The following is a 144,179-nucleotide window of genomic DNA, read 5'->3' on the forward strand; positions in this document are numbered from 1 at the left end:
CCTTTCAACAGCAGCTTCTTTAGTGGACCCAATAGTTTTAATGCACAGTGTGGAGCCAAATATGGGAGCAATGAACAGGTTAACAGCAGAATACCCATTACACCAGTTAAGCTTTTAAATCTATAAGAGTTGAAAACCATCTCCCAAAAGCATGTTTGGGACCCAAACTTTAATGCCCTTCTACGTATGAATGAGCACATGTGCTAGTTCTCTTGTGTTGTTGGCTATATCCTTAACTGTTTGTCTATTGTCATCCATTTGGATGCAATAATCTGAGCTGTTGAACTCTCCACATATTTCTTTTTCCTCAACCACTAGGTAATCTCATGCCAAGCAGTTTTGATAGTTAGCCACTTGCATCTGATCTGTTGTGTGGCTAGGATGTCAAAGGCTGTGGCAGTCTTTTTTTTTTTTTTAAGAGAGAGAGAGAGAGAATTTTAATATTTTATTTTTTAGTTCTCGGCGGACACAACATCTTTGTTTGTATGTGGTGCTGAGAATCGAACCCGGGCCGCACGCATGCCAGGCGAGCGCGCTACCGCAGTCTTATTAATAATAATTTCTAGTACAGCTTGTAAGTGAATAATTCTGTTTAACATATAAATAGGAGTTCTATAATTTCAACTGCCATTTTGTGCCCAGATAGTGAGACCATAAGTGGCAATAATCCTCTGGGGTGGCCAGTTACCTTCACCCCAAGATTAGTGACCTCCTAAATCAAGTTTCCAATGGACTTCTTTTTCCTTTCCAAAAAGTCATACATCTATAACATTCCTCTGGTGGGACAGGTCCTAAATATATGTTTTACCACCTCTTGGTTATAGTGGATTGTCTTGACACATGGTTCACTTGATCTCCGTGGTTGGAATAGGAGTAGGACAGAATCCCTTAAGGTTATCAAAAGGAAACCAAACTAAATAATAGACTAACATTTTGGTTAGCATAGGTTAAACAGCATGAATTAACAAAGCCAAACTAATAACACCAAACAAATCCTAGAAAGCTTATATAAGCAAGATAAAAAAAATAAGTGAAATTTTTTTACCCAGAGTCCAGTCAGTTAGGAGTTACTGTTAACAAACCAGTAGCTAAAACCAAACAGAGAACTGTGCATATATCCAGAAGCAAGGGGTGGCAATGCATTACTGTATAAGAACTATCTCAGAGGTTGAAAGAGTTCATAATCCTGGTGGGAAGTTTATCTTTCACCATGTATTGATCAGTTAGTCCCTCCTGTGTGGCTGAAACAGGGCCGTAGACTCCTCAAGCTTCGGCTGTTCGTAGACCAGTCAGCTTCTGGAGTGACTGGAGCAGGGCTGTTGTCCTTCTGATCCTCAAGCTTCTCCCATGCTCCTTTTTCTTCAGGGTGGTCAGCTTCAAGGGCGTAGCAGCATCTGGAGAGCACTCCGAGTCCGCAGCTGCAGGTATGAGTCTGGTGTAGTGAATCCAGGGACCTATCTCTGCAAATTTTACTGCAGTTGGGGTGGATAAAATAGCATTGAAAGGGCCCCTCCAAAGAAGTTTAGGGGCTGAATATTTCATTCTTTGACCCAGACTCAATCTCCAGGCTTGAAGGAGTGTGCACCTGTGTCAAATTCACTGACAATCTTTCTCTAACCCATTGGTTGAGAACCTGTAATGTTTTCCCTAAGACCTGAAGCTGTCGACTCAGGGTTAATTTTCCTATCTCTTTTAAGTCTCCCGGTAGTCCCCTAATAAGAGGGGGGCCTCCTATATATTATCTCAAAAGAAAAGAATCCAGTCCTCCTAGTGGGGGTGGATCTAATCCACAACAGTGTGATAGGGAGAAGTTCATCACAATGTAAATCTCCTGACATAACTTACCCAATTGAGCCTTAAAGTCCTGTTCATCCTTTGAACTTTACCAGAACTCTGCAACATATAGGCAGTATGTAACTTTCATCTGATATTTAAACTCTTGGTTAGTAATTGTATCACTTCTGCCCCAAAGCTGGCCCATTGTCTGAGCCAACAATTATTGGGACACCTTAGCCTTTTCAGTGCGGGTGGGAAAGGCTTCCACCCAGTCAGAGTATGAACTCACAAAAAAACAAAAGTTATTTATAGCCACGTGAGCATGGTAGTTCAGTGAAGTTTACTTCCAAGTCCTCAAAAGGTGTTCCTCCTTTAGTTTGGATTCCTGGTGAAAGCTTTGGCCCCTGACAAGAATTGTTGTGAGCACAAACCTCACATTGTTTGCAGATCATCCAGGTGATGCTTGTGAGCTGGGGGTCATAGAAATGTTGACTCAGAACTGTCTCAAGTGCTGTATGTCCAACATATTTTCCTTCAAAACTGTCTGATAAAGGCTGTGCCTAGAATCTCTGGGATGGCTATTCCAGCCATCAGAAAATCTCCACCATCCACCTGGGAGAAAATTTTCTTGTTCAGTCTTAAATCACTTTCATGTTGGGAGTGTGTTGGCTCCCATTCTGTTAGATAGTCGGCCAGGCAGAAGGGCAGCATTTAAACCTGGGACTGGATTTTTTTCCCCCGTTTCTTGCAGACAGCTAACCTGGCCTCTCTGTCAGCTCTCCAGTTGCCCTGAAAAACCACAGTGTTTCCCTTTTGATGACCTTGGCAATATATAATCACAACTTTCTTGGGAGCCCACAGTGCATCCAAAAATTCAAGAATTCCTTGCCCATACATCATGCCTTTTTTTTTCCTCCTGAGTTAATGAGCCCCTTTTCCTTACATAAGGCCCTATGAACATGAAGGTAGCGAACACATATTTTGAGTCTGTAAATATCCACATAGACTCCTGCTGTCAACTGAGGTGCTTGAATCAAAGCAATAAGTTTTACTTTTGTGCTCAAGTTCCCTGAGGCAGACGTTCTGCCTTGACAGTAGAGTCCAGAGTGACCATTGCATATCCAGCAAAGCATACCTCATCTTTTATAAAACTGCTTCCATCTGTGAAGTACCCTGCATCAGCGTCCTCGAGAGGCTGGTCTGTTAGGTCTGGTCTGCTGGAGAACACTTCATCTATGATCTCAACACATTTGTGATCAGGTTTTCCAGGTCCAATGGGCATGGGTTTAGAGTTCTGAGGACCTCAACATAGATATGTGGGTTTTCACATAACATGCCCTGATATTTGACCCATTTTTCATTAGTCAACCAATAGTGTCCTTTATATTTTAACAATGTCAAAATTGAATGAGGAACTCTGACAAACTGGCCATGGGACAAGAACTGGTTGTCAGCTTCTGATACCAGAAGAGCTGTGGCTGCAAGGGCCCAAAAAAGGTGGCCAGCCCTGGGCTATAGAGTCCAGCTGTTTGGACAAATAGGCCACTGGATGGTTCCATGTCCCCAGCATCTGAGTTAAAACTCCCACAGTTATTCCAGACAGATCATGGACATACAGAAAGGAAGGCTTTGTGAGGTCAGGGAGTCCTAATCCAGGTGCACTGGTGAGTGCTTGTTTAATGTCCTCAAAGGCCTTTTGCTTAGTTGACCCCCATATAAGAGGATCCCATTTTCCCCCCTTTGTGGCTTCATAGAGGGCTTTTGTCATAACTGAAAGTTGGGGATCCATATATGTCTGAACCCAGTAGCCCCCAAGAATTCTCTAGTCTGATGGCAGGTTGGAGGGACTGGAATTGAGCAGATCTTCTGTTTCTTTTGAGGCCCAGTTGCTATTGTCTGTTCTGTTGCCTAGTCAGATGGTAACCAAAGTATTTAACCTTTTTCTTGATAGATATGGGCTTTTAAGTCAGAGTCCAGTGCTGTCCCAAGGATGGTGTACTCAAGCCCCTGGGAGGAACTGTCATTTAGGGAAGGGAGGCATACATAGAGCATCTGGCGCTTTAAGATGCAGGAATTTTTTGTTATCTTCCAGTGCAGGATGCTGGCTGCTAGGATTCTCCAACTCTTAAATCTAATGTAAATCTTAGCAGAAACTGATGACCCGGGGCATCATTTGTGTAAAAGGCACCTATGTCAATTTCGCCGTGGGCTGTCTGCCAAGGTTGGAGGGCAGCGGTACAGTTCCGTGAAGGTCCCAGTGTGGCAGCCACATTGTGCCCACCTAGGTGTTGCTCTTTGTGTGGCTTTTTCCTCTTGCCAGGTGGGAGCCTGCTCTAATTGTATATAGCGGTTGCCCCACTTGTGTTTTGTTCAGTAAGCCTGGGTGCATGGGGCTCTGTGGCCCTTCCTGCTGATGGCTCACAGCGTGTGGCTTGGAGCCAGGGTGGCATATCTTTTTGGAGTGAGCACCCTATGGCTCACTATCAGCTGTTAACATGAACATATTCCTCGTTCATTTGGGGGCTTGCAGCAGCTGAGCCCTCCTGAGGCGCTGGGTCCCGTGCATCAGATGCAGGTTGTGTGGGTCTATCGGACCCATGCCATATTCGTCAATCACAGACTTCCGAGCAAGTGGGAAGAAACTGAAAGGAGGAGCTGAGGCCAAAACATTCATTCCTTCTCTGTTCAAGTCTTAGCTTTTGAGCATGGCAGTGGGTACTTGTCTGCCAGGGCCATTGGTGGCTTCCCCTTTTGTCTGGCCATGCTTTTTTTCCCTTATAAACATTTGGACCATTGTCTTTGTTCTAGTGAGACCCCCCCCCCCTTTAAGTGACCTCTGGGTTTGTGGTGAGGGCAGCTATAAGGAGCTCTATCCTCCTTTTTATCTTTTTGGTCTGCCTATATTTTAGTCTTTGGATCTCCATTGATAAAAACTGTGGTGGCCACCTTAATCAGTTCATTGGCACACTTCTCAGTAAAGCCCTCTAGGATTGTAAATTTTGGCAAATGGCTCTTTGAGCCTGTCCCACAAAGGCTGCATTGATCACCTGTTGCTTGTGCCTGTGCATTTCCTCACTGACAAACTTGCACTGTGGCTGCTACACTTGTATGTGCCCTTCCTCCCCTGGGCACCTCTGGGCAGAGAGAGGGGTGGCAGCAGCGGTGGCCTGGACATTTAGCTCTGAGTCAGTTTGGCACATCTCTTTTGATCATTGCTGCCAGTTTCATAGGGCAGAGGGGCCTTAGGCAGATGTGGGGCCGAGAGAAATGTTCAGGGCTATCCAGGGTGCGAGAGGGAGATGCTGGAGCATTGGGAGGCTTATCTCGGCTCTGTTTGTCTGCAGATGCTCAGCTTAGGCTAGGGCTCTGGGATGGCTCCGATTCATTTTAACTCTTGGGACCAGACAGTGTGTTTTATTTTCTCTCTCTCTTTTTTTCTTTTCTTTTAGACTTTCTATGAGGCCTCTTGACATCTCTTTATCTTTAGACCTTCTTCTTGGTTGGGCCCCATCCTAGGTCTGGATAATGGGATGCACCAGATCAGTCCTGGCCCAGGATTTCTCCGTGTAGGAGGGAGTATGGTTTTTCCAGCTATGAGCTCAATGGTGGAGAAAGGCTGGCTCACAAAACTGCCTTGTCTCCCTCAGATGTTTCCCTTCTGGTCAACATGGGTATGTCCTTTAGTCCCTTGCAGGGGCATCTGGAGAGTTTTCATCTGAGTTGTGGCTCTGGTCTTGGGACAAATCTCCCACCTTCATCCTGGGAGGTGAAAGAGTCTTTGGTTCTAGGAAGCCTTTGCTCTGATGCCGTCACAGAGGAAAGAATAGCCAGTATTGGGGGCCATCCTTTGTTGCCTCTGAGGACAATGGGGCTGAGGGGACACGCTGCTGTCCCAGTGGTCTTGGCAAAGTTGGTCTTGGGTCCTCTTCTGGCTCACGGGGAAAATTGTTTCCTTTCCTGTCTTTCCCAGTCAGGTTCTGCTTTCTGCTGGGTCTTAGAGACCACTGTGCTCCTGGCTAACATCCATCTAGACAGGCTCTCAACCAAGGGGACTGCTCCTGTACTCTCTTGACAGCAATCAATATAAGAGAATTGGTTCAGGGGTTCCAACAACCATCAAAAGGACCTCAGCAATGACTCTCTCATCTCAAGATCCTTCTGGTGGTCAGCCCACATCTTGGGTGAGCCACTCTAATTCACAGAGTATGCAACCTTTGTGGAGTGAGTCTCATTCCACAGTTACCAGGAAAACCTTCCTAAAGGTTTCTAACACACATTTCAGAAGGCTCAGTTTCCTTAGTGTGCCACCCGTGTTCCACCCTGCATCGGTGTCATACACTTAGAACAAAACACATTTAGGACAAGACTCGCTTACTCCATCTCTGGCGGCTCCCCTCGCAGGGACTTAGGGCCCTCTTAGCCTTGCGGGTCGGTATCAACCCCCGACCTGGAGCTTTCACCTAGACGTTGGTTGGTGAAATTCCGCCATAGACTGTATGAGGTGCCACGGAACCGCGGATCAGGACTCTGCACTCGCTTCGGCCCTCAGGTTGGGTCGGAACCCTTCCCTTTGTCTGTCTCATTCACACACTTTCCCACAGACATGGCCAGGACAGGATTTCTATACTGCCCAAATTCCAACAATTCCAAACCAAACAAAAAGGGAGGAAAAAAGGAATTTAAGTTCCAGTAAGTTCTTCATTTATGAACAAATAAACTTATTTGACATGCCTAGTAAATTAGTGTTGATAACATGAAAATATTAATAAAATTCAAACTTCTGTGGTTTTTTGTAGCTCAAACATCAGCAGACATGAAATATTTAAACAGTTCTGCAGCCAAAAGAAGCTGCTGCAGACACTGGAATATTTATAGTGGAAGACAGGAAGACTCATGGTATTTGTGTTTCCATAAGACTGAGGAACCCTTTCCATCTTGGAACCAATCTAGAAATTATTTTTTCCTGCCAAAGTCTAACTTGGATAAGATCCTCTCCTTCACAAATGTGGAGCAGAAGCCATAGGAGGAGAAAACTGAGTTTCCACTGAGCAGAGAAGAGAGTCACAGCACAGAGAATGGGATTTTATTTTCAGAGTTGTATGATAAAAGCAATGGCCTTTTTGTAGAGTGTTGGAGAGAACAATCCAGCCCAATCTCATAGTTGCTACCTCTCAGGATTTTAATTTTCTAGACTTTTTTTTTCAGAAAGACCCTAAGACACAGACATTTACTGACCACCAAATATTGATGTGCTCCTTTACATTTCCTTGCCTTGTGGTTAGGTGGAATCATGTGGCTGGTTCCATGAAAAATGCAATGTTTCATTCCTAGGTTTAAGCATGTAAGAGTCGACCTGTGCTGTTGAAAGCCTTTCCACAAAGAAAACTCTGGGCCCAGTTGACTTCGTTCATAAATTCTGCCTAACATTTAAGGAAGAATTCACTCCAATTCTCATGAACTCTTAGAGAAAATTGGAGAAGAAGGAATATGTTCCTACTCATTCTAAGAGGCCAGTGTGATTCTGACAGCAAAACCAGACAAAGACTTACAAAAAAGAAAACTGTGGGCTGGGGTTGTGGCTCAGTGGTAGAGCACTTGCCTAGCTTGTGTGAGGCACTGGGTTTGAACCTCAGCATCATATAAAAATAAACAAATAAATAAAATCAAGATATTAAAAAAAAACTATGGCCAATTTCCCTCATGAAAACAGATATAAAAGTTCTTTAAATATTAGCAAATTGAATCAAATGGTATATAACATAAAAATTGTAATACATCATGATCAAGTGGAGTTTATCTTACGGACACAAACTAATTGTAGCATTGAAAATCCAACCAGTATAATTTACCACATTAGCAGATCAAAAAAAGAAAATCTTTAATTTGACATCTATTTCTGGAAAAAAATTCCAGCAAACTAAGACTAGAAGGAAACTTCCTGAGCCCAGAAAAGAATATTTCAAAAGAACTGCAGTTAATATTATATTTAATGGACTGGGGTTGTAGCTCAGTGGCAGAGCGCTTGTCTTGCAAGTGTGAGGGCCTGGGTTCGATCCTCAGCACCACATAAAAAAAATAAAGATATTGTGCCCATCTACAAGTAAAATAATTTTAAAAATATTATACTTAGTGGTGAAGATGGAATAATTTTTTTTAAGATCAGGATATCTACTCTTGCCACTCCTCTTTAAATGCCTTTTTTTTCTGGAGGTACTGAGGATTGAATCAGGGTTTTGTACATGCTAGGCAAGTGATCTACCATGGCACTACATTCCCAGCCCCACTCTTGCCACTTCTATGCAATACTGTACTGGATGTTCTAAAAAGTGAAATCAAGCAAGAAAAGGAAACAAAATGTATTTGGATTGAGAAGAAAAAAAGTAAAACTGACTATTCAAAGATGATGTAATTGTGTAGGAAATTGACTGGAATCTACTTGTAAAGTGGTTAGAATGAATAAGCAAGTTCTCTATACTATACATGCAATTGGAAATTGAAATTTTAAAATAATACCTTTTGCAACAGCATCAAATGTATGGAAGATTTATAGATAAATCTGGCTAAAGATGTGCATGATGTATATACTAAAAATCAATAAAACATTGTTGAGAGAAATTCAAGTTCACTGATGAGAATGCTCAATATTTTTAAAATGCCAATTCTCCCCAAACTGATCTATATGTTCAATTCAATACAAATAAAACTTTCAGTTGACTTTTTTTGGTGGAAATGAACAAATTAATTATAAAATGAATATGGGACTGTAAAGGACCTAAGGGAGAAAAATGACTTTGAAAATTTGGAAGACTAACACTCTGTGACTTCAAGATTCATTAAAAGCTACATAAATTAATATAGTGTGGTGTTGGCATAACTGTAGACCAATAAAACAATGAAACAGAAAGAAACTCCAGAAGTTGATTCATGTATTTAAACAATTTCTTTTCTTTTTCTTCTTCTTCCCTTATTTCTTCCCCGCCCCTTTCGGTCTTACTGGGGACTGAATAAGATCAATTGATCTCTGACAAAGATGCAAAGGCAATGCAGTGGAAAAAGGCTACCCTTTTTAACTAACCATACTATAACAATCAAGCATCCATATGCCAATAGAAAAACAACTTTGATCCAAATTTAGAAGGAAACAGAACAGAAAATCTCTGTGACCTTGGCAAAGATTCCTAGATATGACACCAAAAGCTCAATCCATAAAAGAAAAAATAATAATGTTAAGTAGACTTTATCAAAATGAAAACTTTTGCTCTTTGTAAGTCAGTGCTAGGAGAATTAAAAGATGAGGCGCAGATGGGAGAAATATTTTCAATTACATATCCACTATATATAAAGAACTACTAAAACCAATCATAATAAATAACTGCCCAAGTTTTTTTTTTCCTTTTGTACTTGGAATTGAACCTAGGGATGATGTAACATTGAACTATATCCTCAGTCCTTTTTATTTTTTTTTATTTTGAGACAGGGTCTTGCTAAGTTGCTTAGGGCCTTGTTAAATTGCCTAGGCTGGCCCTGAACTTGTGATCCTCCTGTCTCAGCCTCCTGAATTGTTGGGATTACGGACGTGCCACCATGCCCGGCTTTAACCCCTCAAAATATTGAATAGACACTTTAACAAAGTAAATATGCAAATGGCAAATAAGAGCAGAAACAATGTTTAACATCATTAGAGAAATTAAAATTAAAACCATAATGAAATATCACTAGATACCTACATTCTACATATATAGAATGGTTAAAATTTAAAAGAATGAGCACATATACCAATTGTTGGGGAAATATGGAGAATCTGAAATACTCCTACTTTTCTGGCAAGAATATTAAATGGCACATCCAAAAGATTTAGGTAGTTTCTTTAAAAAAAATTGACTACCCACTCACCATATGATACAGCCATCCCACTTGAAATAAAGCTAAGTGAATGAAATCAGACAGAAAGAGTATATACAGTATGATTCCATTAATATAAATTTTAGAACATGCAAACTAATCTACATTAAGAAAATCTTTTAGTGATTGCCTGGGGTAGGGGAAGAGATGGGTGGAAAAGAAAGAATACAAGGGGGTATAAGTAAACTTTTGGGAGTGACATATTTGTTCATCATATTAAGTATGGTGATAGTGTTACTATATGTCAAAACTTGTTCAACTGTGAACTTTAAATACTTGCAGTATATTATACTTCAGTTACATCTCAATAAAGCTCTTCTTCAAAAGTGGGGTAAAGATCAGATTAAATTTGTGGCTTTCACTAACTTCTTTCTTGCACAAAATTACTCAGGGAAAATTATGATTAGGATTATGGCTTTCTCTGTCTCTTGTAGACTCCCTCACCATGAAATCAAGAAAGAGAAAGAACATGGATTAACAAAGCAGCAATATATGTGCCAGGTCTGTTAACTATATCCCCCAAAGAACTATGGATGTGGCCACTACATGGAATTGACTGCAATTATATACTAAGAAGCCCTGGACTTAGGGCTTGCCTAGCATGCTCAAGATCGTGGGTTCAATCCCCTGGTATTATGGGGGTGGGGAAAAAGGAAATCATACCTTTTAGTAGGGACACTTTTAAAGTACACAATTCAGTGGTTTTCATTGTATTCACAAAACTATACAACCAATGCCACTAGTTGCAGAACAGTTTTATCATCTCAAAAAGAATCAACATACCAATTAGTAGTCACTTCCTTTTTCCCTCTTGTCCCAATCCTAGAAACCACGAATCTACTTTCTGTGTCTATGTCATTCAGGGACTTGGCTTCTATCATCTGGTGGTTTTCTCATTCTCTTTGGACCTTGGCATTCTATGGGCCTGAAATGGCTCATATAACTTCTGTCCACATTCCACTGACATTCAGTGACATGAGTCCAACATACTGTGAGGGAAGTTGGAAAATGCAGGCTAATTGTGAGCCCAGGAAGAGAATAAAATTGCCTTAACTCAACATTCTTACTCTCTATGCCATCCAAGTTAATTGTGCTTTCACAATTAACTGAATGAAGGAGTATGGAATATTATTTTATACTTGTTATAATTTAAAACCATTTTTAAAAAGACAAACAGCATAAAACAGTCACGTTTCCAAAGAATCCTCTACTTTGCTCTTGAGGTCTCTCTCTGGAGCATGGCTGTGAACTTTAGTCCTGCCCTGATGGACTCCAGGGTAGGCGGTCATGATTGTTTACACTGTGCCTTTCACGGGATACTTCTTTTTCATGGTGGACAGCCCCTGGGAACCCTCTCCCTCTCCTGCCTGCAGCTTCCCAATCCTAGTCTCTCTGATTTGCTTCAGGTTTTTTGACCCCTCCCCTCTCTTGCTCATCAGGTCCCAACTGCGGACCTCTAGCCCTCAGGCTCGCACCAGGTGGGCGGTGCCCTGGTCGCACTGCTCTCCCATTCAGCTGAGAGCGGTTTTTGCGCAGGGTAGTCCCTGTGCGCCTCTTGGCAGCTGGGGAGGGGGGCGGGGAAGGAAGGTGGGAACCAGGTGTCTGTTCAAGCTGAGGTCCAGGCTGAGAGCCACGCCCACCAAAAATGGCAAGAGAGGTTTTCCAACATGGAGTCGGTCTGCTTCCAGCGCTGGGGTGTCTGGTGAGGTCGGGGGAGCTGGGATGGCCTTGTGCTGTGGCTAGATTGCAGCCGTGTGGCCCGCCTGCGAGCGGCGCAGCTGATTAGGTGACTCTGTTACGCTGCTTGAGCGCGTGTGCACACTAGAACTGCGAACTTTGGTTCCAGAGTCCGGAGTCTTCCTGGAACACAGAGGCTCTGATTTCTGTGCAGCTGGTCGCAGCTCTGATGGTTTCTGCGAAAACCTGCTGTTTAGGGGTCCTGTCGCTCGCTCTGAGATGTTGCATTCTGTCTAGGTGAGACCTTGTGGAGACGTCCCCTGACTGCTTTCTTGGTTTAATTGCACAGAGCAACCAGAATCAGTACCTCCTCTATTCCACCATCTTGAATACTTCTCTCTCTTTTTTTAAATTTAGAGACAGGGTCTCCTGAGCTGCTTAGGACCTCGCTAAGTTGCTGAGGCTGGCCTTGAATTTGCCATCCTCCTGCCTTTGCCTCCAGAGCCACTGGGATTACAGGTGTGCACCACTGTAAATCACCTTAGTAGAATATCACTTTTCTAGTTAATTCTTTAACTGTCCTTTGCCCTGGCAATTTGTCTTTTTTAAGGCTCAGAAATATTCCATTACATAGACCTACTGTGCTTTGCTTTCCATTCACTACTGAAGGATATGTGGGTTCTTTGTAGGTGTTGTGGATTGTGAATAGAGCTGCTAGAAAATATTTGCATACTTTTTTTGTGTACTTAAGTTTTCCTTTCTCCAGGACAGTTTTTTTTTTGTTTTGTTTTGTTTTAACTTCAATATTATTAACACTTTGGGGTGGAGAATTCTTTTGTTTTGGGGGACTCTCCTGTGCATTATAGGGTGTTTAGTAGCATCCCCGGTCTCACCTCCCCAGATATCATTCTTTCCCTCCAAGTGTGACAACAAAAAATGTTTCTGGGTATTGTCAAATTTCCCCTGGGGTGTGGAAGGGGGAAAATTTCCCTGGCTGATACTACTTTAGTGTGAACCTGCTAGTGACAAATGCCATCTATTATCTTAAAAAAACTTAGATCTAACATTTCTGAAATTATGTTTCTCTGGATATAGAATTCTAATTTGGAAATCGGGTATGGTGGTACACCTCTGTAATTCCAGCTACTCAGGAAGTGGAGGCAGGAGGATTGCAAGTTTGAGCCCAGCCTGGAAAATTTAACAAGACCTCATCTCAAAATTTTAAAAAAGGGGCTGGGGATGTAGGTCAGTGGTAAAATGGCTTGTGTTCAATATCCAGTACCTGTCCCTCCCCCAATCTTATTTTGGTTTATGGTTCTGGAGACTGGAAAGTTCATGATCAGGTGACCACTCTGGTGAGGGCTTTGTTTATCTCTCTATTCATTCTTTCTATGAATCTATTACTAAATCCATACATGGATGTCTTAATTTCATTGCTTATAATTAGTTATAGAAAGTTTTATAGCTTCAATATTTTACTAAAATCCACTTTCTTATATTCATTCTTTAAAAATATTAAACCTCAGAAGCAATTAACAGTTCTTGTTGGACAGTAGCCCCAGGTACCAGGCACATCCATTTGTGCTTCCTTCCTCTCCCAAATGGTAGTCCCACAATTCTTCACTGTCTTGGTAGCACTCTGATACTTCAAATGCTTTTTAAATCTATATACTTTTGTCCAACTTTTCTGTTCCCAGTGGTAAGGTGGTCTCAGCAACTTATTAGGAATTACCGGAAGACTAGAGACTTGCTTTTTAAATGCATACAATATAAGACAACTGTTCCTGTTTGTAAAAAGTCATTGCCATGGACAAAATATGGGGAGGAAACTCTTCTATATTAAAAGAGGCTTAAAAGTCATAACAACCTAATGCAATACATAGATTTTTATTGAGTCCCAGTTTAAATGAACTAGCTTATAAAAGACTTGAGAAGAAAGGAAACTTGAATATGAGTTTGGGTAATAGCTGACATCAGAAAATTTTTCACTGTGTTAGACAAGGTACTAACATTGTGGTTATATACAAAAATATACAAAATGTCATTTTTAGAACTGCATCCTGATGTATTAAGGTGGCATGTCAGGATGTCTAGCTAAAATAGGAAGAAAACATAGCAAAGTGTAAATGACAAATCTATATGGGCATTATTTTTTTTTACGTTTCTGTATATTTTAAATATTTCAGAATAAAGAAGTTTTAAATAACCACAGTGGATCAATTAAATTTTTTTTTACTTGTAGATGTACAAAATACCTTTATTTATTTATTTATTTTATGTGGTGCTGAGGATTGAACCCAGTGCCTCACATGTTCACTAAGGTGATTTAAATTTTAATAAATATTAAAATTTTAATATTTATTAAAATTTAAACCTATTAAAAATAAAATTTAAAATAAAAATTTAAAAATAAAATTTAAAATCTATTAAAATAAATTTTAATATTTATTAAAATTTAAATCACCTTAGTAGAATATCACTTTTCTAGTTAATTCTTTAACTGTCCTTTTCTTAAAATCTGATATCTCTACTACTGAGCTACAACCCCAGCCCCACAATGGATCAATTTTAATAAATATTTTTTAAAGAGTAATTTTTCTAGCTTTAATGTCTTATCTTTTTCTTTTTTGGAACTGGGAACTGAACCATAGGGGCACTTTACCACTGAGCCACGTCCCCAGCCCTTCTTATTTTTTTATTTAGAGGCAAGGTCTCACTAAGTTGCTTAGAGCCTCACAACTTAAGTTGCTGAGCCTGGGCCCAAACTTGTAATCCTCCTGTCTCAGCCTCCCAAGTTGCTGGGATTATAGTGTGTGCCACCATACTTGGCTCTAGCTTTAATTTATAAATCTTATATTATCTAATAATTACTGAGGAAATCAACTTAAACATCTATGTGAAGCTTAAAGTTTTCCCAAACTGGTTTAAACTTTTTTATAATTGTCATGATTTTAAATTGCTATATGTAGTGAATTAAATATTATAATAACAAATCAATATAAATGTAATGGCAAGTTGGAAATTCCTATGCATGGAATTTCAATGATTTTTAAATAACTGTAGACTAAAAATATACCAGAATTTTTTTCTGTTGTAATAACTTTCAGGCCACAGGAAAAATCCTATAAAATCCTTAAAAGTAGTTTACTACTATTTTTACAAGTTCTCAACAAATTAGGTGGAAAGATTGCTTCTGAGAAATCTCAAAAGGTTTTCTAGAGTATCAAAAAATGATGTACTTTGGGGTAGATTTTTACCACTGAAAAATATAAAATTTTTCTTAAGTAAAAATAAGGTATCTTATTATCACTTACACATTCCTTAAAGTTAGAGACAGTTTTCTAGTCCATTGCTACTTAAAATATCTCATCTAAGCTGGGCATATTGGCACTTACATGTAATCCCAGCAATTAGGGAGGCTGAGGCAGGATTGCAAGTTTGAGGCCAGCCTCTGCAACTTAGCAACACTCTCAAAATAAAACATTAAAAGGACTGGAGATGTAGCTCAGTGGTAGAGCACCCGTGGGTTGAATCCCCGGTAAACCCCCCAAACCTGCACCCCTCAAGACATCTCATCTATTATAATAAACAAATTATCCATACCAGATGAAAATGGAAGCCGTTGAAACTAATGGGAATGCAGCTTGCCCTGGTCAGGTAAGTTTTCCTGCTGTAGTTTTTGTAAATTATTTCAAGGTTAGGATAATGTTTCCTGATGTTTTCCATAATTAGTAATGAGTTACATCCCCGGTCCTTTTTATTTTGAGACAGGGTCTTGGTAAGTTGCTGAGGCTGGCCATGAACTTGTCACTTACTGACTTCTTATTTATTTTCAGTACTAGGGATTCAACTCAGGGCCTTGCACATACTAGGCAAGCAATCTACCACTTAGCTACATCCCCAGCCTGCCGATTTCTTATTCTTTATTTTTAAAAAAGTAAAGCACATTTTAAAGTCTATCTAAGTACATACTCAAAGCTTTTAAAGAATTGAGCCTGTTCTCTCTTTATTGTAGCTTCTTCCAGCAGAAATATCTTCGCTACATTCCTTCAACTCTTCACATGAAAAATCTTTAAACTATGTGCCCTGGAAAAAGGGATTTTTAAATATGGAAGCATTTTCAACTTTTGATAGCCTCACAAAATCAAAGTGGGATGAAAAACTCTTAAGTTGATGAGTATAATAAAGGAAATCAGTCTGGCTCTGTCCCAAAGTAATTATCGCGAGTCTTGTCTCTAGTTCTATTGTCATTCCATTCTCCTGTGGGCAGAGGTCTGACAAGAACTTGGGTTCTCATTCTTATTGCCAGCCCCAATGATTATAAAACTAGCTGGACAAACTTTTCCCTTTTGATGGTGTTCACTGCTTCAGTTGGAAGAGACAGAGCCTCTCCTGCTCATGGAAAGACTTTGTTTTCCCTCTATGGATTTATAATAGCCTAAGGGTAAAACTATACTGTAATGAACCATATGGTAAATGCTTTAGAGGAATACTTTTTAAACCTTAAAAGTGTGGTGCAGAAATTTCTAAGAAATAAATCCCCATCCAACTCTAAAACCCTAACTGGGTCAATTTATTTGGTAATCATTTAACTTTCAATACTTGCTCACTATGTCTGGAATCCCAATAAAAGTGACCTCACTATAATTCCTGCTTTGATTGGTGTAACTGGTGACACATTAAATGCAAGTTTCAACAACACAGTGTATCTCTATTAGAGATGTATCATTAAAGATCCAGGATTTAGCAAGAGGCTCTGTATTTTAGGAAAGCAATAGTAAGAATTTAAAGCATTTAAACTATAAACAACTGAGGTTTATTTTGTATGACCAGGAATTCTCAACTTGAAGCTCTATTATGGGTTGAACTGCATCCCCCAAAAAAGATTTGCTGAAGTCTTCACCCCCAATAATTAATTCAGAAAGTGATCTTATTTAGAAACAGAGTCTTTACAGAGGTAATTAAGTTAAAATGAGGTAACTATAGTGGGTTCAATTCTAATATGACAGGTGTTATATAAAAGCGAAATATATAGGCTGAGGTTGTGGCTCAGCGGTAGAGCACTTGCCTTGCACGTGCGAGACCCTGGGTTCAATCCACAGCACCACATAAAAATAAATAAGTGAAATAAAGATATTGTGTCCAACTACAACTAAAAATTAAATATTTTTTAAAAGGGAAATATGTATAGAGATACACATAGAAGACAATATGGAGAGACATAGGGAGACCCCCCCCCATGTGAAGACAAAAGATTGAAATGATGTATCTACAAGACTGTCAGCAGTTAGGAGACCTGGAGGAGATCCTTCCCTAGTACCTTCAGAGGGAGCATGGCTCCACCAACACCCTGATCTTGGACTTCTGGTCTCTTGAACTGTGAGACAATAGGTACCTGTTGTTTCCAGTTACCCGGTTTGCAGTCCTTGTTAAGGCAGTACCAGAAAACTAATATAACACCCTCCCAAAACTATACATTTTCTTCTTCATACATAGGAGGGTCTTTCATGACTGTTAATTTTTTATTTTATCTTTCATGTTTGAACATGGATTTGTAGGATCTTTTATAAGATCTTAAAAATCCTACGACTATTGATATTTTAAAAATTAATATCCATTTAACATTGATCCTGAATATATAAGAACAATGTCAATGATCCCCCAAGTTTCGTAGCAATGGACTCTATTTTCAGGTCAAATTAACATTAATAAGAAAGTCTGGGGCTGGAGTTGTGGCTCAGTGGTAGAGCACTTGCCTGGCATGTGAGGCCCTGGGTTTAATCCTTAGCACTGCATATAAATAAATAGGTAAGTAAAATTTAAAAAAAAAATGGAAGTCTGAAGCAACATCTTTATAGAGAGGAAATAAGAATACATAAAGATAAGAAATATGAATAGATTGGGTATTAAAATTCATTTAACTTTTTGTAAAGTTATAAGGTAATCAGTAAATGCAATTTGTTTTATTTGATTGATTGATTGATTGGTACTGGGGATTGAACCCAGGGGTGCTTTACACTGAGCTACATCCCCATTCCTTATTTTTTATTTTGAGACAGGGTCTTGCTAAGTTGCTGAAGCTGGCTTTGAATTTGCAATCCTCCTGCCTCAGTCCCCCAGTCACTAAGATTATAGGTGTGTGCCACCATGTCTGGCAAATACTTTTATTTTTGAAATTAGTATATTTAGTTCAATCAATGTTTCTTTTAAAGCATTCTCAAATATGTTAGCTTACTTTTTTGTTTTAAGTTTAATATTCACTAATCTCCTTTCTATCTAATTAAGAAACTTAGGTTTTAAAATTTCCCTATTATCTCCAACTGATCATTAAAATCATATCCCATATTCTTCATTTTTCTTCCACATAACTGTGACTTTCCATTTTCTTAGTTTCTGGCATAACATCTAGTACATAGGAAGTAGTATTTCTTCGATGTAAAAGCCAGATAGGAAACAAAATTTAGAAAAGAAATATAAGCATTCACAGTCCAAGGGCACATGGTTGGTATGTTTTTATGAGTTTTTGTAAAAGCACTTACTCTCACCATTAAAACTGACACTTGAGTGTTGATTCTCAAAAAACCACCTTATAAATATAAATTACTTTAGGAACCTCCAATAGAGCAGGGTTATTTTATCAGTTCAGTGAGGTTTCTCTCATGTACCTCTTCCAAGTGTTTCTTTCCTTGGAAATCAGCTACTTGATTTCTTTCCTTCTTTTATTTGTGGACCCAGAGGACTCCTTACCACTGGCCTACATCTTTTTTTTTCTTTTAATTTTGAGAAAGGGTCTCACTAATCTGCTGAGGCTGGCTTTGAACTTGTGATCCTCCTGCCTCACTCTACTGAGCCACTAGGGACACAAGTGTGCACCACTGCACCCAGCTCACTTCTCTTTTTTAAAATAAACTTTTCCTCTTAATTTTTACTTACATTTTACCTATTTATTTGTAGTACTGGGTATCAAACACAGGGCCTTGTGCATTAGGCAAGTACTCTGCTACTGAGCTATGTCTTCAGGACTGACTACTTTTATGTTGGAACTCTAGAGTCTCTTTTGTGAAGGGGCTCACCTGACTTAGGTCAGGGCCACCTTGGATCAACACTTTTTTCTTTTTTTAAAAGAGGGAGAAGGAGAGGGAGAGGGGGAGAGGTAGGGGGAGGTAGAGGGAATTTTTAATATTTATTTTTTAGTTTTTGGTAGATACAACATCTTTATTTTATTTTTATGTGGTGCTGAGGATGGAACCCAGCGCCCTGTGCATGCTAGGCAAGCACGCTACCACTTGAGCCACATCCCCAGCCCAGCATTTTTTTCTTTAACTTAAAATTAATCAACTAGGAATTTTACTTTTGTGTTCAAAATCTTTCACTCTTTCCATATGATGTGACCTGACCAAGGGAGTGTCATCCAATTGTATTCAATGGTCCCATCCATATTCCAAGGAAAAGGATAATTCAAGGGCATGTGGCACCAGCAAGTAGGAACCTTAGGGTTATGTTAGAATTGTGCACTACAAATGGTATGTCTTAGTACCATTTGTGAGCTGTACTTCTACTTGGCTCTTATAGTTTGTCTGGGTATTTTTTGCAATATTGTACTAGTAAATAGCCAGAGTTTTAAAATTGCATTTACTTTCAATAAAACTAGAATTCTACTAAATGTAATATTCACACAGAAGACTTTGAGATTTAAAAATCATAACTACTCTGGATTAACATTCTTACAATCCTTGTGCATGAAACACAAGAGTTTTGTTCTTTGTTTAAATGGGGCAACGATTAATGTGATTGAAGAGTAAAGTGTTTTATTCACAAGCTACATGGGGAAAATGAAGGTGGCTTGAGCCATTAAGTAAGTAGCACCTGTGAGAAAGGAAAGCAATATTTCTATCAGAATAAACATAAAAATCTTTATCCTTCCCATCCTTGTGGCAGTGCACTGTGTCACTGAACCAAATTTGATTACCACTGTCAATGCTAGAGACATTGGAAATGAGCAAGCCTGCCTATGTTTGGGTCTTTTAAGCTAACAGTCTGTGGCAGGGTCAAATGCTCCAGATCACACCACATAATCTATAATGTTTTAAAGGTGTTCAATCACCTCCCTAAAGAAAGGAATGAGAAGCAAAGAAATTTCAACACTTAGTAGTTTCTCCAGAAATATGTTAACACAGTAGCATTAATATTTTCTTTACTCAGGGGTAAAGATATTTTGTGTCTTTCAATATTTAAAAAAATTAGATGTTTTGCTTCCAATTTGATCAATAGAGAACTCCATGTACCTCCAAATTTTATTCATACTCATCCATTTTCACAGCAGAACCGACCAAAGTTTATTAAAATAAATCATTACAATTTTGTTTCAGTTTTTAAAAAGTGCAAATACATTAAAACTGTTAGTGTCATAAGATTGCAAACATTTGTCTTATGAAATTATAAAGATGTAAACCTGTTTAGTAAAAATTATGAAATCTCAATTCAGTTTTCACATATAAAAATATATTGTTTTATGAAACACTGAACAGTTAAGGCCACAACACTTTTTTTAAGAGTTTGAGATGTACATATTTTGAAACTGCTGTTAAAAATTAGCATAAATAAATATCAAAACTGGTCGTACTATTTAAACAGGTCCAAACATATTAACTTATATTTTTAAAAGTCTTTTATCAGAAAATTTCCTTCAGAAGTCATACCATTTTTTCAAGTATAAATTATGAATGTGCTCAGTGATCATGAAAACATAAATGTATATTTATAGTATTGTACAGGATTTTGACTTTGCCTCCATAGTTGGTGAAGTATCCTGAAGGTTTTGTCCCATGTGGTTCTGGCTTGCATCTTTCTTATTGCTTTGTAAAGTTATTTGATCTCCTATTGGTTTTATCTCTGGGAGTGGCTCGCTATTATTCTGTGTAATTTTCTGACCTGTCAATGACATCCGCTGAAAGAGGAAAATCTGGAAAAGACACACAACAAGATATTTCATTTCAGTAAGTCAACTGTTCACTTAGTATTGAGGGGTATCATTTTTTTTTGTGTGTGTGTGTGGTACTGACTGGGATTGAACCACTGAGCTACATCCCCCAAGCCTTGGTTTTTTGTTTTTGTTTTATTTTCAGACATGGTCTCACTAAATTTCCCAGGCTGGTCTTGAACTTGTGATCAGCTTCTCAAGTAGCTGAAATTACAGGCAGAGCCATGGCACCTGGCTAGGGGTATAATTTTTAACAAGTACAAACATGATTTTCTCACACCTTTATGGAGCTGTACATGTATAATGGTATGTTCTTAGCATCCATCTGTCTTTTCTCTTTTACCAAATTGCGGTCCAGATTCCACTCTAAAGCAAGACGTTTCAGGATTTAACATCTAACAACATTAGCATCTTGGTAATATATTATCATTTTTATTCAAAGGACACATTTAATATTTCATTTTGTTGCATTATAAGAGGAAAAAAGGAAAACAAGGATATCATTTATTATAATATTTAAACTTAACCAGGATGGGTTGTTTGGGGGCATTTCTTCCACTGCCAGTATATCACAGTTACATTGAATTTCTATTGTAATGTGGTGGTGAAGGAAGATATATTTCCCTATTCCTGTGGATCAGATCTTTTGGCAAAATGTTAGTGCTGCCAAATAATAGCAGTCTGCACCCTGTGGGACTGAATAGGCAGTAGGAATATAGAGATGCTGCTTAGGTGAGGCCAGGGCTGTACATATGCAGAATACTGATAAAATTCAGTAACCTAGGGATTCGTGGTATGCAGAAAAGAAAATATTAATAAAAGAGACTGAAGAGGAGCAAAATATGAGAGGCAAGCTGAGGGAGAGGAGCCAACATTGAGGATGGAGGTTTGTAGGAGCAAAACTGGGAAAATGAGGCAGCTTGGAAATCAGGGGAAGAAAATACAAGAAGGGAGTGGCCAACAGGCCTACATACAGGAGTGATCAAGCAAGATGATGACATAATTCACCTAATTTAGGCCCTTTGAAGATTTAGCCAGAGAGAAAGATAATAGCATTATTAAAGAGTTACAATACAAATAATGGTTCTGACAATATGCCAAAACCCGAAAAAGAGGAAATAAACACTAGATGAAAACTTGTCTCTTTCAGAAGCCAAAATGGTGACAATAATAGTAGCTAAACCTTTATCTTTAAAAATAGGAGAACTAACGTGAAAACTTGTAACCCCCAAAGTTTAGGGTCTATGAATGAAAATGGAGGCATTTGGAGGCATTTCTATTTTTGCTACATTGGAAGAATACACATCTTGAAAAATTCTGCCACCACTAAATACCAAGAAATGCTAAGTATAAAAAGTAGAGTTTTATAATGTGTGAGTAATCTCTGAAAAAAATTAAAGGAAATCCCCTGTGGATGAAAAAATAAGGAAGGAGCTTCAAAAAGCCTCAGAGGTGAGTATTGACATAGTTTGATCTCATAATAGACTCTTGCTCGGGTTTTAATCTCACAAAATGTGGGAAATTGGAGCTGAGACCCCTAAATAATGTGGGTGTCCTCTAAGGACTATGTCTTTAACATAAGGCCACAAACATTGGGGGATAACAAAATGTCTCTTTTGGCCTGGCATTTGAGTGAAGAAGAAAAATGTTTGGTTGAGGTAAGTTTGAGGTTCATATTACCACTGTGAGTGAGTGACCCTTAACACTTAGGTGCTTCAGAACAGACTAATAAACATTCTCTATGGATAGACTCACTTTAATCTGACTTTTATAGGATTTCCACAAAACCTGATTAAACATGAACTTATAATCCAAATTCCAAAACACATATGGAAATAAGTCATCACTAGCAAGTCAGCCAAAGCAACAAACAAATTTCAATCTTAAGGATGAATGACATTGGAATTAAGAAACAGTACGCTTAAATTATTTAAAGCACAAAACAAGATGCTAATTTTTAAGATAAGATTGGTAAGAGAAACTATGGAATCAATAAGAACCCTGAAATTACCCAGAATATCACTTAGATATAGAAAATATGAAACTGACATTGAAAGATATGGACAAGGGCTAAGAATGTAGCTCAGTGGTTGAATGCATGTCTAGTATGAGGGAAGCCCTGGGTTCAATTCCCCAGTACCCCCCAAAACAAAACAAAAAAACCCTAAACAAACCATAAAAGACATGAATAACAGAATGAAAAGTTTTATATCAGAGTTTGAAGAGGAAGAGAGGAAAGAATCAAATATATAATGGATGAGAATTTTAAAAACCATGAAAAATGTTATAAATTCTCAGAGTTAAGAGTAATAAAAATTTCAAGAAAGTTAAAATGAAAAAAAATTACACCTAGGTAACTCATTGTGAACTGAAATATATCAAAGAATCTAAAAAACCAGCCAGGGAGGGGCTGGGGTTGTGGCTCAGAGGTAGAGCACCTGCCTTACAGGTGCAAGGGCCTGGGTTCGATCTTCAGCACCACATAAAAATAAATAAATTAAAAATAAAGGCAGGAAGAAAAGATTAACATTAAACAGATACATGAGGTGGGATGGAAAGGGAGAGAAAAGGGAAATTGCATGGTAATGGAGGGAGACCCTCATTGTTATACAAAATTACATATAAGAGGTTGTGAGGGGAATGGGAAAATAAACAAGGAGAGATATGAATTACAGTGGATGGGGTAGAGAGAGAAGATGGGAGGGGAGGGAGGGGGGATAGTAGAGGATAGGAAAGGTAGCAGAATACAACAGTTACTAATAGGGCATTATGTAAAAATGTGGATGTGTAACCGATGTGATTCTGCAATCTGTATTTGGGGTAAAATTGGGAGTTCATAACCAACTTGAATCTAATGTATGCAATATGATATGTCAAGAGCTTTATAATGTTTTGAACAACCAATAAAAAAAAATTAAAAAAATAAAAAAATAAATAAAAAAAAATAAAGGTATTGTGTCCAACTACAACTAAAAAGTGATTTTTTTTTAAAAAGCAGCCAATGAAATGACAGACTACATACAAAGTTATCAGCAATTACATTAAAGCAATATTCTTAACAATGGAAGCAAACACTAAGGAAAAATAACTGCCAACTAGTCATTCTATCATTCAAGAACTATGGTAAAATAAAGATGTTTTCAAATGAACAGAAACTCAAAGTATGAACTACCAAGAGACACCTATGACAACAGCTTCCAAAGGATTTCTTCAGGAAGAATAATAAGGGTGCCAGAAAGGACATTGGAGATGAAAAAAGAAATGGTGAGTAAAGCCAAGTAGTAGAGAAGACAAATAATAACTTGATTTGTGAAATGAAAAAAATTAAAACAGGGTATGATATGACAACTTGTAAAATGGGAAGGAAGAGGTGATAGGAAAGAAAACTATTCTAAGATCCTATCTTTCAGAAAAAAGATAGGAACTCCGATTAGTTTTAGATTTTAGGTAGGCATGTCAAAAATTTCAAAGACAAAATCCAGCTGTATAGGTCATTTACAAGGTATCTAAAACACAAGTAAAAGGTGGAAAGAAGATCTATCAAGCAGATGCTAACTAAAGGAAAGATATTTTATTAATATGTAAAACATCAACCTGAAATTCTTCACATATTTTTGGGACATAAAAACTTATATTAAGATAGTTAAGGGGGGGCTGGGATTGTGGCTCAGTGGTAGAGCACTTGCCTAGCATGTGTGAGGCCCTGGGTTCGATCCTCAGCACCACATAAAAATAAATAAATAAATAAAGATATATTGTGTCCAACTACAGTTAAAAAAAAATAAATGTTGTGGATCACCATATGAAAAGCAAAAGGGGCAATTTGATACTTGGGTCTTAACACTACAATGGAAAATTCATTTCACTCACCTTTTTGGTTTTTTTAGTATCCTTATTTGGTGTTGATTCACTAACTTCCGAAGCTTCTGAAAAACTGCTCTTTGCACGATCATACACGCATCCTACAATTGAATACAGTTAAAAATATTGTTCCAACTGATGAGGAAAAGAAAAAAGCTGTTTACTTCAGCAAACTCTATTGACCTTGACTTATAGGGTAATATAAAAAAAAAGCTCACCACTGGACAATGTCTATATAGTTGTAGTTCCTAAAAAGGTGAGTTAAGGTTAAATGCCCAGAATGACCTGACCAGTATTGAAATGTTTCAGTGATCTGTATCTAAATATAGTCACAAAGGTAATAGAAAAAGTTAGAGAAGACTTCTGTAAAAACATAAATCACTTTTTAAAACTTAGCCTAGTTATATTTAGATTCTTTGTACTCAAATGGACGTGTTATTTTAGGGTGTTTCAAATTTTCAAATTAATCCACATATTATGTGGTTGAATAACAATCTTTAAAGTACACTTATAAAGCATGCTAATATTTTAACATTATAGACTTCTTACAGCTTATATTTAATTTCTTTTCTTTTTTGGGAGGATAACAGGGATTGAACTCAGGGGCACTCGACCACTGAAACACATCCCCAGCCCTATTTTTTTTTTTTTTTTTTTTAATTTAAAGACTTTAGCATCTCACTTTTGCTGAGACTTACATTGAACTAGTGATCCTCCTGCCTCAGCTTCCTGAGCCGCCAGGATTACAGGCATGCACCACTGCGCCTGGCTTAATTTCTTTTTGACACTATTGGCTATATGCTAAAAATATTTAAGAGGTGATAAATACTTTAACATTTTGCTTAAAATATTCTAAAACTTACTACTCTTTTTGTAGAAGTTAGAAGGACAAAAGGATTTAAAAAACCCTATTCCTTCCCTTGCTTAAGTTTAGATCAGATAGGCAGTATTACGGACAGGTTTTTTTTTTTTTTTTAAACTGATTGACTAATTGTGATACTGGGGATGGCATCCAGGGCCTTGAGCATACTATGCAAGCACTCTACCACTGACCCATATCCCCAGCCCATGCACAGTTATATTTAATGAGAACATGATTAAAATCACACCCTGGTGTAGGGGTATTAAAACATAATGTAGGGACCATGAAGCAAAATCACAGATGATTTGGGTCTAGAAAATGTAGGTCTTTTTTTTTTTTTAGTCTAATTTTTAAACTTTATTTAAAAAGCTAGAAAAGTTATTTTCAACACATTTCTCCACATATAATAACAGGGCAAGGAAGTAGTATGCTAAAAGAACAAGCTTAGATAATTTTATTATTTTAATGTTGGATCTGTTGAATTTTTTTAAAAAAAAGTACCAGTAATACAAATAGCATTAATGAAGATTTCTTTCATCACATTGTTTTGATAATATTATTAATATAAGTGTATGTTGCATCCTTCACAATTATAAACTACTTATATATATTTTGCTTTTTATTCCTACCATAAATCTGTGCATGTTTCTCACTTAAAAGGAGGAAACTACAATGATTCACAATGATTTCCAGTGTTCTTCATTATTATTGGTACCTTAATACTGAGGGATAATTTGAGGTTTTGTAGAAAATAGGGCAAGATGTAATGTTTGTTTTTTCTACTGGAGGAAAAAAAAAGCATGATACCTTTATCAGAAGTGAGAATAATCCTGGATTTTTTTTTTTCAGGTGCTGGGGATCAAACCCAGGGCCTTGCCCAGCCTAAGCATATCCTCTGCCACTGAACCATATCTCCAGCCCTGCTCTGATATTTTTTAAAGTACCATACTGATACAATATTTCACTACTATCAGTAAAATATTAATTACAACATGCTTCACAGTTAAAGGCTAAAGCTAAAATCTTCTGCTCTATACCATCTCCAATTTCTTTTTTCTTTTTTTTTAAATTTTTTATTGTTGGTTGTTCAAAACATTACAAATTTCTTGATATATCATATTTCACACTTTGATTCAAGTGGGTTATGAACTCCCATTTTTACCCCATATACAGATTGCAGAATCACATCAGTTACACATCCATTGATTTACATATTGCCATACTAGTGTCTGTTGTGTTCTGCTGCCTTTCCTATCCTCTACTATCCCCCCTTCCCTCCCCTCCCCTCCCCTCTTCTCTTCTCTCTCTACCCCCTCTACTGTCATTCATTTCTCCCCCTTGTATTATTTTTCCCTTTCCCCTCACTTCCTCTTGTATGTACTTTTGTATAACCCTGAGGGTCTCCTTCCATTTCCATGCAATTTCCCTTCTCTCTCCCTTTCCCTCCCACCTCTCATCCCTGTTTAATGTTAATCTTCTTCTCCTGCTCTTCGTCCCTACTCTATTCTTAGTTACTCTCCTTATATCAAAGAAGACATTTGGCATTTGTTTTTTAGGGATTGGTTAGCTTCACTTAGCATAATCTGCTCTAATGCCATCCATTTCCCTGCAAATTCTATGATTTTGTCATTTTTTAATGCAGAGTAATACTCCATTGTGTATAAATGCCACATTTTTTTTATCCATTCGTCTATTGAAGGGCATCTAGGTTGGTTCCACAGTCTTGCTATTGTGAATTGTGGGTCAAGAAAATGTAGGTCTTGAGGGCGGTGACAATCTGCTCTATTCTGTGGCACCTGTTCTCTAATGCCAATAGCCTGGCTTGGGAAAGGACTTCTTTTCAATGCTCATGAAAGGTCAGAGACTCAGGTCTGGACCCCGGGCGGAATAACTGAATGGCCACAGGGACTCTTGGCCAACAGAACATGGGTAAAGAGATCCACAGTGCTCACCATAGATATAAACTGGGATTTGGGGCAAAATCTCAACTTAATAATACTGATTGAGTTGGAAAAAAATAGGGAGTAAAAAAAGCTGTCCTAAATCCCTGAACACTGACACATGAATACACACGAGTACAGTGAATATCTGCATATGAAAGAGCTGTGGTAGTTATAAATGAGAACAGATAAGGGTGTGTTACATATTTCATAACTTGCTATGAGGGTCCTCTGACATAGAAATATAAAAAGCGGGGGCTGGGGTTTTGGCTCAGTGGTAGAGCGCTTGTCTAGCACGTGCGAGGTACTGAGTTTGGTCCTCATAAAAATTAGTAAAATAAAGGCATGTGTCCAACTACAACTGAAAAAAAATTTAAAAAAAGGAATGTATGTATTATAGTACTCAATCATGGTGCATGCGCAAGCACACACACACATACATGTTCATATGTATGTATGTTATGTATCTAGATTTTTTAAAATTATGCTTTTGAAGTGAAGTATGCTCATACCTTTTGGATTTTCATTGTATTCACGAATGGCCCGTTCCTCTAGGTTGACTTTTTTCTCCTATAAATAACAAAGAAACATATGACAAAAAACATTTATGTGGTGGTAGAAAACTTAGTCTTAGTTTTAAAGCAGGGTTCCAGAGCAAGCCTTTATAATGACTTAAATGTGTGACAATCACTTAACTTTACTGGGCTCTTGTAAAATGGGGCGTTTTAGATGTTAACTGCTAATATCCTCCTAGCTCATAACTGTATGATATACATATATATATGGATATATATTTATATATATCATACCTACATATATCATACTATATATTATATATAATTATATAGCATATATATTATATACATTACATACATATAATATATATGCTATACAATTAAAGAATTCTCAAAGAAGATTCAGGAATACCAATTGGTATATGACTTGTCTTAATACTTTAAAATGTCAAATTGGTGTTTAATGATTCTACATTAAAAACTTTTAGGGACCATCCTAACTTGAACTCATAAATGTTCTCTATGAACAGAATCATTTTCCCCTTCTGAAAGAAAACAAATAACTGCTAGAACATTTTTTTTTTCCTCAGTGTGAGGAAGGAGTCTTAGAAAAAGAAGGAACCAATGAAGAGAATGACCTCTGTAGAACAGTGATATTTTGTTAAGTTAAAAGTACATGCATATAAAACAAGGCATGTTTCACAACTACACATTCAAATAAAGGACAGATATGATTCAGTAGTTGTCTACATTAGGGAAAAGGGAGACAGGCAGAGGCCTAAAAGGGAATGAATTTAAATAAGAGAGAAGACCTTGGGTACAGAGCAAGGATGAGAGTGTTTCAGCTATAGGCAAGACTAACTCATGTTCTTCATGAGAGTCCCAAAAGAGCAAATGAATTAATACAATTTCATTTAGTTTTGGGTTTCAGAATTCTGTGCCTCTGAAATGAATCCACAGTACTGTTAGCAAAACAAATGATTTCAAACTTACCAACTGTCTCCTAGCAAGGTCATTCTCAGACAAAACCACCAAATGCAGATTATATTTTTGGAATTTCTAGTTCCACTTTCAGGATAGTCTTTGTTTCCTCAGTGATTCTCCCTCTTATTTCTCCTACATATACTTTTGTCTAGAGTGCATCTAAGGAAGAACTGATCGCAACCTCAGATACTGCTGTGACCAACTTTCTTTGCCTATATACATATACGTGTGTGTGTGTGTGTGTGTGTGTATATGTATATATATGTATATATATATGTATGTATGTGTGTGTATATATATATATATATATATATATATATATATATATATATATATATTTATCTCCCATTTCTGCCACCAGCACGAGGCTCCTAACTTTGCATTTCAGACTGGGTGCCCAACTTTTTGGTTCACTTCCCAACAATGTACTATTGTGGCCCATACAAATTTATTTCCACTCATGTAGGGAACAGAATGCAAATATGCTCTAGATGTTTGCTTGACTCATAAACTAGCCAAAGCCTTTTCCTGGCACATAAATGAAGTTATTCACAGAACTATTTCTGTTCCCAAAGGAAACTGTAATCTTCCCTCTGCAGGGACCAGAGGACCCCCATGCTTCTCTTTGGCATGATCTCAGGACTTAAGCATCCATCATCATACCTCTGTATCAACTGCAGCTGGGCTGTCATGGATACTGTTCAACTTCTCTGTTTCACCATGGTCATCTGCAGAAACACTCTCATCACTTCCTACAGATTTCTTTTCTTCCGTCAGATATTTGTCATTAATATCCTTATTAATGTCTTCTGATTCTGTTTCAGTTTCTGAAGATTCCTCATTCTGTGACAAAATTGATCATCAGAGAAGAGTAAGAATTTCTTTTTTAAAAATTAGAGATTTGATACAGCTGTCATAAATAATTCATACCACCTAAAAGAACATGTAGCAAATAAAATCACATACAGAAGCTGAAAAAATAAAATACTGTATAATCCATGATGAATATCAAGTTACTGTATTTTATGCATGCTTCTCTATTTCAATTACTAAGATTCCCAAAATTCTATTAGTACCTATGGCAAGGTTAAAATGGGAAAAAATGAAATTCATTTTCTTAACTGTCTCCAGAGTGCTTTTAAACTTGGGAAGTTAAAAAGCTTTTTATTTACTATAGCAGCATAACATTATTATGTTCATTTTCTAAGACATAGGGATTTAGAATTCCTCCAGTGGTCCAATTCACTGATATTCCATAAGAGAGGCAAGTATAACTATTTACATTTCAGGCAAAAAGATAAAAGGACATAGTTTAAATGCTTTGCTCTTGGTTATTAAAAACAAAGGGAAACCCAACTGGAGACAGAATTTGGTTTATCTGGCTACTATTCACCCAATCCAAATTATAAAACACCCAGTGCAAGGATCAAACAGATGGTTAATAAATCATATAATGATATTAAGAAAAGACATAAAATATTAATTGTAGTCTTTGTTCTATACTGAACAGGTTAGGTAGGGTTAACCATGAGGTAGATACCACTTACCAAAGACTTCTAAAACTTTTTTTCTGCATGCTTTCCCTCTAAGTGTATTATATGGTATATTATGCCTAGCCATATACACATTGTGGGTAGTTAACATTATCAGGGACAACTTCACTTTGAAAGGGAATAAGAAGCAAGGCTACTAGATCAAAGGGTAATGGGTGATAAATAGATATATTCATAAATATATATAAATGAAAGGCTAACTAGAAATAACAGTGCTCCTGAGAAATAGAATTCCAGGCTATGCCCCCCATGCCTCCACCCCCATCTCACAGAGGGAGGGTCAGTGAGCAGTGTTCCCAGAATAATCCTCACCTGGAGAGTCCGGCTAATCTAGCACCTGGGTCAACTCCAATCAGGCTTGTTAATTAAGGTATTAATGTCATCATAGGATAAGAGCATGCTATTATAAAAAGGGATTTGGAGTTTTACCTTATTTAAAAATAAGCAAAACACAGCATCTGTTATAATGAATTACAATCTTACTCATTAACTAAGAAAATCTATAATAATAAAACTTTTGGAACTGCATCATTTTCTAAAATTTGAGAAAGCTATTAGAAAATGACATTGTTCACTAAAAATTACATCAATTGTAAGACTTTGAGCTTACTAAGCACATTTAAATTATTCTATACACATCTGGACAACTAGTTTAAATCACAGAAAGCACTTTACCTTCAAACTGAAACAATTTAGGAGAGATTGGCAGAATACTGTCATTTTATAAAAAGAAAGGGTGAAGTTTAAGCACATTCTTGGCACTAGAACCATATAAGGCATGTAAGGTAGTCTGAAATGGTCAAGTATGTGTCTTATGTTAGGACATCAGTAAAGAAGCAAGTGGGCCTTGACATCTTGGTTCAGACACAGCACAATGAGCTGAAGTCTTTGGTGTGGTTCCAGGTAACATTTAAAAAAATATTTCTGATGGAGATTATCAAGAAAGCCAACATTCCTTATAAGTTTCAGTTTGTATAAGAATATAATTACAGGGCTCGGGGTGTAGCTCAGTGGTAGAGTGCTTGCCTAGCATATGTGAGGACCTGGGTTCAATTACCTGTATTTTTAAATACCAGGACATTAAAAAATCTACATTGCATATTTTAAGAACTAGAGATTGGTGTCAGAAATCAGCATAGTGGTTACCCTTGTGGGGGGGGAATGGTAAAAGACTGGAAGGGAGCTTCTGGGGAGTTGATAGTATGCTTTTTCTTGATTTGGATGCTGATTAGTTTGTAACGTGTGTTCAGTTTGTGAAAAATACATTGAACTATGTATGTATGGGATATGCATTTTGTGTATAGTATAGTTTTATACAGTTAAAAGAACCCTAAATTCCACAAAATTATAAAGCATAAAATTCTGTGCTATAATTCTGTATTTGTGATATGCTTCCATGTCACTCAGTGAACTTTTTCCAAATAGGTTATTATAGCCCTAAACATTTGCATCTTAAGTTATATCTGTCAGGAAAATGTCTTTATTTTTAAACTTTAAGTTCAGGGTTTTTTTAAGGATAAGTTTTGTTTTTTTCTTTGTGTGTTTGGGTGTGTGTCTGTATGGCACTGGGGACTGAACCAGGGCCTTGTGCATGCTAGGCACATGCTCTACCACTGAGTTACACCCCAAGCCTTCATGTTTTAACTACACTAGAAATTACTAAGGTAGTAGTGAGGAAGTAGGAAGGACATTAAATACAAAGGTTTAAGCACTGTTTTCTAAGCCTTATTCTATCACTCACGGCCTCAGCATGACACCTAATCAATGTACTTTACAGGCTATCTGTAAAATGGGAAAATAACATTAGCAACACCTTATTCGGAGTGTTTGCGTAAAGATTAAAAAGACTACTTACACAAAAATAACATGAGTAAATAGTGTATATATTGTACATAAATATTAGTTATTTTATACAGGTCCCTCCATAAAGAATATTTCTAGTGTGCACTGAGGACTGGCAAAAAATAAGAAAGTTGGACATTTTTTTCCCTTATGTCCTAGATCTTGTCATTAGAAAATAGTTTATTTAAAGTACCCTTATATTTATTCTACCCTCATCCATACATCCTTTTCTTCTGAGCCAGGAGTCCTGCAGCTAAGCATATGAGAAGGCAGCTGCATACCTGTTAGAAGTATCCATGGGACCTTAGCAAATTGGGGGTGTGTCAGTCTTGACTCTACTTCAGGCTAGGGTTGCCCCAGAGAATGATGCTCCTAGGCACTCAGTCTTTCCAAGTGAAGTCCAACCAATATTTCAACATTGGCAACCAATCCAAATTTTTTAAAAAATCACTGTGTACATAGGGCAGATCACACTCATGGGCTACCAGTTGTGACTTCCAAATTCTTGTCTTGATACCATTTTAAAATCTCTTAAGTCTTCCTTCTTTCTAGGCACCAATCTCTTATTCCATTCTTAATTCTGTATTTTAATTGCTGAATGTATTGTAATTTAACTCTGAAAGATACAGATCTTCCTGCTGATTGGCATTTTCAGATTTATTCTTTATTTCCCTCTCTTTTTCTTTAGACAATTTATTTCCTTTTTGTATCTTAGACAAATATATGATGCATGATCATACTTTCTGTGCTAATTACTTTATATAATTTGACAATAATGTTGGTACACAGGAAAATCTGTTGTGTGACAGCACTAACACCTACATTTTAGGTTAACCACTCGAGTGTGATCAGCCTTTCACTGCACTTCAAACATGGAGGGGGACCCATGTAATGGTGTATAAAAGTAGTTTCACTCCACTTCTTGCTAAAGGGTTATCAATATTATAATCTAATTTATTCCCAAAGATCTATTCCCATAAGTCATTTTTGGTTGGTATATTGTATTTAAACAAAAGCCAAGTTCATAGGACTAAACTCATGCACATCAGTCAGTGACTTGAAAATTCCTGACTGTACCTTTGTGTGTGACTTGGTGTGATCAGAAACGATAATTACAGTGATACAGAATACTATTGCTGAGCGCCCATAACATACTTCATGTACTAAGTACTTTGATCAAAGGACCCCTCCTTTATTAAAAGGGAAATAAGACTCAGAAAGGTAAACAAAACAATAACTAGAAACCTTTTCCAGGGACGCAGGGCTAATCAGTGGAAGGCTGAGATTTGAATTCAGGTCTGGACCCTAGAACCCATATTATTTCCCAACTCTTCCCAAATAATTTGAAGATCATATGGGCTGCCCTCACAACTATTTTTCCCCTCCAACACTGATATTTAAAGTATCACAGACTCTTCTTGTGGTTCATAAGATCCTGCCAATAACATTCTTATGTACCACTGTACATATTATTAAACAAAAATTTAGAATATTTTCCTCAAAGTATCCAAGACTTCAGAATATATATTTCCCTTTCTAAACTGAGAAATATGCCAGGAGCACTCTATGCCTGATATTTATATTTTTAAGTTTAGAACTGATTCCATTCCTTGCAAATGTCCCTGTCTTCATCCTCCCTATCTTATTCCAGGCCCTCTTCATTCTTTGTCTGGTTACAACAACTGCCTCTTAACTGGGACTCCCAACTCATCCTGTCCTCTTCAAATCCATCTTCCATATTGCTACTAGAATGATCACACAAAAAACCTTTAACATCTTGGTTAACAAACATATCAGGCCCTTTGCCTCTCTATTTCTAAGACCAAAGTATACCCTAGGCTGTCATTACTTCAAACATTCTCATGACTCTCATCAGCCTGGAAAGTCCTCATATCTCCTTGACTTGTTTACCTGATTGTTTTATTTGACATGACTCAGTTCAAGTTTTCCCACTTGTTCCTAGGAAGCTCTTTCTTAACCATTGTCTAGCAGCTGAACTTCCATGCCAAACACTAAGTTCCCATTCAGACTACAGAGTTCCTTGAGATCAGGAACCACATCTTACTCCCTGCATACCCAAAACATGAAAACCTTTTCTTCTTACTCATTAAGTAATTTAATGGAAGAAAAAAGTCATAGAGTTGTTTTGGGGGTCATATTTTTGTCTGGGCAGTCCTGGCAAAGAACACAGGGGTACCGGGAAACAAATAGCACAGTTAAGAAACAGTTAAGGCAGAGCTGCCTTGGTGTTCCCTGATGTCTTTTGGAGAAATATATACCTAAAGTCCCCGAGAGCTAAGAGGGCCACAAGAGGTGGATTGTAAACTGTTCTCACTTTTTGAGATTGACCTGACTTGGGGAAACTTCCGTTGCTTTTTGGTGTTTGGTACATAAGTATTTGTTGAATGAATAATAGGTACCAAATATTAAGCCATGATTCAGGTACTGGAACTGAATTTGCACAATGAAAAGAATAAAGGAAGGAACTACAGCACCTTCTTCTGGGTGCACATTTTATTTTTTATATACACATGAAGAGCAGTTTATCTCTATCATGAATTAACAAAAGACATTTCAATTGCACTCACCTCAAGTGCTGCTGTTCAGCAGCAGCAGGTGCTTCTGCCAGTACTCCTCAGCAGCTTACCTTAAAAAGTCTTTTTCTGCCAAAGTCCTTATTAGGAAATAGTAACTCAATGGATTCTACATATATAACTTATACTTCCCTCAGTAATGACCAGTGATAAGCTATAGTAAAAGCTCAAGAAACCAGCAGATAGGAATGATAAAGAAGCAACCAGTGATTTTAATCTAGGTAACCAAGTGTTAATTCATGAGGGGCAATGTGGTCTCATTCTTAACTTCCTTTCCTTTCTCTCCTTATCTTTATATAATATTTACAAATATGCAATTTATATATATAATATTTATAAATAATCAAATCCCTTCTATTCATAAAGGTCTTGGTTCTTTTACCCACACCATCCCACCACTAACTAGCAACAAACTCCCTTCCATAAACTTCAGAGGGCAGGAGGCCTGCCACATACATGATTAAATAAATGTTCATTGAGCAGTGGGCACTGAAAGTTTGCATGCTTAGTTTAGTCTAACTGTTAGTATGCTTGAAGGTGGGATGATTTTGGTGATTGAGACTTTTTTTCTGAGAAAAAGAGATACCAGCAATTCTGGTTCTGACAAAGCTGAAGTTGGTAAGGAACACTTAGCGTTCCTATAGAATCACTTAACTTGCCCATTCTAATTCCATACTTTTCCAGGTAAAGAAACCAAAGCCTGCAAAGGTTAAAAAAAACTGGCTCAAATTCATATAGCTTTAAAGTACAAATCTAGAAGCAGGGCCTTGGCCTCAAAATGACTAGTATACTGATTTTGACCAGAACATTATCCCTATAGAAACTACTGCTTCTAAGTTTTTGGCCATGGAAATGGAAAGAAATGGTAAGAAATGTTGTCTAAAAGTGGATATCCAGACCAGCTGAAATACTAATACGTGCACACATTAGAACATGATTTCAGTATTGCTGGCCGGTTATCTCTTAATTGGAAGATTGCTGGGAGCAATTAGCCAAGTAGGTATGACAGTTTCCTTGCCAGCGTACCCCATTTTGCAGTGACATTACATGTAGGTGACCTTGCTCAAGGACCAGGGCGGATTAGGGTGTTCCCAGTTTAGGATAATTGGGTTTAGGGCTTTCCAGTTTTAAGATTGTTCCTGCTGGGAATAGGGCGTATCCTGCTGCCTGAGTTCCCCTTGAGTTCTCACGGGATTCAGACAGTATATTTTGGGAGATAGAAGCCCAGTGGAGGTGGATTTTGGGCAGAGAACGTGGATTTCCCCAGAACGTGATTGTAGACGGCTGGTGTGAGTTCGGGAATAAAGAGTTGCTTTTGAATCTACAAGCTGTGTGGTGGCTCGTGATTTTGTGCCCAGCCAGACTGCGGCATTTGTGCCCAGCCAGACTGCGGCATTTGGCGGCCCGTGCGGGGAACTTCTGAAGCTTGGAGGTAAGTGAAATTGCTCGTCCCTGAGGAAGAGCAAAAGAATGGGTGACCATTTCAAAAAAACACAGTGCGTTCTTGTTTTGATTTATCTTGTTTTTGTTTCAAGCTGCCTATCCCTAGAAATTTCTCAGGCAAACTGGAAAAAATGGTTGACTAAAGGTTTGAAGTTTGTCGGCCCTGCGGAAGAGAAAATTGATACAACGATTTTTTATTCCGTTTTTGTTTCATTCAGTTTCGGTTTTGTTTTGTGTTATCTTATTGGGTTGCGTTATCTTTATAGTAGATTAGAAATTAGTAAAAAACAAACCGAAAAGATGTTAAGTAAATTGTTAGAGGTTCAGACCATGGAGAAAGACATTTTAGATCAAGCAAAAGAGAAGGTCTCTCGAGCTAGTCAGACAGAGGAAGAAAATTTAAAGGAAAAGGGGTTGTTAGGAAAAAGGCCACAACAGGAGGCTGTTACTAACTCCGTTTTATCACAAGAGGGCGTAATTCAACCAACAGCCCCACCGATGGAGACAGCTGAGTGGCCCTCAAACCCCGTAGTTGATAAATGGGATCCTGAGACAGGACCTCAAAGATTAGCACGCCCTGTACTTGAACAGGCAGGAGGGCAGCGAATTCACTGTGCTTTAGATTTTAAAACAGTGAAGCAGTTAAAGGAGGCTGTAACAACCTATGGTCCCCAAGCTCCCTTCACGGTAAGCATGGTCGAGTCCATTACTAACTTGGACATGACGCCAGCAGATTGGGCTAGCATGTGTAAATCTGTACTAAATGGAGGACAATATTTGTTATGGAAGGTTGCCAATGAGGAATTTTGCGCGGAGACAGCTAGGCGAAATGCAGCAGCCGGTTACCCTCAAAGAAATCTAGATATGTTGTTAGGAAAAGGACCTTATGAGGGTCAACGGCAACAAATTGAATATGATCCTGCTATATATGCACAAATTGCTGCAGACGCAGTTAGGGCATGGAAGACTTTACAAGGACATGGAGATTTACAAGGTCAGCTATCTAAGGTAATACAGAGAGCTAATGAACCTTACGCTGACTTTGTAGATAGGCTAATTCAAACAGCTGCCAAAATTTTTGGGGATACAGAACAAGCAATGCCATTAATAAAACAACTGGCTTATGACCAAGCAAATCGTTGCTGCAGAGAGGTTATTAGACCATGGAGACATGAAGATTTAAACACATATATTAAATTATGTAGAGATATTAATGAACAAGGGCAAGTCTTGGCAGCTGCAGTACAACAGGCTTTAGATGCCAGGCCAAAAACATGCTATGATTGTGAACAAACAGGACATTTTAAAAGGAATTGCCCCATAGGAGGAGGGTTTAACAAAAGTAGGTATCAAAGGAATAGAATACCGGGTATTTGCCCACGATGCCGTAGAGGGAGACATTGGGCTAATGAATGCCATTCTCAAACCACCATAGAGGGTACTCCCTTACCAAAAAACGGACAAAGACCAGGTATTTATCCACGATATCGTGGAGAAAGGCATCAGGCTCCATTGCCAAAAAACGGACAGGGGGGCCCAATGCTCCGGGGCCCACAACCACAAATCTACGGGGCAGTGGAGGAACCCAGCAACACCATCAGGGTAGTGCCCAGGACACCTTGTCCATTAAATCCCTCATCAGACAAACCCGAGGGAGCGCAGGGTTGGACATCTGTGCCTCTGCCAGAGCAGTATTAACTCCAGAGATGGGAGTTCAAATCATTCCCACAGGAGTAAAAGGACCTCTTCCCCAAGGAACAGTAGGCTTATTATTGGGACGTTGTTCATCTACATTAAAAGGACTTATGATAAGTCCTGGGGTAATTGATCCCGATTATGTAGGTGAAATAAAAATTATAGCTAGTTCTCCAAGAGGTATATCAGTAATTTCACCTGGAGATAGAATAGCACAGTTGTTAATAATACCCAGCCTACATAATAAATTTCCTAGTCATAGTGTACAAAGAGGTTCCAGGGGATTAGGCTCCACAGGTGTAGATTGGGCTATGTTGTCTTTAAATTTAGATTCTCGCCCAATGCTAAAACTAAATATTCAAGGTCATGAGTTTAATGGACTACTGGACACAGGAGCTGACCTTAGCATCATATCTCGTCAAGAATGGCCAAAACATTGGCCATTACAACAAGCCACTCAAACGCTTCGTGGCCTAGGAGTGGCGACTAATCCCCATAGAAGTTCTATGATATTAGATTGGAAGGATTCTGAAGGATGTGAAGGAACTATACAGCCATATGTATTGGATCATCTTCCTATAAATTTATGGGGACGAGATGTCCTAGATCAATTAGGTTTGACGTTAACAAATAACATCAATCCTAATGCGCCCACTACTAGGGCTAGACAAGGCTTTAGGAAAGAAAAAAGATTAGGAAAACAAGGGCAAGGTATAGCAGCACCAATACAAATAGATCAAGGAACAGACAGACATGGGTTGGATTTTCAGAAAGGGCCACTGAGACAATCAAAATTACTTGGAAATCAGAAAGACCAGTGTGGGTTCCTCAGTGGCCCCTGACTAAAGAAAAGATACAAGTAGCCCATGATCTGGTCAAACAACAATTAGCGGAAGGACATATACAACCTTCCATATCTCCCCATAATACTCCCATTTTTGTCATCAAAAAGAAATCTGGTAAATGGAGATTATTGCAAGATTTAAGCGACATTAATAATGAGATGGTCATTATGGGACCTGCTCAATCAGGGATTCCTCAATTGTCTGCTTTGCCAAACAACTGGCATGTTTTAGCTATAGATATTAAAGATTGTTTTCTTTTTCAATTCCAATTCATCCCGAGGATAGTCCACGTTTTGCATTTACTATCCCTGCATTAAATCATGAAGGTCCTGATCAGAGATATGAATGGAAAGTACTCCCTCAAGGGATGGCTAACAGTCCAACTATGTGTCAAATATATGTTAACAAAGCAATCCAGCCACTTAGAAATCAAAATCCTGAACTACAAATATTTCACTATATGGATGATGTATTATCGGCACATAAAGATAAAAACATATTGCTGGAATGTTATGCCACACTTACAAACTTATTAAAAAATTATAATCTAGAGATAGCAATAGATAAAGTACAATTAAATTTTCCAATTAATTATTTAGGAGTTCTATTATCCTCAACCATGGTCCGTCCACCAAAAATTCAAATACGAGTAGATCAACTCAAATCACTTAACGACTTTCAAAAGTTATTGGGAGACATAAATTGGATAAGGCCTTATCTAGGTATACCAACAGGAGAGTTGGGACCTTTATTTGCTATTCTAAAAGGTCCATCAGATCCAAATTCACCCCGCATGTTAACTCCTAAAGCAAGAAAGGCATTAAAAATTATTGAAACATATATGGAAAATATACATTTGGATAGAATTGATATAAGTTTGCCTTTATTATTTATTGTACTACCAACAAAAAATATTCCTACAGGAGTATTTTGGCAAGAAAGTCCATTATTGTGGATACGTTTATCTTATTCTCCTAACACTATTCTTACTAGGTATCCTGAGGCTGTAGGACAATTAATACTCAAAGGAATAAAAGCAGCGAAGGGAGTGTTTGGAATTTCTCCCAATAAAATTATTACTCCATATACTATGGATCAAATTGATGAGTTAGCTAATGAGTTAAATACTTGGGCAATAATCATGTGTAAATCTAATGTTTCATTTGATAATCATTTACCATCTAATCCTTTGTTGTCTTTTTGGTCTAAGCATCCTGTAGTTTTTCCTAAAATGACAAGAAAAACACCTATCATGAATGCTCCAAATATATTCACTGATGGGTCTAATAATGGTACAGCAGCAGTAGTTACCCCAGATCGAACTTTTACATTTTTAGTACCCAAACAATAAGCTCAAAAGGTAGAGCTTAATGCAGTTTTACAAGCTTTTTTGATGTTTAAAGATTCTGTATTTAATTTATTTTCTGATAGTCAGTATGTAGTTAATGCTATAGTATCTCTTGAAGATGCTGGTAGGATTTCCCCTTCTTCTACTGTTTTCTCTTTGTTTTCCACTATACAAAGTCTAATCTGGGACAGAAAAGATCCATTCTTCATAGGACATATTAGGGCACATACAGGATTGCCTGGAGCCCTTAATTTAGGCAATGATTTAGCAGATAAAACTACACATGACATACATATTTTCTCTACATTTGAAGAAGCTACAAATTTTCATAAAAGGTTTCATGTTAATGCTAATACTTTACAAAAGCATTTTAAAATAACTAAGGAACAAGCCAGACATATAATAAAACAATGTCAAAATTGTGTGACATTTTTACCACAAGTTAATCTTGGAGTCAATCCTAGAGGACTGATACCTAACCATATTTGGCAGATGGACGTCACACACTTGCCAGAATTTGGAAAATTAAAATATTTACATGTTACAGTAGATACTTCTTCCGGATTTTTGATGGGCTCCCTTCATGCCGGAGAAAAAACTAAAGATGTTATAGCTCATTGCTTACAAAATTTTGCCACTGTGGGCGTTCCTAAACAGTTAAAAACCAATAATGGTCCTGGCTATACCTCTACCTCTTTTAAACAATTTTGCTCATCATTTGGTATTACTCATATAACAGGAATCCCATACAATCCACAGGGACAAGGCATAGTTGAAAGAGCTCATCAAACTATTAAAACGTATTTATTAAAGCAAAAAGAGGGAATTGGAAGGGGGTATATATCCCCCAAAGATAAACTTAAAATAACGCTTTTTACTCTAAACTTTTTAAATTTGGATTCATCAGGAGTTAGTGCTGCGGAAAGACACATGTATCCAAAAAATGTACATAAGCCTAAAGTACTTTGGAAAGATATTCTAACAGGACAATGGAAAGGTCCTGACCCAGTGATTGTCTGGAGTCAGGGGTCTGTTTGTGTTTTTCCACAGGGAGAACAGCAGCCAATTTGGATTCCAGAGAGATTAACTAAAACAATTTCTACAGATCGAAAAGAAGATGATTTGACTCAAATCCATAACAGCTGATATCCAGAACTCCAGCTTGGCCATTCTTACATCTGCGACAGTGATTAACCAGGATGCTTTTTTCAATAGCTATTTTATTATTGCATTTTTCCACATCATAAGGTTCTATTTTTATTTTTTGAGCTCATACAAACCTAGGTTAATGTTTTTCTGATCAGTTTTATTTTTTTGACTGTGGAGTTTTTAAACATTGCAATGGAGATTTCACCTAGGTAAAGCTACAAGGCCTTTACTATTTTCTTATGTGTTGTACGTTTGTGTGCACATTTGTGTTTTGTGTTGTATGTCTGTATGTGCGTATGTCCATATTTCTTATATGAGGAGCGCTCATGAAAAAATGGATCTGAATTATTATTATTATTTTTTTTATTCACGTGATTTAAATGGTTTAATTTAAATTAGGTAAACAGCTGTTAAGGATTGTTTTTAAAGGTGGTTAACAGATCTGTTTGTTTACTAATTTAAATTAGGTAAAAAGCTGTTAAGGATTGTTTTTAAAGTAGGTTAACAGATCTGTTTGTTTACTTTCACCTTTCCTTTTCATTATATTTAATAATTCTTTTCAGGATAATGTCTTTTTAGCATCATTGCCAGAATTCCTATCTTCATCCCAGTGCCGGTGAAGACAAAGATAAAACCAAACTACAGCTTCTATGATAGCTATCACAGTAAACTGTATAAACTGATGTATCAATGAATATAACTCAACAAGTAATGCTCAATCAAGGAGTCAACTTACTTTGGGAGGAAACGGATTTTGGGAGGAAATGGACATATTGATAGATTCCTCTGCTTTGAACTGCTTGCAGAACTTGCCTGGACTATGTAACTATCGTTTGGTGCAGTGAATTGTGGTAATGCTGGCATATCTTTGCTGATGGTGTCACTAGTGATGCAATTTTTATTTCCTTGCCAGCGCACCCCATGTTAATTGTGGTAGTGCTGACATATATCTTTGCTGATGGTGTCACCAGTGATGCAATTTTTCCCAAGGAGCCGTCAATTGGCTTGGTGTCATGGCATTTCTGTATCCTCCTCCCTTCTGCTAGTGATGGTCTAAAATTTGGGGGCCAATGGCTATATTCTGGACCGGTAGTCAGTGACGGGTATGATCCAATTGCAGTGGTATCAACCTAAGACAGGAGGCTGACGCCTAAAGGTCAGTTTTTCCTATGACGGGTAAGAACCATATGTTGAATTGGACAACCTACCAGGCACGGTCCTTAAGCCACATTAACCTCACTCCCCCACTGGCACCAAGGCCAAATTTGGGGGCCAACAGAGGTGAGGCAAAGAACCTCACCCCCCCACTGGTGCATAGACCTATCCACAAGTATGGCTGTATGTTGGAACGATAGTCAGTGACGGGTATGAATCAATTGCAGTGGTATCAACCTAAGACAGGAGGCTGACGCCTAAAGGTCAGTTTTCCGATGACGGGTAAGAACCATATGTTGAATTGGACAACCTACCAGGCACGGTCCTTAAGCCACATTGCTTGTTGTTTAATTAATCAGAAGGGGGGAGATGCTGGGAGCCATTAGCCAAGTAGGTATGACAATTTCCTTGCCAGCGTACCCCATTTTGCAGTGACATTACATGTAGGTGACCTTGCTCAAGGACCAGGGCGGATTAGGGTGTTCCCAGTTTAGGATAATCAGGTTTAGGGCGTTCCAGGTTTAAGATTATTCCTGCTGGGAATAGGGCGTATCCTGCTGCCTGAGTTCCCCTTGAGTTCTCACGGGATTCAGACAGTATATTTTGGGAGATAGAAGCCCAGTGGAGGTGGATTTTGGGCAGAGAACGTGGATTTCCCCAGAATGTGATTGTAGACGGCTGGTGTGAGTTCGGGAATAAAGAGTTGCTGTTTGAATCTACAAGCTGTGTGGTGGCTCGTGATTTTGTGCCCAGCCAGACTGCGGCAGAAGATGAATGCCGCTACCTTTAAGTTTAGTAACTTGAGTTTAGAGTTTCTCATCTCCCTTGAGTTCCTTTATGGGCTTCCTTTTGAACTCTGTCTCTATCATCCATCTTACTTAATCATTTTAAGTCTACTTTTTCAATAACCATGTTTGGCACATAAATTTTATTACAGTATTATTAATCCCACTTCTCAAACACTTAATGAATGTGGTAGAATTTGGTTGAGGGCTGCAATGCCAAATCAATGTATTTGGTTAGATATGGGAAGTTACCAGATATTCCAGCAGTTAAGAGACAATTTATAGCTGTTTCTAGAAAATTCTTCACTTTGATTCTAGTCTTTCTTCTCTTTTTCATTTTTACCTAAGAGAACTGAATGTGCAAAGTATTCATCTACACAAATTTCATAGGAAGTTTACCATCAAAATCTTCTTTGATTAAAATATAAGAAATCCCTCATGTCCAAAATATGGAAGTGACTGGGAAAGGAAATCAGTTGAAAAGGGAGCAATAAATACACAACAATCAAACTAACTGCATTTTATACACTGAAAATTTATGGGAAGACTAAAATTACTCTAGTGGAAATTAGTCTAAATCTACTTTAGCCTCTTTAAAATTCAATATCTAGTACTAGACAGTTTCTTTTCACACACAATTACTGACTGTATACATTAAATCTTTATTTTACTGGAAACATCCTGATATGCAATAGACAAACTGAGAATTACAGGATAGTCAATGAAGAGTACATACAGGGCAGGTAACAGACACTGAGTTCGAAGGTTCTGACAGTATAGTTAGAGCTCAGAAATGATAGTTTAGAAATACAGAAGACAAGAGACATTAAAGCCAACAAAACTTGTTAAGAGAAGAAAACAAAAATTTATGAAAACTTAAGTTAACTTTAAAGTATATATTTTTCTTCCTTAAAAACTTATTATACAAATAACAAAAACAATAGAGCAGATCTGCTTGTCAGAATGGAAAGAATGTTAAGAATTAGAAAAGACCATAGTTATATCATCTCATCCACTCTATTTCATGAATGAGGAAACGAGCTTACTGAATCACTTTGCCCATCTGATAAACACTTAAAAGTTATACATACTTTCAGATTACACGTTTAAGTAAATCTCCATTTTATTAGGTATACTAATGAAATGGAGAGCTCAATTAGGATGTAAGCCCTGAACATAGCTGTCACTTTGTAGACACAGACTGAAAAATATGTGCTAACATACGTATAAGAACTCAGAAATTCTGATAGCCCTTAAGAATCTATACTATTTTTTAATGGACTGATTATTAATACAAACAAAATACTCTTGTAGTATATTTCTATTTCCAAAATGTGACTTAATGATGAAAATATAATGTCAATTATCTGTTATGGTCTTTTAATATTTTCTGGTTATAAATTTATAATTTTGGGCAAAACTACAATGAGATGCCAGTTTAGAAGAAACTAATTTTGCAGTGCCCTCCTTCTGCCTTTGACCCCTTAACACAACCTGCATCAGTTGCTTCTTTACCACATGTAAAATAACCACAATACAAAATCAGTTTTTAGTAAAATGAGTGCCAATCGCATGCAAGGTGTTCAAATGATTTAGCTGGCCATAATCAGGTCAAATTTAAAGTCTATTACTTTAATTCCAAATAATGTGGTAATACATTATTCCAGAATTTTTTGGAACCTGGTGGCCCATTCTCTAAAAGTTGTTTTGACTGCACTGGCCTTTTGAACCTCTGCTCTTTCCCCTTTCCCTGTGAGTTAGTAACAGACTTTTTTTGATATGTTCTATGTCTGTCACATTTCATAGATCCTTTTGTTTTGCTCTCTTTTTTGGACTCTTTTCTGTTACCCTGACTTTCCTTCTCTTTTTCACCCATTTCCTGGTATTTCCCCTCTTTTTCCTCATTGTCTACCTCTTCTTCCTCCTCCCCTTCCCTCTCCTTCCTTTCCCTATTCTCCCCTTCCTCTTCTCCCTCTCCTTCCCTTTCTTCTTCCCCCTTTCCTTCATTTTCCTCTTCTCCTTCCTCTTCTTCCTCCTCTCCTTCATTTTCCCCTTCTCCTTCTTCCTCTTCCCCATCTCCTTCCTCACTTTCCCCCTCTCCTTCATTTTCTTCCTCTCCTTCCTCTTCTTCCCTCTCTCCTTCATCTTCTTCCTCTTCCCCCTCTCCTTCCTCTTCCTCCTCCTCTTCCCCCTCTCCTTCCTCTTCCCCCTCTCCTTCCTCTTCCTCCTCTCCTTCCTCTTCTCCCTCTCCTTCCTCTTCCTCCTCTTCCCCCTCTCCTTCCTCGTCTTCCTCCTCTCCTTCCTCATCTTCCTCCTCTCCTTCCTCTTCCTCCTCTTCCCCCTCTCCTTCCTCTTCTTCCTCCTCTTCCCTCTCTCCTTCTTCACTTTCCTCTTCTCCCTCTCCTTCCTCATCTTCCCCTTCTCTTTCCTCTTTACCTTGCTCCCCTTCTTCCCCAGTTTCCTCTTCTTCCCCATTTTCCTCTTCTCCTTCCTCTTCCCCCTCTCCTTCTTCCTCTTCCCTATTTCCCTCACTTTCCCCTTCTCCTTCCTCTTCACCTTGTTCCTCTTCTCCCTCTCCTTCATTTTCCCCTTCCTCTTCTCCTTCTTTGCCCTCTCCTTCCTCTTCATCTTCTTCCTCTTTTCCCTTTCTTTCTTTCTCTACCCTCTCTCCTTCCTCTGTTTCCCCATCTCCTTCCTCTTCCTTCCCCTCCTCTTTCTCTTTTTCTCTATCTCTTTCCTCCCCTCCATTCTTTTCTCCATCTTCTTTCTCCTTTCCCCCTTCTCCTTCCTCTTCACTTTCTCCTTCCTCTTCTGCTCTTTCTTTTCCCTCTCCCTTTTTCTTCTTCCCATCCTCCTCTTCTTCCTCTCCTTGCCCCTCCTCCTGCTCTCCTTGCTCCTCCTCCCTTTCCTCCTGCTCTCCTTGCTCCTCCTCTCTTTCCTCCTCTTCTTCTTGCTCCTCCCCTTCTCCTTCCTCCATCTCTTGGTTTCTTTCTTCCTGGTGGCCTTTGTCCCCCTCCTTTTTCTTCTGTTTTACCTCATCTCTTTTCTCCCACTCCTCCTCCTCTTTTAGGTACTTGCCTTCCTTATCCAGACTCTCCATTTTTCCTCTTCCTCCATCTTTCTCCCCTTCCTCCTTCCCATGCCATTGTTCCACTTCTGAACTACCCTCCTCATAGATTTGGTTCCTTTCACCTTCAGTCCCATCCTCTGCCTCTCCCTTGCCTTCACTCACCTCTGCTCTGTCTGAAAGGTCATCTGACAGGGTTCCTGCTTCCTCCTCCTTTGTTTCTCCTTCCACCTCCACATTTTCCTTATGTGCCTCTACCACTTGCTCCTCTATTCCACTTCCTTCTGAATCCTCTGTTCCTTCCTGCTCCTCTGGTATGTCTGACAAGTGGTCACACTTAAAATCATATTTTGTCATGAATCTGGATACTCTGGGTTCAGTCTCAAGTCCTTGTTCGACATATTTTCTGCTGAACCACATGTGATAATCAGTTTCCAGTTCATCCTCTTTCTCTTCACTATCAAATTCTATTGACTCGGGCTGATCCAATATGTCGGCTGTACCCATCTGTCTCTGGCTTTCACATTCCATGTAACTGTCTGGCTCTTCTATCAATTCTCTTTCAGGATCAAAGATCGTATCTTGCTGCCTACTTTTCCTTTCCTGAGTAAAGCCTTTGTCGTCTTCATCCTCAAAATTCACATCTTTTTCTGGTAACTCATCAAAGAACATATCATATGGTAAACATTCTATATTCTCTTTTCTTTCTTGTATATCTTTCAGACCTGCCATTTCCATCAGCTCAGTTTTCTTCTCAGACACTATTTCTTCTCCATCACATTCCTTTTCTGTGTCCTTAGTATCAAGTTCATCAACCTCACTTTTACTCTCATGTCTAAATATCTCTTTTTGCAAGCCCTCTTCATTGATGTTGGCCTCAGGGTCCTCCTGGTCTGAGTCATTATCTACTTCCTCATCTGTAAACGTTTCCATAGTCTTAGATGCTTGCATCATGAAGATCCCTTCATCTACCTGTTCCTTATATGCTTTCCCTTCTTTCATTTTTGATACCTCTTCATATTCATATTCATTACTATCATCATCATTTTCAGTACAAGCTGCATGCTGAATCAATTGGTCAACTGCTTCTTGTTTCTGTAAATTTTTTGAAGTAATCATCATACTACTATTAGTTGACAATGGCAACTTTTCTTCTATAAATTACTGCTACAATTTTACATTTTTAAAAGTAGAATAAAAATGTCCAGATAGAATAAAAATATCAGATATTTTTCTGAGGTTTTATTTTCTTTAGGAATAACTTATACCACTGTCTAGGTCTCCAGTATATCTAATTTTGACTTAGTAACATGTATCTGTGTTTGTTTAGCTTTCAGTTTTAATCATGTGCCTTAATTCTGCCAATCACAATTCCAATATTTATTATCTACCCTTTTTCTCAATTGGAGTAAATACTTACATTATGACATTTCTAGATTGATTTTGCAAGATGCTATTTCAAAATTTACACCGCACTTGCATGAATCATTTCAGTATAATTTTTCCACCTTCTCTATCATTTTTAATTTCCAAATTTTGATTAGTCTTTGAGTTCATGAAATCCACAAAATTAATCAATATATGAAACTTTTTAAAACTGAAAAAAATGAGTAGCTTATTTTTAGAAGAAAAAAGGAAAACTGCACATGAATTTTTTTTTAAAATCTATAAGCTAATAACAATATTTTTCTTTCCTAAACAAAATATTTGTATGAATTTTCAAAAGTTTTACCCTATTATATTCTTTAAAATAATTTGTAAACATGAAAAATCACTAAAAAGAAAAAATACTTAGGGCAGAATGTAAGATTTAGGTAAAAACTATGAAATCACACATTGAGATTTGAATGATATATCAACAATATAAAAATAATTTCCTGCTGAACAAAATAAGGCAAAACCAAATTGTTGACCTAAATTCTACAAGTTAATTAATTCAAATATTTGATGAATTTGGATCTCTGGATGGTAAAAGCTCACAAAATCAAATTTTATAAATTGTGATGAGTGTTAAGGCATAGGAAGAGGTTCAACTTTTACCAAAGAAATAATTAAAACAGGACAAGTTACGAATTAACAAACTGATATAGAGAAATGGTATAACAAATATGTTTTACTCACTAAAGTAGGCCTGATAGAGCCTAAACTTAAAAGGACTATCTAAAGTATGAAATACATATCAGCTTAAAAGGAAGTACTTTTCTATTATGTTCTAGGTCTGTCATTTCAAAAGTGCTAAAACTTGAAAGTTCTTTCCAGAGCCCTAAGAGAAACAGGCCCAACAGTCAGAACTGATTTCTAAATGTATGTGCCTTTCTTTTCCCAGAACAGTAAGGCAGCCCAGAAGAGGCAGAGCCCAGAGTCTAAGAGCAGAGAAAGGAAAGAGGAAAGATGGAAGTATAGTCAGTAACTAAAGCAGTTAACATTCATTGAGCTTCCACAACTGCGGTGGAAGCCATATTCAAAGGCATGCTGTTATTCACCATGACTCTCACTGATATACACAGGACTAATGAAGACTGGCTCTAAATTTTTATGATTTATCAAGATGCTCTTTCATTTCAGTGGCTTTGGTTTGAAGAATTTTTATCTTAATATGGCAAAGACACTAGAAATAGAAAATGTTTTTTACAGCCTCCTTCCTTTAATTTACATTTCTCTGCTTTATTTTTCCTAATCTCCAAACTCCTCATCCTTTTATCCCACTAGTTCTTAAAGCCAGGGAAAGCAAAAAATCTAACGGAAGGCCTTTATTTCTCCAGGGTTGTGGAAGACATAGACTACTCCTTCCTCTTGCTATTTGTTATTCAGTAAAGGTCTCCTTTTCACCCATAAACAGTCTCGAGTTTCCAAATATTTATTTTAATCATGTTTTATGCTATCCATTCCTTGATAAATTAAAAAGACAAATCTAAAAATTAGAAGTGATTATCAAATATTTTTTTACTGAAATCACAAAATAGCAGACCTAGAAAAAAATGTTAATATCACCCAGTAAAGTCAGCATAGTAATTCACCCAAAGTCATATTCAACCAGTCAGACTCTGATAAACAGTGGCCTCTTTCTATAAGTAAGAAATACAATTATGAACTATTGCTAGACAGAAGAAAATATAATTATCACAACTTAAGTTAGTAACTCCAAAGAACAAATTTCAGTAATGAAATTCTAGCATTCTTGCTGCATCACAGAAAATACATACCAACAGAACAAGCCAAATGGAGGTCATCTACATTGTGCTCCTCTGTCCTTTAAATTCTTAAATAAATGAATACTTACCTTTCTTGTGGTCTTCCCAGAAACTTTTCAAAGCAAAATAATTTAAACTGTTCTTACCTACCATAATAAAAATAACTCTCTATATTATACCTTTTGTTTTTGAATTGGCGAAAATGTTAATGACTTGTCATCAGAATTCAGGTTCATCATATGTGTCTGAAATAAAAAAGAAGTATATGTTCTCAAAAATATAGACTATATATAGGCTAATGCAGGCTATATATATGATCGTGCATTCTAAATACACACACACACACACACACACACACACAGAGTAAAATGAATGCCAAACAGTTCAGACAGTAATATAATCTACTCTCAATTGCCATGCTAATGGTGTTAAGATAGAAATAAATTTTATCATACATTAATTAAACTTTGTTTGCTAATTTTTAACCAATAAAGTTGGTTAAAATTAGCAAAACCAAAGAAATAGTTTTTTTGTGCATGAGAATATAGAAGACATATACATACATGTTCACACATAAACACATGAACCAAAATTTATACCAAACTCATCTACATAGATACAGAATCATTACCATATTTAAGATATCATTAGTTTCTTCAAGGCTTTCTGAATCTGCTGCTGAAGAATTTTCTGTCTCTTTCTCTTTGGTCATGTTATCTTGAAAAATGTCTGAATGATGAGAAGGAAAAAGGAAATCCACATTTCAATAGAAATATAAAAAGCAACTAGACAGAAATTCTATAATACAAAGTGTGAGTACAATTTTACCAAAGGTCCTTTGATTTAATGTCAGGGGAGCTGAATAGAAGTCAACCACAGTGATAATGTGTTTTAAAATCTCTTTTTCAAGGTTTAAGAACTTTGACACCCATTAGATAATAACTGTATCATTCATATGGACAGGTTAATACTGTTCCTTTGGGATACCTACAACCCACATATTGAGCACTGGATGCTAGCCCCAAGAAAGGTCCCAATCACCCATATATTCCTGGCTTTTTACCCCAGTGTAGTTCCCCTATACATCATATCAGGCTGTATGGCCAATTAAATAAAGCAGACATAACTATGATGTCATTCTAGCTCTGCTTTGCTACATGCATGCATGTTCTCTCTTTTGGATCACTTGCTCTGGAGGAAGCCACTTTGTGAGCATCTTTACATAGAAGCCTATGTGAAGAGTACAGGAAGCCCTCTGCCAATAGCAACATGAATGAGCTGGAAATTCAACTAGAGCCCTGTATGACAGTGTGACTTTAACTCGATGAGTGAGCCTGAGCCAGAATTACCCAGTTAATGTGATCCTGGATTCTTGACTCTCAGAAACTATGTGAAATAGTATCTGTCATTTTAACTTGCTAAGTTTTATGGTCATTTTTAAATGTAGCAACAAATAACTATCTCAAGTACCTTTCACAGAAAATGGCAAGTTATTATATCATAAAGCAGAAAATTAAAAGTCATAAGCTCTATTTGACCTTACATTTTTCTAAAGTTTCTCACTATATCCTCTTTGATCACCTGTCCATTTATTTGAGGGGAGTTTCTTAAATGAAGTCTTAACTACAAATGCCAGTCCACACTGATCTCTCCATTTTAAATCTATTCAACTCCATGAGCAAGTACTCATTTTGTATCTATTCCATGTGTTGTAATATGCAGAGACAGTAACTTAAATTTTAACTGCTAATTCTTTTGTTGTTCATTATCTATATTTAAGTTTTACAATAGATGTTGATATACATAGACTATAAGTTCATTAAGAAGTAGTAATTATCAAGGGAATATAAAAACATAGAGGAAAGAGAAATCACACATGAATGTTGGGAATCAGAAATGGTTTCACTAAAGAGGTGCATGGAAGGATGAGTAGTGTTCTGAGAGGCAGGCAGAGATAGAGCTGGAAAGGGAATAAATGAATTCCCATTCCTAATAAATCCAAGGAGTAGGAAGAGAAGCACATGGAAGGAAGCAACTTGTGTTGAAGGCTGCCAATGTCCTAAGAACATATACTCTTTTGTGTGTTGGATTAATCCTATGATAACAAGAAAGGTTAAACATTATATTCTCATTTTACGAATGAGAAAAGTATACTTAATTTACCATTATGGTACCTAATGTCAATCTCAGGTCTATGTAACTCCATAGCCCATGTTCTTTCCAGTAAGTCAGACTCTGAATTGCTCAGTTTGATCAAAATCAGGGGTTACATTTTTTTTTCTCTAAAAGACCACACAGTAAATATCTTATGATTTGTGAGCCATACAGTCTCTGTCCTAACTTAACCTCTGACATTGCAGAATGAAAACAGCCATAGACAACACATGAAGGAATGGGTATGAATGGGTTCAAATAAAAGTTTATTTACAAAAACAGGTGGCTGGCTAGATTTGGTCCATGGGTCATAGTTTCCAGACTCCTGATTTAAATAGAGGTTATAAGAAAAAAAGGTTACTGAGAGAGAGAGAGAGAGAGAGAGAGAGAGAGAGAGAGAGAGAGAGCGCCAGAAAAGCAGTTGGGAGTTATAAGGAAACATTTATTTTCATAAATATCAGGGATCCTCTGAAGACAGTGGAGCAGATAGGATCTGAACTGGACTTAAGGGAGATTAATGTGAAAAGTGTTACACTGGATATACTGGAGGTAAGAAAATGTAGGTTTAGAAAATAGAGTAGCTTTTTTAAGCTGATGGCTTTGTCTCAGATGAGAAAACAGAAATCACTAGACATGATGTGCTTGATCTTCTCACCAACATATATTATTACCTAAATTTGTGCCCAAGTTCTCATTTTCCTGTTAATGTAAAATGTCTTTCCTATTACCAAAGACTGCTCTGTATGCCAGCCTCTTCTGTCTTCCAAGAGCTTTTGTCTCCTAGGGCTACCAAGATCTCCTGATTATAGGTATACACATGTGTTCCAGTTTTTCCCATGGATCCCACAGTTCCCTCTAGCTGCCTGCCAAGTGTTCTGGACTATCTCATGACCAAATAAGCAAAATAATGATCTACACAGCCTATCTCCTCTTCACTTCCTCATTCCCTATTCATGCTTTAATACTTATCATTCTGGCTTCTGTGATCTTTCCCTGGAACTGCTCTTTGTTGAGGTCACCAGTAATCTCCAGGATACCAAATGCACTGGATGTTTCTTTGAGTTCTTTTCCCTTAATCTTTGAGCAGAGATTTGCATTCATGCCTCTACTTTTTCCTAATTTTCCTCCTCCTCCTCTCTTACTGACTGATGAGATCAAGAAAGATAAATATTCTTATGTCTATATCCTGGTCCCTCTTCTCTTCTGACTCTACTCTCTGTTGATTTCACCAACTTTGTACATTTTAAATACCATTTCTCTACTGATGGTTTCCAAATTTTATCACTAGTCCAGAGCTCTTTTCTGAACTTTAGGCTATTTTTCAACCGCCTGCTTAATATTTCCATTTGCGTGTCTCATAGACACCCCAGGCTCAATTCTTAAATTTCTTCCTCAAACTTGTCCATCATCCTATTGCTTAGGAACTACCCTTGATTCTTCCCTTTATGTCATCCCTATGTGTAATCTATTAATACGATAAGCAAGTCTAGTTGGTTATATGTCTGAAACATATCATCTCAACTGCAAAGACCTTGGTCCACACATTGCTATCTCTTGCAAAAAAAAAAAAAAATCTGACAAGTATTTTTCTTCTTCTTCTAATATGGCTTCCCTAGAATCCACATGGAGGTAGAAATGATCATTTTAAAATATCAATTGGATTGGAACATATCAGTCCACTCTTTAAAACCCACTAATTGCTTTTTATTGTATTTAAAACCATTCAAGCTTGACACAGTAGTGCACACCAGTAATTCCTGCTACTAAGTAGGTTCAGGCAGGGGGATCAAAGTTTGAGGACAGCCTCTGCAACTGAGAGACGCTGTCTCAAAATAAAAAAGACTGGGGATGTAACTGAGCAGTAAAGTATCCCTGGGTTCCATCCCTAGTGACATACACACTAACACACACACACACACACACACACACACATAGAGAGAGAGAGAGAGAGAGAACCATTCAAATTGAATAGGCTCTTTCTGGCCTATAAACTGAGGAATAATTTTTCACTGTCTTTTCTCCAACATCATCCTGTTCTGTCTTTTCCCTCACTTTAGAGCCCTACTGGTCTTTCCTTTTCTTTGCCTCTTATTTTCTCTGCCAGGAATGCAACTACTGTCAATTTATGTGGCTATTTCTTATCCTTTATGTTTTAGCATGAATGGCATCTTCTCAGCAAGACCTACCCTGATCCATTTTCTTCCCTTATAAAGACAAAAGTCTGCAAATAATTTAGAACAAATCATATTATATACTGAGTATAACTTATAAGCTACTTATTATAAAGAAAGTTTTATTAGTCACAAAAAGATAGGGGAAATTTTTCCTTTTGATCTAGGTACAAAATTATGTACATATTTACATTTAAATCTCTTGAAGTGGGAAATGACTTTCTTTCCCCAAACCACATACTTTTCTTCCCTGTATACAATGCTTGTCAGAATCTACTACTATACTTTCCATGTCTAGGACTGAAAAGCATCATTTGACATTGATTTTTTTTGGGGGTGGAGGGTCCTGGGGTTGAACCCAGGGGCATTTAACCACTGAGCCACATCCTCACCCCTTTTTTTTGCATTTTATTTAGAGATAGGGTCTCACTGAGTTGCTTAGTGCCTTGCAAAGTTTCTGAAGCTGGTTTTGAACTTGTGATCCTCCTGCCTCAGCCTCCCAAGCTGCTGGGATTACAGGTGTGTGCCACCGCACTCAGCCTTGACACTGATTCTTATTTCAAAAAGACCATACAGGAGAATTAGGGTTGTAGCTCAGTGGCAGGGCACTTGCCTAGCACATATGAGGTACTGGGTTCAATCCTCAGCACCACATAAAAATAAATAAATAAAATGAAGGTATCGTGTCCATCTATGACTTAAAAAAACAACATACAAAAGTTGTGGTGAAGAAACTCAGCTCATTATCAAGGTCCTGTCTAGATGATAGATCACAAACAATAAAAAGTATGTGCCATGGTTCTTAATTCCCAATGTACAGGTTTATCTTTCTCTTTTCTTTTTTGGTACTGAGGAGTGAACCCAGGGGGCACTTTATCACAGAGCTACATACCCCATCCCTTTTTAGTTTTTGAGATAGGGTCTCTCTAAGTTGCTTAGGGCCTTGCTAAGATGCTGAGTCTGGCTTCAAATTTGTGATCCTTCAGCTTCCCAAGTCACAGAATATGGGCCTGTGCCACCAAGCCTAGCCAGGTTTATCTACTTAAATTTCAAATCTACTTCTTCTTCTGATCTCCTGGTCTTGCGCCCATCATCCAAGCATACACCCTCTAATACCATACAGACACTCCTTCAAGATATAAAGTCTATGAACACAATCATGTGGAAGAGGTGTATAGTAGTAAAAGAGTTGGGATTACAATTTAAAGCATGAATATCTAATAGGGACTGAGATAGAGGTGTTACTGATAATCATAAGTATATTTATTTAGGGGTTTCTAGAGGTGATGAGCTCAATGCTAAATACTTTACATGCCTGATATCACTTAATCATTGAAATCATTCTCTGAAGTAGGCATCATTAAATGATAAGGAAACTGAGGCTTAGATTTAGTCACATAGTTGATAAATGTCAGAGCTGGCATGCAACCCTAGATCAATTTTAATTCCATATCCCATGCTGTAACCACTATGAATCACTGCTTAAATACAGAACTTGACATAGATCCAGAAGACCTGCATTCAAATCCTGTCCACTTCAGATATAAACTGACTGACCTTGGGTAAGTCACTTGATTTCTTCAGGTCTAGCTTTTCTCATTTGTAAAATAAAGAATATAATTCCCACTTATTTCATGAAGTTGCTTCAGGTTTTATAGAAAGTAATATAATAATGGCATGCATATTATCCATTACTCTATAAAGACATGCTGCTATGGTTACAAGATTCATTGATGGTGCTTTGTATTTGTAAGGGTATTTCTGGGTTTGAGTTCAAGTGGGTGATATCAGGCTCTAATTGGGGATGAAACAATTTAATGAACTGGAGAAAACATCTTAAGATAAAACATGAAAGCAATAGGAATAAAAGGCACATTTCTCCTAAGAGCAGGCAGGGTGACAAGTATTACCTGGATCCAGTGGCTCCGTGAAGTCAGAGGTGCATTTCTCTGAGAGGTAATTAATAGGCACAGGGAAAGAGATTGAAGAAGGGGAAAAATAAGGTACGGAGGCAGTCTCCTCTAATGGAGGTAGTGTTCGAACCATGTGAATAGATTCTGGGGATTTCTCCTTTAAAATAAAATAATAAATATCTGTCAAATGATGTTATATATAACATTGGCATAAATTTCCTTGCGGTTGCTAAAAATATTTAAGAGAAAGAGTCCAAAGTCTACCAACATTCCATAACATTCACTTCTTAATAATCCCCAGGGGATCAAAAACGTTTTGTTCTGTTGTTTCTGTATCTTAGTTGCTCTAAATTGTCAATCGGAAAGCCTGTTTTTCACATTTTGGGGAAAAAAAATGTGTGTGTGTGTGTGTGTTTTCTCTGCTTTCTCTTATAGAAACAAAACTTTGCTCATGAGATATAAAAAATTACAAAACATGGGTGGAATATTTCTCAACCTTTCCATATATACTTTTTGTAAATAAAAAGTCACACTTAACTTTTACTCCAAAAGGAAAGAATTTAAGAACTTAACGTAATTTTCAAAGAGGAATTTCTCCTTTAAATATTTGGCATTTTCATTTTTTAAAAAAGTATAAGTGTCACTGAAACAGTAATTTTAAAGCACATGAGAGCACTAGAGCAGATTATGCTTAGTGAAGCTAGCCAATCCCTAAAAAACAAATACCAAATGTCTTCTTTGATATAATGAGAGCAACTAAGAACAGAGCAGGGAGGAAGAGCAGGAAGAAAAGATTAACATTAAACAGATACATGAGGTGGGATGGAAAGGGAGAGAAAAGGGAAATTGCATGGTAATGGAGGGAGACCCTCATTGTTATACAAAATTACATATAAGAGGTTGTGAGGGGAATGGGAAAATAAACAAGGAGAGATATGAATTACAGTGGATGGGGTAGAGAGAGAAGATGGGAGGGGAGGGAGGGGGGATGGTAGAGGATAGGAAAGGTAGCAGAATACAACAGTTACTAATAGGGCATTATGTAAAAATGTGGATGTGTAACCGATGTGATTCTGCAATCTGTATTTGGGGTAAAATTGGGAGTTCATAACCAACTTGAATCTAATGTATGAAATATGATATGTCAAGAGCTTTATAATGTTTTGAACAACCAATAAAAAAAATAAAAATAAAAAAATAAAAAATTAACTCTAAAAAAAAAAATAAAGCACATGAGAATCTCTAAATTTAATTGAAAGAAAATATTCCTTTTCTCCAACTAAATTCCTTCTTGGTTTTTCATGTTTCATAGTTTATAGTATATAACCTTCCACCACATGAGGTCTAACTAAAAGATAAAAGAATATAGCATTAGGCAAGATGGTGAAGTCCTAGAGATGTGCTGTACAACATAGCGCTGTGCCTATGTTAATAATACTGTATTATATGCTTAAAAATCTGTTACATGGGTAGATCTCATGTTCTTACTACAATAATAGAAAAAAGGGTGTGACAAGTTAAAGTAGAAGATGAATCACATGAAGTTAAAAAAACAATGTAGCATCTACTCTGAGGTGTAAGAAAGGTCTGTAAAAGGATGCTTTGTATACTATCACTGTCTACAAGCAGAGGTTATCCATGATAATTTGAATTGTCTAATTTGTGTCTTTAATGGCTTAATTCTGCACTCACTCTAAAAGTCCAAAATCTTCAGCTCTAATCACTTTATTAGCAATTTTATCTGAGAAGAGCCTTTGATTATATAAAGAAAATAGATTTTTTTTTCTTCATGTTTTCTTAGCAGTGCTATACAATACTATTATATAGAATAGGCCACAACTGTACCCGCTCTCTTCGCCGCAGACGTGCTGATAAAGTTCTATGCAGTAAATTTCCTGAGGTCAGATCAGTGGTGGACAGAGAATTAGCTGCAGGTGAGGAAGAATCACTTATTTCATCAAATTCAACTTCTCCTGATATATTGAGCCGTGGAGTGGCAAAAACTAGCATGTGACATCCACCACAGGCAACCTGCAAGCATAAAGCCACAGAAAAATTAATCAACATTGGATTCGAACACAAATGGATTTTGTAACAATTATCAGGTCAGCTACAAGAAATTTACTTAGTGTTACACAGCAGACTTCCTAAACTGACCGACTCACTGATTCTCTTTTAATCTCTCTTCTCCCTCTTTTCATTTAGATATACATGTGTGAGTGTGCATGTATACATCACATGTCTGAATTATATCTATGTGAATTAATGTATATATTCTTTAAACACTACAATTGAAAATTAGAACAAGTTTAATTCACCATTTGCTTTCATTTAACATAACATAGAGGGAAAAAGTACTTGTCACTACATGTTTCATTACAAGTTAGAAGGTGTTGTATTTTCAACTGGGAGCAATATTAAAAACTTTTAAAAACTATTCAGAGAAGATCTACTGGGAAATAAAATGAGCCAAGAATAAAACAGTCTCCTGAGATAATTATATATCCAAAGCTTTTTCTTTACATGAATATTTTCTACATTTAAAGCTTAAAAGACCTTAGAGAAAAACAAGAATTCACAATGATGGAACAATGAAAAAGAATTTTGAGGTATCAATGGCTTCTAAGAAAATGCCAAAAAAGATCCCACAGTGTATTTTGGGGGAGGTACTGAGGATTGAACCCAGAGGCAATTTACTACTGAGTTATACCCTCATCCCTTTTGATTTTTTATTTTGTGATAGGGTCTCACTAAATTGCTCAGGCTGACCTTGAACTTGTGATCCTCCCACCTCAACCTCCAGAGTCACTGGGACTACAGAGGTGCATTACTATACCTGGCCCCAGTATTTTTAATACATAGATTCTAGCCATTTTATAGTGTTTTGACTATACCTTTCTTTTATAATATTTTCAAATTTAAAATTCATGAACAATTTTATTTATCACCATTTGAAGTGATAATCCCTGTAAGATTATAAACCCAACGAATGAGGATTAGTTTCTTCATCACTGAATACTCTGTATTCCTAATAATTAATCCAGTATCTTGCACATAGTCAAATCAACAAATGGTGCTCCATAGTATGAGACAATGCATCTTTGGAGAAGTAAAATTATTGTCAAATAAACAGAATTTTCACTAGTCTATATAGCTCTTAACTAGCAAAAGTATTAGAAACAATAGACATACAATGTGTGATGGTAATGTTAAACTAAAGCCACACATTCTTATCTAAATAATATTTAGTCAATAAAACATTTTCACACCTCTTCATTTGTTATCAGATTCCTCTGGTACAGGATTTGAGAGTCTCAGTAACATTTAATTGCACAAATATTTACTGAATACTACTGTGTTTCAAGAGACAAATGAAAATACAGCAGAAGAGTTAAGATTGCAACAAAAAGGAAAATGTTAAAGGAGGAAAATTAGGAAAGGGGCAGATTTTCAGAGTGGCATAATGTATGAAATTTGACTTTTAGAAACTAGTTGTATTGAGTAGATAAATATATGACAGTCTCTAATATAAACACAAAGGTAAGTATTATCTATGAAATACTGAAAGACTCAATTATAGAAATATAAAAAACATAAGGAGGGGAATGTGATAACCTTACCAAATGAACTGTAAATTTCAAAAAATTAGAGCACAAAGTTGGAAAGAATTGATTGGTAAAATTCTCCAGTCCAAGTCCTAATTTTCCATGTCGGCCATCTCCAAAAGTATACATAAGGCCTACATCTAAAATGCAAAAATAAATAATTAAATAAGGAGAATTATACAAGTGTTACTCGCATTCATCTGTTTATAATCAGATGAATATATTAATTCACACTGCAGTTATAATTTTCCCATCAAATTCTACATTGAATACTCTGGTCCATTGATCTTTCCACATACACTGATTTCTATGGTCCTATACATAACAATATGCAGTAGATATTCTGAGAACAAATCACTAAACCCTGGTGGTTGGTGAAGTTGATGCCTTGTGGTGCAAGAAATTATATGGAACACCAACAATACAGCATGAGATCTTGTGATGTACATCATATTCTCAAGGAGAAAGAGATGCTTGTATTCTGATCTCTTATGTTGTGATATAACCTATTTTATTTTTTCCTCAGATCACTGATTGATCAGTTTCTCAACCTCAGCACTACTGACAGTTGGGCTGAATTATTTTTAGTTGTGAGAGTCGGTCCTGTTCATTGTAGGATGTTTAGCAGCATTTTTGGCCTCTGCCCCACTACATGCCAGTAAAACTCTCCTCTGCAGCTGTGACAGTCAAAAATTTCTCCAGACATCACATCTGTCTCCTGGGGGGAACAAAATTGTCAGTGGTAGAGAACTACTGACTTAGATCAATCCAACTCCTCTCTTTTCTTAATTAGGTTCCTGGACTGAATAATGCTGCCTAAAGAACTACCTACCATAAGCCAATCAATAATGCTGACCAGTCCCTATACCAATAACTGGGTCTCATCTATAGCTGAGCTGCTGATAAGTGATCTGGTTACTTCTCTCCAGTTATCTTTTTTTGCCTGCTACCATAGCAGATATTCTGAACCTCAGCTCCTCTTCTCAGGCCTCTCCTCCATATACTGCATCTCAAGTGAGGTAAGTGCCATGGAAGCAGAATTAATGAGTGACAATGTGTGTGCAGAGAGGGATTTCCCTATAGTTTGAGGATTAGGGAAAGCATTCAAACTGAAACCTAAAGGATGACTAGGGTTTAGCTGGAAGAAGAAAGGAATGAAGAATTCTCCAGGCAGAGTCAGCAGTAAGTAGGAAACACCTGAATCAAGAGAAATCAGAGCTAAGACAAGAAGGTGAAGGCAACCAACAAGCCCAAAGCACAAAGGGGAAAGTGTATGAGATGAGTCTGAGGAGGAAGATGGAACCATATCTCAGAGGATTCCATTAGTTCAGATTATAAATTTTTGAATTCTAAAGGCAAGAAGAAGCCAAATGAATGGTTTTAGGCTGGGAAATGATTAGATGATATTTAGGTACTTCTGGTTTAAGAAGGCAAAGTAACTGCCTACCAAGAAAATATATAAAAATTGACTGAAAAATGACTGTAAATAACATAATTCAATAAAGTGATAAGTTCAAAAATTAACTTATAGAAATAGATTTGTATAAATAAGCAATAACCAGTGTTTAGATGTGTTAGCTCTTATAACTCTATTTCCTTTCTTTATATACTCTATTACTGTTATCCCTTCCTCTCCCTTCTTTTGATCCCAATTTCTTTGTTCAAAAGTGATTTTTAAGGCTTGCCTTTCTAGTTTGATTATCTTATGCCTCAAAAACTAAACTCTGATCCAAGCTGCCTGAGTACACTTCAAACCTCAGAGTGATTTAAAAAATATGAGCCACTGGCTATAATGAGGAACTGATAAGAACTTATAGATAACTCAGTATACACATCTCATCAGTCTAGAGGGGAAAAAAACTACACTTGTCCTCTGGGGAAGACAGAAGAGCAAAAAGGCAAGTGAAGTTTATGTTCAATTATTTGTGATATAACTCTTTTCATTAAGAAGAAAGACACTATGAAATTTTAACTAAATAACCTAATTGTATATTAGATGATACATGAAAGTTTGTTTACCCATCAATTGCAATTTGGAGTTGATGAAAAATGGCAGTAAGGACAGAGAAACTGAGATTAGGACCCCACAGTAAGGGACACATATCAATTCTAATGAGACAACAAATGAATAACATTTCTTTACATTCTATACAGTACTATTTCATGCCATGTTAACAAGAACATAAATAATTGATGATAGGCAGGTTATCCTCTCTGAAGAGTTCTGTGGGGAAAAAAGAACTGTTTACCTTGTGTGTGCTGATTCCTACACTTCCCCTAACCTGTTATCATTAGATGAGCTCCACTGTAGCAGTAGCATTTTTAGAAAGAGGAAAAAAGTAGAAATACAAGTATCTGGATTATTTCAATATACTAGATGATTTCTGAATATTTGGTGCTTTATTTCATCTTCAGATAGAAATAGTGAAATTACAGATGGTTTTCTTATAAAGCACTTAAGTTTGTGGAGTCTATCAATTACCTATAAGTAAGTGACTGAATTATTTTGGGGAAGCATTTTCTTGAGTTCTACACTATTAGCAGAACCTAATTTCTGAAGTTAAGAAGCAGGCCCAAAGGAACATCTCCCTGGATAAAGAGAAGCCACAAAATTGAGAGATGTATTCACTTGGGGGTTTTTGAGGTACCTTTCTCTCTACCACTGTGGAAAGAGGAGTTATTCCTGAAAACGCCTCCTGGTGGCAAAAGCAGCATAAAGAATTTACTCAGCCTGAATATAGCTCTGTCACAATGAACATGAGAATGTTCTTCTGAAAAACTTCTTTCTTTCTTCCCTGTGGCTTGCACAGCGTTAAAAGCCTTCAATTTCAGTAGGATTCTAACTTTCCGCCAAAGTACAGTATATTGTGGTCTTCTGACATCAGCTGGTCTATTTTGAGGTTCTAAATCTTCAGATCTTTTACTTTTTTTTCATGTTGGGGATTGAGTCCAGAGTCTCATACATGCTAAGCATGCATTCTATCACCTAACTAAAACCCCAGACCCTACATTTATTATAAAATGAATTAAAATAATCAAAAGGACTTTACAACTTTATACTTTGGGATATTAATAAAAGAATTCCAATTTTCTCAATTATTAATTCTTTTACTTAAGTTAGATACATTCATTCCCTATATTATTTAGTTTATAATAAAACACACCCAGTTCTAGAAATATAAAACATAAAAATCTAATCCATACCTGTTATCAAAGCTGTGTGATTTTCTCCACAGGCAATATAACTTACTCTCTGGTCCTTCATATTTGCAATGACTTTGGGTTCTGAAGTTTCAAAAAGAAATGTGCCAAGGCCCAGCTGACCAAACTGCCCTAGCCCAAAGGTATACACAGTTTTCTCTGAAAGGAAAGGCACAATACAAGAAAAGGATTACATGGAAGCAGACACTGTCACCATCATATCTAAAAAGATTGTGACATTCTTCCTTTTATATAACAAAGGTAACTTTTCTCTGAAAGAAATACTAATTTAAGAATACTAATACTTTAGTATCATTTTTTCAGTGATAAAGACAAAAATCAAAGGCACACAATTAGTTGCGTGTGGCAGTGCATACCTGCAATCCTGCCTACTTGGGAGGCTGAGGTAAGAGAATCACAAGTTGGAGGCCAGCCTTGGCAATTTAGCAAGACCGTGTCTCAAAATAAAAAGGGCTGGGGATGTAGCTCAGTGGTAGAGCATTCCTGGATCCAAACAAAAACCAAAAACGAAGAAATAATAAAGAAAAGGTACACACTGTAAAAAAATTATGGCAGGTGTTCAGTTTTATCTTTCATATCCATAACCACAAAAGTAACTTCTATAAGTAAGAAACTGATACAATAGAAGATACATAACTCAAGGAACTAACCAACATGTCCCTATAATTACCATGTCAATTCAAAAATCATAAATTTTCATAAAGGCAATTTCTTTCACTGCCACAAATAAAAATGTGAATAGTGTCTCCTACAAAAATAAGCTTCTAACTTTTAAAAGAAGTTTAATAAATCTATTTTATGAAACATAATTTCTGAAAATAATTTGCAGAGAAATTAAGATTTATGATGGATATGCTATATTCTGTCACAAGTAAAGCTCCTTTATTAGGAAATGCAATGCTGAAGAAAGGACAGGAGAAGCTTTCCTCTATACTGATACTTTTGGGGTGAATACAAAGGAGCTCCAATAACTCCATTAGCTCATTATTTTCTAGAAATGCACAAGTACAAAAGCAGGATACATGCATGGTGACAAATGGGTTCTTTTAGACACAATTTCCCTGGTCAATGTGTTAGGAAGTACAGTGTCCTTGGTTCAATCATGTGTAGAAAGAACAAGAAATCTGCATTAGGGCCCAAACTCAAATCGTGGTTATTACCAGCTGTGGCAAGTAGATAAGTTTCTTAGATTCTCTGATGTTATAATCTTTATTTATTTCAGGTAGATTTGAAGACATTTAGTTTTAAAGAACAATTTATCTTTGAAAAAGTCATCATTTAATCAACCCATCTAATTCTGGCAATTGCAGGGGTTACTGATGAATTCAAAACTGTCTAATACCACATCATTTTACATCATTTTCTGCCTAATAAGAATGTTTGCTTTATCAGTAAAACATAGATATTACTCCTTATAGAAAATATGCTGTGTCAAGGATATGAAGCCATACTGAGGCAATGGCAAAACACATTCTTGTTTTAATATAAAAAAATCTTTTAGTTAATTAATAACCATGTGGTATATTTCCAGTTCTAAATGTTCAGCTTAATAGTAGAATGTTGGGTAAATTAAAACAATTATTTACTGTTAGCTTATCAACAATTACTCAACTTTCCTTGGGCTGTCTGATATTAGCCTGTGAAATGAGGCCATTTAGGTAGGCAGCTTAATCATATTTTAAAAGTTTCATTTTATCCTGTTAGGTTCACTTTCAGGTGCTTGGATGATTAGTGATGACAGCAGTTTCTGGTTTTTAAATATCTAAAACTGTTTCAACTAAAAATAGTACATATAAAAAACTAATATAATTTTTGGCCATATCACCTTTGTGATATTTAACAGTGCAATTTATTACCCTGTACAGAACTCAGGTTTGTCCAAACATAATCTAGAGAAGCTAAATTATCATTTGCCTCAGGACCCACAGACTTCATTGTGGACCCCTCTTATAATTGGCCTTTCTCATCTTTTGGTAACTGCTATGGGTAATGTAAAAGATTACATCTATCACTCTGTCTCAGTGTGTCCCAAGTTCCAGTCTGGCCCTTTCTCCACAGCAGTCCACTGTTCCTGCTTCTGAGGAGAAACTATAATCATGCCATCACTACAAGCCGTAGTTGTATTTTCTAACCTACTGTGGTCACATGCCTATAGTACCTTTTAGATAAATTGATCAGCAATGATCTGCTTATCTTTAAAATGGTTTAATGAGTGATATCCAAACTGATTGTAAGATCAGAGTTATAGACACAAAAAAACAAAGTTGGGGAGGGCCTCCGTAGAATCATCTAATCACTACTTAAGTGAAAGGAATGATATAAGAATAGATGATTACTTATTTTACCGTAAGTTCTCAGAAAGTATTCCATAATTTTCTTAATTATCCAATTTAGTACTTAGTGAAAATGATGATCAACATACTCTTCAGGTCCATTTCTTCATTATCTAGGACTAAATATTAAATATTTCTATCTAATTCCAGTACACAGGTTCCTCACCAGTGGTGGCTAATAACAACAAAGCTCTTCATTTCATAGATTCATGGAGCAATGTGGAAAATAGGCAAAATAGTGAATTTTCCATATAGATAAATTTGTACAATCTAACTAGATATATTTTATTACAAAATTAGGAGCTTTTGTTTTGAAAATGTTCCTTATTTTATGACATGATAGTGAAAACAGTCACTTTTTTCAATGCTCATATTTAAGCAAATGCAAGTCAGAATTTGACAACCATCTGTTATTTCTCATTATTTTTCTAACTTAAAGTTTAAATTCTACTTAAAAAGAAAACAAGTTTTTCACTGTTTCCAAGGTTACTTATAATTTATACAAATTTTATCTTCATATTTTCCCCTGTATTACAAGTTTTTCTCTTCTATTCCCCTGTTCAGTCTACCACAATCAGAAAGACAGGATTTTTTTCCTGCATCTGTAGTAGAAACCTTTGCAGTAGACAGTAATTGCTCCAGATCTGTCAATAAATATATCTCATATTTAAAAAAAAAAAAAAAAAAAAAACCTTCACTGATCTGTGAGATCCCAAAGTGCAAAAATCTGGAGAGAAAAATCAATTTCTGGAAACATGATTTGTAAACTCAAAATCAAATTCACAAAAAGCTAAATGTATAACAGCACAAGAAAAAAAAATCACACTTTAAGTGTATTCATAATTTTAAAGAAAAATTTAAAGTATCATTGATTACTTTCTTGTTCACATTATATATTTTACAATATATAGTTGAATGGTTTATTATAATTATATAATCAATATCTGTGTCATTCCAAATAATCTTGAATCACCCAGTAAATTTTCTATGTTTGTAAAAACTAGAGAAAACACATAATGCATAAAAACTAAGTTGTCTTTTTAACTATAGATTAGATTTTCAAACAATTTATAAAGATTTAATTTAGAATACATCTTTTTAAATTACATGAAAGCTCATTTTGTAAGCAGGAATTCAAAATAATCTTAAACCTTAGAATTATTTCCAAATTTAGAGTAGAGGTTTTGAAAAAATTATTTCTAACTTAGAAAAGATTCCATCTAGAAGTTGTAATTCTGGGTAACTAAAGTTTAATAAACATGACTGGGACTAGAATAGGAAGTCAAAGAAAAGAAATACAACAAAGGAAAATCTAAAGATAAAATACTGCTCCTCCATTTTGCAGCATTAAAAATATCATCTAAGAATTGGTTATTCAGAATTTGTCTAGAATACTTCTAGCTTTAGGTTACTAAAGATTAAGTAGTGACTACAAACTGTTAATTTCTTAAAACTCATGATAATAATTCACTATTTAACTACATTACTCCTATATTACTCATCTAAAATAAATCTAATACTGAATAAATTTGAGAACATCAATTTAGCAGGCATATTTTCAAATGTGAATATATTTCAATATATTCACTAGAATCCTAAGAAATGACATGTCACACACCAAATATGAAATTCAGAAGCCAAAAGTGACATTACTATTAAGGTTCTAATTTTTATTAACTATAATTTAAAAACTTACCACTTTTTAATGAATTACTATAACAATGTAAAATCACAAAGAAATCCCTAAGTTATATATTGTGACTATCACAAAGAATTATCAATGACGTGTTGAAAATAGCATGAACAGGGAGCTTCTCCAAAAGAAAGCATTTTAGGAAAAATAATATCAACTTTAGATAGATAAGTAAATAAACATATATATGAAGAAAACAGTATGTCCTTGAAAATGAGCTAAAACAACATTATTTTCTGACATTAAAGGTATTTAAGGCCATGAAGATATCAATTATGTTAGCAGAAACAATTCGACAAGATTCATTTCTTTCTACTTAAAAATTCTTCCATAGGCCAGCAATGTATATTAACTATAGAGTTAAAAGGTGGGGATCTTAGATGGAAGGCTACTTCCATAAAGAATCTAAAAGAACCAAGCTCATAAAAGCTAATAATCAAATAGTGGTTGATAGGAGCTGGGGGTGGAAGAAAGGGGAGATGCTGTACAAAGGTCACAAAATTTCAGTTATACAAGGAATATTTTATTTTATTTTATTTTATTTTTTTTTAATTTTTAATTTTTTATTGTGGGTTGTTCAAAACATTACAAATTTCTTGACATATGATATTCCACACTTTGATTCAAGTGGGTTATGAACTCCCACCTTCACCCCATACACAGCTTGCAGAATCACATCGGTTACACATCCATTGATTTACAAATTGCCATACTAGTGTCTGTTGTGCTCCGCTGCCTTTCCCATCCTCCACTCTCCCCCCTCCCCATCTCTCCCCTCCCCTCCCCTCCTCTCTCTCTACCTCCTCCACTGTATAACCCTGAGGGTCTCCTTCCATTACCATGCAATTTCCCTTCACTCTCCCTTTCCCTCCCACCTCTCATCCCTGTTAAATGTTAATCTTCTTCTCCTGCTCTTCATCCCTACTCTGTTCTTAGTTACTCTCCTTATATCAAAGAAGACATTTGGCATTTATTTTTTAGGGATTGGCTAGCTTCACTTAGCATAATCTGCTCTAATGCCATCCATTTCCCTGTAAATTCTATGATTTTGTCATTTTTTAATGCAGAGTAATACTCCATGTGTATAGATGCCACATTTTTTTTTATCCATTCGTCTATTGAAGGGCATCTAGGTTGGTTCCACAGTCTTGCTATTGTGAATTGTGCTGCTATGAACATCGATGTAGCAGTGTCCCTGTAGCATGCTCTTTTTAGGTCTTTAGGGAATAGACCAACAAGGGGAATAGCTGGGTCAAATGGTGGCTCCATTCCCAGCTTTCCAAGAAATCTCCATACTGCTTTCCAAATTGGCTGCACCAATTTGCAGTCCCACCAGCAATGTACAAGTGTACCCTTTTCCCCACATCCTCGCCAGCACTTGTTGTTGTTTGACTTCTTAATGGCTGCCAATCTTACTGGAGTGAGATGGTATCTTAGGGTGGTTTTGATTTGCATTTCTCTGACAGCTAGAGATGTTGAGCATTTTTTCATGTACTTGTTGATTGACTGTATGTCCTCCTCTGAGAAGTGTCTGTTCAGGTCCTTGGCCCATTTGTTGATTGGGTTGTTTGTTCTCTTATTGTCTAATTTTTTGAGTTCTTTGTATACTCTGGATATTAGGGCTCTATCTGAAGTGTGAGGAGTAAAGATTTGTTCCCAGGGTGTAGGCTCCCTATTTACCTCTCTTATTGTTTCTTTTGCTGAGAAAAAACTTTTTAGTTTGATTAAGTCCCATTTGTTGATTCTAGTTATTAACTTTTGTGCTATGGGTGTCCTATTGAGGAATTTGGAGCCCGACCCCACCGACTGTAGATCGTAGCCAACTTTTTCTTCTATCAGACGGCGCGTCTCTGATTTGATATCAAGCTCCTTGATCCATTTTGAATTCACTTTTGTGCATGGCGAGAGAAAGGGATTCAGTTTCATTTTGTTGCATATGGATTTCCAGTTTTCCCAGCACCATTTGTTGAAGATGCTATCCTTCCTCCATTGCATGTTTTTAGCCCCTTTATCAAATATAAGAAAGTTGTAGTTTTGTGGATTGGTTTCTGTGTCCTCTATTCTGTACCATTGGTCCACCCGCCTGTTTTGGTACCAGTACCATGCTGTTTTTGTTACTATTGCTCTGTAGTATAGTTTGAAGTCTGGTATCGCTATACCGCCTGATTCACACTTCCTGCTTAGCATTGTTTTTGCTATTCTGGGTCTTTTATTTTTCCATATGAATTTCATGATTGCTTTCTCTATTTCTACAAGAAATGCCGTTGGGATTTTGATTGGCATTGCATTAAACCTATAGAGAACTTTGGGTAATATCGCCATTTTGATGATGTTAGTTCTGCCTATCCATGAACAGGGTATATTTTTCCATCTTCTAAGATCTTCTTCTATTTCTCTCTTTAGGGTTCTGTAGTTTTCATTGTATAAGTCTTTCACCTCTTTTGTTAGGTTGATTCCCAAGTATTTTATTTTTTTTGAAGATATTTTGAATGGAGTGGTTGTCCTCATTTCCATTTCAGAGGATTTGTCACTGATATACAGGAATGCCTTTGATTTATGCGTGTTGATTTTATAACCTGCCACTTTGCTGAATTCATTTATTAGCTCTAATAGTTTCTTTGTAGAGCCTTTTGGGTCTGCTAGGTATAGAATCATATCATCTGCAAATAGTGATAATTTAAGTTCTTCTTTTCCTATTTTTATGCCTTTAATTTCTTTCGTCTGTCTAATTGCTCTGGCCAATGTTTCGAGAACTATGTTGAACAGAAGTGGAGAGAGAGGGCATCCCTGTCTTGTTCCAGATTTTAGAGGGAATGCCTTCAGTTTTTCTCCATTCAGAATAATGCTAGCCTGAGGCTTAGCATAGATTGCTTTTACAATATTGAGGTATGTTCCTGTTATCCCTAGTTTTTCTAGAGTTTTGAACATAAAGGGATGCTGTACTTTGTCGAATGCTTTTTCCGCATCTATCGAGATGATCATATGGTTCTTATTTTTAAGTCTATTGATGTGGTGAATAACATTTATTGATTTCCGTATATTGAACCAGCCTTGCATCCCAGGGATGAATCCTACTTGATCATGGTGTACAATTTTTTTGATATGTTTTTGTATCCGATTCGCCAGAATTTTATTGAGGATTTTTGCATCTAGGTTCATTAGAGATATTGGTCTGTAGTTTTCTTTCTTTGAAGTGTCTTTGTCTGGTTTAGGTATCAGGGTGATGTTGGCCTCATAGAATGAATTTGGAAGTTCTCCCTCCTTTTCTATTTCCTGAAGTAGCTTGAAAAGTATTGGTATTAGTTCTTCTTTAAAGGTTTTGTAAAATTCTGCTGTATACCCATCCGGACCTGGGCTTTTCTTAGTTGGTAGTCTTTTTATGGTTTCTTCTATTTCCTCAATTGATATTGGTCTGTTTAGGTTTTCTATATCCTCCTGACTCAATCTGGGCAGATCATATGACTTAAGAAATTTATCTATGCCTTCACTATCTTCTAATTTGTTGGAGTATAAGGATTCAAAATAGTTTTTGATTATCTTCTGTATTTCTGAAGTGTCTGTTGTGATATTGCCTTTTTCATCCCGTATGCTAGTAATTTGAGTTCTCTCTCTTCTTCTCTTCGCTAGCATGGCTAAGGGTCTGTCGATTTTGTTTATTTTTTCAAAGAACCAACTTTTAGTTTTGTCAATATTTTCAATTGTTTCTTTTGTTTCAATTTCATTAATTTCAGCTCTGATTTTAATTATTTCTTGCCTTCTACTTCTTTTGCTGTTGTTTTGCTCTTCTTTTTCAAGGATTTTGAGGTGAAGTATGAGATCATTTATTTGTTGGTTTTTTCTTTTTTTAAGGAATGAACTCCAAGCAATGAATTTTCCTCTTAGAACTGCTTTCAATGTGTCCCATAGATTCCGATATGTTGTGTCTGTGTTTTCATTAATCTCTAAGAATTTTTTAATTTCCTCCTTGATGTCTTCTATAACCCATTGATCATTCAGTAACCTATTGTTCATTCTCCAAGTGATGTATGCTTTTTCCTTCCTTCTTTTATCGTTGATTTTCAGTTTCATTCCATTATGATCAGATAAGATGCATGGTATTATCTCTACTCCTTTATATTGTCTAAGAGTTGCCCTGTGACATAATATATGATCTATTTTAGAGAAGGATCCATGTGCTGCTGAGAAAAAAGTGTAACTGCTTGATGTTGGGTGGTATACTCTATATATGTCAATTAGGTCTAGGTTATTAATAGTGTTATTGAGTTCTATAGTTTCCTTATTCAACTTTTGTTTGGAAGATCTGTCCAGTGGCGAGAGAGGTGTGTTGAAGTCTCCCATGATTATGGTATGGTGGTCTATTAGACTCTTGAACTTGAGAAGAGTTTGTTTGACGAACATAGCTGCACCATTGTTTGGGGCATAAATATTTATGATTGTTATGTCTTGTTGGTGTATGGTTCCCTTAAGCAGTATGTAGTGTCCCTCTTTATCTCTTTTGATTAACTTTGGCTTGAAATCTATTTTATTTGATATGAGTATGGACACTCCTGCTTGTTTCCGAAGTCCATATGAGTGATATGATTTTTCCCAACCTTTCACCTTCAGCCTATGTATGTCTTTTCCTATCAAATGTGTCTCCTGTAGGCAGCATATTGTTGGGTCTTGTTTTGTGATCCATTCTACTAGCCTGTGTCTCTTAATTGGTGAGTGTAAGCCATTAACATTTAGGGTTATTATTGAGATATGGGTTGTTCTTCCAGCCATATTTGTTTATTTCTGTTACTAAACATGGTTTGTTTTCCTCTTTGATTATTTCCCCCCCCCCTTTACTGTCCTACCTCCCCCTGTTGGTTTTCATTGTTATTTTCCATTTCCTCTTCCTGTAATGCTTTGGCGAGGATGTTTTGAAGAGATGGTTTTCTAGCTGCGAATTCTTTAAACTTTTGTTTATCGTGGAAGGTTTTAAATTCATCCTCCATCCTGAAGCTTAATTTCGCTGGATACACAATTCTTGGTTGGAACCCATTTTCTTTCAGTGTTTGAAATATGTTATTCCAGGATCTTCTAGCTTTCAGAGTCTGTGTTGAAAGATCAGCTGTTATCCTGATTGGCTTACCCCTAAATGTAATCTGCTTCCTTTCTCTTGTAGCTTTTAAAATTCTCTCCTTATTCTGTATGTTGGGCATCTTCATTATAATGTGTCTAGGTGTGGATCTCTTATGATTTTGCACATTCGGCGTCCTGTAGGCTTCTAGGATTTGGGATTCTGTCTCATTCTTCAAGTCTGGGAAGTTTTCTTGTATTATTTCATTGAATAGACTGCTCATTCCTTTGGTTTGGAGCTCTGTACCTTCCTGTATCCCAATGACTCTTAAGTTTGGTCTCTTAATGTTATCCCATATTTCTTGGGTGTTCTGCTCATGGTTTCTTAACAGTCTTGCTGAGCTGTCTATGTTCTTTTCCAGTTGAAATACTTTGTCTTCATTGTCTGATGTTCTATCTTCTAAGTGTTCTACTCTGCTGGTAGTATTCTCCATTGAGTTTTTAAGTTGGTTTATTGCTTCCTGCATTTCTAGGATTTCTGTTTGTTTGTTTTTTATAACCTCTATCTCCCTGTATAGTTGATCCTTTGCTTCCTGGATTTGTTTGCGTAATTCGTTGTCGAAGTGATCTTTCATTGTCTGATTTTGCTGTTTAATGTTTTCCTTGATACTTCAGATCATCTGAAGCATGTATATCCTGAATTCTTTATCTGACATTCCATCTGCTGCAGCTGTTACCTCTTCTAAAGTTGCGTTGACCTGCATTGCTTGTGGTCCTTTCTTTCCTTGTCTTTTCATACTGCTTGCGTATCTTTCCTGCAGGTGCGGGCGGCGGCTCTGCTCTCTCCTTATTCCAATTGGGGTGTCGTGGCTACCACGCCGGCAGGTCACTGGGCCTGTTCTGGGAGCTGGCGGCGGCTCTGTTCTGCCCCTACTCCGATTGGGGTGACGAGTGTACCACGCCGGCAGGCCACCGGGCCTGATCCGCCAGTCGGTTGCAGGTTTGCCTACCCTGCAGGCGCGGGAGGCGGCTCTACTCTGCCCCTACTCCAAATGGTGTGACGTGTCTGTCGTACCGGCAGGCCACTGGGCCTGTCCCGCTGGTCAGTCGCAGATCTGCCCGCCTTTCGGGCACGGGTGGAGTCTCTGCTCTGCCCCTACTCCAATTGGGGTGTCGTGACTACCCCGCCTGCAGGACGCTGGGCCTGTTCCTGGCACGGGCGGCGACTCTGCTCTGCCACTACTCCAATTAGGGTGGTGTTTGTACCACGCCGGCAGGCTCCTGGGCCTGATCCGCCGGTCTGTTGTAGGTCTGCCTACCTTGGAGGCGCGGGCGGCGGATCTGCCCTGCCCCTCCTACCACACCTGCGGACCCCTGGGCCTGATCTGCAGGTTGATCACTGGTCTGCTCACCCTGCGGGCACGGGTGGCGGTTCCCCTCCGCCCCCACTCCAATTGGGGTCACGTGACCACCACACCGGCAGGGCCTGATCCGGGCGTGGCAGAAGGATCTGCTCTGCCCCTACTCCAGTTGGGGTGACGTGTGTACCACACTGGCAGGCCACTGGGCCTGACCCACCAGGCTGTCACAGGTCTGTTTACCTTGCCAGCGCGAACGGCGGCTCTGCCCTGCCCCTCCTACCACGCCCATGTACCACTGGGTCGCGGGTCTGCCCACCTCCCGGGTGCGGGTGGCGGCTCCGCTCCGCCCCCTCTCCAATTGGGGTCACGCGGTCACCACGCTGGTGAGCCGCTGGGCCTGCTCCGGGCGCTGGCGTTGGCCCGGCTCCTCCCCTCTGGCTCGACGACAAATTGAGGAGACTCGGGTGACTGTGCCTCACCCCCCCTACCAGGAGACCAACTGCTTATGTCACCACTGGTATTGATGAAGTTCTCTCCTCCGCCGCTTTCTGCTGACATCAGATCTCTGCCATGTTGGTATCCTATGCGAATGGCAGCATTTCGTTCCCCTTGCCAGGCAACCAAAGCAACGGGTGAGTCCTGACCGGCCCTCAGCAGGACCCGGACCGAGAAGCAGTTTCCGCGGCTCCTAGCCCCGGGCCAGGGAAGTTCCGGGAGCCGGAACTCGGCCGCTCCGTGCTCTGTGTAAGCTCCTATAAGTGTAAGCTCCAAGAAGCAGTCCCCGCGGGCTCAGTTCCGGGAGCCGGAATTCGGCTGCTTAGTGCTTGGTGTATGCTCTGATAGGCGCAGGGTCCAAGAAGCAGCTTCCGCAGGCTCCGCAGCCCTGGGCCAGGGCGGTTCCGGGACGGTTCCAGGAGCCGGAACTCGGCCGCCCCGCGCTCGGTGTTCGCTCCGATAAGATCAGGTTCTAAGAAGCACCCAGGCGCTGAACCCTAGCAATCTGTCTGCAAGCCGCAGGCGAATTGCAGCCTGAAATTACCTGATCTATGGCTGAATGAGCTGCGGTCAGTCAAAAACAGGGAAGGTGACGTCAGTTTACCAACATGGTGGCTTCTGGCCTCCTCTGTGGTCTGACCGGTGTGGAGAACCGAGATGGACCGCTTCCTTCCCCTGTCTCAAACCCAGAATTCAGCCCTGAGTACGGTGCTTGCGCAGCTGGCAGAAACTGCAGCGCTGTAACCCTGCGTCTCTATCCCAGCGCGCTCTGCAGACTCTAGCCGCGGGGCGATTTGCTGAATAAGCAGTGTTACCCTCCGTGCGACAAACCTCTCGCGTTTGAGTCCCCCTAGCCGATCCTCGTGCGATGGAAATCCTTCCTCCAGGTTCCGGAGCACCCCACTATTGCTGGAAATTCCTAACAAGATATCCTTTAGCCGTCCTGACTTGTCATACTCCCACACAGTGAAGCAGCACACGGGGGCAATGCACTCCCCTCGCCGCCATCTTCCTTCTCCAAGGAATATTTTAGAGATCTGCTGTATGATATGCCTATTATACACTTAAAATTTTGCATAGAAGTTACTCTTATATTAAGTATTCTTACCACAGTAAAAAAAAAAAATCATCAAAAAAATGTCATGAGCCACCCCAAGAAACAGGGATTCCACACATACCTGTGAGAACTACAGTATGCCCTCCACCACAAGCTACTTGGATCACCTTCTCAGGAATTTTAGCCACCAGCTGGGGTATTCTGTGATTGATTAGCATCTGACTGGGAAGACCTAACTTTCCATTCTCAGGTTCTCCAAATGTGTACAGCTCGCCATCCACTATTGAAGAAGGAAAAGTAGAGTGATCAATGATGGCATAAATATGAATAAAACACTGGTCTTGTTAGCATATGTTCTCAAGCTCCATAAAAAATTTAGACAATGAAAACTTACTAAATTTGACCTTTATTGAGATATTCTTACTATATGGTAAAGAAAGAAACTAGATTTTCTTTTTCCCTTGATTATTTTACTTCAATAATCTTCATGAATTCATGACTATCACTACTAATAAACCACCAGAAAACAGTTTTAGCTCTTTTGCAAAAGATATCATCTTCTGCTCAATTTTTTTCCCAGTGCTTAGGATAGAACCTTGGGCCTCCCAAATGCCAGGTAAGTGCTCTACCACTGAGCCATACCCCCAGCCCTCTGTTTGCTTTTAATAAAGCAGATGATTAGATATTAAGCTCCCATAACTACACAGATTTTTGTTTTTATCATCATGGTATCCCAGAAACCCAGCTGTGTCAAGCACAAGAATTTAATGAATACTTGTTGAATATATGCTTTCTATGAAACTCATTTTAGAAAACTCACTTTATTTGTTAAGTACAAATGTCGAGTGATTCTTAAGATAGCAGACTTTACAGTTAGATGGCACTTTCTCCAGACTCTCTTACCCTAGGAGCTCCTAACACTTATGACTGCCTTGTATGTACTAACACTAATGATATGCTTTTGTATTATTCCACTTATAACACTATATTATGACTGTGAGTTTCTTGAAAGGAATTTTATAAATTTCTGTAATACTGCCACTTACTCATTGAGTCATACTGAGCAATCACTGTGCCTGTAAAATGGGAATAAAAGTACCTATGATATAGGGTTGTTATTTAATAGGAATAAATTAATTAATGCATTCAGGAATACTCTTTAGAACACACAGTCAGTGCCCAGTTGTTATGAGTTGCTACTACATTCTCCTCCTCCTCATGTGGGTTTAGAAAAACTGGGTGCCAACAAAAGTCCTTTAGGCCCATAGAGTCCAAAGATCAAGGTCCAAATTATGGTTCTGCAACTCAGCTGCAGCACCACCTTGAATAAAGCATGTTCTAAACCTGCTTCTGCATATGTAATCAAGAGACATCACTGCCTCTCTCACAGAGTTATCATGAGATTAAGAGAAATGTAATTTGTACTTGAAACACGTTGTAGATGGCAAAACCTTATACATTTTGGAGTGAGTAGACTGTAAACTCCTGAAAGATAAGCACTTGCTTTAATCAACCTGGCATTGTAAGAAACATACTTTAAGATGACTTGTACATGGTAAACTGCTGAATCATTTCTTACAGTGTCAACTTTTTAAACCATTTACACCTACAAAGGGTTAGAAAATACATTTCCTGTAGCTACCACTAAGACCCTCTTTAAAGGTGAAGGTAAGTGCTTTTATCTGTATAAAACATTCAATTTAACTTCAAATTCTTTTTCTTGTTTATATATAAAAATAAAATAACATCATGATAAAGAAATAGTAATTTCATCTTACTCATTTTTACTTTATTTCAGTCTACTAATTTTTATAAAATCTGGATTCCTCAAACTACCTACCTGGCTCTGATATCTGCCTTCTCCAAGATTCTGACCTTAACCACCCTGCCATGTGTCTCTTCTCCAGTCTCTGAAGCCTGTTCCACACATCCCTGCCCTGAGTCCCCACAGCCCCAGCTCTTTACTTATATTCTCTATTGTGTTGCACATAATTCCCTCTTTACTATATGGTCCATTGGTTGCAATGCTCAGACCCCAACTATTAACACATCAGATGAAAGACATAGAAATCAGTGATAACACCTGAAAAATCCACATATTTTATTTCAAATATTTTAAATTAAATATTTTATATAATTTAAAACCATGAACTTGAATTTAGAATGTGAACATAAGCATTCAAATACACAAGTAAATTAAAAATTTGTAGGAAGCCTTAAATGTGACTATCTCGGTGATATGTTCTGCATTTTTATTAAAAATTAAACTCTTCTTTTTGGTCTCCCAGCTTGACATACCAAGACAAAAAGATAACTACAGTCCTTTTCTATACAACATTTTTATCTATCATGAAATATATATTAAGTAAAATCTCTTATACTTGGATTATTTCTAAGATGTGTAAAAAATTGCTTTAAACTATTAAAGTCATAAAATAATGGCTAGTGTGAAAATTACTCACAATTCATATCAGTTGTTATAAATGAATCTCCAGCAAAACGTTTAGTATAACAGTTCATGGTATATACATTTCTGTGAATATACTAAAAAAAATCTTCAACTGTATACTTTAAATGGGTGAATAGTACAGTATTTAAATTATATCTCAATAAAGCTATTTTTAAAAAAAGATATAAAAACAAAAACAAAATAACTCAATATAATGCTTGCTGGCTTAAGATAACAATTCTATGTATTCCTCTAATGGCTAAAGCAGAGTTTATTAATAAACTTGGCTTCCTCCCTTAGTATTTATTAAGTCTGTGCAATAAACCAGAGATACAGTGATGAACAATACCAACAGTCAGGTTTGCCCAATCTTGGTATCACACTGCTACCAATCTGTTGGTAACTCTGGGGGTACTGGGATTGGTCAGTCAGCACTTCTAAATTTCAATCTGTAGTATACAGAACAAAGAGTAAACATTTATTTTTTAAATAATTTAATCTTTATTTTTTATTTATTTTTAATGTGGTGCCAAGGATTGAACCCAGTGCCTCACCCATGTGAGGCAAGCACTCTACTACTGAGCTACAACCCCAGCACCAAGAGTAAGTATTTAAATAAATATTTAGAGAGGTATCTAAGAGGGTTCACAAGACTATTTTTTCTAGTAAATTAGATGGAAATCCACAACCATACTTTTCCTATTATTAATAGTGTAGATGCAGACTATAATAGAACCTAACATTTCAAATATTTTAAGGCAGAAGAGATTGTCAGTAGGCCCAGAGAAATTGGAGATGCTGAGAAAAGTCCCACCCAAGGAAACTATCTCATACTGAGCTTTCTTCCTTTTTGATCTAGTCTTCACCTCACTTCCCATTCATTTACTTGAAATAATAAAATAAATGATCAGTACAAAAGAGTAGAGTAGGTTAAGGTACAGAGGCAAGTGGGTCCAGAGGAAAGTGGCTCATAGGTCTTTTTTTCAATGCCAAAGGGATTTAAAAAGCTTGAGAATCAATATTTAGAAAGGTTTCAATTATATCAATTGGCATAACATTCAATTATATCAATAGACATAACATTCACCTAAAAAGCCAACATGTCAGAGAGAATCTAAAATTAAAAAAATTATTATAGAAATAGAGAAATATTGTGATGTAAAACAGATGGAAATCATTTCATTACATGGATAACCATGGCATTATTTCTATAGAACTGTAGAATGTTAATATAATTTTATTATTAATTGAATATCTCAGAAATGAGAGATAATGTGATGAATCCAAAATGTTCTGCTTACTTGTTACAAAAGCTGAATGGTAATATCCACAAGAGATCCAGGAGATCGGTTTCCCAATAGTAACTTGATGAGGCACACACACATTACTCATATTTTTTAAACCAATTTGCCCTTCAGAATTGTCACCCCACATAAAAAGTATTCCATCCTCTGTAAAGAAAACACAAGGAGAGAAAAATTTTAAAAGGTAGTAGGGCTCTGCAGCTATTGTAATTCCAACAGGCCATTTATTTTTTTAATTTAGAAAAATTATATGTCTTAAAAGAAAAGTACCAAGACAATTATATCAGCTGGCTACTAAAGAGTTCAATTTCTATTATGAAATACATCAATAACAATAAAAAACAGAGAATGACATGATTGTAAATCTCTGATTATGTTCATACTTTTATCTTGATAGCAAACACAGGATGTCATTTCCTATAATCACCTTGTCTCATTATAATGTCTCTAAACAGAAATATTTTCCTTCTTCCAAGCAGTCTACCTGCCACTGAACTAAGAGCCAGCATGAGTCACACAAAACATCTCCAGATCAAAAGAGCAAGTTCCAGGTCAAAAGTGAATGGAAGACCTTGCTCTTGAGAACACTATATAAATGTTTTAAATGAAGAAGAAGAAGAAGAGAAAAGAAATATGTTTCACTAATCTCTTTTCTTTATACCTGAAAATACAAATTCTAGTTTCAGAGAATGAGGAGATATATTACCATATCTAGCATCTCAAAAACATGTTCATTTATGACCTTTCTGATGAGGGTTTTCAAAGTTGGAAAAAGTTAAATTAGAATAAAAAATTTAGAAAAGAATTACTAATGCTTATTTGCATTAATTTTTTATTAAAAAACTTTAAAAATCTTTGAAGTGGTTTAATAATAAAACGATAACTGAAAACTAGAACTGAAAGAAGAATATGAAAAAGCTAACTATCTGGTTGACAAAACTGAAGAGAAAAGCTTCAGATACAACTCTGACTTTCCTAATAGAGCAACACTGGACATTTATAGTCTCCTATTTGGAACAAAACAGATAGCAAACAGCTTCAGTGACACCAAGGTGATCTTGACACCAACTTTTAAAGTTCTTATATGTGCTTTTGACAGGGAAGGCTGAGATATGCAATAAACATTACAAACCATAATATTTTTATAACGTATGCCCAACAGGTTTCTATAGCTTGCTTCTGATTAGTAACTTCAGTTAAAACTGGAAGTATATCAGCACACAATTAAGATAATATTTCAGATTATCTAAATTAGTAGATGGATAGTAGAGCTTAAAATTTATTTACCAATTATCTTTAAATATATATTTATATCCCACTAAAATATATTGAAAAATGAGGCACACAACATTACTCATATTTTTAAAACCAATGTGCCCTTCAGAATTTACACCCTACATTAAAAAGTATTCCATCCTCTATAACAAAAACAAATGTCTTCTGAAAGCACACAGTCAATGCAAGAAAATTAAATGACAATGCTGTCTTGAGTTTACCAACTTGGTATATCTTGGTCTAAACGAAAGTATGTGTCCCAGATTGAAATTAAAATACATCTTACCAGTTAGGGCAGCTGACGTGTTAGATCCAGCAGAAAGCTGTTTAATATTATGCTGGGATGTAAAAAAGCTAATTCGATGAAAGGTGTTTCTCTCTTCAGTGTCACCAAGTCCTAATTGCCCTTCATTATTTCCTCCAGCTGCATATACACTGCCTCCTTCTGTACACGGAAATGAAACATTGTAATACTATAGTCATCTTGCTTACAAGACAGGTTAGTGTATACCAGATATTCCCTCTATTAACAGTGAAGAAAAGTATAAACAAAGGCAGACTGGTGAGGAGGAGCTGAGGCAGAGAGAACAGCCTAAAGATAGAAGCAGCTTAGGGATGGAGGAAAGGAAGGAGACAAGAGGAACTGTTAAGTAGTCAGGAACTGCTAATTGTTAAATTTGTTGAAAATACTTTCCCTGGGTGCAGTGGTGCATGCCTGTAATCCCAGAAGCTCGGGAAGCTGAGGCAGGAGGATCATGAGTTCAAAGCCAGCCTCAGCAAGGGCGAGGCACTAAGCAACTCAGTGAGACCCTGTCTCTAAATAAAATACAAAATAGGGCTGGGAATGTGGCTCAGTGGTTGAGTGCCCTTGAGTTCAATCCCTGGTCCCCCCACACACACCCAAGAAAAAGAAAATACTCTCCACTGATTGTCGTAGCACCTTTGTCAAAAATCAGTGGGGCATATATGTGAGAATCTATTTCTGTATTCTATTCTATGTCATTAATCTTTCTCTATCTTTTTGCTAATGCCATGATGTCTTGAATATTGTAGCTTTATAGGTCTTGAAATCAGGTAGTATCAGTCCTACAATTTGGTCTTTCTCAAAATTGTTTTGGCTGTTTTATGTCCTTTGATTTTCCACATATATTTTAGAATCACTTTGTCAATTTCTACCCCCCCCCACACACACAGCCTGTTTAGATTTTGATCAGAACCATGCTGACTTTGGTTGGCTTCCACTTACCCTCAGTAAGGAAGAGGTAAGAACAAGAACAGAAGCAACTAGATCTTGAGGTGTGCCTATAGGTAAGGAGATGCTGTCCCTTGATATAATTTAACAAAGGCTTTTTCTTTAGTCATTTAACATTTATCTGCATATTTACAAAGGCAAACATGTACTAAACACATTTTTAAAAGCCCTAATCTATCTATTGCCAAGGTACCATTTTCTATTAATTTCATAAACCCCAAAACATTACCAGAGTGAGATCTCAGTTCTCAAAGCCGGGCAAGAAGTCATACCAGTTAAATACTATACCTGTTGAAACTAGGGTGTGGTTCCTTCCACAGGCAGCAAGTTTTACTTTTTCAGGTTTAAGAGCTAAAAATATATGAATATGACAATTAAAATATTTTATGGTTATGAAAATAATAAATAGTCCAGGTCAAATGGTAACTAAATGGTAAAAGAAATTGTTTATTTATTTTGGTGGTGGGGATCAAACCCAGGGCTTTGTGCATGCTAAGCATGTGCACTACCACTGAGCTATATCCCCAGCCCCAGAACTGAGATGAAAAGCAGGTTTACCTGATTCCAAAGTTGATGTTCTTAACTAGTTTTGTAATATAACACAGTGAGTCACTGAAAATAGTGAGTCAGTGGGTCTGAGGTAGGGCTTAAGTATTGGTATATTTTTAAAATCCCACAGGTAATTAAAAGATGCCGCAATCCACTGGATTCTGTTGTGCTGCCTCCTCACCAACCTGATCCATTACCTAACCTGCCATCACCATTATCAAGCTCACTTTTACCATATCCAATGGAAAACCATAAGTCCAATATTCATAGGCATACACCTATGTTAAAGTTGTTCATTAATTTATCTACATATTAAAAAAAACATTTCTAGAATATCTTCTAAGTGCTGGGCATAGCATCTACACAGATGATTAAAAGCCCCTGGTCTCAAAGATCTCCTTTTAGACTATTAGATAAGATATTAAAGAGTAAGCACTATGGGCACTGTGAATACCCACAAGCATTTAGCAGTTTGACCATGTGGAATATTTCAAAAGTCCCACAACAATACCTATAAAGAGCATGGATAAGATAAGCTCGCACCTGAGATTCTGAGCTGCAATTTAAATTTTAGGTAGAAAGATAAAGAATACTGTTCTTGTCATATCCTAAGGAATGTCTATCACCCTTCAAATTTAGTTGATGTTCATGGTTATACCCAGAGGCTTTGCTTGTAACAGTGAGAAAGGTTTTCTGGGACAGTCATGATTTCAGATGTTTAGTCCTGAAATTCTTGCACACTAGTACTAATCAATCCCAGTCTTAATGTTTTGTTCAGTTCATCTACTCATTATGTACTACAGCATAAAGTATGTTTTACAAAACTAACAACTACATATGACCATGATATATGACAGCTCAAAACTCTAGCACATTCTAATGTCTGTTATCTATATATGCAATAGCAGAAATATTTAAGTAGTTTTACAAAGAAGCAAAAAGAGGATGTCCAAATGTAATACTGTAAAATCATGACTTCCTTTGTGATCTCTGGGTTTAAAAATCAGTGTGATTTTTAGACTTTACCACATAAAAGTAGGTTTGAATTTCATATAAAGTTCTGATAATATTCAAGTGAATGTTACAAAATGAAGAGCTAAAGGCTTTATCATTTATGACATTAAAGAACTACACAATCAGTATGGAAGTACTTTATGTAGTTTGTTAAGTATTTAAAGTGATAAAGAAGACAAGACCCCAAACCTTTGACACACGTTGGCTTGCTGATGGTTGACTTTGATCCTAATCCTAACTGACCCCAGTTGTTACTGCCAAACATGTACAATTTATTATTTCCTAGTGGGAAGAAAAGAGAAATAACAAATTAAAGCACTCTTCAAATAAATAATGTGAGATAACATTATCACATGACAATAAAAAAGTTACACCTAAAAAAAGTCACTGATTTTCTATGTTAAAACATATTACCTTCAATGTATAACCAGATTTTATTAGTAGCTTCTAAGATTATACAGCAACAATTTTTATTATATTGAAATAGACTTATTCGAAGAAAGTTGTGTGTATAGGAAATCATATTTTAATTAAATATATTAAAGTAACTTAAAATCAAAAGACTCTTGATGAGATCAGTTTGTGAAGAATTCTCTGGCAAAGTAAAAAACAACACCTTCTATATATCTTCAACATGTTGAAAACACAGCACATCTATACTATTTAGAATTCTCAAAGTATTATTGTTCTGATTAAGGATTGTAATACTAACCTGTAACAATAGCAGTATGTTCATCTCCACATGAGAGATATGTAGGTATGTCATGTTTAAACCAGAATTTACTGGGCATGTTTTCAGCAAATTTAGTTTTTCCAAATGTAAACACAGCACCCGAATCTGCAAATATAAGACAATTTCTATTTAACAACTTTTAATATGCTGCCAGTTATGAAAATACACTTTCAGTAATATATCTACATAAATCCCTGTCTCATGACAGTTCTGCCTTTACTGGAGCACTGTTTGGGGGGATGGTGAGGTTACTATGGATTGAACACAGGGATGCTCTACCACTGAGCCATATCCCAGGCCCTTTTTAATTTGAATCTTGACACAGGGTTGCACTAAATTGGTGAGGCTGCCTACAAACTTGCAATCCTCTTGCCTGAGCATCTAGAGTAGATGGGATTACAGCCATGCACCATCATACCCAGCTTCAAGCACTTCGAGTTTCCCTTCTTCCCCCTTAATTCAGTCTTACTCCTTAAACGTCATTCTAGTTTGACCTACAAAATCTATTAGTGAGAAATATATTATGACAAAGAAGTCAGTCATCTATTTCTAATAGTTCTGCTGTCATCAGGTAGACATCTGATCCTGGGAATGAGCTGGTACAATGTGTGCCCTATTCACTCTGGTTAACACTTCAAAGTCTGGTCCCTGGACCAAGAGCTCTTTTCTACATTCAGAAATAGGGCAGTATTGAGTTTCTTCATTAGGCTCACCAGGACATTCTAGGGGAGGATCTATATAAGTCAGTTTGAATTTTTTTTGGTCCAGTTTTTACAAAAAACCTCCAGTGTTCTCATGCTAAGGGAAAGGAATGTAATCACAAATGGTCAACTCTTTATGTGTCTATTGGTAATCATCATGACTACCCATAAAACCAGGGTCAAGACAGAAACAAACTATTTACACAATACCTCTTTCATTTGTACTATGGGAAGGCAGCTAAACAAAAAGGCTTTAAGTGTAATTAGGTATTCAGATTCTTACTCTGAATAATTAGTTATGTGATCCTGAACAGATTACTTTACCAAGACTTTGATTTCTCTTTGATTATTAGTCTTTATTTGATAGTGTCTAAGCACCAATATTCCATCTTATTTACCCTGAATCTCACACAGGTATAAGCAGGTTAGTGAATGAATGTAAAATGCATTTATAATAGTGTAAATACAGGGCTACACCAATTTCATAGGGTTGTTTTGAGGGTTAAATGAGATAGTATATGTAAAGAATCTAGTATGTTGCCTAGAATGGCCAATATGTTAGCTCACAGCCACCTTCATAAACACTTCCTTTATTCTAAGAGCTGGAAGTGATCATTGGTTTCTCTGAATTATGAGATGTACAGAATTTATATGGCAATTAACTATGCACTATTAAGCAACCTCTCCAATCAAATCGTTACACACATCTTTTGTTGCTCAATATTTTGTTTTCTCACTTATATTCTAAAGTTTCAGAGAGTGTAGATTGTCCTCAGTACCCATACTTCCTTACACAAAGTGGTCCTTTAATAAACTTCAATTATTTTTAAGTCTGTTACCTTCTTACACACATACATTCATAACTGTTTTCAGGTCATCTTAATGGTGAGCAGGTAGTCAAACATAACTTTCAACACTCTTAATGTTAAAGATAAGATTATCTAAGTATTTAACAGAGAAATGTTTCCGTTTCCTGCTGATTTTATTGAGAATTGAGGATTCAGTTTAAGGATCATGTATATAATGAAAAGATTCTCTCAACAGAACTACTCAGGAAGCTTCTCATTAGTTATAGAGATGTTTTTTTTTTCTTTCTTTTACCATAAGCTCTGTAAGGGAAAGAATGGTTTATTTTGTTCCTTCAAACACTATAACAAAATGCCATGATTCTAGGAGATTGGGGGCAGCAATGTAGAAATTTAATATTCTTAAATTAAGTCATTACTTGATTTGAGTAGTATTCACAAATTGTTTTGGCCCAGTACCATTTTGAAGAGAGACTGAAAACCCCTGTAAGTTCCCAATAACCATTTAAATACAAACACATGCCTGTACTAAATAGGCCAGATCCAGCTTCTAAGGAAATCTCAAGGAGGATTATCACATAAACTAATTGGTACCAGAAAGGAAAATGTAGCAAATGTAAGTATTAATAATAAATATCAATGCTCATGAGACTAGCCACTATGGAAAATCTTTTGAGAATCCTTGTGAAGCATCACATTTCAAATTAATAATTGAGAGTTGGGAAGCCAGGATCAAGAACAGTTTCCCCAGAATGAATCACTGAACTGTTTTGTCCTGATTCTCCAGGAAGCCTCCCTCTGCCACCCCACCCCAGGCTAGGGTTTAGTGGCTCTGTTCTGGTCCCCTGGAATCTATTGTCAAACTGCACTGTTACTTTTTTTTTTTTTTTTTAATTTCTTGTCAACTTTCACAACTCCAGGAGGCCAGGAATCTAAGAATGTTTGAGCCTGGAGCATGGCACAAAACGCAACACATATTTCAATGACTATAATTCTGTTCTAGTCAGTGCTTTTTTTAAATTCAAACTATTGGTCGTGATCCACTAGTGGGTCAGGAAAATCAATTTAGTAGACTACGACCAGCATTTTTAACAAATGTATTATAGAAAACTCCGAGAGCATCTCAAATGGTTATAACAAGCAGTGCTTCGTGAAACGTCTATTATGTCGTAGAAGGTACAGGTCACAATGTCAAATGTATTTCAAATCGTAGAGCTGATGGTGGGGGTCTTAAAAAACAAATAAACCCCAAATCACTATCTCAAGCTTTCCTCTTCTCCAATTCGTTTTTTCCACTCCCTTTAATCCGAACCCCCTCATCAGCCCCTTTTTACTGAGCTGAATATGTAACCGGGTCCTGCCGATCTCCAAGGCGCCCAAGTCTGAAGCCCGTCGTACTTCGGCAAGTTTGTAGTGAAGAAAAAGGTGTGCCTGCCTTGGAGAAACTCATCAAAAGTTTATTTAAAACTCAGACAGACAGGAACCCTTTTCCCCACTGTCCCCTGTCCCGTCCGTCCCGTCTGATCTTGTCCCCTCAGTTACTCGCGGAGGCCGGGCAAGAGATCTGGTCTCAGTCTGGTCGCTAAGCCTCAGGCCTGTACCCCGACCGGGCCCGCCCGGAGGCGGAGCCTGGCCGCTCGCCCGCCCGCGGACCCTCCCTCCCGGCCCGCCGCCACCGTCGAGGGCGCGACTCACCGGGCACCAGAATCTCGGGCTCCCCCATGCCGAGGACCGTAAGGGAAGTCTCCGTCAGTTCTGGGAAGAGTGCGGGGGCAGCTCGGGGGAGCTTAAGGCAGTGCCTCAGCCACAGTGCGGGCTTCTGTACCCCCGGGGGCCCCCCATAGCGACCCTCTTGGCATTGGCCGCTGCCGCGCTCCCGGAAGTCAACAAATAGCCGCTATGGGCAACGGAGGCGGAGCGTTAAGGCAGGAGGCGGGACGGGCGCCCAGTGTGGGACGGGGGAGGGGAACGGAGGCAGGGCGGCCAGTGCGGCGCAAGCGCAGATGGCAGCGGGCGGGGCGGTAGAGACCGCGCGCCCTCTGGCGGCTCAAAGGGGAGGAGCGGCCCCACCGAGCTGCGATTCCTGCAGTGAGCGTTTCTGCTGGGAGGAATACCGGCTCCACAGGGACCCTGCCTGGATTAGTGGCAAACGTCACAAATCTCACATATTTGATCACTGGGGCTTTGTGACACATGCGAATGTCGATGCGCAGCTATGACAACCTACTAATAGTAACCATATATAGCATTAAATGAGCTAGGCTTTCTGCTAAACGTTTTATATCCTAAATTACATTTGTACCCCCAGTATGTCAACCAAGGCATAGCATACACTAGATGTTCATTAAATATTTATTAAACAAATGAGGGCTATTACAGACCTGTAAGGCAGTTAATGTCACCCTATTTACAAATGTGGCAGATTATATATGGAGAGAGTAGGAGTCCCACTTAGCTTGTCCAGTTTGTAGTCTGAACAACCTTGCTTCCCAAAGGAGGGGAAAACTGAGGTGTATAGAATTCACTCAGTAATATTGTATTTTTGTAGGACACATCTTGTTTTCCTATGCATTAATATGTAACCATCATAAAATAAAGAGGCAAAAAGTCATCTTCCAGAATGAGTACATTTATATATCTGTGGTAGTTGTAAGCAAGGGCTCTAGAATCAGACCCAAGGATCCTTGAATTATTTGTGTGAACTAGAGCATGTTCCCAACTCTTTCTCAGGGAATTCACATTAAAATGGCAGTTTAAATTATCCATTAATCATTCATTAATCATTTACTTACAAAGCACACTGAGGTGTACTAAGAAACTGTTTAACAAGAAACACTGATTGGTGTGGGATGTTAAAAAAGACTTATCTACAGAAAGGACTTTAAGTCTAAAAACTGAAGAAGGGGAAGCTGAAAGGGAAATGAGACCTCTGGGCAGAGTAAGTTGGCTGTGTGGCTCATAAGGCTGTTGGTTCTTTCCAGGAACTCAAAGAGGCTGGCTCCAGGTGAGGGGCAGGGTTTGGGGCCTGTTAAAGAATCTGAGATTTTATCCTCAGGAAACCACTGAGGGGTTTTAAGCAATGGAGGGACAGGACAGGATCAATTACACGTGTTCCTGAAATCATTCTGCCTGGCTTGGCTACTCCGTGGGGAGTAAATTAGAGCAGCGAGAACAGTTCAAAGACTATCGCAGGTGCTGATAAATGGTCAGGCTGACTTGGATTTCAGTGCATTGGCACTGGAAAGGAACAGGCAGATTTAAAAATATTTTAGGTGGCAAAATCTATAGGAAATGGTGTCTGTGTATCAACTCTTAAAAAGTGCTGGATTACCAAATAACAGATCAACAGCAAAAAAAGGGCCCAAAGGATTTGTTGTTCACTTTTAAAGGATCATAATAGTTACTGTGGGAAAATCAGAATTAAAAAAAAAAAAAGACTTACATTAGTTATGATATGCTTTCATTTGCTTTTTTAAAATTTTCAGAATGCAGTAAAGCACATTTCGATGCTGAGCACTTCTGTAAGTATTGATGTACCCAACACTCAGGTTCCCAACATAAGCAAATTGGAGTGGGGTGGCACAATTTATGGATATGGGGAACTCTGAGGAAGGAGGCTTGGGTTAGATAGATGGGGTACAGTGAGTTCAGCTTTGAGCACACTAAGATATCCAAGTGGAGGTGTTGAGCTGAGCAGGCAATTGGTAGGCAGAAGCCCCATATGGAGGCACATATTTGGTGAATTCCTGGGTTTATGTGGTGATAACAACCTTGGGGACAGGTAAACTAGAATGGGAAGGAAAAAGAGGCTATTATAAGTAGCATAGAATTTAAAATTTAATGGCTCAGCAAAAGATGGTTAAACTGAAAAGGAGATTAAACTGACCATAAAGGAAGAACCTATAGAAAAGTGTATCAACAAGAAGGGCATGGCCAATTGGGTTACATAATATGGACAAATAGGGTAAAAGCCAAATGGCTACTTAATTGAGCAATGTGGTGATCATTAGTGTTGTTGAAAAGAGCTGTTTGGTAGGATGATGTGAATAGTTGCAGAATGGGAGAAACTGAGGGAGACATCAGGGTGATAGCTTTGGATAGGATATAGAGATGGATTCAGTGGGAAGAGGAGATAGTAGTCAGGGAAGTTAGGTGGATGGAGGGCTTTTGTGAAACTTGGAGAAACTTGAGAATACTTAGGACTCAAATGGAATAGATGGAGAGAGTGTGCAGAGTCAGGAGAGTGTGAGAATGATCAATAACATAAAGCAGGAGGAGATAACATCCAGACCCCATGTGGAGGAGCTGCCTTAGTTAGGAGACAACATTTCTAGCATACAGGAAGTGAGGGAGAAAGACCCCATTTCACAATATAATTTTGATGTATATGATACATTTATATATGTAGATAGATGACATCTATATATTGTTAATATATATGATCTAGAGTTATGTCATATACATCATACTTATAGCTATGATATAGTTCTAGATCATATATGATACAATATATGGTGATACTATTGTCCAGCTCAGAAGGCTTTTGGGAGATATTAGATAATGCATGTGAAACAGCTTGGAGCCTGGAATATAATAGCACTCAATCATGTTAGCTATTATTAATGAGGCAGAGTTGACTGTGCCAACTGTGCTCATCAGCAAAATTTAGGCTGTGCCTCAGTACAAACACCCAAATCTCAGTGGCCTAACACAAACAAAGAAGTTTCTTTCTTATACATGCTACACGTTCAATGTGGGTCAATGGGGAGATCTGCTCCTTCTGGTTACACAGGGACCCAGGCTACTGATGGAGGGTGAGTTACCTTGTAGCTACATCATATGCAACTTGTGATCTCTTTGGATGCTGTAGCAGGGCCAGAGAGATGGAGCAGGAAATTAAATGCTTGAGGCCAGAAGTGACATGTTTCTCCTTCTTATAACCCATTGACCAGATCCAGTGTTATGTGCCTGTATGTTCTATCAGGGGGCTGAGGAATGTGGGAGAGCCCTTGAACATTTAGTGAGCAGTAAATACCTCTGCTGCAATCACTGCAGTCAGATGGCTTCAGCTCATGGAGTTTCCTCCCTCATGTTGGAGAAGGCAGGGTGTTCCACAGTTTATGACTCTCAGCAGCAGTCATGTGCTCTTTTGATGTCCTCTGCATACGGGGCCAAACACTCAGATACTCCTTAGGAAATCGTGTTGATACACAAAAGTCATCACACATCTGAAAACATGTACAAGACTTAGCAATTTCCTCTATTAATTCTAGTTGTTATTCATTTCTGGAGCATTTTGTGTCAACTAAAAATAGAGGCATTTATGAACAGGAAGACATTTGATAGATTATGCTTCCTAGCTGAATTCATTTCTTTTTTTGACAGCATTCATCAAAACTTCCAAGGTCTGCGTTCTGAGCTGCATTACAGTGCAGCTGCCATCACAGTTTATTTCTCTCTTTGGAACCAGATAAACCGATGTGTCTCCACTTTGCAACCTCCGTTATGAAATTTCCACAAGCATCCAAAATTTCAAAACATATTCTAATCGGTTTTTTGATTTCTGAATTTTTTCATGCAGCACTGAGGACTCACGAGTCCAAATCTTGGCCAAAGTTTATTTATGAAAAACACAAAGGTAGGTAGGGTGTACTATGCTACTACCCCACCGAAAAAAATTTGCATTTTTGTTTCTTTCATAATTAGTTGGTATTTAAAAATCCTTAATTTGTACACTGATCATCTAGAGATCTTGTTAAGATTTTGATTCTACAGATCTAGAGTAATCTGAATTTTAAAAAAATTCCCAGCTGCTGCTGTTGCTGCTGATTATAGATCACACTTTGGGTAGTGTGTTAATCAGCATTTTATCACTGGGATCAACATATCTGACAATAACTACTTAGAGGAGAAAAGGTTTATTCTGGGCTCATGGTTTCAGAGGTTCAGTTTATAGTCTGCCAACTCCATTGCCCTGAGCCCGAGATGAAGCATAAGATCTTTCTAGAAGAGCATGGCAGAGGAAAGTGGTTCAACTCAGACAGAATAGGGAGCACAAGGAGCCAGGAACGACCCACTTTCTCCAGCTACACCTACCTGTCTACAGTTACCACCCAGTTAGTTCATTCAAATTATTAATCCATAAAATCTGATTTATCTACTGTCTCGGTTATAGCTCTCCTAATCTAATCATTTCACCCCAAACATTTCTGCATTAACACGGGAGCTTCTGGTAGATACCTCATATCCAAACGATAGTAGGTAACAAGAACTTAAACTATGGAAAGGTATCAAAACTAGTCTATAGAAGCCAGAAAGGAAAAGACTGATATATGTGATTGTAGGTTCTCCCTTTATGGTCAGTTTCCTTTTTAATGGACAAAGAGGCTAGTATTAAGAATATGTATAGGACACCAATAAATCAATAAGGAAAAGGCAAAAGATGAGAAAAAAAAGGGCAAAGGAGGGGCTGGGGTTGTGGCTCAGTGGCAGAGTGCTTGCCTTGCACATGTGAGGCACTGGGTTCAATCCTCAGCACCACATAAAAATAAATAAAAATTAACAAAAATAAAGATTAAAAAATGGGCAAAAGATATTGCATTAATAGAGGTAAAAATCCAAATGGCCAATATATTTACCAAAAGCTATTCAACCCTACTGGATATAAGCGAAATGTAAAATAAGTAATAATTAGATAACATGTTATACTTGTAAGATTGGCATTAAATGTAATAATATCAATAACTTTAGTTTTGAGTGTTTATGCAGGATATATTTTCACAGGAAGACTACTGCAATCACATTAGAAATTAATTTGCTAATACTAATCAAATTGAAAAGGTAACCTGTGCCAAAGAGGCATATATGAGGATTCTCATTATAGCAGTAACCTAGGAAAAAAATGGGTATGATTTGCATCAGTTTCCTCCAAAAGAGGGAAATGTGTTAAAGGTTTGTTTGCTAATCTACCACAATAATGGGAGATGGTGGAATCTTTAGTAGGTAGGGCCTACTGAAGGAAGTTAGGTCATTGGGGGCATGTTCTTGTAGTAGATATTGAGACCATGGTCTCTTCTCATTTCCTTTGCTTCCTGTCTGCCATGAGGTGAGAAGTTTCCTCTGTCACACCTCCTTCCACAATGTACTGCCTTACCTCAAGCCCAAAAGCAGTGGGGCCAACCAACTGAATCTATGAAATTTTGAGTCAAAATAAAACTTTCCTCCCTATAAGTTGCTTATTTCAGATATTTTTGTCACAGTAATGGAAAGCTGACTAACATTTAACCTAAATGTCCATCAGTAAAGGAGTGGACACACTGTTTATTTATATAGCAGGATATTATGTAGCAGTTAAAACTAACGAACCAGTTCTACATGTATGAAAGTGAAGAATTCATGAAAACATAATTTTGAGAGAAAAATAAAATCACAAAATGATGTATATTGTATTATGCTATTTTATTAAAAATTAAACTCAGAAATACCTTCCAGTAGCTACTGTGTTCATTCAAAATGAAAACCAAAGTCTGAAAGCCAAAGTCCCAACCATAGCCACATGACTGCCTTATATGGCTCTCTACCTCACTGAGCTTATCTCCCACTCCAAATCTGAACAGCAAGGAATAATTAAATTACTTTACAAACGTTAGTGATTTGTAAGTGATTCTGTTAGTGAATATTGAACCAGGATTTAAACCTAGTTTTATTCCACACTGGACTCCCTCCGTTACACCATGCTCTAATAAGATGGTGATTTTTTGCTCTAATATGAGCATTACTTTTTGCTAGACATAACTCATATATCCAAATGGGACGAGTCCCTTTCTTTGGGAGGTCACCTAGCCTAGCATTGCTGCAATTGCTGAGAAAATTCTTGGACTCTTTTTTTGGAAGAGACACCAAAGCATGGGATATGTTTTGGTTAAAAAGCTATGGAAATGGAAAATCCTTAATCTTCGCATATAAGAAAGATTTTTAGAAAACAATTTTCTTTTGATTAGATTTTAGGAAGCCAAGTTATTTTGAAGAAAATTTGAAGCATAAATTGATGAAAATTTAAAATATTGTCAAGAACAAAAATAAGTTGCAAATACAGGATGACTACCAAGAAGTAGATCTGATGATCTTGGATGGCTCATAAATTAAATCAGGATGCAGTTCCAAAAGAAGAATTTTCCAGTAACTGTGACCATAGTTGTATGATGAGACAATGTCCTGGATAGCTACTTTGAAGGGCCGTGTAGTGTGGTGATTATAGCTTAGATTAATCTCTCTTATTATGCGCTAGCTATTTCCTAAGCGTTCTATGTATTAACTGTTTATATATTACAGGAGAGAAAACCAAGGTATACAGAGATTATGTTACCCATGGTCTCTCAGCTAAAATACAGTAGGGCTGAGGTTTGAACACAGGCAAACTGGTTCTAGAATCTATGCTTTTAAAAACTACACTACTGTCTCTTGAAACAGCACTGAGCAGTACCCTTCAAATTTTTTAGATTATATATCTTCATTTCTCATAAACCCAAAGTCAGAAGACATAAGAGCCCATTATGTAGCCATGCAAATCAGCTTTCCTGGGTTGATATTTGGCACTTAAGAGTATCAGCTGGTGCACAGACTCAGTGTGGGGGGAGACTGAGGAATGAGGCTCAGATGAGAGGGCAGAGATCAAAAGATACTACCCAGCCAAAGCAGTAATGTGTATTTACATATTTATATATATATATATATATATATATATATATATACTACTGTTAATATGTTGTATGCATTGTAAAACATTCATAAAACAATAGAAGATTTAAAATGGTAAGATTAAAAAAATAACTAAAAGTTCCATTATTTGTTTTCCTTCACTGAGATGGATTGTCTTTAACATCCCATGAGGGACACACATCCCAGACTAGGCTTGGGATAGCAAGGCTTTGAATCCAGGCATTACCCTGGTACTCTGGGCAGTTTCTTGCTCTCTGCTTCTGACTCTTCATCTGTTGAATCAGGATACTAACTTCTAATTTGCTGAATTATATAGTTTAAATGAGATGCTGTGAACAAAACTATAGTTCCTGTCTTTTGGCAAGCTCTTTACATATTACTTTGCCTCATAGTTTTGATTCCCCTTATTTGTGTTTCATGGTCTGTGTTTTTAAAGTTTCTTTACTTTGTACACACTCCTGTAATTAAGTTGGAAGCAGCCTTGCAGTTAGGCTTGGTGCATCTAGATGGAGCCAGATTAATAGCTTTTTCATGCTGCATCATTCTAAACATGGCGCAGCTGTTTCTCTTTCACAGCAAAGAAAACTGGGCAGGAGACATCTGGAAGAACCTGTGTGCATTTTACTTTGTGTAAAGCACTATAGGAATTGGGAGGGAGAGAGGGAGGACTTAATGACTATCAGACACTTAAAAATGAATGGCCCAACTGTTCAGCAATTGTGTCTGTGAACAGAGGTTCCCTTTTACATCAGCTGTTTGTCATTGCCCTTTGTGACTGGGAATCAGGCTTGAAAACTCTCTCAGTGTATTCTGAGCCATTTTTATCTCAGCCGTTCTATGGGTCACTTTTTCCTAACAGGGTCGCTTGGATACATTCAGCCCATTTACCATTACCATTCACTGAAAATTTCACCTTTGATCCCAACTCTGAACTTTTGTTCCCTCCTTATCCTCCTCTTAAAATGCTAAGTCTGTTGGGTTTCCATGGCATAAAGTTAACTAGAAAAGGAATGTACTTGAAGGACCATCAACAACTAGGTTTCCAACTAACAGATGACACCCTCTTGTTAGGATAATTTTAGAATTTAAAAGGAACCAGTTTATAGGAGTTTATTGGATTAGACAAAGGGGGATGAAGGGAAGGGAACGGGGATAGAAATAGGAAAGACAGTGGAATGAATCGGACATAACTTTCCTATGTTCACATATAAATGCACAACCAGTGTAACTCCCCATCATATACAACCATAAGAATGGGAAGTTATATTCCATGTATGTGTGATATGTCAAAATACACTCTACTGTCATGTGTAGCTAAAAAGAACAAATTAAAAAAATTTTAAAAAGGAACCAATTTTAAAGGTGTTGGCACAAACCCAAGACATAGTGCTAATATCAATGTTGGACACACCCAAGGCTAACAGCAGTGAAGGTGTTACTATCCTTTGGCCCAAAGACATAAAGGGATAGAGAGTTTATTAGAACTTGGAAAGAGAAGGAGTTGTGTAGAACAGGTCACCTTGAAAGGAAAAGTAAATTTCTATTGAAGAGCAAGCCAACCCATGATATCCAGATAAGGAGAGAACAATGAGAATAAACAATCTTCACTTGACCTTTCCCCATTTTCCTGCTGGGATTCCAATAGTCAAATCCAACCAAAAGCTGGAAGAATAAGAGAGCTCATTGATGTAGCCCACACAAATTAACTTTCAGAGGTAGATATCTAATATGTGGGGCAATCAACTGTGGCAGAACCAGTGCAAAGGCTGGGGATGATAGGGGAAGGAGGCTCAGTAATAGCAAAGACAGAGATCAAGAAAGGCCACTCAGCAGGAGTAATCTAGCTCAGACATCACTTCTGGATGTAGCTGCTGCTTTCACCATATTTCTAATTTCATTGATTGTCCCTTCACCATTTGGTCACATTCTCAAGAACAAAGTCCTGAGTGGGAACATTCAAGTGCCTGGTAGAGGCAATATTGCCTGTCTTTGGCTTTCCTGGTGGGAACTGGGAAACTGCCTTTTGAAACTCACACAATTAGAGATTTCTAGGTATTAAAAAAAAGTTCAGAAACAAGGCTGTGTCCTTTCTAAAAACAGACAAGTCTCTACTAACAAATGACCTCCTTAGTCTTTGTTTTTATTAATCTGCAACAGTAAGACTATCAAACAAGAGTACTGACTTTTTAAAAATTTCTAGTTCCCTCCCTGTCCTCTCTCTCTCTCTCTCATTCCTTTCCCTCCTCCATTTCCTGATCTCAGGAAGGCCTCTTTATCTCTCTAGATCTTTATGCAAGAGAGCAAGATCATGATACCCAAATTTAGTTAGGAGTTCAAATGCTGGGCAGTCAAAAATATATACAGGTCCATCTAGTAGAATTCTCTAGTCAATATTTTCTTGGTAGAATGCTTAAAACCTTTTGGGCTATGGATGTGTAAAAGTCACTGAACATGCATTTCTGCTAATACAGTATTGGAGTTTTTCAGCTGCTATCTTTATAGGAAACATTTATATGATAGTTATGTCCTTAAAATGAAATGCAACATTTATTAACTGAGTAATAAACATGACAGACATAAGAGGCTGCCACCCTATATGGCTTCTGGTGTGTCTTCATAGGGACATCAACATTCCTACCCACTGAGAAGTCTGTCCACATTTTCCGCAAAAACCTTCTTGTCTCCAGTCTTTAATCTTGTTCTTCCCATATGCCTAATTATCTGGCCAAATCATGAACCACTGCTTATGAAGTGGTATGATCCATGCCTCGTATCATCTCTCCTTTCAGGTAAAATGCAGTGAGGCACACTGCTTGGACTTGTGCTCACTGGGAACATTACCTTATTCACTCCTTGGATTCAAGATGGCTGCTCCTCAATCTACAATGATTCATGAATTATTGGACCAATATAAAATTACATTTCTCATCTTTGATCAAACATTGTTATACTCTATTCCCATATACACTTCTCAGAGTTTTACCAATAAAAACTAGAAATTCGGAAGTTCATTGACTTTCTTTGGCTTTTGACTTTGTTAGTGCCACCTCCTTCTCAGGGTCATGCTGACATCCGACAATCTTGGGAATTGATGGGGGAGGGAGGAGAATGAAGTGAACTGGCTTCATCTTGAAAGGTAACTCCCTCAGGTGAAAGAGCATCTTCAATCAAGGGAAGAACAGTCTCATCAGGCAAGGTAGGAAAGGTTTCTTAAGCTGGCAAGGAAAATTCAATGAGAATTAAGGGTTCAACATTCGTAGGGTCCTCTAAATCCTCTCATATATTTCCATGTCAATTTTCCAGCTTTCAATCTAACCCAGATAATACTACAATATGCAACTCAGAAACCTGTCAGGGCTGTGAATACTACTGATATTGTAATTCATCAACACACTGGATCAAGTCAAAGTCTGAATTTATCTTCAACCATTTCAGATCTGCTGAGGCAAATGACTTTTTTTTACACCATTAAGCTATTTATTATAAGAAGCAGTCACCTCATCAGCTGCCATTGAACTCCTTGTGCCCTTCATACTATTCTCCTTTGAATTGGATGTTCATTGGACATTCCAGGCAACCATAGGCAATTGTTTAATAAACTGGTTTGCTGCTGTGTTTCTAAGGGGGAGTTTTACTGTCAGTCAACCAATTCCAGTTTTATCAATTTTCTCTGAAGGTCAGTTGCCTCCAGCTTATTTTATGATACCAATTTCTGAATCAGGGTTCTTGGAGGTAAAAAAGATTTAGTGGGAAACCATCAGGGAACTCATAGAATTAACAGGAAGGCTGGAGAGGAATGCTTGGGTAAAGGTGGGAAACTAGGGAGGGGAGGCAATAGGAGATTAGGTTGGGGTGTAGCCAGTATCTTTGCTGTATTCCACAGCTACTACTGGACCTAGTCACTAAGGCAAGACCTTGCTAGCCACTGGGTTTGGCCAGAAATACTGGTGGATACAAGCATGGTTGTCAGGATCTGTCCATGGGTTGCATGTGGGTGACTGTGCATGGAAGCCTCGTGGATAGAGACATGTGGTGTCTGGGAATGGCCAGTGAACATTTCCTCTGGTCAATTGTCCAGGGACAATGTGAACCTCTATCCCACTCTGCTGTGGCCCACACAGCACCTGAGATGGGTGTGACCTGCCAAGATGTCAATCAACCTGCTGACTACAAGACATCACAAAGCAAAACTCTGCCTTTGAAACCTTATCCCTGCCTCTGATGTGCCCCCTTAAATAAACCACTAGATGTCATTTTGTCTTTGTCTAGTTTCAAAATCCATGTGGACTAGATCTATCAGGGGCTTTGCTTTCTGTAAATATATTTCTGAGTATTTGTGCTTTGTTATTTACTAATTATTTGAGATTGTTTTAGGGTAGATTATCCTGAGCAGGAAGAGTAACCCCTTAATGAGCCGATGGTGCTCTCCCCAACCCCATACATGGTAAATTTCATTTCACTGGATCTTTTTCTTTAGTCATTCAAGATTCAAAGCCCAAGGTAGGAGCATCTACTGGACTGTGTGCCAATAAGTTATATTTGTGAAGGGTAGAGAGAGAGTAAAACTTTATACTAACTGAAGTGGGGGTTTAGATGCTGGGCAGTGAAAAACCCTCTTTTCCCTCAATCAAGAGTAAAAAGAGGTGAGGCATAGTGGCACACGCCTTATCCCTGTACAAGGCTAACATTAGGAGTTTAATGCATGCATAATTTAAGATCTTACCTTTTATCTAATGAGTTGTTTCAAGTGATTGTTTTGACCCAGTTGTTTATTAAATATAATATTTCTACATATGTCACATTCTACATATTTATTGAATTTCCCTATAATATTAAATACTGAAGCATTTTTTACCTTACTTGCCTTATGAAATTTCTTGTTGATTTTAATAATTCCCTTGGTAACCTCCTCCCCTGCCAATTTAAAATGCATATAAAAATCAAGGTGAATCTTAGGGAGAATAGTGATAAAGGAAGTTGATATTCCAGGAGGCCTTAGGGTCTTATCAAGGTTGATGCATCACTTTTACTTTAAATCTCTTATCTATCTAATTATTTCACCACTTTGATTAAATGAAGCTAAAATTGGTATTGATGAAAAGAGAAAGCACAATCAAAGAAGCAGATAAGCAAATAATTGAACACAAATAACTTTTAATTATACTCTCTTAATAAAGTTAAGGAATGGTGTCAGGTGCCAACATCACTTTGTCAAATCAAAGGGCAGAGTCAGGATGAAAAAGAAGAAAATAGCTCAGAATGTTTTGAAAATTGTGGTCCATTTCAAAAGTATAAAACACTTCTATAATAATGTGGCTCCAAAACAACCTTAAATCCTGGACCAAGAATATGTTCATGCCCTCCAATGAAAACTCAATTGTTTACATCCCTCCTCATGTCTTAACCCTTTGTAGAATCCTACTAAAGTCCCCAGGATTCTTTAAACTCAAAGAAATAGGTGGGCTTCCAGACATGACAGTTATACCTGGCAAGTTTAAAATGCAGTTCAATTTGGAATTAAAGTAGGGAAACTAGCAAATAGCTTTCACTTTAAGTTGATCAAATAGTTTCTTCTGAACTCAATAATGCATTTACCCTTTGCCCCCTTCCTAACCCAAGGTTATCTGGATTATTTATTCTCTCTGTCTAGTGTCCTGCTGCTATGATGCAGAGAGTATGAGAACAAATACATGGTAGTGATACATAGATGGTTCCTAACTTACAATGGTTTGGCTTTTTTGTTGTTGTTTGTTTTCTTTATAATGGTACAAAAATGATATGCATTTAACAGAAACTGTACTTGCAGTTTTGAATTTTGATCTTTTCCTTGGCTAGCTCTATGCAATCTGATACTCTCATGATTCTGACCAGCAGCAACAAGCTCCAGTTCCCAGTAAGCTACATAATCACAAGGGGGAAACAACTAACAATTGTGGTGTGCTGTGTTGCTAAGCTAGGATAGTCAGTAGGTTAAGTGTATCAAGTACATGTTTGACTTAAAATTATTTTTTCTACTACTGAGGATTGAACCCAGGGGCACTCAACCACTGAGTTCTAGCCCAATCCCTTTTTATTTTTTATTTTGAGACAGGGCCTCACTAAGTTGCTGAGTGAGGCCTTGAACTTGTGCTTCAGCCTCCAGAGTCACAGGAATTACTGGCATGCACCACCATGCCAGGCTTCTAAAGGTGATTTTGATGTGTTATTTTCACATGGACTTTGTAAAATGTATTGTTGATGTCTCCAGAGTCATTTTGTGTTCAATTGATTGGGGCAAACCTCCTTTAGAAAATGACTGCCTTGTTTTCATGGCCCTCATTGCTTTGAATAAGCAGACTGTAATTGTAAATTTTAAGTGGCGAAAAGAGTAGTGGCCATGATAGTGAAGAGATTTTATGATCCATTTTTATTATACTTCTTTACACTGGAAGGCAATAATCACTCTTGGCATTTATAGAGTGCTTTGTATTTTTGAAACACTTAACAATCATTAATTACTTTATCTCATTTTCATCTCAAATGGGATAGGTTGCTTAGCGTGACAGGTCACAGAAGGACAATAAAAGATTAGAAACTTACAATGTTAGGCAGTTGATGTATTGACGGAGAACAAAGTTCTTTGTTTTCACATCATTTATGGGAAAAAGGAAAAGAGAAAAAGAAGCCACACCATAGGTACTCACTGCAAACCATTGCACTTGTTTCTTATTTTTTTATTTAGAGAACAACAGGGTGATTTGAAATTTCATACAACCCCAAAGAGTAGATCAAAGAAAGTAAAGCCCCCAAATACTTTTATTTCTAGGAAAGTGACTATTATAAAACAATCACAGGACCAGAGGTGGGGGCTCTCACCACATGTACTGATTGTAGTAATTTACAAAAGCTAATATTTATTGAACACTGATGGGTTAGGCACAAACATGGCTGTATTTAGTCTCCTTTGCCAAGACTTCCGGGGGCTATGTTATATTTTTAGCGTGTACCAAGGCTGGGATTCAGTTATTTATGGTTAGTTAACATTGTGGTTCAGTGTTTAGATTTAAGGTCATAAACATTTAGTTGTAAGCATGCGCCCCCTTATGTAACCTGTTGGCAGTGTGCCTTCTTTGTTTGGCCTGCAAATAAAAGGGATAGGCTAATTGGGACAAAATGGGGACTACAATGAAACTGGCTGGTGGTTGAAGCTGAAGCTGGGGGCTTGCTAATGGCGATGGCAGCCTCCAAATAAAGGATGACCAATATCCCCACCGTATCTTTCAATTGCCAGAACCTCCAGCCCTGTTTCCTGGGTCTCATGACAAACACTGAGCCACGTACCCTACAATCCACTATCACATTCCATCCTTACAACACAGCTACAAGTAGGAACTAATAGTGCCACCAATCAACAAAGGAGGGATCTGAGGCTTAGAGAAACTAATTTGCTTAACATAAATTGCTCCTTCTCAAATCCTTGGATTAACTCGCTTACACTGCTTCCCAAATGATTTGCTTATTCCTTAATGGCAATACACTGGGTAACAATCAAGGGTGACCTGGGAATGAACTACTTGGTTTTCCAAAAGAAATGATCCTGAACTCCAGTTGAAAAATTCTGGAGGATGAAATCAGTGATGGTGAGTGCCCAGTCTCATAACCCAGCCTCCAAATATTCAACTAAGTTGCATTAAAAGGGCTTGTTTCTCTTTTATATTAGGGACAAAAGATTCCCATAGTGTATCTTCTAGATACTGGATAGGTTGCATCTTTACAGGCCACTGAGTTGTTTCCAATGGATCAGCCTTAAGAAAAGAAGGCTGTGTTTAACCAACAGCTGAAGGTGAGGGCTCAGCACTTGCTTAGCACATGTAGCCTAAAAAAACAATCAAGAGCAAGTTAAGATGACTTCCCAAGTAGGGTCTGGAGAGAGGCATCAACCACAAAGATGATTGCATGTTTCATCAAGAAGTAAAAATGGGCATAGAAGGCATTCAATAAGCATGGCTTTTGAGTACATCTAAGGATATGTGTCCTGGACTTGAGGGGAGAATATTGTCATGGAAATTATTCCCAACACAGTGCTTGTAGACTAAGTAGGAAGCAATGCCAATGATCTCACAAGGTCTTCATTACTCAGGCCTGGAAGTGTCTAGTAGTCCCAGGGAGCTTCAGGGATGATGGTTGAGACACTGGTGAACTTTGAACATCTGTGATTTCCCTGTTTGCTTAATGCTTGATAGCCTTTGGTCTGCCAATAAATCTCCTTTATGCACAACTTGACCTCTGCACTTCCAAGGGGAGGAATTGGAATCAGCCTATGGGGGAAGAGATGGCTCTAGGATTCTGGGTGGGAGCTTGAGCAAATAAAAGGGTACCCTTGAAAAAGAACTTGCCCTTTGCATCTCATCTGCCTCTGACATGAGGTTGGATCATTAACCATAAAATTTTTACCCTTTTCCTATCTCATAAATTGTGCTGTGCATTTCTTAGTCTTGTCTTTTATGCTGAAATTTACTAGATCATAACGTAAAAGGCATTAGGCATAAAATCTTGAGATTTTTGTCCCTTCTAAGCTCTGGAAAATCCAGAGCTCAGATTAAAACCAAGAACTGCAAGATTAAGTGATCATCAGAATGACTTCAATGGCAATGTGGTCTATATGTCAAGAGAAGAAAGATTATACTTTCTTCTCTTTACATCAAATTTAAGATTTAAGCCAATCTTAAATTTGATGAACAGCATTTCACACTCTGTTCAGAATTTTGGACTTCATGGGGAAACTGATTACCTTCTTCAAATGCCTCAGTTGAAAGTATATAGTGGGAAAAAGGATAGAGATAATTTTTACTGATTTCACAATTTCCCTTAGGGCCTGCCATTTGAACAAACACTTAGCAGTGTTGTAGCAAGAAAACACCCCTGAATCAATATTTTTAGACAAAGTCCCATTACCATCTGTTAATTGAAAAGTAATTTTCAGATTTTCTGTAAATCAGGAGCTCCTTGGGTAACATATAAACATGGGGAGAGAAAAATATAGCCAACTGATAGGTGATTTCTTTCACTACCATAAGTCTAATTTTTTTTCTTATTGCCAGTTCCCATGAAGATCCAAGTCACATAATAATTCTTCCATAGGCAGAGCTTTACAGCTTACGAAGCATTCCAGGGATATTAATGCATAAGAATTATTGGATTCTTCCCCATAGTGGATCTGATCCAAGACATAGAGAGCTCATAAGAAAAGGGAAATTGGACATCAATATGTTGGGGGGAAAATCCTCAATCTAAACCACAAACCTTAGATGAAACTTATCTCAAATAGATCATAGATCTGAATACCAAATGTATGGCCATAAAACTTTCAGAATGCAGAGAAGAAAATCTTTGTGACCTTGGGTTATGCAAATACTTTATAGATATAGTATCAACAGCTTGATCTGTGAAAAGAAAAAAAATGGTAAATTGAACTTGATCAAAATTAAAAATTTTTTTCTTTACAAAATATACTGCCTAGGGGCCAGATTTGTGGCTCAGTGGTAAAGCGCTTGCCTAGCATGCGTGAGGCACTGGGTTTGATCCCTGGTGCCACATAAAAATAAACAAATAAATAAAAGTATTGTGTCCATCTACAACTAAAAAAAATATTTTTAAAAAACTTAAAAAAATATATACTGACTGACCAGGGTGAGGGAGAAGGGAAGAGAAAGGGGGAATACTGGGGAATAATATTTGCTGAATTATATTGTTATATTATGTGCATGTACAAATATGTAACAATAAATCCTTACTTTATATACAACTATAATGCACCAATAAAAATAAGGAAAAAAGACACTGTCTGGAGAATAAAATACAAGCTACAGACTGGGAAAAAAGTATTTTCATGTCATATATACAATAAAGATCTTGTATCAAGAATATATATGTATGTGACTATATATACACAATAAGAAATAAATTAATTTTAAAAGGTGGACAATAGGTTTTAACAGAAATTTCACCAAAGAAGACGTGGATGACAAATAATCACATGAAAAGATGTTCAAAATTATTAACCTTTATAGAAATGCAAATTAAAACCATAATTTGCATTACATATTTGAAAAATAGTGACAATACCAAGTGCTGGAAGGATCTCTCATGCTTTACTTCTGGGACTGCAAAATGGTGTAGTCATTTTGGAAAACAATGTGACAGTGTTTTCAAAAGTTAAGCATATAACTACAATAAGATCCAGTCTTTCTACTCTTAGATATTTACCCTAGGTAAATCAAACGTATGTTCTCACAAAAACATTTACAGAAATGTTTATAGCAGATCTATTTACTATAAGCTCCCCAACCAAGAAGCACCCAAGTGTCCTTTATGGGGAATGGATAAATAAACTGTGATATGTTCTCACAATTGGGTACTGTTCAACAATAAAAGGAAAAAACTAGTGATACATGCAACGAGGATAAATTTTGAAGACATTATGCTGAGTGAAAGAAGCCAATCTGAAAAGATTATGTATGATTCAATTTATGTTACATTCTGAAAAAGGCAAAGCTGTAAGGGAGAGAAAAATCATCAGTATACAAGGGGTTAGAGGAGAGGGTGTGATTACTTATGGATTTAAAGGCAGGTTTTCTGGGGCTGAGGTTGTGGCTCAGTGGTAGAGCACTTGCCTAGCAGGCATGAGGCACTGGGTTCGATTCTCAGCACCATGTACAAATAAATAAAATAAAGATCCATCAGCAACTAAAAAAAAATAATAATAAAGGCAGGTTTTCTGGTGTGATGGAACTTGTTTCTATTTATATATAAGGAAATTGACTTGACTTGCTTAAGGTTATTCAACCAATAAGCAATAGGTTCTGAACTAGACATGATTTTTTCCATGTTGTTATATAAGAAATAAACCTTCAAAACCTAATCCAAATTGTGTATTAGTAGGCATTTGGCAACAAGTAACTAAACCCCATTTCGGAGTGATTTCAAGAACAAGGACATTAATTATTTCACATAACAAGGTGTTAAGTGGTAGTGAAGGTAATTATGTTGGTTGATTTTAAAATTTAATAATGTCATAAATGACTGAATTTTTTCCTTTTTCCATTCTGCCAATCACAATTTCATTCTAAGGCTACTCCCTCTCATGTCCATAGGATGGACACTGGGCTCAGACAAGGATACAAGGCTTTTTGTTCATATCTGTTGAGAGCCACAGCCGAAGGGGCCCCAGCAAACTTCCAGCTGCCAGCAAACTTCCAGCTGCCAGCTGATGATTGGCTCACAGTGCCCCAGCAAACTTCTAGCTGCCAACTGATTGGCTCCTCTGCGGTGATGCTCATTGGGCTGTTTCCCCGCCCTTTCAGACCAGGGAGCTGCTCATTGGGGGACTTTTTTTGGCTCTGCCCAGGCGACCCAGCCAATCGGCCTCAAGAGCAGGAGGATTGGGGGAGGTTGAGAGGCTTGTGGGAAGCCAGTGGTGGCAGTTGGGCTCTGAGGGTTTTCCTGAGGAGCTGTGTGGTGCGGTGTGTGTGTTCTAAAAATAAAGTTTGTTTCTTTTGACAAGTGGCTCCTGAATTGTGCCCAGCCAGACTGCGGCACATATCCAGTAGAAAATACAACATCTGCAACAATTTCACATAACTTGGAAGACAACTAAAGGGTGTATTGCATGCAAATGCTGTGGTTTCTTTAGGAGTCTAGACAATTGGCTATAAATATTATTTATGTAATTAGTCAAACTCAGAAATAAACCAGAGCTTCTCACTATAGTAACAACCATATTCCTTTTTTGTATAGAGCTCAAATTTGCAATATATGTTTTTTGTAATAGCTATACCATGCTGTTAGACACTTTACCTCGTGTTTGGTAAGCATGCTAAGGTTTCCCAAGCACTGTCTAAGTCATTTTATAAAAACTTTTGTTGGATAGATAAGGATTCTGAGGATCTCAAGTGACTCAATCAAGTTCACCATCAGTGACTGAGTCAGAGGTCACATTTGATCTTCAAACATCATTCTCTTCATTCTTTCTTTTACATTACATTGATTCCCTGTCTAGTGCTTGGATTTTACTAGGGATGTAACTGGAGGGACATCATGTTAAGCAAAATAAGCCAAACATAGAAAGACAAGTATCATGTTTTCTGTCAATGAGGAAACTAAACAAACAAGAAGATGATCTAAATATAGGAGAGGGACTATGAGGGACTGGGAAGGGGGTTGTGGGGAAAAGGAAGGATAGACACAATAAAGCAGAATATATGCATGTATGGAAATATCCCATTAACTTAAACAATTAATATGGTTAATTATAATAATAAAAAGGAGTGTCAGGTATTTCAGGGAAGACTGAATGCCAAGGAGATACAAACAGGACACAGACACTCATGGTTTTATATTTTCCATGGTGTTCTTGGTGGTAGCAGGACTTCATTTAAATAGTTAATGGTTGGGGTGGACCCTTTGTTCCATCTGTGAATCATTGGTTGTTACCCTATATACTCTATTTGTTCAGTCTCCTGTGTCTACTCAAAGCTTCCTTCATTTGCTATAAAATCCTTTTAGATCCTTCCAATTTTGAAAATTCTCCAATTCTTGCAATTCATTGAAGATCAGGACCACCTCCTTCAGAAAACCTAGCTAATACCTATCCTCTGATGGTGGAAGCTGATTGAGGGTCAAGCCAAGCTGGGGGATCTCATGTGGCCTGAAGAAGGGAGTAGGTAACAAACCCCTCTCCCTTGGTTAGGATGTATGGAGTCAAAGGACAGAGACAAAAGTTGTATCCCAGAGTCATTCCAAATGATGAACTCCAGATGGGAAGGGACTCATCACTCATCACTATATTCCTCAGAGCCCACCCAGCACAGAAAAAAATATGAATGAATGGAAGACAGAATAAACAAAGGGAACAAGTTAGGAAGTCAAACTAGGCAGTTGAAGCTGGATTACAGAAATCACGGAGGGGTCAACAAGAGCCCTTGGATGAATTCTGAGGATGGACATCAAAGCCAATAAGGTAAATAGGCTCCAGAGATGGCTAAGTCAGTGAGAGAGCCTTTTCAGATTCAGTGAAATTGCCTTTAATCTCAACTCACTTCAAGTGCAGCTACTAATTTCTATGGGCAGCATCTCTCAGTCCCCTCCAGCTTTGAGCTCCTACTTCCTTAGAATTAAGATTTGTGTGTTACTTCAGCATCTCAGAAGTGGTACCCACGTTCTCTAGCTCAGAACACAGAAGACAAGAATAACTTCTCCCTGAGAATTGCTCATGCAAGTTGTTTGTGTGGTTAGCACAATTTGCTGACGATAACAAGGTGATGATATGCCCTCTTTCCGTGCAAACATCCAATTTCCCTCCCTTGTATTACGTGAGCAATTTGACTTTTCTGAAACCTGTCCAACAACTGGCCTTGTTTTGCCTCTTTAAAGATGCTTTACTGTCTTTTCAAACAAAGCAGCCATCTATTCTACTTGGCACATTTACTTTCTAATGTCTCATCTCTGTGCCTTTACAGTTGCTTCTTCCTGGAATATTCTTTTCCAGAATAGAATATTTGGCAAAGGTTCAGAAATTTGTCTTTCTCTTTATCTCACATCATTCTCCATGAGTAGAAGGGAATAGTGTCAAGATTTATTCCCCTGCTAACATCAATTATGGCATCACAACTATCCTTGTCCCTGAAGTGGCCATAGTTGGTTTTAAAATCACACTCATTTTTGTATTGCTCAGACTTCTAGAAAGTGCTTTCCTAGGTTGGGTAAGTCATATAAATTGGCCAGAAGAGGTGGCACCCACCCCTTTCCTTTCTTCCTAGCCTTCCACCCTTCCTATCTTGGAACATTCCCCCTTCCCTGTGATGCAAGACAAATTTATCTGGACTGCTCCTGTGGGATTGTATTATGGATGTTTATTTACAAATATTATCATCTTTATTGAAATGTAAACTTTGCAAAGGTCAGATCATTTCCTTTTCCAAAATTCTAGTCTAGCCCACTGTCTAAGACACAATACACTTTGGAAACATCTGATTTATATCTATGGATAAATGAATGAATGTGAAGCTGTGGATGGTCCCTTGGTGATCTGGAGAGACTGCTGGTGGGGAGGGAGGACAATATAATATTCCCTCCTCACTTCTATTGATGGTCAGATGCTGCTAGAACTAATAAGCAGTTATTTATTTATTGAAAACCTACTATGTGCAAGGAACAAGGGAAGCTCCAAGACAGATCTTTTTATCATACCTCTTTCCTATCTCTAGATTCCCCCCCACACACATACACACACCCCTTCCAAGCCACTTCTTTCTGTTCGCTTTTGTGGAAAGCCTGGGACAGAGAGGTAGGAAAGTGGAAATACTCAGGGCTGTCACATCTACATCTGGGGTTCTGCACTGCCAGTTCACATTTTCTGAATGAGTTATTTCTATGTACCTTCACAGCAGCCAGCACCACAGTGCCTTGCATACATTATATGCTCAATGGGTACTTGTCAACTGATTTTATACAAGCATCTGACAGTATAAATACATTATGAAAAATGAGGAGGCTGGGCACTAAAAGAGTCAGGATTTTTTTTTTTTTCAAAAAATACACAGCAGTGGAATTAGGCTTAAAGTTCAAATGCTCTTGCACCCTGCCCTGTTGTATCTCTAACCAGAACAAACGGATAAGGTGGTTGAAGGGTGATTCAACCTTTGCCCTCTCTCTGCAATTGAAAGCATTCACAGCTTTGAGGTGGCTCCCACTGGCTGACTTGCTGTGGAGTTGTCAAGAGCATAGAGTTATTCTTTACACATCAAAAGAAGATGCTGTTTAATTTGAGGATCCTGTTCAACAATGCATCTCTTAGAAATGGTCACAATTTTGTGGTACGAAATTTTCGGTAAGTGACAGAGATTTGGGTCTGATTTAGGAACCATAGTGATAAATGAAATTGCATTCTGCAGAGGAGTGCAGTTGCAAAAGATCTCTTTCTGCAGAGTGTAACAGCACGGTCTAGCTTATGTGATGCAGCTGTCTCTAATTCCAGTGAAGCTTTCATTTCTCAGACTTTCTGTAATCAGATTTCATTGTGCACCGGGTTGGGAGAAGCTACCGGCAGCAGGTATAACAGACTAAATATTCTTGACATCTTCCATTTGTGTACATTTTAAACAAGCAACTGGCTGAAGGAAATGAGAGGAACTAATTTACGCAGGGCCTTCAACTTGTATTTGGGTTTTCTGGAAAATAATATATCACTCTAGGGTGTTGGGACTAATCAGTTCCTTTTAAAAACAGACTACAAATAGCAACCCGGAAAATATTTACAAAGCTACAGTAAAGGACCCTTATATGTAATGAGGATAACTGGTTTTTTGTTGTTTATAAAATCCAAATTTGAAATTCATCTCTGAAATTGTTGGTGGCATGTGCAAAGGAGGTTGCCTACAATGAATTCATGATAAAAGCTTACATCCTGCTTGCAGCCATTGAGCATGTGGTTGAAGGTGACATGGAGGGTGGCAGTGGGGAAGAGGGAAGAGAGAGCAGGAAAATGTGTTAGCTGGGTAAGCAAGGCCATGAAGTACAGACACGAGTGCCAGGAAGCTTCTAGAGTATAATTGCCTGTTGACAATCAGAATTTCCTCAGAGCCTCTTTACTCTCTAAACCAACCTCAAAAGAACCTCTCTGACTTCCTAAAGGAAGAAGGTTCTGGTGTGAAGTTTTCTCCTACTATTAGGAAGTGGACCTAATCTGACAGTGGCCCTGGGCCTCACTTCTCTGGATCATCTGACAGCTCTAGGTTCTCTGTACTCTGCTGTTAGCTCTCCTTCTCCTCCTCCTCCTCCTCCTCCTCCTCCTCCCCCTCCCCCCCTTCCCCCTCCCCCTCCCCCTCCTCCTCCCCCTCCTCCTCCTCCTCTCCTCAGCCTTATTTTTCTTTTTGGTACTGGGGATTGAACCCAGGGGCACTTTGCTACTTAGCTACACCCCCAGCCCCTTCTAATTATTTAATTTTGAGAAAGGTCTCTCTAAGTTGCTTAGGGTCTTGCTACATTTCTGAGGCTGACCTTGACTTGGCATCCTCCTGCCCCATCCTCCCAAATTGCTGGGATTACAGGCATCTGCTACTAGCCTGGCTAGCACCACTTCTTTGGTGAATGCAAGGCTCTTGGAAGTCAAAATGGCATAGTGACTGATGATGTAAATTAAGCCCATAGTATTAGACTTAGGTGAGACTTCATAGCTATGAAATAATGCCTTCTCTTATTTTATAGAGAAGATCAATGAAACCCACAGAGATTATGGGGTTTACCAACTAATGATAGAGTTAGGCCATATAATCCAAGAATCTGGAGAAAAACTCGGATTTAAGAGCCTAAAGAACTAAGTTCTGGGGCGGGAACTAACTAGCTATATGACCTTAAATAAGTCATTAAACTAATCTGTAATGTTGCTTCCCCTACAAAATGGGAAAAGGATAATACTTGGCTCTGCCTACATTACAAGGTAGTTCAATCATTAAGCCTACAAACATTAATTGAGCACCATTTCATGCCATGCCCTATGGAAGATGTTGGATATATAGTAGTAAATAAGGTAATAAGTTATTTCATGCCAGGGCTGGGATTGTAGCTCAGTGGTAGAGCGCCTGCCTTGCATGTGTGAGGCATTGGGTTTGATTCTCAACACCATACAAAAATAAATAAACAAAATAAAGTAATTGTGTCCATCTACAACTAAAAGAATACATTAAAAAAGATACTTCATTCCAGCCACATGAAGTCACAATCTAGTGATAATCAATGAGACAGTGTGTGAGACCTATAAAGTAACAGATCAATGTCCATTGTTCCTTTATTATCTTATTCCAGTGAGTTATATCAGATAAAAATGTGATGGAATTTTATTCCATATTTTAAAAAAAAATTTTAAACAATGTTTAGTTGTTGATGAACCTTTATTTATTTTATTTATTTTTATGTGGTGCTGAGGATCGAACCCAGTGCCTCACACATGTTAGGGAAGTGCTCTACCACTGAGCTACAACCCCAGCCCTTATTCCATAGTTTTTAACAAAGAAAAAAATTATTGAGATGAAAATACTCTAATGAATGGATAACCAAAACTTGATACTTGTACTCTTCTTGGAAAATTACAGTTGTTTGATTTTTTTAAACTATCCTTGCAGATTAAATTTGGCAGGTAGAACTTCTTCCAAATAACTGGGCCTTTTTTGGATATGCACTAATATTCTCTTCTCTATATCCAATTAGCTAGACTACATTTCTGAAAATCCTGGCTAGCTGTCTTTCACAGTGAAGGAGACAAGGGCAAAATATGGCTAAAGCAAGCCAAATCTATACTTGCTGTTTGAAAATAAGAAAGCCTCAAGCCACCTAGGTTGTGAGAAATCCAATAGTGTGTCTCTATTGAAAAAATAAGTTATCCTTGAAATGGTTTCAATACGGTGTTCTCATGTGGCATAGGTATTTTTCTTTCCTACTATTTTGTTTAGCCATACTACCTGCCAGCTAGATGAATTCAGAATTGCTGATCTTTAATAAGACCTACAACCTTTCATAAAAAAAAAAAAAACTCCCCTCAATGAAGAGAAAAGCTCCTGGGCAACTTTGTGTTATATTTCTATTTTGATTTTCAGCCTTCCACCAAGATTTGGGTTCTTTGTGTTTTTTTCCCATCTCTTGGAGAAAGTGGAAGATCCTTGTTATGCAACATACCATGTGAGTTTACCACTAGAGAGTAATGGGAAATAGGTGGTTAGGGTTTGGCAGTGCCACAAAAAAAGAATTGCACAGTTTTGAAGTGAGGAGCCATTTTGCCATGGACAAGATAAAATAACAGCTGAATTGAGGCTGAAACCATCTACACAGGCCCCTGGATCAATCATTTTTAGTCAATTAATTTTTCTTTTTTACAAAATCAATAAGATCAGACACCAAGACTGCTGAAAACATCCAATCCACAGGCTTTCCATCTCACAAACAAGGCTCTGGAGCCTGGCTGTGTTTGGATAATAGTGTCCTATGATTTGTTGCCTATTAGGGAAACCACTTAGAGCTTTTAAAGAAACCACTAAAAATCTCTTTCTTTATCAGAGAAGACCAATTTGTAAGCGCAGTTCAATTTCATCTCACAAATAGAAATTTCTTCAAAGAATATTGAGCTAAGCCACCAATTCTGTAGAGGTTATGGATTGTAGCTGGAGGTGACTGGTTTTCAGCTATTTCATTCCAGACCTCTATAAGGACTCACATAACTCATTATGTTCCCTTCATCCCACACACATGCCCATCTGTACACACATGGACACACAGATGAAGCAATTACAGACCTTCCATGCTCTTGTATAGAGGAGAGAAAACAGTGCTCTTTGATTATTCACATTTTATGTCAAAACTAAAATGAATGCCTTTTGAAAAAAAACATGCATCTTAACTTGACTTCAGAAAACCATGTAAGACATGATACTAGGACCAGAATAGAGACATGATGTTTCCTTTGGCCAACAGCAGAATTGTTTCCTAGTTTGTTGTTTTTAGCAATTTAACTAAGAAAAGAAGCCATTTATTTTTAAGCAGGTTCAGGTTTCCAGCCCTTTCATAATAAATCTACCTAAAGTAAGCCCTCATCTGATCTTCAAGTCTCAGAGAATTTCCACAAACTTAGAATATTAACAATCAAAGATATTTTAGAAACACCCTTTCACTCAGTTATTAATAATAATTTACACTTCAGATGGACATACTCTTTCCATGAGTAGGGAAGATTTCAAGTGAATTCTGCTTAAAAATGATTATAGCTGCTAAAAATAAAATTAATAATTTTAGAAAACATTTGTATCTTTTTATATATACATATATCCACGGAATCATTTCAAAAGTATTGTGAAAATAAAGTTGCTTTCCCTTGCTTACTTTCTAATATACCTTTTTGAGAATGAGAGAAAGGGATGAGATTAAAGAGAACTGAGAATTGAGAAATATTGTGTTTATAAACATCATGAGTATTGTGGAAGACAAAGACATGGAGAAGCACTAATTTAGTTCATTTTCTCAGTTTTTTCAAATGGGCAATTGAGACCAGAGATGGCTGATGACCTTCCCAAGGTCATAGTTTATTCCTGCAACTGGGCCATAGTAGGTCATACTCAACTATTTAAAGCCACAGTTCTTTTCAATATGCTAACTTTGGTCCCTCCAAATTGATCAGGTTGGCCAGTCTACCCTTGCCCCTCCTTTTTTAGGTATGACCGGAATAACTCAAAAAAGTAAAAAAAAACAAGAAAATATGCCTTAACTCTTGCATTAATGAAAGGTTAAGAAAATATCAATTTCAGCCTTCAGGCCTTTTGGCCCTCACTTATGACTCCAGAAGCTAAAGTCTTTATCTCAGATTCTCAGGGGAGTTCAGAATATCATTTGACACTGAAGTTTTTTTCTATTCTGGCAAAGTCAGTTTCTGACTGACCATATTTTACTCAAATCAAGCACTTTCTTTTCCAACAAAATACAGTTATACCAGAGAACCCCTCCAAGTCTCTCCCATCCCCCAATTTACCAGATTTGGAAAATGCAGACTGTAGCAATGAAAGGCTTCATTTTGCCAGTAGAAAATTCTCTTCCATTTTCTAACTAGGAAGATATTTGGGTAAAGTTAATTCAAGAATCTATTATTACCTTGGCTTAGCTTCTTAGCATTCAGTGATTTGAGGTTAAGAAATTTCTGTAGTTACTTTTTCAAGGGGTAAAATTAATATAAAGAATGAGTCGTGCCTTTTTTTTTCAAAGGCTCTGGCTCTAACCAGGCTGCAAATGACATTTAAAAAAATCTTTATTTTATTTTGTATTTTGATTGACACATAATATTAGTACACATTTATGAGGTACAATGTGATATTTTGATTCATGTATATATCGGATAGTGATCAACTCAGGGTAATTAGCATATCCATCACTTTGACAGTTTTGATGGAAAATCTGTAAGTGGCTCCCATTGTTTTCCCAAAAGTTGTCTCCTCCTTATTATATGTGAGCTAAAGAATGATAATGTGCTGTAGGTCTGGTTTAGCAAGGCAATTGCTTATTTCTTTCTGGCTTGCTTCTTATACACTCTGATATAAGAAGACCAAGTCTTTGATGGAAGGATAACAGTGATTTGGGCCTTGGTTCTGAAGTTTGTGAGCCAGAGCAGGCTGTCTCTAATTGAGCCATGGAGTCTCTTTAGGAACTTAATGACCTTATTCCAGCAGCTGTGACTAATTCAAGTGTGCATTTATCATCAAAAAGCAAGAAAATTGGGGCTGGGGATGTGGCTCAAGCGGTAGCGCGCTCGCCTGGCATGCGTGCGGCCCGGGTTCGATCCTCAGCACCACATACAAACAAAGATGTTGTGCCTGCCGAAAACTAAAAAATAAATATTAAAAAAAAAAGCAAGAAAATTCTTGATACAGACCAGATAAAAAAGAAGCCTGTATTAGAGGCATTTCTATGTGCTCTAATTCTCTAATTTTTATTAACTTTGCAAAGGGGAGTGGCAGCTTCATTTTGGAGCCAGAGGGAGGTCTTTGAGGAGATAATAAACAGGATAGGAATTTAAAGTTGGACCATTGTGTTTGCTTTCCTTCCAGTGATAAATTTTCCTGGTTAGTTCTTGATAGCTCTGAAAAACAACTCTTTCCCAAGCTAACATTTCCTGCCCCACCTCTTGGATAGAATGGAGGGAGGTGGTGACTACTCTAATGACTTTTCAACCATATAAACAGCATGGCCCCCTTCATCAGTAGAGCTACAGTTTTTTAAAAAGTTTTCTAGTTAATCACTCAAGTCTTCACATACTGGTGTGACAAAATGTACAGTATCCATCTCTCTACCATTTTTGTTCCCAAGAACCCTGAGGATTTAGTCTATCCAAAAGGGGTTTGTCCATCACTATCACTGTACTTCACATTCAACCCTCATCATGCTGTGGGCAAACACTGGTCCTACTTGGTCTTCTCACCAGTTTTTCAGGTTTGGGCACTTTATTCAAAGAAATGTTCTTAAGATACAAGGTTATAATGCTCTTGTTTCATGAATATATGTCCAACCCTTGTTCCCAGTAGGACAACTACTATATCAGACTAGTTGGGCTCTAGAGCCTTTCAGCTTTAGCAACACTCTAGGCCACAATCAATTGTCCTCCATGACTCTCTTATGGGTACCAGGAATTGAACCCAGGAGTTCTCAACCACTGAGCCACACACCCCAGCCATTTTTATTTTTTTCTTTTGAGACAGGGTCTTGCTAAATTGCTTAGGGCCTTGCTAAATTGCTTGAGGCTGACTTTGAACTTGAGATCCTCCTACCTCAGCCTCCCCAGCCACTGGGATTATAGGTGTATGCCACTGTACCTGGCCCTCCATGACTCTTAAACCTGTGTTTAGCCTGGTTGACAGCCTATACTTACTCCTGCTCAACTTGTTTTGAAGGTTCTTGGTGTCTTTTCTTGGATCAGAATTTCGTTAGGACATTGAAAATCCATCATGGTAAATCTCTCTAAATTCATTCCCAGAAATCTACTGAATTTGGTGGTTCCAGAGACCTACTATCATTTTTTCATTCATTTACTTGAATTATTTATTGAGTGCCTACTCTATCTCAAGTACTGTAATAAATACTGGGTATATATTAGTGAATAAAACAAGCAAAGTCCCTGACATCATGGATCATATAATCCAATAAGAAGTTTAAAAGTAAGCAACAGACAGACATATGAATATATATTAAAAACCATGACAAATGTTATGAACAAATTGAAGGTAAAATTAAGAACACTTAGCACTATTAGGGAAGGAATATCATAGGAGATGGTATTTAAACTCCTAGCCCAAAGTCAGCCTTGGAGCTGAGGGGAGAGTGTTCTAGACAGAAGAAATGACATATCAAAGTGTCCTGTGTTGAGAAAGCATTTGGAGTAAAGGCCGCTTTTCTCTTTCATGGTTCTAATATGCATGAATTTTAACCACCACAGTTTAGTTAATAGCACTAGTATCCCAAAAATACAGTTTAATTTTTTTCCATTTTTTATTTGCTTTTTTCTTTTTTAAAAATTGATTTTAAAAATGACAGCAGAATGCATTACAATTCTTATTACACATATATACCACAATTTTTCATATCTCTGCATATAAAATATGTTGACACCCAATTCATGTCTTCATACATGTACTTTGGATAATGATGCCCATCACATTCCACCATTCTTGCTAGTCCCCTGCCCCCTACATTTCCCTCCCACCCCTCTTCCCTATCTAGAATTCATCTATTCCTCTCATGCTCCCCCTCCCTACCCCAGTATGAGTCAGCCTCCTTATTTCAGAGAAAACGTTCGGCATTTGTTTTGGGGGGATTGGCTAACTTCACTTAGCATTATCTTCTCCAACGCCATCTATTTACCTGCAAATACCATGATTTTATTCTCTTTTATTGTTGAGTAAAATTTCATTGTGTATATATGCCACATTTTTTAAAAAATCCATAATGCTGCATCTAATAGAAGAAAAAAAAAGGCCCTAATCTTCATCATGTGGGATTAGGCCCCAACTTCCTTAATAAGACTCCTATAGCACAAGAATTAAAACCAAGTATCAATAAATTGGATGGAATCAAACTAAAAAGTTTCTTCTCAGCAAAAAAAACAATCTTTGAGGTGAAGAGAGAGCCTACATCCTGGGAGCAAACTTTTACCCCTCACACATCAGATAGAGCATTAATCTCTAGTGTATATAAAGAACTCAAAAAACTAAGCACCAAAAACACAAATAACCCAATCAATAAATGGGTCAAGGACCTGAACAGACACTTCTCAGAAGAGGATATACAATCAACCAACAAATATATGAAAAAATGCTCAGCATCTCTAGCAATTAGAGAAATGCAAATCAAAACCACTCTAAGATATCATCTCACTCCAGTCAGAATGGCAGCCATTATGAAGACAAACAACAATAAGTGTTGGAGAGGATGTGGGGAAAAGGTACACTCATACATTGCTGGTGGGACTGCAAATTGGTGCAGCCAATATGGAAAGCAGTATGGAGATTCCTTGGAAATCTGGGAATAGAATCACCATTTGACCCAGGTATCCTCTCCTCGGTCTATACCCAAAGGACTTAAAAACAGTACTACATGGACATAGCCACATCAATGTTTATAGCAGCAAAATTCACAATAGCTAAACTGCGGAGCCAACCTAGATGCCCTACAGTTCAAATTTTCATTACCATAAATTGTCAGTAATTGTATAAAGTGAAATCTATATTGCTAGCTCTTCAGTCCACAAATCAGTATGCAAATTACAGATATGCATCATGATCAGTGACCAAGCACATCTTTTCTTTCAAGTCTGTTGGTAATTGGTCATTGCCCATCTGTTACTCAGTTCACATACAGACAGCAAAGAGTGTAGTTGTGCAGCCTCCTTTTCTCCTAGTGATAAACCCATGGATGTTTTATGGAAATGGATAATCAAAAGAGGGAATTGCCAGCTGAGAAGAAAGTTCAATAGAGAAGTAAAATGTGATAGCACTGCAAGTTAAATTTGAATTGAATGTAGATAGAATTATGGAAGAAAAAGCTAATTGAGACATTGTCAACACTGCTCTGTTTGAGAAGCACTAGATACACAGCCAGAGGAATTTAGTAAAGGCAAGGCTATTGATGTAAATGCTGAAAATGGTTGTGATGAAAAGGATAGAGATGTCCCAGAGGATGTTATTCTTTGTGGATTAATAAGAATAAAGAGATTTTTTTCTGCTTCTTCTTCAAAAAAGATGTCTTAGAGGAAGTGACAAAACACTTGACATTAAAGTAATTCTAAGAGATGTTATTAAACACTGAAAGTGCAAAGGATAAAATGTTGGAAGTTAGTTCAAACTGGGAATGGAATATGATAATTCACCAAAGCACAGAAAAGATGCTTGCTTTATATGGTAAGTTATATGATTAGGAGGCAAGCACTTTGCAAACTACCTCTGACAAGAGATTTTTTGCAAAAAAATAAACTACTATAATTCTCAGTGTTTCTTTTAAAATTGTGGTGTAGCAAATATACATCAGTTTTACTTTTTATCACTTCCCTACACATTTGAATGGGCCATAAAAGAGTTTTCTATGCTTTAACAAAAATTTTTAAAGTCATGGAATGAAGCTAGGCACAGTAGTACAGGCATGTAATCCCAGAGACTCAGGAGGCTGAGCAAAAGAATTGCAAGTTCAAGGCCAGCCTCAGCAACTTAGTGAGGCCTGTCTCAAAATAAAAAAAATACAAAGGGCTGGGGTGGTAAAGAGCCTCTGAGATCAATACCCAGTATCAAAAAAAAGTCATAGAATGATCATGATTTTCCCCACTATTAAGGTTGCTTTGCACAGTTTAAGATTTAATGGTTATTTATAGTCTCACACTACTATGCAAAGCCAAGACAGCCTACCTGTGTTTTTAAGCAAGCTTTGGAAGACATTATGCTTAGTGAAATGAGCCATCACAAAGACAAATATTCCATGATTTCATTTATATGATGTGTCTAAAATAGTCAAACTCATAGAATCAGGTGATACAATAGTGGTTGTCAGGATCTGGGGAGTGATAGGTATGGGGAGTGTTCAACGGATATATAAGGTTGCAGTTATGCAAAATGAGAAAATTCTAAAGATCTGTTGTACAACTTAGTGTCTATAGTTAGCAATATGGTATTGTACACTACAAAATTTGTTAGAATACCAGACTTCATGTTAAATGTTCTTACTGAAAAACAAACAAACAAAACCAAAAAAGGACACAAGGAAGCTTTGGTGGAGTGAGCTTATCTGTTACCTGTTTATTGCTGGTGCAATCTCAGGGCAACAAGAGTGAGAGGAACATCATCCGAAGCCATTATCATGGAAGAGAGATTCTTCCGATCACATATACACCCAGGAGAAGTATTTAAAATACAATTTCTGTTCTATATAAATTTGAATATCAAATTTGGCAAAAGTGAAAGATTCAATCAGGATGTTTGTTCTTTCTGCCTTTGTACTTATATGCCTTCTGTCAGTGGACACAGAAATGGTTCCATCTCAAATATAATCCCAACAGCAGAATATAAATCTGAACCCTAAACACAAGCTTAACCCCACCTCCAACCCAGAAACTTCTCAAAGTGTGTAAGAAGAAATATAAAAAAGCCACAGAGATTTTATATCTCCTTCAATCTGTCTTTTATTTTCTATCAGGGAAAGGGTAATAAGAACTGGAAGTTGGATATTCTGAAATGGTAAATTTGGTTCTCCCTTTTTCTGTATCCTTTCATGAAAAGTGGGGAGAAAAGTTTAGATCCTTGAAATTTTACCTTTTCCTTTTTATTTCTACTTGGATTTCTCTGAGGCTCAACAAGAACAACATAATTTTAAAATCTATGATATTATTTTAAATGAAACTTGGAATCCTGTGATAATTGAGAAGGAAGGTTTATGACAAAATCCTACAGAAGATGAGAGTGGCAGAGAATATTGAATTCCTTATATTCAGTTTTCATGAGCTCCAAAGTAACTAGAAATCTGAGCTTGAGTTCTAGGGAAAAACTAAGGCCTTGAAATTAGAACTGTAGTTGTTTTTCCTGTTGTTGGTAAGGTGAGTTCTACAGCTATGGTGATGCTCCCCAAATTCCTGAAACATAGAAGTAGGGTTTTCCAGAAAAGTATTTAAAATAATGTTTAAGGAAGTCTTAAGCCATGGAATAGAAACTTGTTTATGTAAAAAAAAAGAGTCCAGAGAGTATATCTTCTACAATTATATGTTGCTTTGATCTTATTTCACAATTAAAAAAAATTTTTCAAAACTGCCCTAAATGTGAATTATTAAAGATTAAGCTACTGTGCCTCCATTCCAGGCCAGATATGTAAAATAGGTTTTACAGATCCTTCAAAGCCTCCAGTTGACCTTGAAAATGCATGAATATCTGTCAATGGGTCTACTTCTCAACAGGGTCAGTATTGCTATATTACAAGTGTTGCTTAATATTATCACTAATTAATATTATCAGAGCCAAATATATAACTTAAAATCTCACATAAATTCAAATTTCCTACCAAAATGCCATGCTTCCAAAGCTGTTAAAGTACTATGATTGAGATATTACGTACACTTAAATATGCTTTTTGCTAGGGTTCCAGTAGAAGGAAGCAAATGAAGGCCTGTTATAAAAACTTCTTTAGCCATCAGAATGTTTTTGTATATATACAAACTAGTTTTTAAAATATTTTGCTCTTCTTAGTCTCAATATTTTTGTTTAGGTTTTGCTACATGGATTATCTATTAGTATAATAGCATATATATTATAAATAAGTAAGCATAAACTATGAACACATGCTCATAATTTTTTAAAATGCAAGGGTATGTAGTTCAGAAATTAAGGACATTATTCATTATGACCTTAGTTATTATGTAATGTATACATGTACTTGAACATCACATCATACCCATAAATATATACAATTATTATTTTTCAAATAAAATGAAACAAAACTTTAAAAAAAAAAAGAAAAGAAAATCATTAAAAACAAAACAAAGAGAGGGGATAAAAGGAGGATTTTTAGAAAGTGTTACCTTTGTGTATGATGTGCCCTCCCATGGAGTGGGTACTCTTTCTTCAGTTTAAGCATAGGGAAAGTGGTTCCAATGGGACTAATATCCTCACTAGGAGAGTTTGGGGGCCCTGCAAACAGATGTCAGGACTATGACTGAGAAACTAAAGTAAGAAGTACTGGCTAATTAGCTGTTCTGATGACAAAACAAGAGAGGCGTCTATTCTGAGATGGACCTGACTCTTGTCAGAGCAATGAGTATGGAAGATATGGAAGACTTCACATGAACTAATATGGTGTAGCAAAGAAACCTACCATCATATTGTTTCAGATTAGGACCAAGAAATCTCCTGGAGAAGTGGAAAAATCTTAGAAACAAAAAGGTTGGTGTATCTCTTCAATGACAGAGGAAATGTAATAATGTAATTGTTCACATCAAGAACTGGTGTGAGAGATTCCTGGTGATGATGGAACTCTCCAAAGGACCCCCCAAAGCAACCTGCAAGACAGAATCAGCCTCAAACCCCTAAACCAACACTAAATAGCCAGAACATAAGCTTAGAACAGAATTGGACTTTCTATTGGCTCTTAACTTCTCACCTTCCCTTGGCTTCACTTGGAGAAATGGATGGCAAGGACACAGAGGAAACAGCTCATAGCCCTTCTTCCCCCATAGAGAAGGCCTGCTTGTATCAAGCATGAGTTAGAAGATAAAGGTGTCAACTTGCAGTAAAGTTCTTAAGCATTTTTTAAAAAATCATTGCTGTTATTATATTATTACTTGTTATTTTACTGTTATTAACTCTTTGGGTTAATATAACAAGCTTATTGTTTCTGAAAGTTACAAGAAAAGCTACAGGGTCCATTGTATTTTCATTCAGGAACAAAAAACAAAACTCAGAGCCAAAAGAACAAGTCTTCAAGAACACATTCGAAAAGGAGTTGTAGAGGGAGTGTGAAATGGTATCTACAGTGCATTACAAATTCTGCTTATACAGTCTAATGATTTTAATAATAATAGCTAAAATGTATAAAATGCATATTATATGCCAGACACTATCTGTTTTATATGTATTAAATGATTTCATCTTTGCAATAACCCTGTAAGATTATTATACTCATTTTGTCAGTGAGAACTTTAGGTACAGAGAGAAGTTAAGAAACTTGCCAGAAATTGCATGACTAGTAAGGGTCAAAGTTACTCGTATGGGCTATTTCAAGTGAATCATGTTTGGGTTTGGATTTGAGGTGTCCCCAAAAAGCTTATGTGTAAGACAATGCAAGAAGGTCCAGAAGAGAAATGATTGTGTTATAAGAGTCTTAACTCAAATCAGTGAATTAATACCTGATGGGATTAACTGAGTGGTAACTGAAGGTAGGTAGGGTATGGCTGGAGGAAGTGAGCATTGGGGGTGTGCTTTTGGGGCATATATTTTGTATCTGGAGAGTGGAGTCTCTCTACTTTCTGATCATCATGTGAGCTGCTTCCCTCTGCCACACTCTTCTGCCATGATGTTCTGCCTCGCCTTGAGCCCCGAGGAATAGAGCTGGCTATCTATGGACTGAGACCTCTGAAATCATGAGCCCCCAAATAAACTTTCCTCCCCTAAAATTGTCCTTGTCAGGTCCTTTAGTCACAGCAGCAAAAAAAGCTGACTAAAACAAATCAGAATCCAATTTCTTTCCTCAAATTCTTCTTTTCTTTCAACCATTCAAAGTACTGGATATCTAAAATGTAAATCATGGCCATATCAGTTTCAAAACACTAACACTTTGTAGGCACACACCAGACTACAATGAGCGTTGTCATATTTTGTTTGAAGAATAAAAAAACAGACCACTGTACAACATGTTTTTTTTTTCTTAAATCAATGTTTCTCTTCTTTTTCTTCTTTTATAGGTGTGGACAACCACTACAAAATGAAGTACGGCTAAAGGGTCGTGACCTTCTGACTCTAAAGGACTTTACAGGAGAAGAAATCAAGTACATGCTGTGGCTATCAGCAGATCTGAAATTCAGAATAAAACAGAAAGGAGAAGTACGTAACATTTGCTTTTTACATTCCATTAATGTAATTAGCCTTTTCAAAGGCAATCTTCCCAAAGAAAGAGGGAAAATAAAATACATTAAAATTCCTTAACAGTAGCTAAGTAATGAAACCTCACAGTCAAGGTAATTGATTATCACTGAGTGTACAGGCATATAAAAAGCATAAAAATCAGTTATTCTATGACAAGTCATTGCAATTCTTTCATGTGGAATGCTGAAATTCATTATTAACTAGATCAGAACCTAAGGAACCATTTGTCTGGAAAGATTTTATTTTTACACCTTTTTTCTGTGTATTTTCTATCAAGTTAAAAATAAGGATGGTTTATTTTTTTTCTGGCAATAAATTCCAGTTCTAGATGCATATTAGATGTAAGATCATTAGGATAATATTTTAAAATTCTCAACAATGTGATGATGTTTAAAAGGCACTAGATTAGCAAAGAAACAATTAAATGGTAGCCAAGTAGGGAAAGAGATGGGATATGGTGCTTAGCTATAAGCATTATTCTGCATTTTGAGCAATTTATGTTTGAAACACAGTTAATTAATGCAGTAGCTTCATTTAGGCTGCTTAATTGTGAAAGCATTTTTGTATTCCAAGCTTGTTCAAAAGCTTTCTAAAGAGCTTGTTTCAGGTTGATAAAGTTCGACACAACCTTGATTTTCTTATCTAGTTGGCTAGCTCTCCAAGCTTCAATGTACAAACAGGGGCAGGAGTGACTCCAGTGCTGTGGGTTGGTGTTCCTATGGAACCCTTGAAATGAAGAGAAAAGGTGTCCCTAGATCCCAGGCCTTTGTTCTTCACAGTCTGTACATGAGGAAGGTTAGCTGGCAGAAATCTATTTGTTTTAGAACGTATCCTATCAGGAAATCCATCAACAGGAGAGGAAGGAGGAAGAGCTCCACCCCACACCCAAACTCTCCAGATTGTTTTCAAATGACTTTCAGAAACAAAGCCTTTGTATTCCCACGAGAACGTGAGATGAGCGTCTAGCTGAAAATCTGAGGCTTTCACTACTGACTTAAGTAGGAGTCTTAGTGCTTAGTGATCTAGTAGCTTATTCCCAACTGAGAAAACATCACAGAACCAAATATTTTCAAGGTCATTAACAATTGAATGGGGATTTCAACAGGGTTAAGTATGAAGATGGTTCCAATATGAAATATCATTATACTTTGGAACAAATGCCCAGGTTGAACCCATAATAATTAATATTGCTTTCCTAATTACATGTCAATAAGCTGTGGGAGTAACTATTCCCTTTCCCCATTTGTACTGAAAAAAAAAACTGCTTTAAATTCACTTTTTAAACAATACTGTGAATATTTATTTGGAAGTGGTGATTAATTATTCTATATTTCTAGTAGTGTAAACAATAAGTTTTGAAACATAATCCTGCATGTTGGATAGGAAATATATTTTGCATTTTAATTATATTTTGTCCTTGATTTTCAGTATTTGCCTTTATTGCAAGGGAAGTCCTTAGGCATGATTTTTGAGAAAAGAAGTACTCGAACAAGACTGTCCACAGAAACCGGTGAGTCCACTGAAGAACTTCCATTTGTGTTAAAGAGGACTTAAACCCACTTGTTGTCTGGTAAGGACTTGGGAGTGTAAGTCAGTGGGGGAGTTTGTTTGCCTCTTTAGCAACCACAAATAGCAAACATTTTCACTGGGAACAGTAGTGTAAACCCATGAATGCTTCTTCCAATTCTCATAAAAAGTTGTGAGCAGAAGGATTAGCTTCATCTCTTGGAGTTCCATGACGATTTGAGTACAAGTCCCACACAACTCTTCATGTTGAGGGCAAAATGTAGATGGATGCAAAATCTTAGGCCTTAAACTCATGTGAGTAACTAATGTGTTCATTTTTATGACACATGAAGAACTTTTTCTTGTGTGTCACATTTCTGCTGGTGGGTGCAAACAATCTCTGCCACATTAGGCAGTACTCAGTTGTTTCAGGGTTTTCTTTGTCAATTTCAGGTCTTCTCTCCCTTCCCCTACAGGCAGGGCTAAATCCTGGAGGGTATCTGAATGTCAAGATATCTAGGGAGGACTGGGGATGTGGCTCAAGAGGTAGAGCGCTCGCCTGGCATGCATGCGGCCTGGGTTCGATCCTCAGCACCACATACAAATAAAGATGTTGTGTCTGCTGAAAACCAAAAAATAAATATTAAAAAAAATTCCCTCCCTCTCTTTAAAAAAAAAGATATCTAGGGATCTGGTTCTTGGTCATCAGAATTTCATCATCAAATGTCTATGCTAGAGTCTGCTGGGACTTATATATTTCTGTTGGATCTTGACAATCTCTAATTTACTGCAGGGTTTGTTTCACTCTAATCACAAGACTGAATATATCTTTGTTTGGTTCTCTATCCAAGCTACAATGGGCACAGAGATACTGCAAGGTTGTCTGTGCTCTATTGTTCTTTCCACAAGCTGGGTGCCAGGGAGATTTTTTTTTTTTTTTTTTTTTTTTTTTTTTGCAGATGGGTACCAGGGATTGAACTCAGGGGCACTCAACCACTAAGCCACATCCCCAGCCCTATTTTGTATTTTATTTAGAGACAGGCTCTCGATGAGTTGCTTAGTGCCTCACCATTGCTGAGGCTGGCTTTGAACTCGTGATCCTCCTGCCTTAGCCTCCCAAGCCACTGGGAATACAGGTGTGCACCACCATACCCAGCCAAAGAGCTTTTGAACTGTCACTCCCTTGTAGAGCTCTGTTTTAAAAGCAAGAAACAGTTGTTTTCTGTTCTGGGGTTCTTCAAACTCATCTGAGATTTCTATCATGTTCCCTACCCTTTGGAAATTGGCCTGGGATACACACATCTGGTACAGTGTCAATTCTATTTCTGTTGCTTCCTCTCTCTTACTCCCCTTTGGGTTTCCAGTGTTGAAGGCCAGGTGATAAAACAGGAGAAAAAACTGGCTCTGACTAGCCATGTGTTTTTCCAAATCTATTGTTTGTGCCTAGAATTCCAGGCTGTGAAACTCAAATTTTCTCATTTTTCTCAAGCTATTATCTCTGTGATGAGTTTCAAAAAGCCTATTTTGACATTTATAAGCCATGAATTGCCTCTTTCTTTCTCTCTGTATTTCTGCTCCATCAGACCTCCCTTCAATCAATAATATGACTGCTCAAATGGACTATCAGACAACGTTGAGGAGGAAATATCAAAAACAAAAACATATCAGCTGGGCTGGGGTTGTGGCTCAGTGGTAAAGCATTTGACAAGCACATGTGAAGCACTGCATCCGATCTTCAGCACCACATAAAAAATAAATACATCGGACTGGGGTTGTGGCTCAGTGGTGGAGTGCTTACCTAGGATGTATGAGGCACTGGGTTCAATTCTCAGCACCACATATAAATAAAGAAATAAAATAAAGGTACATCAACCACTAAAAATATTAAAATAAATACATAAATAAATGCATACATAAAATGAAGGTATTATGTCCATCTACAACTAAAAATAATTTAAAAAAATATCAGCTGGTTCTTTTAGTGTCTTATCCTACCTTATAAGCATCAGAGCTTTCTAGAGCTTAGATGTAAACCACTACTGTACTACATGTGATTTTTGCCTTCTTTGTAATGAATGATTAATAATGAAATTCACCAAATAGATAACAAAAGTGTTTGTTATCTAGGGGGATTAAGTGACTTCTAAGTTCACTCAATTAATACAAATAGCACCAGAATTCAAATATCAAACCCACTTTTCTTATTACTGCAATCCTTTTGCTCCTTGAGAGAAGGAAGCTGGAAAAGGAGAAACATATAAGGTGTTACCTAATCTTAAAAGTCCAAGGAAGAAAACAGATGAGTATATTTTGCTCTTTAAAGATGCCCTCCTATTGGCATTTGATTGGCAGTAGGGGGAAATTAATAAACCAATCAATAGTTCTCAAATTCTGCTCCCTCTGACACCAGTTTTTTATGAGTTGGGCTGAATTTTATTTCATCTTTTTAAAAATTTTACAATTACAAATTAAAACTACACTGAGATTCCATCTCACTCCAGTCAGAATGGCAATTATCAAGAATACAATTAGGGCTGGGGTTGTGGCTCAGTGGTAGAGTGCCCACACGTGAGGCACTGGGTTCAATCCTTAGCACCACATAAAAATGAAATAAAGATATTGTGTGCCCATCTACAACTAAAAAATACATATTAAAAAAAGAATACAAGTAACAATAAATTTTGGTGAGGATCTGGGGAAAAAGCTTCACTTATACATAGCTGGTGGGACTGAAAATTGGTGCAACCACTCTGGAAAGCAGTATGGAGATTCCTCAGAAAACTTGGAATGAAACCACCATTTGATCCAGTGACCTCACTCCTCCCTCTATACCCAAAGTACTTAAATTCAGCATACTACAGTGATGTAATGGATCAATGTTTATAGTGGCTCAATTCACAATACCCAAGCTATAGAACCAACCTAGGTACCCTTTGCCAGATGAATGGATAAAGAAAATTTGGTATACATACACACACAGTGGAATATTACTCAGTCATAAAGAAGAATGAAATTATGGCATTTGCTGGTAAATGGGTGGAACTGAAGATTATCATGCTAAGTGAAATAAGCCAGTCCCAATAAACTAAAGGCTGAATGTTCTCTCTGATATGTGGATGCTAATTCACAACAAGGGAGGGTAGAGAGGGGAAGAACAGAAGTTCATTGGATTAGACAAAGGGGAATGAAGGGAAGGAAAAGGGGATAGGAATAGGAAAGATACTTAAATGAATTGGACATAACTTTCCTATGTTCTTATATGAGTACACAAATAATGAAACTCCACATCATGTACAACCACAAGAATGAGATCCTAATTAGAATAAGTTAAACTCCATGTATGTATAACATGTCAAAATACACTCTACTGTCATGTATAACTAAAAAGAACAAAATTTAATAGCAAAATATTAGCATTAGTCCTTAACACAGGTGGTCTTCTTGGAAGCCGCCCAAAGAACTGTTGAATAGAGTTTTGAGTTGATAAATTGACTGAAATGGACTTTTCTTTGTTGTTTGTGTTTGTACCACTCTTCTCTGTTCAATTGTTATGTTTAATATCAAAATGTCCCTGAAAAATTGATCAATTTCACCATTCACAATAATATGGTAGTTAAGCTACTAATGAAAACAAGAGCGAGGATTTAACATGGTTTTGGATGTAGACTTTGTGCCAAGTGCTCTGTATTAATTGCATGGATTATCTCGCTTAATCCTCACAACAACTCTATGAGGGCAAGACCATTAATGAAAACAGGCTGCAATGGATTCAGGAAATGACCAGTGGAGACATAGTTAATGAACAACAGGCCCAGGATTGGAAGCTATTATTAAATGTATTTTTTAAAAATATCCAGTTTAATTCAGGCATGTAATGGTCATGTTTTGTTCTAGTAAGTTTTTTTTTTCTACAAATGGCATTAAGCCTTTTGTTAAATGATGGCTTTCTCTAAAGAGGTGTTATAAAACCTGCACATAATTGCAAACCATCACAATAAATATATGAGGGATGTTTGTCTCTTAAAACTTAGGGTTCACAGAGTATTTGTTTTTATCCTCAGTAAGTACCTGTGGGTCTAATTGCTTATGGCATGCTGCCCAACTTGGTAGTAGAACAACCTGGCAGAGTGAGAAGCTGCTCAAAAGCTTATGGAAATCATAATCATGGCAGAGCATTTCTTTGTGTTTGTGCATCTCAATAGTTGTCATTCAGTATGATTTTTTTTCAACAGATACAACAGGTCCAACCTGTTTCATTGGTGTTTAGAATGAAAATAAGATGTAATTAACTGTCTATTACTGCCCTCAGAGTTGTACCAACCCCTAGGATGGGGTGATCCTCAAATGATGGTCCTTGAGGATTCCATCTCAAGCTGGACAGTCAGAGATCCAGGGGCCAGGGATGTAGCTTAGTGATAGAGTGCTAGTCTAGCATGTGTGCGGTCTGGGGTTCCATCCCCAGCACCACAAACAAACAAAACAGCACAGACATTTTGGGGGATATAATAAAATTCTCGACTCAATTTAAACCATATTAATTGTTTATGTAACATGTTCATTAAAATGTAACATGTCAGCCAGGCACAGTGGCACCCTCCTGTAATCCCAGAGGTTTGGGTGGCTGAGGCAGGAGGATCATGAGTTCAAAGCCAGCCTCAGCAACTTAGTGAGGCCCTAAGCAACTCAGTGAGACCCTGTGTCTAAATAGAAAATGAAAAGGGCTAGGGATGTGGCTCAGTGGTTAAGCCTCCCTGAGTTCAATCCCTGGTACCAAAAAGAAAGAAAGAAAGAAAGAAAGAAAGAAAGAAAGAAAGAAAGAAAGAAAGAAAGAAAGAAAGAAAGAAAGAAAGAAAGAAAGAAAGAAAGAAAGAAAGAAAGAAAGAAAGAAAGAAAGAAAGAAAGAAAGAAAGAAAGAAAGAAAGAAAGAGTAACAAATCACTAAGTGTACATGTAGTTTAATGAATTATTATAGTGAATTCACTGTTGTCACTAACACCCAGGTATAGAAATAGAATATTAATAAGTACCCAGAAGCCCTCTCCTCCCCCCTTGTATTTTCGTCCACTTGCCCCATCCAAGAGTAAACATTATCCTGGCTTCTAACACAGATTAGTTTTGCCTGTTTTGGAACTTCATGTAAATGGAGTCATTCAGCATGTATGCTTTTGAGTCTGGCTTCTTTCAGCATTTGTGTTTGTGAGTTGTGTCCTTGTTGCTGTGTGTGCTTGGAGCTCATTCCCTCCTCATCCGCTTTGTGTATACCTCCCTGGCCAACCAGGCAATTCTCCTGTGTGTCTGATGATTATATTCTTTTATTCCAAATTAATTGAGCTGATGGACAGATACATTTATTAATCTCAGGAAGTGCAGTAGCTGATAGAAAAATGCACAGGGCATTCTAAGAGATGGTTCTTTTCATCATTTAACAGATATGATTCACTTTCAAGGTGAAATAGAAGTTGGTGCCTTAGCAGCTGTTTCAAGTTCATCATCTTTGAAAAGAGGCTAATACGAAAATTCTGATACTATTCTGCAGCTATGAAAGTCAAGCACAGAGAAGTTAGTAAGACCCTGTCTCAAATAAATAAGCAAGAAATCTGGGAGTTTGGCTCAGTGGTAAAGCGCCCCGGGTTAAATCTCCAGCCCCCCCCCCCAAAAAAAAGTTATTGGTTATAATCATCATTAAACTCCAGTATCTCACTTCAGAGATAACAGATATTTGTTTCTTTTTTGTATTAACAAGATGAGGGAGAATTTGCCAATGTGGAAAATGAGCCCTTTCTCCCAAGTCCTTCCTTCTTTTCATTCAAGGAGTGATTCTTGAGCACTTACTATTCACCAATATTTATTTTAAGTGCTTGAGTAAGCGATACATCAGTAAGCAAAACTGGAAATTCCCCACATTTGTGGAGCTTGCCTTCTAATGTGTACACAGACAACAGACATAAGAAATAAATGCTTGATATAATATGTAGGAAGGTGATAAGTGCTCTCAGCAAGCAGAAGAATGTGCCCAAAGATCACTTTGATTGCTCTGTTGAGAATAGGCCTTAGGGAAGTGGGGTTTGTAGAAACAAGATACAAGCAGTGAAGCTTGTCAAGAGAGGGGAGAGGGAGGGACTGGAGCCAGGGTATTAGTAGCGAGAGGGGTAAGAGGGGCACATTCTAGATATGTTTGGAAGGGAGAGCCATCAAGATGACTTATGAGTGGCTGGGGTTGTGGCTCAGTGATACAGCACTTGCCTAGAGTGTGTGAGGCACTGGGTTCAATCCTCAGCACCACATAAAAATACATAAATAAAACAAAGGTATCATGTCCACCAAAATTTTTTTGAAAAAAAGGTGATTTATGAATTTGGCAGAAGAGTGATATCAAGAATGACTTCAAGATTTCTGCCTGAGCAATTTGAAAGCTGCAGCTGAGGCAGATTGAAAGGGGAAGATCAGGAGTTCAGTTTGGGGTGTATTGAGTTTGAGATGTTTATCAGATGTACAAAGAAAGGTGTTGAAAAAGCTGTTGGATACGAGTATGGAGTTTTGGAGTGAGATCTGGCTTAGAGAAATTTGGAAGTCATCAGTATATAGAGGGCATTTAAGTCCACGGGACTGGATACTGGATTTGAAACTTTTGCTAGTGCTGAAGCAAGGAACACCTGCATTTTCCTAGAATGCCCAGACGTAGGGCAGAAGAGGAAGGTGGAAAGGTGAGCTTGAACACTTTCAGGAGTCAAACATCAAAAATGGCATCAGACTCTTTATTACTGGACCCATGGCAAGTAGGACCATTTGGGTGTTTCATATTCTCTAATTCTATTTGGAACCTAGCACATCTAATCTACAAGGGATCTCAGGACTTTAGTCTTTTTCCAGAAGAAAAAAAAATCTGAATACAGTTTCACTATGTTGTCCTGTTCCTGTAGATCACAATGTGGGCAGGCTCAGAGGGGAGCTCCCCTACAGGGATTATAAAACAATCTTCCACAATTTTTTAGATTCTTTGATTCTCAGAACTCCCGTTTATAAAATTCTTATAACAGCATATACTATGCACTTTATCAGAGCAGAGGATTCAGTAGAAGGATGTTTATAAAACTCTCGCACATGACTGTGTTCTGTGAATAATTATTGCAAGTGTCAGAACATGGTGGCCTCTGGATGAAAAACATTTGGTTTGGATTTATTTCAGGGAGAACTTTTAAGTATAAAATAGGTAGAATATAATTATTTCGTTTTTATACAGTGACAGAAACAATGACAAGTTTTCAAATGAATAGAAAAATAGAAACATTACCAGAAGGAACACACTAATACTCCTTTTATCAATCTAACAATTGTCATTATACTGCTGTCTTTAATTTATTTTTTTATTGCTGAAATCTTTTTGATTTTTTTTTAGTTGTAGATGGACTCAATACCTTTATTTATTTATTTATTTATGTTTTTTTTTGAGGGGGGTACCGGGGATTGAACCCAGGGGCACTCGACCACTGAGCTACATCCCCAGCCCCATTTTGTATTTTATTTAGAGAGGGTCTCACTGACTTGCTTAGCATCTCACTGTTGCTGAGGCTGGCTTTGAACTCATAATCCTCCTGCCTCAGCTTCCCAAAGTGCTGGGATTACAGGCGAGCGCCACTGTGCCCAGCAATTTTATTTATTTATTTTTATGTGGTGCTGAGGATCGAACCCAGCATGCTAGGCAAGCGCTCTACCACTGAGCTACAACCCTAGCCCACTGCTAAAATATTTTAAATTGAATTAAAAGTACAATATTTTTATCCCTGAATACATCAATTTGCATCTTTTTAAAAACAAAGGATATTTTACTATATAGCTATATCATTACTTACATAAGAAAAATAATGATTCCTTAATATCATTTAATACCAGTCCATTTTCAAATTACATTATTCTAATTTTGTTAAGACATCAGAGGAGAATTTTATAAGTCCTTGAGTTAAATTCTTATTTGTGGGTCTAAAACAAACTCCTCATCTCTGGTCTGGGTTTATGGCTCAGTGGCAGAGTGCTTGCCTAGCACATGCGAGGGCCTGGGTTCAATCCTCAGCACCACATAAAAATAAATAAATAAATAAAATTGTTAAAAAAAAGAGTCAAAAAAAAAAAAAAACTCCTCACCTCCTCCAATTCACTATGCAATTAATGATTTCCTCCTCTTTTATGGAAAACAGATGGGATTATCAAACTGTGACTGTTGTATATTTCCCAAAAGATAAATTAGGCACAATGTAGTATGAAAGGAAAAGTAATATTTGCAAAATACCTCAGACAATTTTCTATCTTGTAATTATGCTTATTTGCCTTTAATTATGTTTTGGAGGAAGTCTGCCCGTTGAACCTGTCTCCAATGAGATAGCAATGTTCTGGCTGGATGTCACCATCTCCCACAGTTTTGCCCCAGAGGAAGTGACAAAAGGCTCTACTTGTGCCTGCAAGTTTAGCTGTGACTTGGAGCAGAGTCCTCTGTGTAGCATTCTCTTCAGAACAATAGAATGTGTTACAAGGGCAGAACAGGGTGGGAGCCATCCTCACCTGCTCAGGTATCCACAATACTCTCTTAATGCAAGGGTGATTGAAAAAGCAGTGAGCATAATGTGTGAATAGAACTTCACAAGAAAATGTGAATGTGTTCATTAGAAAATGTAGAAATCAGTAAAGTGACCCTTTAACACTTAGTGACTTGAAAACACCATCTCTTTGCTTACTTTATTTTACTTTTAAGCTTTTTAAAAATTAAGGTACTTATAGTAAAATGCACAGCTTTTAAGCATATACTTTAATCAGTGTTGACAAGTGTGTATATCCATGAAACCCACAGTAGCCCACACTTTATCAAGATATAAAACATTTTCATTGCCTGACACAGTGGTGCACACCTGTACTCCCAGTGGCTCAGGAGGCTGAGACAGGAGGATTGAAAATTTAGGGTTAGCCTTAGCAACTTAGGGAGTCTCTAAGCCACTTCATGAGACCTTCTCTGATAATAATAATAATATCAAAACAATAATAACAATAATAGGCTGGTGTTGTAGCTTAGTGGTTAAGGGCTCCTGGGTTAAATCTACAATACAAAACCCCACCAAATAAACATTTTCATTACCCTAGAGAATTCCCCAATACTCCTTCCCACTCAATCCCCCACTCCAGAAGCGGCCACTGTTTTAATTTTTGCCACTCTAGGTTAGTTTTTTTTTTTTTTTATTTTTGGTACCAGGGATTGAACCCAGGGACCTTAACCCCTGAACAATACCACCAGCCCCTTTTGTATTTTATTTAGAGACAGGGTCTTTACTGAGTTGCTTAGTGCCTCACTGAGTTGCTGAGGCTGGCTTTGAATTTGCAATCCTCCTGCCTCAGACTCTTGAGCTGCTGGGATTACAGGTTGTGCGCCACTATTCCTGGCTCTATCTTCATTTTGCCTAGACTAGAACTTCATATACATGGAATCATGTAGTATTTATTCTTCTGGATCTAGCTTCTCTCATATTATGTTGGAGATAGTTCATTCCTGCTTATTACTGAGTAGTATCCCATTATAATCCATAATATCCCATATAACTATTTTATTTTTCCATTTTCCTGGCTGGGCAGCTTTCTAAATTGAAAGAATCAAACCTAGCCATAGATCCCAAAAGGGAACAATATTCCATCATTGCCATGTCCCTAACAAATAGATGCAGAGATAGGCATACACCTGAAGGAAAGTTAAGACCTTATGCACAAAATTTCATCCACTTCCCTCAATTCTTCATTTTGCTTTGTTTGGAAATTCCCTGTCAGAGAGGTTGGAGAGCTTTAAAGATGGTCACTTGTCAATTGAGATGGTGCCAATTGCTCGTAATTTTGTTTCACATTTTAGTTCTTTTTTTATTATTATAGGTTTTGCACTTCTGGGAGGACACCCTTGTTTTCTTACTACACAAGATATTCATTTGGGTGTGAATGAAAGTCTCACGGACACAGCTCGGTTTGTAAATCTTTTCTTCTCTCAAAATATTATTTCAAAATTTGATGGATAAATTTCAAAAAGAAAATGTGCTACTCTGTAAATAATGGTTTTCCCTCTGAGAATCCTTTGTACTATTCTCCATTTTGTCTTTCTCTGTTTACCTGATATTTGGACTGCCTCTTCATCATCCTCTGGCCACTTTTTCATGAATTAAGATAATTTTTTTTTGTGGTGCTGGGGATTGAACCCGGGGCCTTGTGCATGTGGGGCAAGCTCTGTACCAACTGAGCTATATCCCGAGACCAAGATAAATTTTTCTTAGCATTTTTTGAAGAATTTCTGATTATAAAATTTCAAACAATGAAACTTGGAAACCATGAAGTATGATTCTTACGTTTGACAGTTGTGAAAATGGAGGTCCAGGAAAATTAACATAACTAGTTAGTTTCAGTGTAGGTACTAATATGAATAGCTAACATTTATTGAACATTTATTATGTGCCAGCTACTGTTCTCAGTTCATCTTTACAACAACCCACAAAGATTATCAAAAAGACGTGAAACAGTCTAATTAGGAACATACTAGCTGCTATAACACAAAATTTCAAATGTCTTAACGTAGTCAATGACTTAACTTAGTGCAGATATTCTTGATTGCTAAGAGGGAAGGACAGATTATTAAGTTACAGATTCATTCAGCAACTGGCTGAGAGTAGCTCTGCCATCTTCAACATGTGGCCTCCAAGGTCACTCTGGATGTCAACATCCAGCTGGGACCTAGGAGAAGAGAGCATGAAGAAGGGATACTTGCTTCAAAGCCACCTTAGCAGGGAAGTGGCACAATCACTTCCATTCACATTCCATGGGCAAGTACTAGGAGCTCAGCCTAACTTAGATGAAAGGAGAGATGGCAAAAGGCTCTTGTCCTCTAAGTTATAGTGAAAGACTGAAACAGGCCTTCTGACTCCACATGCAATGCTCTCACCACTATAGAATGTCTGGCTGAGAAATCCAGAGCAAACGTCTTTGTTTATGTTTTACCCTCAACAGAGAAGACTAATGTCCCCCCCCCCCGAAATGATATGCTGTAAAGTAACTCCTTGCAGACACTGTCTGCTTTTTATGGCAACAATCCAAGCGTACACTAAAGAATTCACCTTATTTGACTTGCTGAAGAGATTTCAAATATCTCATCTTCAAAACTTTTAGTTATGTCATTTCAGGTGGGGCAATGCCAGAAATAAGAAGTGTGATTAGCCTCTGGATACTAGAGACAGAATAAATGAACATAAATGAGTTTTTCTTCCAGATATGCTGCCACTGACTGCGATTATATTTGCCTAACGATTTTGCTTATGCAAAAGCGAAACATATTTTATTCATAAGCAAATATTAAAATCAGGTTAAAGGATGAAGTCAGTGAAACATATAGGAGAGAAGTTTCAGTGGAGATTCTCCACTCAGGACCAGGTGAACCATGGTGACTAAGTCATGTGTGAATTAGTGGCTGGAAAATTGTGTAGTTAAAAGAAAATGGAGCACCCAATAAAGACTTAAGCAGGGCAGATTAGCATCCAGAAAGAGGTCAGGGCCTAGAAATCAGTGGAGTGGGAAGGATCCTATAAGTCAGAAACAAATAGCCAAACATAGTTTGAAATTTGAGGATGAGTATAAACATGCTCATTTTCGTGCCTGCTGTCCACACAATTCCCACTATGAGTCCTTGGATAGAGAAATTCTAGAAAGATCCTAAGGAAAATTGTGCTCAAAAGTTCCAACATGATTGCAGCTTTCTGAGTTCATGTATTTAGTTCCATTGCTTCATAAATATATGGACACATAAGACTGGATCCATATAATTCTAATTGATCATTTCATGTGATCCAAAAGACTGAATGGAAATAATCGGCACACCTTAAAGGGTAACTGTTATGGACCTCTTATGTTATTATCTCTAGATCATTGTAAAGATCTTGTAAAGTAAATATTATTGGTCTGTTTTTATAGATGAGGAAACCATGGCTCAGAGAAGTAATGGAACTTAGAAGCTAATTTAGGATTGAAATCATGCCATCTTTCTTTTAAGGCCAGGTTGTTTTGATCACCCCAAATGCTTCTTCTATTTAGACCATGAGAGTTATGGTGAAATAAGTTATGGAAAGCATTGGTTTATGTGTAAGGAGGCCCCCAGGGCCAGTAGAGGGCCTCAGGACTCAGCATAGTCATATTCAATCAGCAAGGGGAAAAGACACAGGTGGTAAAGTCCATAGGAAACCAGGTGCAAGCTTCCAAAAGTCTTCCCCTAGTGGGGTCACCTAGGGAACACACGTAATTCTCTTAGTAATGGATTCTGACAACACATGTGCAATGTCAACAAAGGAAACTCATTAGAGACTGTGCACCCAGGGTTTTTGTTGGAATCTGGTAACACTGGAACCCTCTCCTTGGCATGTACCCAAATTCCATATGTCCAAAAGGAAAGCAGATGTTCACCTTATGTCATATTGTTTGTAAAAATGCTTGAGGCATGGTGAGTCATTCTTATCAATCCTGGGAATGGTGGAAACTCTTCCCAGAGTGAAGTTCCCAGATGTCATCCAAGTGCCAACCTTGCAAGGAAATGTTTCAAAGAATAGCAGTCAGTTATATAGTTAGCACATTTTGGTGAGGCTTGGAAATCAGGATACTTGAGACCTAATCTCAGCTTTCCAACTTACCTACTCTGATTTCATAGGAAAACATTTCTCTGGATCTTCATTTCCTTTTCTACAAAAGAAAGTCATTCTGATTTTTAAGGTCCAATTTATCCTCCTAAAAGCATACAGTATATTAGATAACAGGTGATAGTCCTTAAACAGAGTTGTGTGTCCCAGTATAAACTATGTGTAGACAGATGCAGAGGAATTTAGATCAGGGTAGAGATAGTAGGTAGAGAGATTAATTTCAGGGTTTCTAAAACCCAGTTTGGGGATTATATTGGGGCATTTGTTAAAATGTAGAATTCTGGACCCCACACTCAGAAATTCTAATTCTCTATTTAAGTTTCAGATGCTGTGAGGTAATCTACATTTTTACAAGCTTCCCTCGTGATTCTAATGCAAGAGTAGGTGAACTATACTTTGAGAGATCCTGAGTTGACAGATGATATAGGAAACCTGGGCTGTTGTGCTGTGTATGTAGACTAGTAAAGTCATGAATGGTAAAGAATGGATTGATCATAAGAGATTTTTTTTGTGTGATTTCATGTCAGCTGATTATGACAGATGATTAGATAATGGAGATGAAATGATTCCAGATTCATTACTCTTAAAGTAAGTGTGTGTGTGTGTGTGTGTGTGTGTGTAGGCAGAAAAGGAAAGAGAAAGAAGTTTCTGTTTTGTGGAGAAGGTATGTAGATCAGGTATTGGACATACTGCATTAAAGATTGAATTTTTAAATGTACCATGTTCACAAGCCACTGGAGATAAGCACCTTGGGTGACATTGAGAACTGGAAAAATATAAGTACCTATAAGCTCAGTGGTAAAGAAAAAGAAATGAGCTCCAGAGTCTCTTGGGAGAATTGTAGAAGGCTGTACCTTGAGGGCAGATGCAATTAGAGTAATATGAGAATAAAGATAGTACAATATTAGAACAGTCTGGGATGGGAGATGTGGGGTATCAGAAAAAGGGACAGAGCAGCTACTGTGGAAATCTGGCTTTCTCCTGTGTGTCCCAGTATTGCTTAATCTGCCAAAATACCTAACAAACAAGATATGCTGAGACTCAGAAATTCAATAAACCCAAATTGAAGAAGACAAGAAAAATCCACTGCCTTTTACAGAAGTAATTGAACAGGAGAAGAAAAGAAGCAGATCTTAATGACATCTATTCTGCAATATGCACCACACAACCCTTAACAATTGCCTCTTTTGCTTTTTGTAGAAGTTTAAATTTTTAAGATGTAAAGGGATTGGGTGATGTTTAAGTGACAGTGCTTGCCCTTTCAAATCAAGAAAATAGTGCACACCTGACACTGATTGATGGTGTCGCTTCTTCAATCTACCTGTCTAGCTGCTCTGGGGGCCTGGTAGAATGAAAAGTGCCTGCACATTGGTGAAAGAAGAAACTGAGGGGGAATTTAGTGAATGCAGTAACAGAAATCGGGGGAGCAAAGCCAGGGCAGTCTCTTGAAAGGTGTTAAATGCAATTTCCAAAGTGTCACTTATTTTTCATGTGATTTAATTATTCATTTATTCAAAAACAGTTATTGAATACCTAGTTTTTCTTCCAGACATTTTAGCACTGAGAATAAAATGCTGATCAAGTCAAACAAGATCCTTGTTGGAGTGGAAATAAAATCCAGAGTGAGGAGGGCTTTTAATAAATAAACAAACAAAGCATGAATTAAAAAGCAGGTTGAAATATGTACTATAATGAAGCTAAGGCAAGTGATCTGTCAGTGGAGGTGACCATCAAGTTGAGAACTCAATGAAAAGACCGAGCCAGAAATGCAAAGCTACAGGAAGAGCATCACAGACAGAAAGAACTGCTGGTGCAAAGGCCTAAGGCAGCAACACATTGCATGTATGTAGGAATAGAAGGAAAAGCAGCAATGTTGGAAAATGTCCGAGTCGTGGGTGAATTCTCCTCAGCTAAGTCTGAGTTGAATATTGTGAAATCTGAAGGTAAGTGAAGGGGAGCACTGATAGGAGCTGTCTATTGACATTTTGGAGGAGCTGGTGTATCAGGGAGCCCCCAAATCCATTCCCAAGTTCAATGATTCATTAGGACTTATAGGGCTCAATGGTTATATTCATGGCTAAGATTTATGACAACTAAAGGATACAAATCAAGATTGTAAAGGATGGTTAGAAGTATACATCATTGGTAGAGCCCTTGCCAAGCATGTGCAAGGCTCTGGGTTCAATTTTCAGCATCACACATATGCACACACATGCACACATGCATACGCACACACATGCACATTATCACTCCATCACGCATATGCAAACACATACTACAAAGGGAAAAGGCACATAGGGTAAAGTCTGGAGGAATCCAGGTACAAGTTTCCAAGTCTTAACCAGTGGAATTACACAGGGTGCACTTAATTTTCTCATCAAACCAGCTCTCAGAGTTTTTACTGGAAACTGGTCATTTAAGCACCCCTCTGCCTAGGACAAACCCCAATTTCAGTCACTCAGAAAGAAAGAATATATTTAGCCTAAATAATAGTGTGTGTATCCCCATCAGTTTTGGGAATGGTGGAAACTCTTCTAAAGGCCAGGTTCCAAGATGCCTGCTGAGGGTCACCCTTGTAAGCAGGTCTTCAAAGGATAGCTGTCTCATGGCCACCATATTAATTCTTTTCTGCACAACCAGGCTCTCATCTCTCTTCAGCATTTTGAAAAGAAAAAAAAATCCATATGTTCTCTAACTGGTAAGGATAGTCTTAAGATTTGAGTTGTTTACTCAGTTTAGTGCTGATACCTAGAAGCCAAAGCTCCCATCAAATAGAATCAACCCTGTTGCTCACTTCCCTCTTTTGAGAAGCCTCTCTCATTAACTCTTTTCCACCCTCTAACATATCAGAAAGCACCAAACATAAACCTGTGCATTGAGCTAAATTTGCTTCACATTGGACGGCATTTTCAGATTTTGTCAATACCATGGTGCTCTAATGGGGTTAAGAGATAGATATTCTATTTTTTCCCTTGCCCTGGGCTTGTACTTTTAGATGTAACACCAGAAGTGACACCTTAGCATGACTCAGATCGCTGATTCTTTGGAAATTTAAAATCAGATGGAACTTAGCAACAGCAGTGGAACATTATCACTCCAGTTTCAAGGCTTTGTGTTTCTTCCATAATGATAGCTGTTCATGCCTAATGCTCTGAGTGCACAATTGAAAGGTGCATAATAGCTTCACAGTCATTTGCACTTTAATACAGTACTTAGTAATATGGCTTCAGGAACCATGTGTATGAAAGGCTCCATATAAAACCAAATAATGTAATGTTGTTCTATTCTAATTACTTTCCCTATAGAAGTAATTTACTTATGATAGTGATTGTTAAAGTGTGTTCTACTAATGTAAAACTAAGAGAGGAATCAGCATAAACCATCATACTAGTTTCCTAGAGCTGCCACAACAAATTATCACAAACTTCAGTGCTTAAAACAATAGAAATTTATTTTCTTACCATTCGGGAGAGTAGAAACCCAAAATCCATGTGTCCACAGGACCATGAGTCCCTTTGTGGTGGCTCCTGTAATCCTTGGTACTTCTTCACTTGTAGTTACATCACTCCAAAATCTGCCTCCATCTTTACCCTGGCTTCTTCTCTATGTGTCTCTGTGTACCCTGTCCTCTTCATAAGAACAGTCATTGGATTTAGAACCTACCCCCACACCAGTATGACTTCGTTTTAACCAGTTACATCTGCAAAGGCCCTACTTCCAAATGAGATCACATTCTGAGTTTCTAGTCATCAAGAAACAGGCCTTTTGGAGGGACAACATTCAACTCACTCTGCCCATGCAGCATCGTGGAAGAGTTGCCAACTGTTATTCTGACAACCAAAATAATGGAAGTTATGGAAGAATTTCTACATGAGAAGCAGTCAAGAGAAACAGGGAATCATGGTCATATTTAAAGGAATGTTTTTTTAAAGTGTTCATACCAATGGTATAAAGATCAAAAGGTAAAATTTATAGTCTTTATTGGCAAAATGTTTTAAAATATTGGTACCTAATGGGAAATATTTGCCTAATTAGGTACTCAATAGATCGGTGCCAAATGAGGAATATGACATCTCCTTGAATCTTTACAGAGGACACCAAGACACCACACAGGACAGTTATATATCCTTAGGTAAATGGTGACAATATAACATAGTTCTCACAGTCTGAACTATGTTATATTCTCTTAGAATCATGTGTTGTAGTATAAAGGATAAAGGCATTGAAGCAGAGTCAGGTTTTGATTCAATTCATAGCTCTCCTACACACTGGCTCTTGTGGTTTGGGCCAGTTGCTTCTGAGTCCCAGGTTCCTGAGTTGCAAAGTAGAAATGTTTTATGAATCATATGAAGAGAAATGTGATCATACTTGTAAAGTATGGGCATACAGAAGAAATTCAAGTTATGTTAGTTGAATCAAGTTATGATCTAACTCAATCTTGGGACAATCTCCAACTCAAATCTGGCCTTCTATGTGATTTCCCAGATGGCTCACACTGAACTTCCTCTAGCTCATTTTGAAGAGATCATTCTGAATGCCATAGTGCCCTACTGATTTTTCTCAAAGGTTCTCAAACTTGGAATCTGACATTTAAGCCAAAACAATGTGGTCACTGTAAAATATTTCATGAATGAGTTGAAAATGGCAATTTCATTCCTTCTTGGCTTTTTCCAATACTGGCCTATTTGATAAGGCCCTATGTAGGCTTGATAAAGGTTTTCTTTCTTTCTTCATCATTCTTATATTGATATAACTAAAATGATAACCTGAGCATAAATACCAGAGGGTTGGAATATTCTTCCTCCTCAGGGGAGACTCAGAGAGTTTATCCTTTGACCAATTTACATTGCAGATCCTATTTCTCCTCTAGGGCCTTGACCTGCTTTTATAACAAATAAAATTAGGAAACATCCATTTTGGAAATGATGACAGTACTCTCAATGGTGTCATTATATGCAACCAAAGTTCTTCTCAGTTTCCTAGTCAGCTATTCAACTAATAAATGTTGTCATTGATAACAAACTGGAGTCTAGATTGCACATGGTCTAATTTGAGGCAGAATGGAGACAAAGGAGAGAATGAATAGCAGGGCCCTATGAGAATACAACTTCTGTTTGTCTTTGGCTTTTGTGAATCTGTAGGGATCCAGCTTGACTTGACTGCATACATCTTGAGTTACAATTACCCTTGTTGCCCTTGAGTAACACTGGCTTGTTTATAGATAAACAAAGCCATTAGAATGGTATGTGGTACTGCACATGCCAGGAATGTGCCTGATGTCCTGATGTAAGTTTGAGATAATCCAGGTACATTTCAGTTTAAATGAAAACCATTTTTGCTCTGGTCACCATGTAAGCCCCCTCCATCTTGTCCAAGTCTTGTTGCTGCCCTTGACTGTTACAGGGCTGGGGTCTTCCAGATGCAGCCTGAGCAGCCACTGAAGTTCTTGGGTGCTTGTTCTTATGAATCTGCTGGAAAGAATTTGAGAGAAACACAGAGTAGTAAGCAAAAAGACAGTGAAAGGACAGGGTAACATATGACATAGGACCTGTACAGACCACCTGGAAGAAATGACAGTGTAGTGCTCACAGATTTGGAGTTTTTAAGGAGTTCCTTCCCTGTTCTTGCCTCAGTTCTCCTGTCCCCTTAATTGGTTTATTATCATTTGGATAATCCTCAGCAAACTTTCCTTGTGAGGTCTTGATGTTCTGGTTGACAGGGCGATTGGGGGATGTGACACAGTTTCAGTGTCAGGGGAGGGTTCTGGTGACTTGATTACAAGAGGTAAGGACATTATGGTCTAAAAACAGTGATGTCCCTTGAGGAGTTATAATCAACTATAGCTGAGGGAGGTCTTGACATCCCAAAGCCCACTTTTCTGAAGCTTGTGTGCTTCAATTAGGTTTCCCCATGATTTTAAGTAATAGTTCCCTCAAAGGATCATAATTACCTACAGCTTGCGGAAGGTTGGGCGTTCCAGCCCACATTCCCAAATGCTTGCCTGTTTAGATAAAGTTCCCTGTGGTTTCGGTTTTATGACTCTTGCATTTTTCTTGGTGCATAGGCCTAATGTCTGTCCTGCATTGTCCTTTTTCCCACCCACCTGTTCATGGTTAACTAAACTACCTAACATTGACCACACTTCTCTCAGTGAATCCTGAATAGATTGCACTATGTTCAATCCTGAATCTATCTCTTTCTTTATTCTCCTGGTACCTTGTAGCCAGTTCTCACGTATCTGCAGTGGATTTTCCCAAAACAGGCACAGTCAGTGCGTTCTATTATTTTAGGAAGAATTCAAGTCCTTCTAAGGACATTAGAATTGCTGGGGGATCATCCATCTCCATCATATCCACATTTGCTCTTAAGATTTGTCCCTGGAGCTGGGGATGTGGCTCAAATGGTAGCGCGCTCTCCTGGCATGCGTGGGGCCCTGGGTTTGATCCTCAGCACCATATAAAATAAAATAAAATAAAGATGCTGTGTCCACCGAAAACTAAGAAATAAATATTAAAAAAATTCTCTCTCTCTCTCTCTCTCTCTCTCTCTCTTCTCTTAAAAAAAAATATTTGTCCCAGCACACTACGTGTGTGTGTGTGTGTGTGTGTGTGTGTGTTCACTCAACCCCACAGACTCTGCACTAGGCCTCCCTGGGGCCATGGAGGACTTTGCTTACTATGTTTTTTTTTTTTTTTTTTCATTTGTGGCTTGAGGGTGTTTTAGTTAAGTCCTAAGCAAGTTTCCATCTTATACTAAAGGAAAAAAAATATCTAAAACTAACAGAAGCTCAGGGTTGGAAAGGATTTATTTAGATCAACCATTCTTTTCACACTTTCCACACCACTCCTTAAAAAATGGTCATTGAGCCCTGCATGAAAATATACAGTATCAGAACACTCTACATACTAAGCCATCTTGTTCCATTTTTATGTAATGGATTTGTTCTACCCAAGAGTTTATATAATCTGAGAGTTCACTTTTATTTATATTTTATTTTTGTTACAGCATTATATACTGTGGTATAATATATATATATATATAAAATTTGGAATTTGATTTCAGTCCCTGTTCCCTGCCCTTTTCCTCCCTTTTCTCTTCCCTGTTCTCCTCCCTTACTCTACTGATCTTCCTTTTGCTCATTTATTTATTATTTTTTGATTGGTTGTTTCTACTTATACATAAAGGCAAAATTCCCTATGGTATATTTATATATGTGCTTAACATGATTTTTAAATTTTTTAGTTGTAGATGGACACAATACATTTATTTTATTAATTTTTTAAAATGTGGTGCTGGGGATTGAACCCAGTGCCTCACATATGCTAGGCAAGTGCTTTACCACTGAGCTACAACCCCAGCCCACAGAACATGATTTTGTTAAATTTGTTCCATATTTCCTCCCTTTCTCATCCCTCTTTCCTCCCTTTCCATCTCCTTGTTCTAGTCCACTGATCTTCCCTATATCTTTATAATATCTGATCCCCACTCCTTCTTTCCTTTATTTTGGAGAGCCCTCTTTTAAAGTAAGTTGAAATTGGTCTTGTTACTATTCTTCTCAATGTTCTTCTGATTTTTAGTATCTTTATGAACTCATGGATTTTAGTATATTTGAAGGTTTCACTTCATTCCATTTATTATCATTATTGATGCTCAGATGTGGCCAGTGTAATATGTGTTCAGGTTAGGTTGTTTTGACCGAGCTCCATTTGTCTTTGATAATTCCCTTGCTTTTTTGTATAAAAGGATGTTCCCAGGCTCATCTTGTACATTTCTTTACCAAGGCCAAGAATTAGCCATTGCTCTAAGAAGCCTTAGTTCAGTTTCATTTATTTTCAAAATGATATTTGAGAGAAATTTCCTTTTTGAATGATGTTTTTCTGATCATTACAATAGTACTTCTTTTGATAGAAAATACTAAAAGAGATGAAAAAAAATCTTATAAGCCACTGATACCACTGTTATCTAGAAATAGTCAATGTTAGCATTTTATCTCACGAACCATCTTTTCATTTAAAGTCCCATACCATGCCTCTCCTTTTTCTAAACAGCAGGGAAATAGGCCACATATTAAACATTTAGGCAAAATAAATTGAATAACTTATTTTGAAAAATCTTGATATCTGCTATTCAACATCCAGAACAAACTGGTATGTGTGAAAAATGTGGATAATGTGGGTTTTTGCAAAAGCTGTTTTGGTACCATTGTTGGCAATACCTAAAATCATCTCCAAAGTTGCAGGAATCTGCTAGAAGGCAAGCAGAACTCCATATTTTCAATGAAAATGAAAATATACCAAAA

At 37.6% G+C, this 144,179-nt stretch overlaps 2 protein-coding genes and 2 long non-coding RNA genes across 8 annotated transcripts in view; 3 read left to right on the forward strand and 1 right to left on the reverse strand.

Moving 5' to 3' along the window:
- The first annotated feature begins 11,376 nt into the window (after positions 1-11,376).
- LOC124107127 (uncharacterized) lies at positions 11,377-29,496 on the forward strand. Of its 4 annotated transcripts, none has more exons than XR_009228699.1 (5): positions 11,377-11,652; positions 11,773-11,874; positions 21,570-21,787; positions 23,331-23,599; positions 29,322-29,496. It is a non-coding gene; the product is annotated as an uncharacterized LOC124107127 (long non-coding RNA). The 4 variants fall into 4 exon arrangements; XR_009228698.1 differs by having other exon boundaries at positions 11,389-11,652; positions 23,334-23,599; XR_006856298.2 differs by lacking the exon at positions 11,773-11,874 and adding an exon at positions 14,962-15,012 and having other exon boundaries at positions 11,393-11,652; positions 23,334-23,599.
- Positions 19,636-86,201, reverse strand: Rpgr (retinitis pigmentosa GTPase regulator). The gene is made up of 17 exons (XM_046465045.2): positions 85,990-86,201; positions 82,767-82,892; positions 82,244-82,336; positions 80,780-80,842; positions 79,526-79,684; positions 77,962-78,111; positions 74,333-74,491; positions 62,212-62,367; positions 59,023-59,147; positions 57,248-57,433; positions 55,400-55,559; positions 49,796-49,893; positions 49,344-49,409; positions 29,161-29,340; positions 27,511-27,568; positions 24,206-24,297; positions 19,636-20,317 (listed from the first exon to the last, which is right to left on the reverse strand). Exons 1-17 carry the CDS (start codon positions 86,015-86,017, stop codon positions 20,114-20,116), a joined length of 2,103 nt encoding a protein of 700 aa, XP_046321001.1. The 5' UTR covers positions 86,018-86,201; the 3' UTR covers positions 19,636-20,113.
- A 921-nt stretch (positions 86,202-87,122) lies between these two features.
- Positions 87,123-96,023, forward strand: LOC124107152 (uncharacterized). 2 transcript variants are annotated; one of them, XR_006856305.2, is made up of 3 exons: positions 87,123-87,232; positions 87,780-87,815; positions 95,802-96,023. It is a non-coding gene; the product is annotated as an uncharacterized LOC124107152 (long non-coding RNA). The 2 variants fall into 2 exon arrangements; XR_006856306.2 differs by having other exon boundaries at positions 87,130-87,298.
- An 11,655-nt stretch (positions 96,024-107,678) lies between these two features.
- The window catches only part of Otc (ornithine transcarbamylase), a 58,047-nt gene continuing 21,546 nt past the window's right edge, over positions 107,679-144,179 (forward strand). The window contains exons 1-4 of the mRNA XM_046465037.2: positions 107,679-107,878; positions 121,502-121,640; positions 123,111-123,192; positions 133,089-133,176. Of these exons, the coding sequence (XP_046320993.1) occupies positions 107,802-107,878; positions 121,502-121,640; positions 123,111-123,192; positions 133,089-133,176 (386 nt within the window). The 5' untranslated portion in view covers positions 107,679-107,801. The remainder of the gene's footprint in view (positions 107,879-121,501; positions 121,641-123,110; positions 123,193-133,088; positions 133,177-144,179) is intronic.

The sequence above is a fragment of the Marmota monax genome, unplaced genomic scaffold (genome assembly GCF_021218885.2).
Source record: "Marmota monax isolate L192 unplaced genomic scaffold, Marmota_monax_Labrador192_F-V1.1 WCK01_AAM20220418_F8-fsc00158, whole genome shotgun sequence".
NCBI classification, from domain to species: Eukaryota; Metazoa; Chordata; class Mammalia; order Rodentia; family Sciuridae; genus Marmota; species Marmota monax.

Bases quoted from the DNA above. Each gene is read 5' to 3' on its own strand.
- Rpgr (XM_046465045.2), bottom strand. From the start codon at position 86,017: ATGGGGGAGCCCGAGATTCTGGTGCCCG. The intron at 62,368-74,332 runs GTATGTGTGGAA...CTTTCCTTTCAG, and splicing joins GCATACTGTAGTTCTCACAG to AGAAAACTGTGTATACCTTT. The intron at 49,410-49,795 runs GTAATGATTCTG...TTTTTATTTCAG, and splicing joins CTAATGATATCTTAAATATG to ACACATATGATGAACCTGAA.